Source organism: Cardiocondyla obscurior, linkage group LG08 (assembly GCF_019399895.1).
Source record: "Cardiocondyla obscurior isolate alpha-2009 linkage group LG08, Cobs3.1, whole genome shotgun sequence".
NCBI classification, from domain to species: Eukaryota; Metazoa; Arthropoda; class Insecta; order Hymenoptera; family Formicidae; genus Cardiocondyla; species Cardiocondyla obscurior.
In genome coordinates, this window is record NC_091871.1 from 685291 (window position 1) to 829469 (window position 144179).

The 144179-nt window shown below is 40.3% G+C and overlaps 8 protein-coding genes across 12 annotated transcripts in view; 3 read left to right on the forward strand and 5 right to left on the reverse strand.

The window, feature by feature from the left end:
- Positions 1-52504: 52504 nt before the first annotated feature.
- On the reverse strand, positions 52505-53108 carry LOC139104821 (uncharacterized). The gene is made up of 2 exons (XM_070660533.1): positions 53007-53108; positions 52505-52957 (listed from the first exon to the last, which is right to left on the reverse strand). Exons 1-2 carry the CDS (start codon positions 53106-53108, stop codon positions 52505-52507), a joined length of 555 nt encoding a protein of 184 aa, XP_070516634.1.
- A 9431-nt stretch (positions 53109-62539) lies between these two features.
- Positions 62540-66875, forward strand: LOC139104591 (lipase member H-A-like). 2 transcript variants are annotated; one of them, XM_070660161.1, is made up of 7 exons: positions 62540-62771; positions 62849-62903; positions 62979-63127; positions 63199-63441; positions 63669-63869; positions 64216-64384; positions 64494-66875. In XM_070660161.1, exons 1-7 carry the CDS (start codon positions 62699-62701, stop codon positions 64525-64527), a joined length of 924 nt encoding a protein of 307 aa, XP_070516262.1. In that variant the 5' UTR covers positions 62540-62698; the 3' UTR covers positions 64528-66875. The 2 variants fall into 2 exon arrangements, with proteins under 2 accessions (XP_070516262.1, XP_070516263.1); XM_070660162.1 differs by lacking the exon at positions 64494-66875 and having other exon boundaries at positions 64216-64388.
- A 5198-nt stretch (positions 66876-72073) lies between these two features.
- Positions 72074-78707, reverse strand: LOC139104822 (uncharacterized). Its single transcript, XM_070660534.1, has 10 exons — positions 77567-78707; positions 77429-77497; positions 77081-77200; positions 73575-73762; positions 73339-73494; positions 73022-73219; positions 72885-72941; positions 72676-72786; positions 72352-72566; positions 72074-72214 (listed from the first exon to the last, which is right to left on the reverse strand). The coding sequence occupies exons 4-10, from the start codon at positions 73759-73761 to the stop codon at positions 72074-72076; spliced, it is 1065 nt and encodes a 354-aa protein (XP_070516635.1). The 5' UTR covers position 73762; positions 77081-77200; positions 77429-77497; positions 77567-78707.
- Positions 73892-77067, reverse strand: LOC139104865 (uncharacterized). The gene has a single exon (XM_070660594.1). It carries the CDS (start codon positions 76161-76163, stop codon positions 74106-74108), a length of 2058 nt encoding a protein of 685 aa, XP_070516695.1. The 5' UTR covers positions 76164-77067; the 3' UTR covers positions 73892-74105.
- Positions 78708-81577: 2870 nt separating the features above from the next.
- On the reverse strand, positions 81578-84532 carry LOC139104824 (uncharacterized). Its single transcript, XM_070660535.1, has one exon. It carries the CDS (start codon positions 84530-84532, stop codon positions 81578-81580), a length of 2955 nt encoding a protein of 984 aa, XP_070516636.1.
- A 19091-nt stretch (positions 84533-103623) lies between these two features.
- Positions 103624-111677, forward strand: LOC139104825 (uncharacterized). The gene is made up of 2 exons (XM_070660537.1): positions 103624-104519; positions 110502-111677. Exons 1-2 carry the CDS (start codon positions 103644-103646, stop codon positions 111375-111377), a joined length of 1752 nt encoding a protein of 583 aa, XP_070516638.1. The 5' UTR covers positions 103624-103643; the 3' UTR covers positions 111378-111677.
- Positions 111678-138076: 26399 nt separating this feature from the next.
- LOC139104550 (uncharacterized) lies at positions 138077-139783 on the forward strand. The gene is made up of 5 exons (XM_070660076.1): positions 138077-138367; positions 138440-138684; positions 138842-139038; positions 139196-139392; positions 139548-139783. The coding sequence occupies exons 1-2, from the start codon at positions 138189-138191 to the stop codon at positions 138672-138674; spliced, it is 414 nt and encodes a 137-aa protein (XP_070516177.1). The 5' UTR covers positions 138077-138188; the 3' UTR covers positions 138675-138684; positions 138842-139038; positions 139196-139392; positions 139548-139783.
- A 1361-nt stretch (positions 139784-141144) lies between these two features.
- LOC139105245 (neurotrimin) overlaps positions 141145-144179 on the reverse strand; it is a 170247-nt gene continuing 167212 nt past the window's right edge. For all 4 annotated transcript variants that reach the window (XM_070661250.1, XM_070661252.1, XM_070661251.1 and 1 more), the window contains 2 exons: positions 144038-144106; positions 141145-143783 (listed from right to left, as the gene is read on the reverse strand). In XM_070661250.1, the coding sequence (XP_070517351.1) occupies positions 143623-143783; positions 144038-144106 (230 nt within the window). In that variant the 3' untranslated portion in view covers positions 141145-143622. The remainder of the gene's footprint in view (positions 143784-144037; positions 144107-144179) is intronic.

A 144179-nucleotide genomic window follows, 5' to 3' on the forward strand; every position in this document is an offset into this window, starting at 1 on the left:
CTTAATTTGCGGTCACTCCTATTGCACACCGTGCATGAAAGTGATACCTTTCGCAATGCACGGTCAAGTACCGAAATATCTCTGCACGGTGTGCAAACAGTGGAAGGTGCAGATAAATCTATGTAAGTATATTTTAAATAAATTTCATTTATTATTTTTAATACATTTTATTTTATACCCTGTTAATAATTTCTTTTTTCGTTTCAGACAATGACTAAAAACTCCGAAAAAGACAAGAAAAACTAAAAAGAGACGGAGAGAAAGAACGCCCAAAATTCAGACAATGACTAAAGACTCCGGAAAAAGACGAAGGAAACTAAAAAGAGACAGAGAGAGAGGACGCCCAAAAAAAATTTTTTAGTTTATAAGTTTAGGTTAAGTTTCATTTTATATTTATTTTTATATTCATTTTATATTCATTTTTATATTCATTTTTATATTCATTTTGACTAGTTCATTTTTATTAGTTTATTTTATATTAGATTTATTTTTATATTAGATTTATATTCTAAAATAATAGCATACATATTTATTAGTTTGTAAGTTTTTAATAATTAAAGATGTTCATACAGAAATAATTGTTACGTCAGGTTTGGAAATATTTCTAGTAGAAGGATTACCGCTTCTCGGTGATTAAGGAAATGGTTTGAGAGCAGGTAAAGGGTAGAGAGAGAGAGAGAGAGAGACGCAACTACCAATTCTTGCGTGACGCGTGCGACACAACGCCACGCGTATCAAGCGCTAGGAATAGATTTGAGTGACAAAAAGGTTCGAGTTAGTGCGATTTTTGTTCTTTTGAGGGAAAGAATTTTACTTCTTGTTCCCAGGGAAAGAACCGGAGGTGATTTCGCAACAAATGGATCTCAAAGGTTCATTAAAAAATTGCAGAACTTTGATTTTTAACAAGATTTAATTTAACATTTTTATTTTTCTAGCAGATGCAAAAATGATGATAATGGAATATAATTAAAATAATAATAATAATAAAAAGGAAATTACTAACTAATTAAAATTTTAATTGAATATACTAAATAAAAAAAAACATTTTTTTTCTTAACTAAAACTACGCAGGAAATAACTGAATAATTTATAGTAACGCTAGTCGAGTTCGATTTCGATAATTTCCGAGATCTTAGCCGACGATCTCGGGAATACTCGATCAATTAGCCTGATCGGAGCCAGGAAAGGGTGTTTCACCCCGGGATAAAAAATGAGGATGCTCTGATCAGGAGATGCCCTACTGGCCTCTCTCCTGATCTCCTCAGGATCAAAAAAATCAGGGCCTATAGTGAAGGCCCTTTCGGGGACAGGATCCGTCCACGGAGAGCAAGTCCTCCTGAGGAGCTCGAAGAGAGGATCTACGATCACTCTGGGTTTCTCTTGCTCGCCGAGGAACTCCACACTCGGGGCGGGGGAGGGGAAAGGCTCTGGGCCGTCAGACTCTTGCCAGAAGACGGTATCGTCATCAGCGAAGGAGTCGACCTCCTCAGGCTCCCCAGGATGAAGTATCGGGGACGGGATAGGAGAGGAGCATGCTCTAGGTGCAGCTCCTGGAGAGTGAATTGAAATGTCCGGAGAATAGGAAGGAGTCGTAGGGCGGAACTGCTCCGAGTCAGGCTCAGATTCAGTCGCGTGGTCATTTATGCGCGGCGGACTCGGAGAATGGGGCAGCTCCCCGAATGTGTTAGTGCTCTGGGGAACTTCTTCGGGAGCCGGTGAATTCGGGGGAGCTGGGGGTTGAGGCGACACGACCTCTCTCCTCTTCTTCGGGGAGGGTCAATCTTTATCTCCCCTGGCGCCGCCGCGAACAAGTATTGTATAAAGAAACTTTGTACAAGGTTCCTCAGGTTTCGTAGCTGCCGGTTACGGCAAGCCCGACTTTTCTTTATACTTCTGAGATTCGTTGATTCCACTAAAAGATATTGTTTTAAATAATTAAATTAATAAATGAATTAATGAGGGAAAATGCCAGGGCATCACGTCTCATTCTTTCTTCCGGATCTCTCCGTTGTCACTCTAAAAATTCTCAGAGTTCCCTTAACCGGTTGGAGCCTTTCTCGAATCAAGGTTTTGATAGTCACCATTTACTGGCGGCATATCGCAACCCCTGACAAAAGAAAGCTCGCTAGGCGGTTCGAGTTACTGGAGAACTGGGAGGACTCAAGAGAGATAGCGAAATTATAAGATATGAACGGCACCCTGACCATTCCCCCCGTTTTCATTTTGTTATATCCACTTATATGCAAAATAAAATGCAAAAATCTATTTAGTGGAACCGTTTTTGGTTTTAAAAGAAAGATGAGGAATAAATAAATGATAACACTTACTACTTGTTGGCTTCAAGTTCCCTCGGATGATTTCTTGAGATTTCTTTATTATCCACCCACACGAGAGAATCTCACAAACACTTCTTCGTAAAATAATTTCAAAAACGACTAAACCGGAAGGATTCCAAAACAGAACGAGAGCGAGCGTCGTTGAAACGCTCGGTTTTATAAGCTCGGAAAAGGGGAGGACCAGCGCCAGATTCTTAGTCTTATCCAAAATTTGAATTCTATTCGTTAGGCTTATTCCTCCACTTTTCCGTCTTCGCAATTATTGGTCGCCCTTCTCTCAGTTTTCTTAATTTTCTAAGTTTTCGCCCTTAGTTTCTAATTTTTGGTGAGGAGTTCCCGATATCTTTTGGTCCAGGAGAAAATGTTTATGAGCTCCCCTCTACATGGTTTTAGCCCTTCCAAGCTTCCAGATAACAGATTCGAAAATGCTTAGGTATCTCTTTTTTTATCGGCAGCGTGCAATTGTTGCCTGAATTTTATAGTTTCCGGCCGCGTATCCCATTTTTATTATTACAGGATTTTTGCCTCCTTTTTCTAATCCCTAGGATCCACGGCGAAATTTGATTTTACTGAATTGTTTTTCTTCCCGAATTTCCTTTGTGTACCGCCAGACATTTATTGTTAGTTTAAGATATTCCAAATCTTTCCGAGCTATTTTATTGAATATTTTGACAAATCCTTTCGTTTTGATTTTTATATTCCACATCTGTTGTACAATTGTTTCAGGTTCCTTCTTTTATTTTATACATCTGGCGATTCAGGATATTCCGTCAGTTAAAACTATTTTTCTGGAAACTTAGAACCCTCTCCTTTGATACCAATACATTCGGTATACTTTTCATTATCTACTTTATCAACCATGTGTCGGAAAAAGGAGATGTGGAGTTACAGGACGTAACACCCCCCGACTTAGACAAATGTTGGGGTATGTTACGCAACATTTGCATAGACAAAAATATCTCCTTTTTTCGACACTTCACAATTTTAAATTTTATTCTGTTGATTATTACGTAAATGAATCCTTTTGAATATATATATATATATATATATATATATATATATATATATATTTTTATGTATTTATATGTATATTTAACATACTTTTATTTAAAATAATTTTTAGGAAAAGATTTTTTTTTTTTTTTTTTTTTTTTTTATATTTTATTTTATAAGGTGACTACAAGGTAGGTTTTTATTTTATTTTATTCCTTGCACGTGTTCAGTTAGTTTGCATGTGACGTGAAGGTTGGGACTTTCTCTTGACGGATAGAGTTTTGAATGGTTCGATTTATGATTTCGAACATTCCTGGACCATTTTAGCTCGAGGGAGAACGTGCAGCATCTTTATTACTTACACGTTTGAATCTCATTCCTCGATAATTCCTTCAGGTACCTCGGTCAATTCCGTCAAACATGTGGAGGATAATTTTATCTATTCGTCCATAACCTTCTTGTAGTATTCCGCTGGCACGCGTCTGTTTCCCACCACTCTCCTTGAGTGGCGGTGTCACCCCCTTTCTTTCCCCCTGCAGTCCCTTATGTTATTTTCAAAAATAAGAATATTTTAAAGATTTAACTAGTCTATTTACTTTACGTCATTATATATATATATTATTAACGTTGTTGACAAAATACTAATTTCGTACATTTTTACAGGTATATGCATTGTTCCAGTTTACTGCAAGGAATCATTTTTCTTTTATGTATTGCATGGTTGACAATTTCATTAGCTGTTGCGTTGCCATTCAAGATGAGTAATCTCTTAAAATGCTATTTGTTATCAACGTTACTGATACAATATTAATTTGGTACATTTTAACAGGTATACGATAGCGTACTTCAATATCAACAATGGATTCAGTAATATCCAGCACAATATTATTTTTAATATGGAAACGATTGAGAATGGTGTGTAGAAGGGAAATATGTTATAAACAAGTTGACAGACGTTAACTAATAATTTTAATAAGATTATGGAAGTTATTGAGGAAAAATAAAAAACATTCTCGCAGAACATGGGTACGCCCAATTTTTATAGTGAGACAAAGATTTTTACAAGGTTCCAGTGATAATCTGGTCAACGAAATGACATTTGATGATCCTGAAATGTTCTACAATTATTGTAGAATGTATCCAGAGACCTTTGAAATACTTACAACTTAATCTTTAATGATTCCTGCCCATACGTTAAGCGCCCTCCGGTATTGAAAAGCACTTTGGCGCACGCCTCGTGGGTTCATATGAGCCCACAGTACAAAATTTTTTAAACAGTTTCGTCTGTCCACAAGATTCTATTAAGATATTCACGAATGTTCGCGATAGGATGCAGGTTCAAAATAATTTCGGTATTACAGAAAACAAGTGTACTGTATTTAGTATTATGCAAATACAGAATAATAAGAAACTGCTGCGAGTTAAATATTCTGCAATTTTAATGTTATAAAAGATCGTAATCACGGCGGATAATTAGATCGGGATTACTGCGAATCGGCGAGAAACTTTAATGCAACTGCTGCAAAGAGTGCCTGATGAAGACTAAGTTCGCGATGCTGCGGCGCGTAGGCTATGAGTTCTAGCTGAAGACTGACTTGATCGGCCGCGCGATCAGACCAGGATGTTTAGTTCCTTTGTCTTTTGACAAAGAAGAACCTTGTACTTAGACCTTTCCGAAGGGATAATCCCGTTGCTAAGCGAGATAACGCACGTATTTTAATATAAGTTTTGATAATTATATGAGCTGTCCCGGATGCGCTATGACAATGATCCGGCTGGTCAATGCAACGGTGTTATGACTAAGAGCTCTAATCTTTTTATTATAAAGCAATGTCTTAATCCTGAACATAGGAAATTGTGAATTCCGCCGGCATTGCGCAAGGAAACTTACAAGTGTTCAACTTGTGATTATTTTTTGTTGAAAAATAAATTTAAAAAATCCAAATATGTATACCTTTGCAAAAAATTACACGGTCTCTTTCGTTTCACGAAACGGGTGCAACCCATCTTCCTCGATAACGCGGTGCATGAAAGATCGTGGTACATCGAGGGTATGCGCTATACGGTTTATACTATTCGAGACGTTCTCTTTGAACGCCTCTAAAATCTCTTCCTTAGTACGTACGTTTCGATGTACATTATAATCGTAATGTAGTGGATTTCTTCGGTATATGCCGAGGTATTCCAATTCTCTCGCACGTCAAAGACGCCTAAAAATTTTTTTCGGTAACAATTATTAGTAATTGACTACTCGCAATTACTTCTATTTATCGAAATTAAATAACATATTGAATAACATTAAAAAACAAATTAAATTTGGAAATCTTTCTGCGTATACACGTACTGCTCTAGCTGCGCTTTCTCCAGCAATACCGTAACATATTAACATGTCGGTATATTCGATCGACGTATAATTCATTTTGCAATGCGTATGTAACAAAAAGCTATCACCGTGCGTCGACTAGCCGAAGCAAGAACATCTTTGTTGCCGAGCAAAAGAGACGAAGTTCTCGATTTGCAATTGTTTTTTCTGGAGTTCCATGTGCTTGCTTTCGGCTAGTCGGCTAGTCGACGCACGGTGATAGCTAGCTTATTGTTAGATACGTATTGCAAAATGGTGAATTATACGGCCACTGAATATACCGACATGTTAATATGTTACGGTATTGCTGGCTGTGCGCGATTAAGCAAAAAGGCACACCTTTTTTTGCTTGTGAAGACAGCTCAGCAACTGAGCTCGACGCGGTGCTTCGCTTTACGTCGACAAACACAACGAGAAAGAAAAGTCTTAATAATTGTCTCAATTCACACAAAAGATTCAACAGGAAATATAATTACAAAAACAAAAGAAAGAATAATAATATAGAAATTACAATTTAAATATCCGTAATCGCGAGAGCAAGGTTGGCGACGAGCGGAAATCTTCATGAGCCCGTCCTTCCCGTCGGAGATCTTCGTGAGCGGAAGGTTTTCCGCCCGATCGTCGGAGATCTTGTACGCGGGCGTCGGAGATCTTGCACGCGAGCCGAAGAATTACGCGATCGCGAACCTTGCCCTGCAACTTCTCGTGCAACAAATCGAAGAAAAAAGAAGACAACAACTTGAAAAGAGTGATCGCGAAGGATCCAATGATCGCGGCCGAGCGAGAATGTTGTACGACGGTGATAACATGAGCACAGCGGACTTACAAGTGAAGCATTTCGAGCGAAAACAGGTCGCGTTTCGGTAGAAACGAGCCCTTGATCGTCGAAACAGTGAGGATGAAAAACAAAACAGGTGGCGAGATAACCGGTGAAAACCGGATTAATCCGACGTTAACGTAGTTCACCTGTCGAGGTAAACAATAAGCGGGATGCGGCGACCGACTAAATAAGACATGGAACGAAAAACACGGACGTATCGTGAACGACGATGGAATTCTAGTCGACTTAATAAGAAACTTTCAGACGATTAAACACTGGCGAAAGCACAGCGAGAGCAGTGCGTGTATACGCAGAAAGATTTCCGAATCGACCGCGTCCGACAGTAAAAACTGTATCCAGGTAAATTATTTATTCAATATGTTATTTCATATCGATTAATAGAAGTAATTGCGAGTAGTGAATTGCTAATAATTATTATCGAAAAAAATTTTTAAATGCCTTCGACGTGCAAGTGAATCAGAATATCTCGGCGTAGACCGAAGAAATCCTCTTTATTATGATTATGGTGTACGTCGAAACGCACACGCTGAAGAGGAAATATTAGAGGCGTTAGAGGAGAACCCCGCTAATAGTATACGGCGTATAGCGCGTACCCTCGGTGTGTCACGATCCTTCGTGCACCGAGTTATCAAGGAAGATGGACTGCATCCGTTCCACTATCAGCGGGTGCAGCATCTTCTTGAGCGGGACGAAAGAGACCGTGCTATTTTTTGCGAAGGTATTGTTACACCGTGGTACGGTGCGGTTGTGGGTCCGTTCGCCGGAACGTGTGCCACCCGTTGAGAGGAGCCGGGTGTAGGTTAATAAAGACTTGTTTTGGAAAATGTGTTGCTCTGTTTATTTCGTTGTCGTTACACTCGATACGCGTCACGTTACTTCAGATAAGAATGCCCGCGACGGCTTCCGAGTCGTCGCTCATATACTCCGCCGAGTTGCAACCTCAGCGAGTTTCGGCCGCGATGGTTGACCGGAGAGGTTCGTCAACCGCACAGGCTTATTTTAATTGTTAAATATAAGTTTATTGCCTTATTTCGACATCGGGCGATAATCCCGAGGTCCTTGCCCAATTGCGAAAACGCAGACGATTTCCGGGGTGGTTTGCAATCAGAGCGCATTCTTCAGAGTGCAGCTCAGGTTACAACATTCCTCCCCCCTTGGGAAGAAAGGGGTCGGGGTTCGTATTTTTCCCGACTCCTTTCATTTATGGTTGCAGCTCGGCCGGAAGTTCGCGTTTTTTACATTTTCTTAAAACTAATACAACGGCGAATACAGTTATCGTAATTACACTTAATATTGCGCTTGCTCCTGTCGTATAATATATTAGTATTTTCGTATTTGTAACGTGGTAATTATTTTCTAGGTCTTTATTCATTTCGTCTAAATCTACGCTTAATTGTAATAATTCGCGCTGATTTCTTGTGAAAGGTTCACGCTGAATCTGCCTAAGTGCGTTAGTAATTACTGCGGTGTTATTCGTACGTATTGATGCGTGTGTGAAATTGTAGGTGGGAATATGCGTGCGTATTTCCCTTCCCCCCATCGAGGAATGCGTCTGTATGGTGACGTCTGGCGTGATTAATTTGCATACGCCGTTTATTTTAATTATGCCTGTGTGGCTTAGTTTCGCCCTTTTTACCGGCCTATCTTTATAGCGTATTTCTATTGATTGTGTGTCTACTGTAGAATAAATCCATGCTTGAGGTTCATTCAATGTTATCCACAGGCTTACGTTTGATAATATATATCGTGTTTCGCATGACGTTGGTTGCATATCTGGTTTTATTAGCGCGGTAATTTCGCATGGTGCGTTATTTGATACTTGATATGCTGGGTAGCTATTTTCACATACGAAGTTGTCCCGATTATTTTGCAGGTTTTAATTTCTTCCGCGCTTAATATTATGTACTTATTATTATCGTTATCTATTGCTATATATTCGTCGGTGGTTTTAATTATCTTAAATAAGTTCGAGTGGTAGTGTACAGGAAATACGGTAACCTTTTTTAGGCTGTATTTAACGTAGTTTACTATTGGGAATTTTAACACTGCTACCAGTGTATAATAGCTTTGATAATACATTTTGAATGAACAATATTTTTCAATGGTGTTCCAATTTATTTGATTTATTTTGAAGGGGAAATGGGCTCCTCCTGACAAATGCGAAGTGGCTTCTAATAATTCTGAGATTATGTCGTTGATCGGTAATAATCGAGCGTTCAATATAACTGTTATTGCGTGAGTAATAAAGTCAATCGTGTCTTTAAGTCGGTTAGTAAGTCATTTGTCAGTATTCTCAGGTTGTTCATATATTTAGTTACTTCTAGCTGTTGCGTTACTCTGTCTAATTGCTGACCCAGGAATGTCGTTGCATTCATTACAATGCGATCGTGGTGCTCGAGTATAGTTTCTAATTTCTGTATATGACTAATCGTACTGTTAATTATTTTAATTTGGTTTTTTGCTACGTGTTGTATCGTCTGTTGATTTGCATTTAGTAATTGTAATTGTTCCGTAATTCGCTTATCGTCTTCTGCATCCATTACACCGAACAGTGTTTTCGCGGCTGAGCCTATTATATCTAGTAGGCCTCTTTTTGACCCTTGGTTTTCGTAGAGAGACGTTAATCTATTTAATGCGGTTGTAACCTTATTATTCTGCTTACAAACTATAGAATATAAATTGTGACATTTTTGTTGTAACATTACGCCGTTTACTTTTTTGCGGATTTTAATACACATATTTTCTGCTTCTGTCATTTGTGTTTGTATTTTGTGGTATCTAGTAGTAAAATCTTCTGTGTTCGTTATTATCGCGATTGTCCAGGATGAATCCGAAAGTTGAAGTTGTCCGCAATCTTCATAGTATAACCCGGGTTCGTGTGTGAACGGTTTTATTTCGAATGGCGCGATCTCACTCTTCCCTTTTGCCATGGTGAGCAAAAATCTGTAATTTATATGTGAGTTGGTTTATGTGCTAGTGTATCGTGGACTGAATTTTATCGCAGGTAAGTTATTAAAATGTGTCAATTTAGCCAATTTTATGTCAGGTTTGATTCTTTTGAATAGTCGCCTGTGCTATCGTCTGACGTTCCCTCAGTCTGCCACCGGAGTTCGTTCGGATTGGAATTATTTTTCTTTTCTTTAGCGTGCCTAACGAGTACGTAGATTTTGGTTAACGGAAATTTTTTTTTTTTTTTTTTTTTTATTTTATTTTTTGCTTAAAGTTTACTTGTGTGTTCTAATGTTCTAGTGGATATGTTTTGTGTCGAATGCACCGCTCGTTTTGGGCCGAAAAATTGTGGCTTGTGCGCATCCAGGCGCGCTTTGAGATCCCGGAGGATGTTATGGCTGCGGACCGAGCCGAAGCTGAGGATGCAGACTAGTCGGGATTTAGTGTTCCGACGTGTCGAGATTGTTGCTGACGAATTTATCGGTGAGTTTTTTTTTTTTTCGTGTTTGGCTTTGCTTGCTTTGTTTTTTTTTTTTTGTTAATGTTCTATAAACGCTTTTAGGCGGTTTGCGTGGACTTTAAGTGTTCTTCGTCCTTTCTTAATACTATAATTAACGTCGCTGTGTTTTTCCGTAATTTTGTATGGATCTATCCATAGCGCGTCTGGTTTTTTTGATCGTCCGCGACGAATGGATTCGTCATATAAAAGAACGGAATCACCTACTTGAAACTCGCGTTCGCGGGATTTACGGTCGTACGTGATTTTGGCTTTAATTTTTTCACCCTTAGCATGTTCGCGCGCTAGGTGGTTAGTTGCCCACAATCTCTCTCGAAGTTCTTGCGCGTAATCTTCGTATAAGTAGGTAGTTTTTGGTGCGGTTGTTAGAGCCGTAGGTATTGTTGCTAGATGTCCGAATACTAACTCGAAGGGGGTGAATCCTGTGGCTGTATGTGGCGTAGTGTTGTACGTGAACATTGCGTACGGCAGCCACTCATCCCAGTCCGTTTGATCTTGTTCAATGTAGTGACGCAAATATTCGGCTAGTGTTCAGTGCGAACGTTCTAACGCTCCGTTAGTTTCTGGATGGTAGGCCGTTGTTTGAATCTTATGAATTTTTAGTAATTTGCACATATTCTTAAAGACTTCACTCATGAAATTTGTGTCTTAATCGGAGAGAAGTCGCTCCGGTATTCCGTATTCTAGAACGATTTTAGTTACGAATGCTTTCGCAACTGTTACTGCTTCCTGATTTGGTACGGGTATTGCCTTACTAAATTTTGTTAGTCCGTCTTGAAAAGTTAATATATATTTATTCCCGTTATGCAACAGAGGTAGGGGACCTACTATGTCTAGGGCACATTTTTCGAACGGTTTTTTCGGTGTGTCGGTGATTACCAATGGCATTTTTGTCTTTTTACTTAATTTATTTTGTTGGCAATATTCGCACTTCTTAATATAATTCTCCACGTCCTTGCTCAATCCTGGCCAGTCGTGGTGTAATTTGATGCGTTGCAACGTGCGACTGACACCTTGGTGGCCGCCCGTTGGTATGTCGTGATATTCGCGTAATAGGTTTGTCTTTTCTTCTTCTGTATACTCTTTTCTTTCTTGACATGTGTTCACCTGACGTTCGCATTCTTGAGTCGGTGGATTTCTGCTCAGAGCATCGGCGTTGGTACTACTTTTCCCATCTTTATGTATAATTTTATAATCATGTTCTTCAAGTTGTAATCTCCATCTAATCAATCTTGATCCGGGGTCGTTGACGTTGAATAACCACGTTAGAGGCTTATGATCTGTTACGATCGTGAATGATGTGCCGAAGACGTACGGTCTGAAATGTTTTACGGCTCATACGATTGCTAATAATTCTTTTTTCGTGGTGCTATAGTTTTTTTCTGCTTTATTTAATATACGGCTTGCGAACGCGATTGGGTGATCTTTTCCTATTTCGCCCTGTAAAATTATTGCTCCTATGGCGTAATCTGACGCGTCCGTCGTGATAATGAACGGTTGTGTGAAGTCCGGGTAACTTAATACTGGTGCTGTCGTAAACTTTTCTTTTAATAATTCGAACGCGTTCTGTTGCTCGATATTCCATTTGAATTTTTCGTCTTTTTTTGTAAGTGCGGATAACGGTCTTGCAATTTTCGAAAAATTTTCAATAAATTTGCGATAGTAACCTGCTAACCCTATGAATGACTGTACGTCTTTCACTTTTTTAGGAATTGGAAAATTTTTTACGGCGGAAATTTTTGATGGGTCAGGTCGGACGCCATCCTTAGTTATTAAATGTCCCAGGTATAGCACTTCCTTACGTAGGAACTCGCATTTGTCTGGTTGTAATTTAAGATTATTTTCATGTAATTTCTTAAATACTTCCTCCAATCTTTTATTATGTTCGTCCAACGTAACACGACGAATGTCGACTAAATATACGAGGCATTTGATACCTTGTAAACCCGATAGCACCGAGTTCATCATCCTCTGGAATGTGGCCGGTGCATTTTTCAGTCCGAATGGCATACGATTGAATTCGTAGTGGCCTTCAGGCGTCGAAAATGCAGTTTTCGCTCGGTGATCTTCATGCATTAGGATTTGATGGTAACCGGACGCTAGATCCAGTGTAGTGAAATACTTTGCATTGCCCAACTGGTCCAGGATTTCGTTCATATTTGGAATTGGGAAGGAATCGCCTATAGTAATATCGTTTAACTTCCTGAAATCAACGACGATTCGTAGTTTTTGTTGTCCGGAAGCATCAATTTTCTTGGGTACCACCAGTATCGGTGCGTTCCATTGGCTGGAGCTTGGTCGTATAATATTGTTTTGTAGCATCTTCTTCACTTGTTCCCTTACTTCCGACTTATGTTTTTCCGGTAGTCTATACGGGCGACAATTGATTGGTCGGGCGTTTGCTTCTGTTACGATCTCGTGTGATACGGAGGTCGTACAGGATAAATGATCTCCCTCAAGGTAGAAGATGTCGCAAAAATTTTGGCATATTTCGGTTACCTTATCTTTCTCTTCTTTATTTAGATGCTCTACTCGCAGCTGTTTGCGTACGCAATCCTGTCGCCTCAACACGTTCTCCGTTTGCGACGTGTCAAGTGCCGCGAGCGTGCTGACCAAGCATTCGGATGGCACGGCTTCTATCTGTACGAGTGGAGTACTAAATTCTATCGACTTTTCTGTAATATTTAAAACGCTAATTTTACAGGTATTTTCTTCCGGTTTTACTAGGCAGCTGCCGATAAAAACTCCGGGTTTTGGTTCTTCCGCGTAGACTATTCCTATTTGGTTGTGGCTTGTAACGGCTTGTACAAAAGTTTCGCTTCGCGGTGGTAAGCGTGTACGGCTGTAACTTGATCGGCATCTTGTGAATTATTAATTGTTTCTTCTCTACGTCGTATACTGTGGGATGTGCCTTCACGAAGTCCATGCCTAAAATCTCTTTGTAATTTATGGGGAATGCATCGGGCACGACGTGCATATTATGGTTGATGTAACGGTCCCGTAACCGGATCGTCAATTTCGCAATTCCTATGGTGCGAAGTTAGTGGCCGGTCACACTAGTTAATGCCGTAGACTCCATATATATTGGGGTGTCTCCTCTTAGTTTACCGACTTTAATGAGGGTGACGGCGGCCCCGGTGTCGAGTAGGAAAGTATATTTTTCGTCCTGTGACTTCTGCACGTTAAGAGTGACCAAATCGAGGTGTCGATTCGCGTCTCCTCCGATCAGATGGGAAATCTGATACGCGCTAGTCGGTCGAATTTCCGGGACGCGTGTTTCGTTTTTGTGTAATGCGTGGCTCGTCGTGTCTTGACGCGTGTAATTCTCCGCGGTAGTGTATGATACCGGAGCCGATCGTGACTGTCGAAAATCCGACCGGCTGTTGTGCCTGTTTGCGGGACGCGATTCGGTGTCTCGTTTTAATTTTCGACATTCTTCGCGAATATAATACGGCTTGTCGCAGTACGAACAATGTTTAGTCGTCGTATGACATCGCGGGGAATGCTCCGCGCGAGGCAGGCTGAAACGTTGGGCGAAACAGCTCGATCGACATTCGAAACCTTGGTGCCCTTGTTTCCCGCATTTTTTGCAAGACGGCACAGGTGGACGCCCTGATGAATACGCGAGCTTTCTTTCCATAAATCCGCGGGGGACCATGCCGCTTTGTCTCTCTTCGGCCGAGAGCCCATCTATCGCTTCCTGTAGGGAAGTATAGTTGCGGGAACGTACAATAATCGAGATGTGCGGAAATAGACCGTTTTGGAAATTCCGCAGGATTTGCTTCTGCAGTGATTCCCATATGCCTTGTTTTTGATCGGCTGAATAAGGGGCGTCTTCGCTGAGTGCGTCGTAAAGTTCGGACGCTAGGTGATCCGCGCGCGTACCGAAGGCTTGGGCGCTCTCGCCCGGCCGCTGACGCAGCTGGTTGAAATCCAGCTGGAGGTACAAGGTTGAGCGTCGATGCACGTAATTCGCTTCTATCTCCCTAATAAATTGCTCGAAATCGGTGATTTTTTTAGACTCGAATCTTGACAGTGCGCGTCCCGTTAATTTAGTATATGAGATGGCGGCTAACAGCTCGTCCTTTTCTTCAGGGTCGATCTTTTTTGCTGCGTATTCGCAGGCTTTCACAAATTTCTTGACGTTATTTTCGTTTCCGTCGAACGAAGGAATGAAATTTATGGCGTTTTCTAAAGTGAGGAAATGCCGCGGATGATTCAGCGAAAAACAGACATCTTCTCGTCGGTTCCTCGTTCTTTGGACAGATATGTCGCGGGACCTATTCGAACGGATGCCGTATTTTTCCGCGAGTACCTCGTTTTTAATCCGATCTAAACGCGTTACCATTAGTTGCATAGCGTCGAGTAGAGTCTCGATAGCCTCGTCTCTTGTTGCCGAGCCTCGAGCTCGTGTAATCGGCGAGGACTGTGCCCGGTTTGACGTTCCGGGTTTGCCCATGGTGCTGTCACGGAAGGTCGGCGGCTCGGTTGCCGTTGCGTTAGGTATGGGATTTGACGCGTTGGGCGTCCCATTAATAGTTACATTCGCATCGGTATTATCCCTACTGTTCGTCAGAGTGGGGGACGTTGTCTCTTCGCGATGGGTAGCGCGAGAGGGGTACTTGTTCAATGGGAGTTATAGTATATATATAATGTTGAGCTATATTAAATGAAATGTACACAAATATATATTGCTTCGGCATATAAGATAAAGTACGCATAATAATTCGCAAATTACCATCAGAGTGCGGCGTAGCAAATACTGCGCGCTGCCTCTCCGTAGCCGCCCAGCAGTTTCACCGTCGGGAACTTGTCAGTCGCCCACGGTGTTAGGCTGGTGTCGGTGAAACGGATCGTTTCCTACGACATGCTCTTGTGCTTTAACCAGTGTCTCCATTGAGAGCTCGGGTGTGTTGCTGCCTCTGGGTGACCCTTGCGGTCGCCGGACCCGGCAGGCTGAGCACCGCCCGGCTGGAAGAAAAGCCGAGAGTAAGGAGCGATCTAAGAGCTTAGTCTCGCCACTGGAGTAGTCCGGCCTACTTAGGTGTTCGAGATGGAGCTATGGCCAGGCCACCCAGGTCTGACTAGCGTCAGCTAGGTCTGAAGGGTACGCCACAGGCCATTGAGGGACAGGGTACCAGCCCATAAAAGTCCCAGTGTGTTCTAATTTATTAGAACCACGAATGGGAGAGGTGGCGTGCGTGTTTGCTGCAAAGCAACACGGCGCGAAGACATAGTCTTCTGTTAGAGAGAGTATTCGCCGCTGCCCACCCGCAAGGGTGTTGCAGCGGCGATGCTCGTTAAGGCGTTTTGAGGAGTAAAGAAACGAGCGACCGCCGCTGCCCACCCGCAAGGGTGTTGCAGCGGCGGCGCTCGTTAAGGCGTTTTGGATCCAACGCCGATATGCCGGAGCAATATGCCGCAGTTAAAATAAATTCGCGGCTGAAGCCAGGGGCTGTGACCTGGCGCGTGGCGGTTCAGAAACAACACGGCGGAAGCGGACTTGAGGGCGTGTCCCGGAAGTAGCGCACTGATTGTGGGCTGAGATTTACCGGACGTAAATCACGGACGGTCGCTGTGATTGATGTAATCTGGACGCGCACGGAAGTCGGCAAATCACTTTCTTTTGTCTGTTGCGGAAGCAACACGACGGAAGTGGACTTTGCCGCAAATCTGTGCAAATCTGGACGTCATCAATCACGACTCACATTAGCTTGGCTGCTTGAGCTTGCTCGAGCGTTCTGGCAACTTCGTCGCGGCTCGCTCGCAAGAGCTCGAGTAGCGGTGTGTTGCTTTGGGTGAGCTTTTGGTGGCTTGCTGCGGCTGGCTCGCGAGAGCTGTGCTGCGGCTCGCTGTCCTAGGCCCCAAATTGGCCGTCTTTTAACGTGCCGTCTCGCGGTTCCCTGCTTCGGCGGGTGGGCTGTCGGGTTGATATTTTGTAACAGAGACAACGAGGTCTGTTGAAGCGCAAATTAAACGCCTCTCACGACCGATGCCGTACCTCGACCTTCACGTGGTTCCCCTGAACACCATCACCGGATGGGCTAACGAGGTTAAGGCGAAAGCACGCGATGCCCCAGCTGTACTGGGGCTCCCGAACGCGGGTCTTCGGATCGCTACCGGTTCTATTCCGGAGGGAATCATACCGTAGCCCGAGCGTCGTCTGCGGTCATGTCTCGTGGACTTGATGCTTGGAGCGGGAGTCTTGGCTTAATCGCCTGGGCTGTGAGGAAGAAAACCTCTATAAACTATCACCCCGAATCTTAAGCAGCGGTGCGCGGCGATGGGATGCATGGCTGACGGGAAGTTCAGCAGAGAGCGGCCAACCTCAGGGCACCTGGCGAACCCTGTAGGAAAGTAGCCTTGGCCGGGTAAGGAGGCTCTACCCGTGCTCGACGATGTTTCCTACCACTCTCGTGGGATTAATTATGAGTACTGAAATAAATAATAAAAATAAAAATGATAATGCTGGACAGACGAAAGACAAGGAAAAAGACAAGGCTACAACAAGAACGGACAAGGTAACGGGCAGGACGTTGACAAGAACAAGAAGTAAGACCATGACGGACGAATTATTTGTCGTACTGGACGACCCCTTCGTAAGAAGAGGGTCCGTCAGTCATAGTCCGCCAAAGACGGCAAGCCTGACAAAGTATCCCCCGGAGATCAACTTAATCGGTTGTGGAGCGAGCTCCGGGGCAGAAACGGATGGGAATGACAGTGAGGAGGAGGATGAGCAAGGGAGTGTGGATGGAAGTAGAAAGGAATTGGCAAGCAAAAAGGGAACTAAGGAAAAAGAAAGGAAAGAGGAAAAGAAAGGTGAGGAAACACATGAAGCAGAAAGGAGTGGAAAGGATGGCACAGGCGAAGAACTGGTGGCTATCAAAGATATTGGGCGAAGGCTTCGGAAATATGTGTTTACGGAGGCAACTAGAATCAGTAAAAATGAGATCGAGGCGATACTTGGTTTCATGGCGGAATATGAGGAACAATTGGCTAAGGCGCACGGAGAAAATGAGAGATTGAGAGGGCGATTGGAAAGAAAGAGGAAAGGAAAAGCAGGCAGAGGTAAAAAGGACAGCAATGACATACGCGAGTGCTGTTGTTAAGCCTGAAAATAGAAAAATTGAAGCAGGAAAGAAAATAGCAGAGAGAGGAACGATGCAAAGAATTAAGGAATATGCAGTAATAGTCAAGTCGAAAGGAGAAGAAGAGAAGCTGACGAGCGAGGAAGTAAGAAGCAGGGTGATGGAGAAGGTGAAAGGAAAGGTTGACGTGAGAGTAAGTGCGGTACGGAAGGTGAGGAACGGTATCGCGATAGTCATGCCGAGCGAGGATGAAAGGAAGAAACTGTGTAGCAGTGAAAGGTTTGCTCGAGCCGGACTGGAGGCCAGGATGCCAAAAGTGATGGGTCCTAAGATTTTAGTGTACGATGTACCTAACGAGTTGACGGGTGAGTCGTTTTTGAACGACATGTACAGGATGAATTTGGAAAAAGAAATAAGGCAGGAGGAATTCAAGAAAGAGGTAAAGATAATTAGAAGAACAAGTAAGAAAGGTGAAGATCGAGGTAATGTAATATTGGAGGTGTCAGTAGAGATGGGAAAAATACTGGGTACTCAGGGAAAACTATATATAGGCTGGAGTGCTCATAGATACAAGAATTTCATAAATATTATTAGATGTTTTAGGTGCTATGGATATGGACACCTGGAAAGGGAATGCACGCAAAAGGATAGGCTATGCATAAGATGTGGAAACAAAGGACATCTGGCGAAAGAGTGTAAGAAGGAATACAGATGTAAGAATTGTGATGAGAAGGGAATGCCTGCGAAACACTCGACTCTGTCCGGAGAATGTCCGGAATATAAGAGAATAATTGCGAGGGAGAAAATGAGAATTCGATACGAATAAGAATATAAATGTGGTGCAATGCAACTGCCAGAGAGCGTATGCGGTGATGAGTGATCTGGGAAATATGCTGTGCGAAAGAAAAGTGAGTGTGGCTCTACTCCAGGAACCGTGTGTAAGAGGAGGCAGGATGGTGGGCCTGCCTCTAAGCATGGATGTGATGGCGAATGAAGGAGAAAATATGAAAGCGGCGATAGTGGTGAACGATCCGGGGATGGACGTGATGTGCGTGAGGGAATGCACGAATGAGTACGGAGTGTGTGCTTGGATTAAAGGAGCGATTGGGGAGATGTACGTTGTGTCCCTGTACTGTAGGTTCGGCGACGAATTGGAGCCTTACTTGCGGTACTTGGACAAAGTATGCGAGGTGACCAGAGGAAAGCATACCCTAGTGGGAATGGATGCGAACGCCGTGTCTCCGCTGTGGTACAGCAAGGGGACCGGTGCTAGCAGAATAAATGAAATGAGAGGGAGAGTACTGGAAGAGTGGATCCTCGCCAATGGGATGACTGTGCTGAACGTGCCTAGCGAAAGCTACACGTTCAGCGGTGCAAATGGCGAGAGTGACATAGACGTTACTCTCGCAAAAGGTAGTACAGGGTGCCAGTATGAATGGGAAGTAAAAGTAGACTGGGGTATCAGCGACCATAATGTGTTGCTGATACGTGTCACGAATGTTGATAGCGTGAGTGAAGGAAGCCCGGTTACCGGATGGGTGTGGAAGGATGCGGCCTGGGAGAGCTACGTGAGCAGCCTCAGGGAACATGACAGTGAGAATCTTGGAGGAATAAATGAAATGATTGAAAGTTTTACCTCACGGATCCAGCGAGCAAATGATGAGTGCTTGAAGAGAAAATGTAAAGTAAGAAAGAAAAAGGTTGCATGGTGGACGGAAGAACTGGAGCGAATGAAAAGAAAAGTGAGAAAGTGTAGGCGGGCTTATCAAAAAGCCCGCAAGAGAGAAAGGTATGGAATAGATGAAAGAGTGTATGAATATAGAAAAGTACTGAAAGAGTACAAGAGAATGCTCTGGGTTGTGAAAGAGGAGAATTGGAAACAATTTGTGAGTGAAAGAGGCAATAAGGATCCGTGGGGCCATGTATATAAAATATGCATGGGGAAGTATGAAAGGCAAAGGCTGAGTGGAATGAAAGTAGGTGAACGGATGACGAGCACATGGAAGGAGAGTGTGGAGGTATTGCTCAATAGGTTTTTCCCGGCCGCAGGCATGCAAGCGGCAATGGATGAGAACATAGAAAATGTGAATGATGATGTGTTTAGCTGGGAAGAGGTAACCGAGGCAGTGCGTATGGTTAAGAGAAAGAAGGCCCCTGGTTTGGACGGCATTGGCGGGGAAATGGTAAAGGCGGTGTGGAGCGCCTTACCTGCGAGAATGAAGGGAATATATGATGAGTGCTTGAGAACGGGTTGCTTCCCGAAGGCTTGGAAGAGTGCGAGAGTCGTGGTGCTTTTAAAGTCCCACGACAAGGTGAGAACGGACCCCGGATCGTATCGGCCGATCTGCCTTCTGCCGGTGCTGGGCAAAGTGCTCGAGCGCATGATGGTCTGGAGGCTCCAGCGCCAGATTGCCAACTCGATGTGCGGCGACCAGTACGGATTCACGGAGGGTAGGTCGACCGAGGATGCATGGAGTAAAGTTATTGAATGGGTAAGAGTGACGGAAAGAAAGTATGTGCTTGGAGTATTCATAGACTTCAAGGGAGCGTTTGATAACCTGGAGTGGAGCAGAGTGATCGAAAAGCTGCGCCTGAAGGGATGCAAGGAGATGTGCCTGTGGAAGAGCTACTTTAAAGAGAGAATGGTCTGCATGACTGGAGCCAGTGAATGTGTTTGGAAGCGAGTGGAGCGAGGCTGCCCACAGGGGTCCATCTGTGGTCCATTTATATGGAATTTGATGATGGACGACCTGTTGTGGCAGCTTAGCAGGGATGGATGTAAGGCAGTTGCATATGCGGATGATCTTATGCTAGTGATCGAAGGACAGAATCGAGCTGAGTTAGAGCGAAAGGGAACAGAGTGGATGAGGATGGTGAGCGAATGGGGCACGAATGTAGGAGTGGATGTGTCCGAAGATAAGACGGTGTGCATGATGATGAAAGGCATAATGTCCAGAACGAGGCCACCGAATGTGAGACTAAAGAATAAATGCGTAAAGTATGTCTCGGAGGTGAGATACCTGGGAGTGTGGATGGGAGAGCGAATGAACTTCCGCGTGCACTTAGAGAAAATGAAAGGGAAATGTATGAGTGCTGTTGGGAAAATGAGAAGAGTATTAAGGAGCGAATGGGGACTGAGAAAGGGAGCCATGCGGGTCCTGTACCGAGGACTGTTTGAAGCAAGTGCGATGTATGGAGCGAGCGTTTGGTACAAAGCAATGAAGTACCAGTATGCAAGAGAAATGATGAACAGATGCCAGCGTGTGGTGATGAGTGCATGCTTGAATGTGTGCAAAACGGTCTCCACGGAGGCCATGCAGGTCATGCTGGGTGGACTACCGTGGGACCTGGAATGTGTGATCAGAGGCGTTAGGTACAGGATCAAGCATGGTATAAGCATGGATGAGGATGATCCTGTGAATGATGATGAAGTGAGAGGTAGAAATATAAAAGACTGTATGGAGATAGCGAGAATGAGAATGTATGAAACCTGGCAAAACAGGTGGAATACAAGCGTGAAAGGGAGGATCACGTATGAATTTATAAAGGATGTACGGTATGCGGAAAAGACCGCATACTTTGAGCCATGCCTGAGTCTGGGCTTCCTACTCACAGGGCATGGCAGCATGAATGCTTTCCTAAGTGCACGGGGACTGGCAGAAAATGAGATGTGTGATTGCGGAGCTGCGAAAGAGAATTGGGAGCATGTGATGATAGAGTGCATGCTATATGACGACCTGAGAGAAAGAGATCTGCGAGAATGGGGAATAGAAGTGAATGATGATGGACGCGTGGACGTGAGCCACGTTCTGGACAAGAAAGAATGGTACGAACGAGTCAGCGAATATGCGAAAAGAGTGTTTGAGAGAAGACGGACAAGAATGTATGTGAGATAAACCTGGGGATGGGGGGTAGGCTCACCAGTGCCTGGAGACATGGGGCTCCGTACTGGTAGTGGCGTAAGTCACGAAAGATCCCACCGGTGATCCAAGCCGGTACCGCGGGACCGGGAGCCCACGGAACTAAGTTCCGTCCCGGTAGGGTCGGCCCACGGAAGGTGGTGCAATCGCGGGGGCAGTGGTTGAGAGCCGCATGCTGGCTAGGGGCCTTTATCTTAGCCCCGACGTGTGAGCGGCGGTTAACAGCTCGGGCGCCGGCCTCCATAGCCGGAAGAGCGTTGGATAGTCGCTCCTCTCCACCAGTGAGGGCCGAAGAAGCCTATGATTCGGAGGAAACACTGGTAGTGCGGACCTCAGGGCGAGCACGCGCTAACTCGGGCGTATCCCAGTTCTCTTCGCCCAAGGGGGCCGTGTGGGTCAGGCTCTCGGAGCAGGTACTACACGTAAAACAAATAGGACGTGTTCTGTTCGTCAGAGTATAAATCAAATGGTTTCTCTGATTCGCGAAAAGGTCGCTCTCGAATGAATTAAGAGGGGACAGGTGATTACGCAGGAGAAAATTATCGTCTCAGAGAGAACTCGCCGCCTCGTCCCTTAGCCTAGCAGATAGCGAGATCCCGTTAGAAAATTCGGATTGTTCCTCGTCGCTTGCGCCGCCGTTACCGTAAGCGCGCCTCATCCTACTACGGCAGATTTCTCGAATTGTTTCCGCGGATTGCGGGGGGCGTATAAATACCGGGCGCATTGGTTCAGACATTTCTGAATTGTGAAGCCACGCGAGCCGGGACAAGATTTGACGCGTATAAGTGTCTTCGTCGGACATAGACGGATAATTTAACATACAATTTATACTGCGAATAAATTACATATATTTTTGTCGTGTAACTTACACTAACGCAGGGATTCGCATATTTTTCGCAGAGTAGGCTGTTACTTGCTTTCCTGGTGTCCTTGCTTGGGTACTGCTTCGCCGCGATGATCGGGTTGCTTGGAGATGGCCACGGATGTTAGCGGCGGATGAATTCACCAGTTGCTTTTTGTTGCAGACGTTCCACACTTCCCGGTCGTCCAAGAGAGTGACTGAGGATGAGCCTGAGTTCCGGAGGGCGGATCCCACCGTTGCCACCAATTTGTTACACCGTGGTACGGTGCGGTTGTGGGTCCGTTCGCCGGAACGTGTGCCACCCGTTGAGAGGAGCCGGGTGTAGGTTAATAAAGACTTGTTTTGGAAAATGTGTTGCACTGTTTATTTCGTTGTCGTTACACTCGATACGCATCACGTTACTTCAGATAAGAATGCCCGCAACGGCTTCCGAGCCGTCGCTCATATACTCCGCCGAGTTGCAACCTCGGCGAGTTTCGGCTGCGGTGGTTGACCGGAGAGGTTTGTCAACCGCACGGGCTTATTTTAATTGTTAAATATAAGTTCATTGCCTTATTTCGACATCGGACGATAATCTCGAGGTCCTTGCCCGATTGCGAAAACGCAGGCGATTTCCGGGGTGGTTTGCAACCAGAGCGCATTTTTCAGAGTGCAGCTCAGGTTACAACAATATGCATATTTGGATTTTTTAAATTTATTTAATTTACTTTCAGCAAAAAATAATCAGGAATAAACACTTGTAGGCCTCCTTGCCCAATGCCGGCGGAATCCAAATTTCCCCGCTTGAATCTTCTGGACAGATGAGGCCCTTTTTACGCCGAATGGCATATTTAATTCAAAAAAATTTATATTATGGGCTCATGATAATCCGCGGGCCGTGCGTCAAGGTGCGTTTCAGTACAGGTGGGCGTTAAACGTATGAACAGGGGTCATTGCAGATCGAGTTGTAAGTATTTTTTTATACGTAATCTCGTTTAAGAAATATTGAAAAAAAATTGTAATATTTTTATTAATTTACAGATTGGGCCGTATTTCTTTCTCGCTCGATTAAACGGGGAAATTTATGCAAATTTTTTACAGAACGAGCTCCCCGTTCTGTTAGAAGATTTGCCGCTGCAAATGCGCGTCGATTTCATTTTGCAGCAAGACGGTGCCCCCCCTCCCCTCATTTTTCTCGTCGCGCGCGGAACGTTTTAGATAACGTTTTCGCGGAGAGATAGATGGGGCGAGGGGGTCCAATTACGTGGCCAGCACGTTCGCCCGACATAAATGTGTTAGACTATTTCGTCTGGGGCCACGTAAAAGCGCAGGTGGAGCACATGCGGGAACGTAACGTCAATGAAGTTCGCGACGCGATCATCGCGGCCTTCGGTGCAATTACCCCGCAAATGACACAAAGAGCAACGCAGCAAATTGTTCAAAGAGCTGAACTGTGCTTACAAACACAGGGGCGGCACTTTGAACAATTGCTGCTTTGAATTTTTTACAGTGAAATAGGCCTACTGGGAATACCACATTAAAAAAAACGCACTGAGCTATCTACCTCAAAAGGTAGTGCGGAAACGATAGCTGTGAACTCGCAAGTTGATCTTGTTCGCGTGTAATCATTTTCTTCGCTCGCGTGTGGTCACCTCGCCTTGCTCGTGCGTCGGCGTTTCATTTCGCTCGCGTATTGTCGCATCGCCTCGTTCGCGCGTTGTTTCCTCGTCTCGCTCGCGTATCGTCGCATCGTTTCGTTCGCGCGTTGTTTCTTCGTCTCGCTCGCGTATCATCGCATCGCCTCGTTTGCACGTTGCTTTCTCGTCTCGCTCGCGTATCGTCGCATCACCTCGTTCGCGCGTTGTTTCCTCGTCTCGCTCGCGACATACTGACTCCGCCTATTTTCTTTACGCGATACTCGCCGTCGTCTATCGCGCGTTCGCTCACTCCGCGTTTCCTTGTCGCACTCGCGCATAAATAAAATATTTATTTTCTCGAAAACTATTACGAATTTTTTAAAACGGTAAAAGACATTTCGCTTTGTCTTAGCGAGTTCTACCTACTGTTAAAAAAAAAGTGACGTTGGTCCGGGACACCCTGTATATAAGGTGTTTATTTATCTCCTTAGAGGTACATACACTAAGCAAATGCAATTTACCAAACAAAAATTATAATTCTGAATATTACAACGAGTACGCAAACAAGAGAACGCAACATTCACGGAGCACATGATCCAAGCTCGAGCTCACCCTAATTTTATCGACTCGGAAATCTTGCGCTTCCCGAATACGGCCGCACGACGCGACGGAAATCTTCGAGAACGTTAGGCTCTAACGTCCAGCCGGGCGGAGATCTTGAGCGCAAGGAACGATTATCGAATCGGCCGTTGGAAGCAATCGCGATCGCGAGCAGACCACGAGCCACGCGAATGGCACCACGCCGAGAGCACGTGTTTAACAGTTTTTTGTAACGCACCGGATTGATGATTTCGCAGGCTGCTGTGTGCAGCAAGGCGTAAATCCTTCTAATCCGCCGGTGTTTAATGCACTGAAAATCACTAATGAAGGTAAAGAAATTATCGTTGAACTGCGAAAGTGAGAACTAGTCTGAAGCGGTACGAAGCAGTCGGTATCGCAAAGCGTACTACTCGCGCTATGTAAAGCGGAGCTCGCGAATCGGGCGTAGAAAAAAACCTTCGGATACCGAAATCGACCGACATTCGCGAGTCGGTATGCGCCACACTCTATCATTCGCACACCGCGTGCCAACCAGCTGTGGCATTACCGGGTGGTCGGAAGCAAAGAATGAATCGCGAACAACCATCAATCCGCATTCATTATCATGGTTTGTATATTAATTTTTGGTTTTTTGTTTATTAAATATAAAATTTAATTTTTTTTTGTTAAATTTAATGTGTTTCAATTTTAATCATTTCTTACCGTGTCGAGCTCATCGCTGAGCATTTCCAGCGATTCATTTTCGTGACTTGATTTGTCATACACAATGTCCCCACGGTAAAGTTTTCATAGAACCGGGTACGATATATCGATTATCATCGTATGGACTTAGAGCAATTTTCTTTTCGCGTATGGTATATACCTCATGCAACTTCGATCTTATACACGTCTGCTGCTGAATCATTTCGATTTCCTCTCGCAAACATCGCATATAATCATTGAATGCTATCGTCTTTGCTACAATATTATTCTTTACACCTTTAATCTTTTTCGTATCACTTTTACCATCGACTCGTAAAGCATACATTTTTGATCTAACATAAGTCCTATGAATTCAATCATAATCGCACTATTGTTCTCGTCTTTCATCAAACCGAGCACTTTTTTTATTGACGAGTGGAATATTATACACATTGTCAAGAGCGTAATTGCTCGTATCAAATCTGTTAATATCACGTTTCATAGTCTCGTATACGTTATCACACCCGATATAATATATGAGACTATCTGTGTCAGTGTACATTACTTTACATTTATCTTGATACAACGGTTACATGTACTCGTGATGAAAATCATATAAACATGTCTTGGATATGTCAACAATGCACATACCCACATAAATCGGCTTATTGAATTTTATCTAGAGTTTACGCATTTCAATCGCCACAAGATTTTCAGCAAAAACGCTACGACTGCAAAAATTTGCCTTCCTAATCAATGCTTCAGCGCCGAATCTACCTTTCCATTGCGTTATAAGCTTTACATCGACGTGATTGCGTACATTTTTTATAGTTTTACCAAATACCGCCTTGTTTATTAATTTATATAAATTTTTTTTTAAATTATTTGTTGCTGCAGTTCTAAATGTTGTATTACTACTAGTGACACTATAATTAAATTATTGTTAGGAGATGTACACTTATATATGAAACAGCAAACTGTATTTTTTCTATTCGAAATTAATCATTGCGTTGAGCATGTTTATTTCTCTCTATCACAAACTGTAGACGCTGTTAGTGAAACATTTAAATATTTTGTATCTAGTTTACGACGTGATGCTATTACCACTAAAAGTGATATGATTAAATTGTTACATGACATTTATGATAAAAATGTGTTCATTGATTGCGAACTCATTACGTTTGTTATCGAACGTAGTTTGTGAGGCGTCAAATACTGTATTTTGTCATTAATTTCATTAAAATTGTATATGTTAGATACTTTTATTTTATTATAATTTATTTCATCTCGTTCTTATCTTCCGAGAAGCCACAGGCTTCTATAGTTGCTATCGGTACGTGATTAATAAAAAAATCTTACGTTGCGTTCTCGGGATGCTCGTTGTATGAAGGTACGTAACAGATTTTCTTCGCATGGTTGCATTACCAGCGCGATAGATATCTTTCGTTATATTACTAGAATTTCGTTTATATTGTATCTCTTTTTCAGCGTATTACTAATACTGCTTTTTTATTGCAAATATACTAATACTGAAACACTTCACTTAGGCATACCACGTCTTTGTCATCGACTTAAATTGTATGTAACAGATCTTCTTCAACCGTTTACATTACCTGCGTGATAGATCTTCTTCGAACGGTTACATTACCTGCGCATGAGATAAAAAATTTCTTACATTACGTTCTCGGATGTGCTATGACTCTATATCACCCTTACATATTTTTTCTAGCCCTTTGACTTTGAGCCCACAGCCGTCAGTAGCTTTTGACATTTTAAACAGTGACCATGGAGCCGATGGATATTAAAGTGGAAGTAGAATGTGAGCAGTGCCGGGCGCTGATTTGTAGGCAAAACTTACTAAAGTGCCTACGCCAGCGCGAAATGGGGTTCACCACCCCGCTTAATACATCGCGGGTGTGGTGCCCCAAACACCAATTATATATTGGCTCGGTGTCGTGGGACTTTATGCAACACAACCCGGTGTACGGGGAGAAGCGCGTCATAATGACAAAACTTCTCCTGTGCACCCGGTCTATCGGCACGACAATCGTTATCGCACCGAAGCCGTCGGATAGAGAGAGCTATCCGGCGGCTAAAAGGCGTAACTTTGTAACGGTGCACCCGGCGATGCACCGTTCCGGCCACAACATCGGCCGGCCGCCGGACACAACACCGTCCGGCGGGGACCCGGGGCGCGGTGCGCCCCAAACTTTATAATATTATACCGTCGGAATAGAATGGCACCGCGTAGCCGTTTCGCGGCTAAGTCCATTCGCGAGCTTAGCCGAGCGTTCCCGAGCGCCGCCGAACCGCGCCGTCGACGTCGAGGCCCGTCGTTTCCGAGCGCGCCGCATTCCGGGGCCTCGGCGCCACGCGTCGGGACACGTCACGAGCTCCGCTGAGCCCCGGCAACCCTGCGCCGTCACTTTTTATGTATAAAAAGTCGACGCCGGCACTCAGCGGGACCGTCCTGATCCGTTCGCTCTCGAGCGAACACCTGATCCTAGAGCACGAAACCACGGGGTGAAGCGATCTTCGTCTCGGCCAAGAACTCCTGGCGCTCACGATCCTCTCGTTCCGGACTTCAACGTACGCACGACTAGCTCGTGGGGTGGAGCGCACTCCGCCTCTTTCGAGGACTCTCGATCCTACGTCGGCGTTACCGCGAAAGCTCGCAACACAAAAGATCCCGTCGCACCGTCGTGATCCACCGGGTGGAGTGCTCTTCGCCTCGGCCGAGAACTCTTGGCTAATGACACCGGTCAAGGTGCATCCTGACCCCACGGGTTCATTTCGTTCACAATCCACCACCGCGTATCTCTATATCATACCGCGCGCATAGATCGAACCGCGCCCATCACGAGCATTGTACCGCGGTCCCCGCCCGCCGTTCCGCGCCCGCGTCCCGCGTACCATCGGTTCTACCGACAGGATCAATTCATCGATCTACGATCCGCGCCGAAAACCGCGCCCACCGTTACGCGACACCCATCGCGCCTCACGTGGGGCATCCGCGACCATCCGCGAATTAGCGTCTAGCGCACGCGTCATATCGATCACGATCTAAGGGACCGACGTACCCATCGAAGAATTATATTCGCGTCCGCTTCATCTATTGTATTTATCTACAGTGTATATGTCTATCGACGCCGCTTGACCAAGCGGACGTCACAGTTATTGAATAAACTCGTTTCTTTTATTACTTAAATCAGTCTCGGTGCATTCACGACCTTACATACTCGAATCCTGCATCCCGACGAGCGTCCCGGGCTCGCTGGCCCGACATTCGAGACCCACCGCGCAAGCAGGTCGTTTCAACTTCACTAAATGTGAGTGCGTGTGTATGATAAGATGCATCGCTTTCGCATCTTCTCATACAGACATTTTATTACTAATGTGCAGTGAAGTGAAAGAGGAGAAGGGAGGAGGAAGAGGAGGAGGAGGAAGAAAAGGAAGAGAAGGAGGGGAGAGAAGGAAGAGGAACGCATGAGCTGTTACATAAAAAAGGTAATACTAAAATTGAATGAATGTGTGCGTGCGTGTGCGTGAGAACGCGTGTCAGGAGATATAAGGTATCAACGCCTGGTCCGCGATCTGATACTTCTTATCTCCTCACGCGTGTTCGTCAGTACGTGTTGAGACCACGTTTTGTTAGTACATTTCGAGACCGCGTTTTTTGTCAGTACGCGTTGAGACCGCGTGAGAGTAGCATTCGCGATTTCGTTTCTCGTGTCGTCAATATTCATTTGCGGTGGAGTTTTTAGTGCGGTATAGCCGCTTCACGGCGAGTCCCACACTACCCAGAGAAATCGGGTTCTGGGTGTGCGTAAGTTGCATTTTCTCCACCCACGGAAAACAAAAAAATAACAAAAAAAATCGTGAGATAAATAACACTCGCAGTGACGTGCGATGTGTTATCTTCTTCTCACAGCATTCCAGACAGTTCATCGCCACATCTCTTACCTTCAAGATGATAACGTTCACGTAACTCGACATATACGTGGAGAACGCATGACGCATTGCATGTGACGCATTGTTACCCCTTTCCCTCCTCTCCTGGTGACACATATGTTACCCCTTTTGAAATCAGGTGCACTGAAATCAGGTGCACCGATAACAGGTGCACTGACAACACGGGTTCCCCTCTGACCCCGCGCCCCCCTCGGCGCTCCCGGAGTAGAACCCGTGTTTATTTGCTGTCTTCTTTATTTCGTCATATTCACATTGTCGCACTTCCCTTGGTGTGATCAATGTTTTAAGTTTCGAATATGCTTCACCGCCAATGCTGCTGAGAATTAGCTTCGCCCACTTTTCCCGTTTTATGTTCATTGTTTCGCAGTATAATTCAAAACGCTCAAAATATGATTTTACCTCTTCACCTTTAGCCACATAATTATAGGCACATCGAAGGTCTCAAACAATTTGAGTGGCTGATGTACTTTCTCAGCCATTTCGTCTTACTATATAGCACGTGGTCGTTCTAACCTCTAACGCCACGTCCTACCGACTGCGCCAAAGAATTGTTGTAGTGGGTAAACGTAAAACTATATTCAAGAACAATAATTAATACATAATGAAAACAAAAACCTTAATATATATGTATATACTATGCTTACTCCGGCTGCGGGATCAACTTAATTCTTACGAGCTGCTTACGTGGTACGCTATGCATGCGATCTGCGATCTTCTTATTACATGCTCTCGCTGTTCGTATTGCGCATGCGCTGTATCAGTGCCGTACCGATTATACTTAACTTCTTACAACAGGAAATATATAACTAAGTTACATGAATTACAGAAACAATTACCTTTCAAATTTAAAAATAAATTAAATTCTTAATGTATACTTTGGAAACAAAATATAATGAAGGTAAAGTACGCTGTTCATACTCTGAGTTCATCCGTTGCCAATGCACTTGAATTTCTAATAAGTGAAGGAGTGGAAAAATTTTTTAATTGCAAGGAAACAATAAAATTTATAAAAATTATTGATCGATTATTGGATTTACTCAACTCAAGGAATTCTTTTGGGAAAGGGTATAAACAACCTATAACAAAATACAATTTACTATATCTCAGAAACATAGTTGACGATTTTAGTAAATATCTGTTTCAATTAAAAAATAAAGAGAATCGTCTATTGCATTTAACTGCACGTAAAACTTTTATCTACGATTTTATTGTGTCAGCAAAATCAGTTTTGGATGTAGCTGAAGATATATTAACAGAAAATTTGGGTTATAAACACATCTTAACGTATAAATTTTCACAGGATTTTATTGAAATACTATTTTTAAAAATTCGAAGCTGTTATGGGTATAATAATAACCCTAATGCACTTCAATTGTAAGGATGCCCCCGGGAAAAAGCATCGTTCCCGGATAAGAACCGCCGGAGGCCGAGACGACCACCTTCTCGGCCAGGATGGGGAGCGCGGGGCGCTCCCGAAGAAACCGATTATCGGCGCGACAATTTTTACATGTAACGTATACGCGCAAAGTCCCGCGGAACGGACTTACACGAGCGGCCCCGAGCTCGACCGAGCAAACACGCTGCGTTCGGTACCGCGGAATACCGCGTCAAGCGCCACGTGCTGGGATACCCCCGGCCGTCGTCTTTTCCATATAAAAAGGCGAATTTGGTAAAACCGCGCACCGTTCTCGTTCCGTTCGCCTCACAGCGAACATCCGGACCGACTGACTCCTAGTGCAAGCAGAACAACAGGGTAGAGCGCACTCCGCCTCGGTCAGGCACTCCTGACGCTTGCTAGAATAGAAGTCTCCTAGCCAGTGATGAGAATTTTAGCTCCGAGCAACATCGATGTTACTGGAGTGGGGGACCACGCACACACGCCGACGTCCTGTCGGTAAGCGCGCCTCGCTCGGCCACACTCGGCCTCGCTCGGCTTGCAGAAGAGGACAGATATATATATATGTTCCGTCTTCTTTGCACCGAGGCAGCTACGAGTCGTAGCCTACGTCGGCCTACGAGCCTACGACTACGATGAGTGCACACATCGCGCGATGCGGCCCGCGTGAATCGCGGGCACTAAGATACATGTTTCTTTGCAGGTTGTACAGTAGAATACGATGTGATCTTCCGCACTACCCAGGAGGTGCAACTTACAGTGCGTTAGGTTTTTTAACGTACGTATGATATAGCTACCGGCGAAGGTCCACGTGGACCTTCGCCGATAGCTATATCATACCATATTTTTAATATCTTTACCATTTCTAAATTGTCCAACACGCAAAGTATCCGACAAATTTAATATTAAATTGTTAATAAATTAACTGTCCAACACACAAAGTGTCCAACAGATTGCATATGCTATATGTAGAAAGGATAATTTTTTACGGAAGTGAATGAAAAGGAAGAGACGCTATATTAGTTATTTAAATTTTTATTTTAATTAGAAATATTATTAAAAAATTGATATTTAACTAGGTGTCCGCCCCGGTCTTGTCTACCGCCTCGGCCTCGGCCACAGTTCATTTATTAACAATTTAATATTAATTTGTTAATAAATAAACTGTGGCCGAAGCCGGGGCGGACGCCTAGTTATATATCAATTTTTTTATAATATTTCTAATTAAAATAAAAATTTAAATAACTAATATTGTCGCCCTTCTTTTTCATTTACTCCCGTAAAAAATTATCCTTCCAACATATAGTATACGCAATCTGTTGAACACTTTGCGTGTTAGACAGTTTATTTATTAACAATTTAATATTAAGTTTGTCGAACACTTTGCGTGTTAAACAATTTAAAATTGGTAAAGATGTTAAGAAATGTGGTATGATATGGCTACCGGCGAAGGTCCACGTTAAAAAACCTAACGCACTGTAAGTTGCACCTCCTGGGTAGTGCGGAAGACCACATCGTATTCTAATATACAACCTGCAAAGAGAAACATGTATCTTAGTGCCCGCGATTCACGCGGGCCGCATCGCGCGATGTGTGCACTCATCGTAGTCGTAGGCTCGTTGGCCGACGTAGGCTACGACTCGTAGCTGCCTCGGTGCAAAGAAGACGGAACATATATATATCTGTCCTCTTTTGCAAGCCGAGCGAGGCGCGCTCACCGACAGGACGTCGGCGTGTGTGCGTGGTCCCCCACTCCAGCAACATCGATGTTGCTCGGAGCTAAAATTCCCATCACTGCTCCTAGCCGCAAGTAATACTCGATCCGTACGACCGGCTCGTGGAGTGAAGCGCACTTCGCCTCCTTCGAGTGATTTCGATCCCGTGGCTACGATCATATTACCGAGGCGACTTTCCTTTCGCACCGTTGCACAAAACCGGGGTGGAGAGATCTCCGTCTTGGCCGAGCACTCTCGGCTACTGCAACAACGGACAGGTGTTCCATCCTCAGCTGTTCCAAAACCGCGTTCACGTCGCGATCTACGATCCATCGCGCCCACCGCGTCCCGCGCCGCGTACATCGTCAAAGCCACACCCAGGCTCGCGACCACGGGAAATATTCGCACCACTAACCACGCGATCCGTTAGGACGTTATCTAAGCGGTTACCGAAAAGATTGTAACGGCCCGTCCGCCGAAGATCCGCGTATCGATAATCGCCGTATCGATCCGGCGCAGAAACGCTACGATTACCGCTACGATACCGTCACATTATCAATTTATGTATTTCATTGTTCTTTCCGGCGACGTCTCAATCACGCGTTCGTCTTATTGTTATCTATTTAATTGAATAAACAACCAATTAATTGTTCACTCAAGTCTCGATGCATTTACGGACCTAATAATTCTATCGCGAATCCTGTCATCCCGGCGAGCACATTCGGACACCCCCCGCTGGCCCGATATTCGCGGCCCCGAGAATTACGGTCGTTTCACAATTACAGTCTGCTTTACGACAAATTATAATGCGAATTGATATTGAACAGTTAGCAAATGCTAATTGTACTCAGTTACATCAGTACTCAGATACAGATGTGTGTGATTCATTGTTTAAAATCATTTGGAAAAAAAAGGAAAAAAATTCTACATTTTTGATCAATTTGGACCCACTTACTACTAAAGAAAACGAACATTCAGAAGCTGAAATGCATGTAAATCATCGTGGATCATTGGCATTATCTGCTACAATAACAAAATTAAATGATTATATTTTATACTATTTGAGTGGATATATTGTTAAGAAATTATTAAACAATATTAATTGTTATTTATGTGCACAAAATTTAAGAGCGCCTGAAAATTATCATAATTACAATAAGAAAACTGACACATTTACCAGATTTTTAGACTTTTCCAATTGCGGTGGATTGATCAAACCCGCTAATTCTGTTTTTAAACTTTGTATAAATCAGAAAAAGAATTGGATATTGCAACCGACGGCTTTACAAAACTATTTTTATAAAATTTAGATTTATGCGTGATAACTAAAATTAAAAATAAATTTACATTAGACAAAACAATTTTTCCGAATTTAAATTGTAAAAATGTTGCTTTAACAGACATGCCACATAAAATTCGTTTAATTGTTGCTATTGTATCTCGATACATTAATATCAGATTATATTCTTATTCTCAATTTTATTTACATGAAATATTGAAACCCATTAGAAAAAGGTGTCAATTTACAAAAACTATTTTATTCAGTGGAGAATAATTTCTTTAATATGTAATAAATATAACTTTTATGTAATAATATGCATGTATTGTTTTACTTTACAAAATAATAAATAATAGTACTTATAATCAAAACAAGATAACTTCTATTTTTTATTTCCAAATTTTAATATAGTACACAAGTAATCAAATTTTTAGGACTTTCGTTTCCGATAGCAGAGCGAATGATTGTATGTATGAGCGTGTGAGTGCAGAGAAAAAAATTTTTGGGAGTTAAAAAGAAGTTAGAAGTAAAGGGTGGTGTTGTGGGGATAAAGGGGAAGATTTTTAAGGACGGCAAGTGAAGGGAAAGGGTGGAGGTGAGAATAAAGGGAGAAATCTGAGAAAGTACAAGGCGGAGTTTTTTGGAGGTTAGATTGGCGGTGACAGGGAAAAACCGAGAGTAAGACAAAGGAAAGGAGAAAGGTAAGGGGGCGAAGGGGAAAGTAAAAGGTATTAAAGACAAAGAAAAGAAGGTCAGAACAGTTTTGGAAAATGAGTGAACAAAAGAAGGAAAATGTTGAGATGGGAAAAGAGGAAAAAAAGGAAGAAAAAACGAAGAAGAAAATGGAAAGGCCGGCAAAAGTGGAAATGTTGATGAGGGAAAGGTCCAATAGCTTACCAATAATGGAAGCATGGAAACAAGGGGAGAAAAGGAAGGAAAGGCAAGAGGAGAAAGGTGAAGTAGAAGAACTGGAAGGATTTAGAAAAAGCGTGAAAGTATATAGGGCGCCGGTGAAAACAACGGAAGAGGGTGGTGAAGGAGGAGTAAGGAAGGCTTTGAGGAGGTTATAAATGAGATGAGAAGTGGATTCGCAAGGATCCAAGCTCAGATGGAAGAGGTAAGAAAAATTAAGGTGCAGATCAGGAAGGAAATAGAAGATTTAAAGGTAATATGGAGAAGAGAAAAGATAGAATTAGAGAAAAGAATAGATGGAATGGAAAAGAGAATTGGGGAAAAAAAATATGAGGGAGGTAAAGTGGAAATGCTAGCAGAAATATGTGGAAAAGTTTTAGGTTTGGAAGAAAGAACGAGAATGTTAGAAATGGGAAAAAAAGGGAATAGAAAGAATGGAGAAAGAATAATTTAATAATAAGAGGAATAAAAATAAAAAGTGAAGACAAAAAGGCGTTGAAAGAACAAGTGGGAGAAATATTTGAAGCAATAAGTGTGAAAGCAAAGATAGAAGACGTAAATAAAATAGGAGGAGTGAACAAGGAGGTTTTGGAATGATATGGGTAAAAATGGAAAATTTTAAAGAAAAACTGGAAATATTAAGAGGTAAAGGAAAACTGAAGGATAGGACGGAATGGATAGGAGACGATTTGACGGAATATGAAAGAAAAGTGGAATGGATTATTAAGAGAGAAGCGGATAGACTAAAAAGAGAAGGAAAACAGGTGAAGATAGGCTACAAAAAGATATGGATAAATAAGGAAATGTGGTTATGGGACGATTTGAAGAAAGAATTGAGAAAATGGGATGGAGCAAAAGCTTTTGAAACAGAAGGAAATAAAAAGAACCGGGTGATTGTGGATAGAATAAATGCAAGTTTTTAAAAAGGGGCGGAGAAAGAGAAGAAAAGGAGTTGGAAAAAAAGAGGATAAAAGGTGAGAAAGAAGGAAAAGAAAAGGATAAGAAAAAAAATAGAAATGTGAAAGATAAAGGGGGTAAAGAAAAAGAGAGGGAAAAGAAGGAGAAAGGAAGGAAAAAGGCAGAGACGGAAAACAGGAAAATGAGAATAGTTTTTTGGAATGTGGCAGGAGTAGAAAACAAAGACGAAGATTTCTGGAAGGGCATGGAGAAGTGGGACGTGATTTATATGTGTGAAACATGGTTGGAGAAAAAAAGATGGAAGGAAATAAGAAACAGATTGCCAAAGGGTTACAAATGGATAAATAAGGGGGCAAAAAAAAAAATAAGAAAGGGAGGGCAATGGGGGGAATGTTGATGGGATGGAAGGAGGATCTGGAAGGAGAAAAAGAAATAGATTTTGAAGATAAAAAAGGAATGATAAAAATAAAGATAAGATGTGGAGAAGTATGGTGAAAAATAGCAGGGGTATATGTGAATTAGGAGTTAGAAGACATAACAGAGAATATGAGAAACTGGATGGATGAAAAAGAGGAAGGAGTGAGATATTTGATTGGGGGGGATTTTAATGTGAGAACGGGAGAGGAGGGGGGATTATGGGACGACGAAAATGAGAAAGAAGATAAGAAAGAAAGGAAAAGGAAAACAAAAGATAAAAAAAAATTACAGGGGAAGGAAGAAAATTCTGTAAAGTTCTGGAAAAAGCGGGATGGGGAATAGTCAATGGACGTACAAAGGGCGATGAAGAGGGTGAGTGGAGATATGTGGGGAGAGAGGGAAAACAATAGATTATGTGGTTAGTAATGTGGAAACAAAAAGAGAAATAATAGAAATGAAGGTGGGGGAGGAAGTGGATGCAGACCACTTGCCGTTAATAGTGACGATAAAAGGGAAAGGAGGAAAGAGGAAAAGTTGTAAGTATGGAAAGAAAAAGAGTACGAGACTAGACTGGAGTGAGGAGGAGAGGAAAATATTCAGGGAAAAGTATGAAGAAAGAAGGGAAAGAGAAGATAAAATGGAGGAAAATTGGAAAAATTTTAGTAAGAAATTGGAAAAAACAAAGAAATTAGTGAGAAAAGAAATGAAAAGAGGTGGGGGAAAAACTCAAAGAAAGATGGTGGGATGAAAAATGTAGAAGAAAGAAATGTGAAGTTAAGGAAGAATTGCAAAAATGGAGGAAAGGGGAAGGGAGCGGGGAAAACTATAAAAAGGTGAAAGGAGAATATAAGAGGCTATGTGAGGAGAAAAAATTGCAAGAAACAGTGAAATGGGAAAAAGAGATAGAAAAAATTAAAACAGAGGAAAAAGTGTGGAAAATTGTAAACAAGGGAAGAAAGAAAAGAAAGAAAATAGAAGAAAAAATAAAGATTAAAGAATGGGATGAATACTTTAGAGAGATTCTAGGTGGAGTGGAATGGAGAGTTGGAGGGGAATTGGGTAAAGAGAGGGAAAAGGATGTGGAAGAAGACATAGATAGAGAAGAATTTGAGAAAGTAATAAGAAAATTGAAAAAAAAAAGCGGCAGGGAGTGATAAAATTGAAAATAAGATCTGGAAATGGGGAGGAGGAGAAGCAAAAGAGAAGTTATGGGAAATATGTAAGAAGGTATGGAGGGGGGAAGGGATGCCGGGGGAATGGAGAGAAAAAATGGTGGTTCCGGTGTTAAAAAAAGGGATAGGGGAAAAGGTAGAAGAGTATAGAGGGATAACATTGACGCAGACAGCGTACAAGGTGTACGCATCTGTGCTAGCAGAAAGACTAAGAAAGGATATAGAAGAGAAAGGAATATTACCACGGAGTCAGGCCGGTTTTAGAAGAGTCATGGGGACAGTGGACCAGATATATGTGTTAAACTATTTGATAAACAAGAAGATAGAAGAAAAGGAAGGGAAAACGGTGATAGCATTCATTGATATGAGAGCGGCCTTTGACTCAGTGGATAGAAAAAAATTGGTGGAAGCAATGAAGAAAAAAGGAGTAAAGGAAGTATTGATAAGAAGGTGTGAAGAAGTTTTGGAGGAAACAGTGAATAAAGTCAAGGTAAAGGAAAAAGAAGGAAAAAGGTTTTGGACGACAAAGGGAATAAGACAGGATTGTCCGCTTAGCCCTAGCTTGTTTACACTCTTACTGGCAGATATAGATAAAGAATTAGAAAAGGGAGGATGGGGAGGGATAAGGATAAAGGATAAGAGATTCAACTCGCTGGCGTATGCGGATGACATTGCTCTGTTGGCAGAAAATGAGGCAGGAATGAAAGGAATGATTAAAAATATGAAAGAATATGTAAAGAAGAAAGGGTTAGAAATGAATGTAAAGAAGACAAAAATAATGAAATGTAGAAAGGGTGGAGGAAGATGGAAAAAAGTAAAATGGGTTTGGAAAGGGGAAGAAATAGAAAAAGTAAAAAGTTTTAAATATTTGGGATATATGATTATGAGAAATGGAGAACAAAAGGAGCATGTAAAAGACAGAGTAAAAAGGGCGGCAAGAATTATGGGGCAGGTTTGGAGCATAGGAAAAAGAAGGTTTGGAAAAGATTAGAGTAAAAGAATATGGTTATTTGATAAATTGTGTTGTAACCCGACCCTGGCAACAGCAAGGCCGCGCACGCGAAGGCGCTGGCCGGGTTAACAACCAGCGTCGATCGGATCTTCCGATCGCGGAATCCGCTGACCGATCGACGCCTTGCACTTTTCGCATAGGCAATGACTGAACGCGGTCACTGTCCTATGCGCCCGAAATCCGCGGACTGTTGCTTTTCCGCCTTAGCAACAGTCGCGTATAAAACCCGCGGCCACCGAACGCCCGCGGGTCATTCTAATAATTACTTCGACGGGGTAACGCTGCCCGAAGCCTAAGAACACAACCAAAGGAAAATAAAGGACATCTACGTAAAACAGAAGGTTATCTTTTATTTCGGCCCTCGCTAATATACATAAGAACCGGGAGGACGGACCCCTTGCACCGTCCTGGTGCAACATTCTGGTGGCAACGGTGGGATCCGCCCCCCGGCGAGGCACCGCTCCGGCGACGTCCCCCTATTCTCGACGGGCCATATAGAAGATTTCTGAAACAAAAGAACAAAAGTGAGACATCGGACTCACCCTATACATAAAAAGAAGACTAGGACAGCACAAGCAGCGGTTCTGCCGATATCGCACGCGCTCGACACCGGAGAGGCCGAACAGCTGGGAGACAAGCCAAGGTAGCAGCAGCCCGGCCGCAGCCACTCGAAGGAACGGACAGCCGTGGACAAGGACCGGAAGGAAAAGGCGACGAGAAAACCCTGAAGCAGAGACAGCGCCATGCAGCACCTTGCGTTAGTGTAAGTCCGAAATATAACTTTATTGTTAACCTTAACCCGACTAGTCGATGTCGGACGAAGAATTCGATTTGCGAGCTCAAATAGCCAACGAATCTTGGCTACATAGCGAATCAGGCCACAGGGCACGGCGACCACCCCCTGCAAACCCCCTAGGCATTGCAGCCGCCGCCCTACGCGAAATCCGCGATAACGTGCGTCGGGCATTAAATACAGAGAGCGATAGTGAAAGCTCAGCCGAACTTGATCCGCGCGAAAAAACCGAACCGTGCGACGAAACCGACTTAAATTTAGCACGACCTACCGACGAAACGCGAAAAAGCGAACGGAAGAGGCTATTAGAAGAAGCAGGTAGCGATATAAGCAACGTATCGCAACGCGGGGAATTCTCTCTTACCTCATACGACAGTAGTATATTTGAACCCGCGGAAATAGTAGACGAGTTAGAAATGCGACGACGCGGCCGAAACCCTACCCGCGATAATCAAGGGACCTCCTCAAGGCTCAACGAAAATCAACTAGCTGAAACAGATTCCGGCGAGCGAATTTTCATGGTATCAGACAATGGCGAACGCGACGGAACGAGCGAATCGAGGGAGGAGGCCGCCGGCGGCACCCCTGTGACAACCGCCGACACCGTGATAAAGCGGCCCAGACCCGAACCCCCTTCTCCGATCACACGGAGGCGCTCGCCAGCACCCCATAGTGATACTTTAAGCACAATCTTAGACGCCATACAAGAAATAAATAGGCGTTTAGATCGGGTGGAAAGCGAGCTGAACGCGTCGCGAGAACTGCTCCACTCCACACGAACGTCGGAACCGGCAGCTTTACGGAGGGAACCACTAATACACGACCGCGATGACGTACGATTCTCGTTGGACAACCCCCGGCAATACCTGTCGATGAAGCATGCCCTCGAAACGATCCCTTCCTTCGACGGAAACGAGACGCATGCCAAAAAATTCATTAAAGCCTGTGAATACGTCGCGCGAAAAATAGACCCAGCGGACGAAAATGAACTATTAGCCGCAATCTTGTACACCAAACTGACGGGACGCGCGCTGTCGCGTTTCGAAACTAGGAAAGTCGTCGGATTTTCACAATTCTTAAGCGAAATAGAGGAAGCTTACGTGCAACGACGGGGCACCTCATATCTACAAATCGACTTTAATAACTTGCGGCAACGACATGGTGAAAGCGCGCAAACTTTTGGATTCCGAGCAGACTCCCTCGCGACTGAGCTATACGACGCCTTAAGCGAAAACCCGAAATACTCAGATGACGAGAAACGCGGGATATGGAATTCTATACAGGAACAAGTACTACAGAATTATCAGGCCGGACTCCTCCCATATACTCAAATGATCGTACGGTCGCGAAATTATACTACGTTACAACAGGCCATCGCAGGGGCGGCTATGGAGGAAAGACAACGCGGTATCCCGACGCGATCCTTCCTGGACCGCGACCCGCCGCCGCGACGCCCCCCGCCAGCCTGTCAAAAATGCGGGAAGCAAGGACACGCGGGATTCGCATGTCGCACGAGCCGATACGCGCAACGCTTCACGTTACCGCGAGCCGATCATCCGTCGCGCGAGCACACCACGACGAAACACTGCTCATATTGCAACATACCGGGGCACACGCGCGAGGAATGCCGACGCCTGAAACGCGAGACGGGATCTCGTGAAAACACGAGGCGCGACTCCCGACCGAACCCTCCGCCGAGGAGGGCCCCCGTAGTAAACACCGCGCATTGTCGAGAGAGAGAACCGAATACAGAGACGGTAGGAAGCGGCCCGGGAAACACTGTTCCGCCGCGCCCTCAGGAAACCCGACTCGCAAGAGATTATCAAATAGCGCACCTGGCAGAAGACACGAAAAACCGACAGCTCGATCTCGTCACCCTACCAATCCTCCAAGCGAAAAACGGAAAGGCTACTTTCCTCGTCGACTCGGGTGCCGCGGTTACGCTTATTAAGGTGGGAAAACTAAAGGGGACCACCCCCATTTTCTCCGCTTCGACCGCTCTAACAGGAGTAACGGGGCATAAGGCGAAAACACTCGGTAAATGCAACGCCACAATCCGCCTCAGAACTAACTTCGTGCACCACGATATGCACGTCGTGCCGGACGATTTCCCCATCGATTACGAGGGAATTCTCGGGATGGACTTTTTAAAGACACAGCGGACCGTATATGACGTAGAGAACGGCCGCCTAAGCATAAATCGTGTTACGTTCCCGCTCCATCCGTATGCTCGCATCATGTTACCGCCGCGAAGCGAGACCATCGTGCGCGCGATTACAGACGAAAACCGGGTGGGCATAATCTACGCACACGAGCCTGCACCCGGGATCTTGATCGGGAATTGCCTAGTCGATCCGGTAGGCAACGCGTGTCCTATCAGCGTAATTAACACAACCGAAAAACCGATAGTTTTTCCTACACCACGACTGGTCGTTCACCGAGCGGAATTTGCTGACTCGGCACCGGTACTCGCGTTACGCGACGCGCCAAGTGACGGCAAGGTACAGACACGAATAAAAGCGTTAAACGAACAGCTGCGGACATCACATTTAAACAAGAAAGAGGACGACAAGCTGCGGGAAATCTGTGCAAACTTTTGCGACACATTCTATCTCGCTGGCGATACTCTCTCTCACACTTCCGCGGTCGCGCACGAAATAAATAACGACGCGAAAATAAAGCCCATAAACTGCCGACCCTACCGGTTGCCGGAGCGCCATAAAATAGAAGTAAATCGGCAGATAGATAAAATGATGAACGAAGGAATTATTCGCGAAAGCACGAGCCAGTGGAATGCGCCCATACTCGTGGTACCGAAGCGAGCCGACGCGTCAGGAAACCCGAAACTCTGGATAGTCGTCGATTTCCGGAAACTAAACGACGCCACAGTGGGAGATTCGTTCCCTATACCAAACATTACGGATATCCTAGACCAACTGGAAAACGCGAAATATTTTACAATCTTAGACCTCGCGTCAGGTTACCATCAAATTCCCATGCACGAGGAGCACAAAAAGAAAACCGCGTTCTCAACGGCGCTGGGGCATTACGAATTCAATCGAATGCCGTTTGGGTTGAAAAACGCGCCAGCTACTTTCCAACGACTTATGAACTCGGTACTATCGGGTCTTCAGGGAATAAAATGTCTTGTGTACCTCGATGATATCGTAATTTACGGGGCCTCGTTAGACGAACACAACAAGCGACTCGTGGAAGTATTAAAAAGACTGCGTCAACATAATCTGAAATTTCAACCTGAGAAGTGCGAGTTCCTCAGGAAGGAAGTTTTATATTTAGGACATATAATAACAGAGGGAGGAATACGACCCGACCCATCTAAACTAACTGCAATATAACAATTCCCGACGCCAAAACGAGTACGCGACGTACAGTCATTTATAGGGCTAGCGGGATATTATCGCAAATTCATCGAAAATTCTTCAAAAATCGTAAAACCTCTAACCGCGCTTACGCGAAAAGACAGCGTTTTCAAGTGGGAAATGGAGCATCAGCAAGCTTTCGAAATACTAAAAGAAAAATTGACCACCGCCCCTGTGTTAAGCTATCCGAATTTTGAAAAAATTTTTCTGATAACCACCGACGCCTCGGACTACGCGATCGGGGCCATATTATCGCAAGGAGAAATAGGAGAAGACCGCCCTATCGCATACGCTAGCAGAATACTAAATAAAGCGGAGAAAAACTACAGTACCACGGAAAAGGAGCTGCTAGCAATAGTCTGGGCGGTAAAACATTTTCGCCCGTATATTTATGGCACGCGTTTTACAATAATCACGGATCATAAACCACTCGTGTGGCTATTTAACGTTAACAATCCGGGATCGCGACTAATCAGGTGGAGACTAAAATTAAAAGAATACACATATGATATCGTGCATAAGTCAGGCAAGCAGAATACAAACGCGGACGCGCTCAGCAGAAACCCGCCAGAGGAGTTTATCGGAGTCAGCACAAACGAGACCAACGAAGAACAGAAATACAGCGAAGAAGAGAAAATAAAAATACTCAAAGAATACCACGACTCCCCCTTAGGAGGACACCAGGGAGTAAATCGCACAATAAATAGGATCAAATTACGTCATAACTGGCCCGGAATGAATAAGGATATCGAAAAGTACATCCAGAAATGCGAAAACTGCCAAAGAAACAAATTAAACCAAAAAACGAAAATGCCGCTAATTATAACGGACACGCCAGGGAAACCCTTCGAGAAATGCGCCCTGGACATCGTGGGACCGCTACCGATAACGACCGCCGGAAATAAATACGTGCTGACATTTCAAGATCTCCTAACTAAGTTCAGCAAGGCTATCGCGTTACCGAACCAAGAAGCGGCTACCGTGGCCAAGGCGTTCGCGACAAAGATAATTCTCGAGCACGGGATACCCGAGAATATTCTCACGGACCAAGGGACCAACTTCCTAAGTGAAATTTTTAAACAAACCTGTAAACTTTTGAAAATAAATAAGATTCAAACCACCGCATACCACCCTGAAACGAACGGCGCGCTAGAGAGATCGCATAGGACCCTAGCGGAATACCTGCGACATTATCTGAATGAAGAACAAACCGACTGGGATGAGTGGTTACCCTATGCGATGTTCACTTATAATACCACGCCCCACACATCCACGGGATTCACCCCATTCGAACTCGTGTACGGGCACCAGGCAATGCTACCGACAGCACTGACCACGGTGCCCAAACCAACTTACTCCTACGAAAATTACGCGCAGGAATTACGCGAACGATTGCGCGCGGCTAACCGGATAGCCAGAGAAAATGCAAGACTAAAAAAGGAAAAAACAAAAAATGCGTTTGATCAGAAAATAAATCCGCGCGCATTCAAGGTAGGCGACAATGTGTTACTGCACGACGAAACGGTACGAAGGGGGCGATCGAAAAAATTAGACGCTAAATGGATAGAACCGTATGTAATAATAGAACGAAACGGCGACGTTAATTATACAATACGAAAGGGCCGAAAAACAACGCGAGTACACGCGAACCGACTAAAAGCCTTTATAGATCATTAATAAGACGGAGAGAGATCACGCGCAGCGAGGCGAACAGGAGTAAATAAGCAATAGGGATAAGGAATAAACAGCAGGGGGACCAGTGGCAGAGGCAATCGACACCAGCCTCAGGAACCAAAGAGGCTGGGTTCAAGCCAAAGGACGGACAGAGCGTAAAGAAATACGTGAATACTACTCACGGTTGCTGAGAGTCCAGACGACCCGGCCAGTCGACGACGCCCGGATCCGGAGATCCACGTCGTACCTCCGCTCCCAGACGGAGATCAACCGAAAATCATCCCTTGGCGGCGGGGGCGGTGACGGCGTCCTAGGGGTGCAGCACGGCTCGCACATCCTAGGTTCGAAGTAGCCGCTGCACCTCACGCAAAGCTGATACCGCGCCCGGTCCAGGAGATGATCCTGGCACAGGACGATGTAACCGGGCGCGTGGCACCGAAAGCACCGTTCCCCCGATGCCAAGGAAGCCTCTCTTGGGAAATCCACTGGAAACGAAGAAATCACAAATGAACACCCTGTAGTTATAAGTACACTTAAGTAATCATAGAGAAAATAAATGTAAGGCGATAAAACACAAAAAAAAAAAAAAAAAATTTTTTTAAGAAAACGAAAGCACAGTATCCTTACTTTCTTTCTAATTTGGGAAAAAGAAAAAACACTTGGCGAAACTGACTCGTACCCGTCGACAACAGAGAGCAGACTGACGAGACGAGCATAAAAAATTCATGGGATAGATTAAGGCGACACCGTAATATTACACGAATGAAATAGAATATATGCACTCACCTCAGCGATAGAGTCCTTTTCGCCTGCATAACAAGTGGCAGAAATCCAGACACAAAAAAAAAAAAAAAAAAAAGCCAACGCGGCATCGCGCTGTAATAAAACTGAAAGATAATTTACCTTTCAGAATTATTCTCGCTGCAACACACGGTTCAAACGGCGGTACGGGGGGTGAGCAGTCACCGCCGTACAAAATCACCAAATTCGAGAACGAACCTGGGCTATACTTCGAGGGCCAGGGACAACTTTAGATAACCGAATCCGTGTGGAAATTCGTAATAATCACCGACACAGAAGCCATCGAAGCACGATACAAAAATTTACAAAGTTATGTCACTAAAGCAGAAGAATTATGCGAAAATTTCTACAAGGCAAAGGAAGATCAGATAGGCGCAAAGTGTAAAGAGATACTATATACAACAGCAGCAGAAAACGATAAGCTAACGGTCGCGCTGAACCGGCTACAAATTATATACGGAGTGCCAGTACAAAAAAGGGGATTAATAAACATTATAGGGAAGGTAGGAAAATCGGTGTTCGGATTAATGGACGCGGATGACGAAGAACAAATAACAGAACAACTTAAAATTATACACTCGCGGCAGGAAGCGCTACAACATGTCGCAAAGACGCAGATAAAAATTTTAAACACGACCATAGGGCACATAAAATTGATGGAAGATAAAGTGGAACACCACATACAGATTTTAGCAAACGCAACAAGCAATATCAGCTGGAGGCTGGATCAGCTGACGCGAAGATTATACGCGATAGACTATTTGTCAGTATTAGAGGCATTAATAAAAAATATGATAAGCGACGTGTACGACGTCACCGATTTTATAACGCACGCAAAAGCGGACATTATAAACTTACGCATACTACCCTTAGAAAAACTAATAATAGAATTAAGAGAAGCCTCGGAGCATTTAAAAGGGGGAAATCACTTCCCATTTAGGGTAAACGAACAAAGCTGGAATGACATACAAAAATACGCGGAAATTAGCGCATATTATAAAAAAAACGCGATAGTAACTATTATAAAATTCCCCATCGTAAAATATGAGTCATATGAGGTAATGAGAGTCTCGCCAGTACCCGTCCTAGAGAAAGAAAATAGATTCAAGGTGGTAAACGTAAACAACGAAGTAATCGCGTTTGACCGAGATAACGCGAATTATATCTTACTAACCGCGGACGAGCTAAAGAAATGCAGGCGTGGGAACAAAAACTACATATGCACGCAGAATCACCCGGTTTATCGCGTTAAGGCGAATGCCCCGTGTGAGATACAGGCGCTCACGAGACCCGAGCAGCAACCGACGCAATGCGATATACGACACCTTACGTCGCGTGCCACGTTTAGGATGACACTAAACGAGCCGCAGGCTTGGTTATTTTCGACCATAAACACACAGGAGATACACATGCAATGCAAAAACTACCCGAGCAAAATACTACTGATCGAGCGGACGGGAAAATTGAATGTGTATGGAGAATGCAAAATCACCACGACCGACATGACGATACGCACAAGGACAGCTTTTAACGAGACAGACATAATTACCCACTTACCTCTATACAATCTAAGCCTTACACCCGCGAATGCCTTACCGGAAGGTACGAACGTAAAAGAGATACAACGCGAGACATTTATAAGAAACCCGGTAGAGTTAGATAAGTTAAGCGGCGAATTCAGTGAGCTGGACAACACCGTGAGTCAGCCCGGAGGTATCACCATACACGAGATAATCGTGTACACTGCGAGCGCCAGTACCACTGTAAGCGTGATAGCTATAATTGCGGTAATTGTAATATTAGGTATAAGAAAATATCACAAGAATAAAAAACCCCCTCCGCCTCCTCGCATGCTGAAACCAACCACGGCGCCCGCGCCCGCGTCCGTGTAAGAAATAAGTTTAAAGCGATAAGCGAAGCAAGAAAATTAGATTAAGCAAATGATTAATGTAATGGCTTCTGTAAACAGCGATAAGAAGAAAATGGCCCTAATAAAGCTCTGGCCCTTTTCTTCTCTCCAGGGGGGGATGGTAACCCGACCCCGCAAATAGCAAGGCCGCGCACGCGAAGGCGCTGGCCGGGAAAGACAACCAGCGTCGATCGGATCTGATCGCGGAATCCGCTGACCGATCGACGCCTTAGACTTTTCGCATAGGTACGACCGAACGCGGTCACTGTCCTATGCGCTCCGAAATCCGCAGACTGTTGCTTTTCCGCCTTAGCAACAAAGTCGCGTATAAAAACCCGCGCCACCGAACGCCCGCGGGTCATTCTAATAATTACTTCGACGGGGTAACGCTGCCCGAAGCCTAAGAACACAACCAAAGGAAAATAAAGGACATCTACGTAAAACAAAAGGTTATCTTTTATTTCGGCCCTCGCTAATATACATAAGAACCGGGAGGACGGACCCCTTGCACCGTCCTGGTGCAACAATTGGTATGGTCGGTCATCAACTATGGGGTGGAAATATGGGGATGGAAAGAAAGAGAGGAGATAGAAATACTACAAGAAAAATATCTGAGATGGGTGCTGGGTGTAAAAAGATATGTATCGGGATACATGGTGAGAGAAAAGTTACAGAGGGATAAATTGAAGGGAAGAGCAGGGATGAGGGCATGGAAGTATGAAAAACGGCTAGAAGAAGGGAAAGGCGGAGAACTAGCTAAATGGTGCTGGGAAGAAATGAAGGAAAGAGCGAGGGAGGGAAAAAGTAAAGGAAAATGGGAAAAAAAGAGGGAGGAATTCTTTAAAAAATTTGGATGGTCCGGAAAAGAAGTGGAAGATTTAAGAGAAAAAGGGAAAATAAGGGAAGAGTATTTGATAAAAAAATACAAAGAATGGCAAGGAGAGGAAAGATGAGAAAAAATAAGATGGTCAAGATTCAATAAGCATTATAAAAAAGTGAAAGAGGAAGGGATACCAAGATACTTGAAATTGGGATGGAAGGAAGAAAAATGGCAAAGAATGGCAAAATTCAGATTAGGGGAGGAAATGAGAGGAAATAAATATTGGGAGGGAGAGGAGAAAAGAAAATGTAGAATATGTCTTGAGAAGGAAGAAACATGGTAACATATATGGGAGGAATGTATAGATTGGGGAAACGAAAATAGTTGGGAAGAGATGGTGTAGGAAATTCTGGGAGGGGAAAGAAAGGGGGTTAATTGGTTAGAAACTTTGAAAAGAACAAAGGAAAAAATAAGAGTGAATGAAAGTATGAAAGAGGTTAAAAAAATAGTGAAATAAAATAAAGAGCGTCGGAAGCGGGGTCCAAGATAAGAATTTAAGGTAAAATAAGGCAGAATAGGTTAAGGTATGAATGAAAGTGTGATCTCTCTCTCTCGGCGCGTAAGCAATAGGGTAGAGGCGTAAAAAGGCGTAGGATATAAGTTTTATTTTCAGGAATTTGATGCAAGAAGACAGAAGATTATAAAAGTAGAAATAAGTTAGAGATAAGACATGTTGTAACGCGAAGATATATAAGAAGTTAATGGTGGCGAGAAGGAAAAATGTAAAAGTAAAGGAGGAATTTGTTAAAGAGAATGGAAAAGGATATAGAAAGGACAGAAAAAGTGGAGAAAAGTGTTTTGTTATATCATGTATCAAGTTTGTAGATATTGTTTATGAAAAGAATGTAACGTAAATCTATGGGATGCGAAAGTCCCGGTGTACCTCTAATGGAGACAAATAAACACCTTATATATACAAGTAATCAAATTTTTAATGTTTAACTTATGTTACGTCCTCGGACTCCACATCTCCTTTTTTCCGACACGCGTTCAATAAATTAGATAAAAAGAGTAAACCGAGACTATTTGGTGACGAGAGAGAACTTCCAGGCTTCTCTTTTCTTCAGAAGAAATAATGTACATCCGAAACTTTATCGCCGGATGCTTAAATGAAACTTAGTAGAACAATCACGGCATAGATACTGACGGAAAACATAAACAGAAAAACTCTTTAAAGAATATTAGAAGGAACCTAAAACAATTTAATATCAAATATCTGGCGATAAGTGAAGCACTCGAGACCGCGACTGTGAAGCGCAAACAAACGAAGAGAGGGTGTGAAAGCTCCGCAGTCATAAGAATATGACACGCGACCGGATCCCATAAACAAACGCGACCTGGTGATAACGAAAAGGGGGTCCTTAGGAATTTTCCCCCGACTATATAAGGTGTTTATTTTCTCCTCAGAGGTACACCGGGACTTTCGCTTCCCTAATTTTCTGTTTACAGTTTCATAAAATATATTTTCAAACTTCATTCTTATCTTTAAACTATTTCTACTTTTGCAATCTTCTTTCTTCTTACAGTCGTTTCCCTGAAAGTAAAAACTTATATCCTACGCTTTTCCTTTTCTATTACCTACGCGTCGAGAGAGACAGAGATCACACCTCCATTCATTCTTTGGCTACATTATTTTGCCTTAATTCTACCTTAAATCTCTATCTTTGGACCCCCGCTTCCGACGCTTTTTTCTTTCATACTTTTTTAATCACTCCTGTTTTTTTCCCTTGTTCTTCCAAATTTTCCAACCAATCAATCCTTCCTTCCTCCCAGAATTCCTCCCACCATATTACCTCCTCCCAACTATTCTCGTTTCCCCAATCTATACATTCCTCCCATATATGTTCCTAATGCTTCTTCCTTCTTCTCCAAACATATTCTACTTTTCTTTTCTCCCTCTCCCTCCCAATATTTATTTCCTCTCATTTTCTCCCCCTAATCTAAATTTTGCCATTTGCCATTTTTCTTCTTTCCACCCCAATTTCAAATATCCTGGTATCCCTTCCTCTTCTACTCTTTATAATACTTATTAAATCTTGACTCTTATTTTTTTCCATCTTTTCCTCTCTTTTGCCATTCTTTATCCCTTTTTCACCAAATATCCCCCCCTTATTTTCCTCTTTCTTTAGATCTTCCACCTCTTTTCTCCCGACCACCCACAAAAAATTCCTCTCTTCTTTTTCCCATTTTCCCTTGCTTCTTCCCTCCCTTGCCTTCCCTTCATTTCCTTCCCAGCACCATTTTGCTAGAACCCTCCTTTCCTTTTTCAACTGTTTTTCATATTTCCATGCTCTCATCCCTGCTCTTACCTTTCTAATTTATCCCCTTCTCTGTAGTTCATCTCTCACCATATATCCTGGTACATATCTTCTTACTCCCAGCACCCATCTCTGGTGGTATTTTTCCTGTAATATCTCCACCCCTTCTTCTTCATTCTCATATTTCCCCACGCTGCAATTAATAACCGACCATACCAGTTTATCAAATAGCCATATTCTTTACTCCAGTCTTTTCCTGAATTTTCTTTTACCTATACTCCACTGCTCCATTATTCTTGCCGCTCTTCTTACTCTGTCCTTTACATGCTCTTTCTGCTCTCCATTTCTTATAATTGTGTATCCCAAATACTTGAAACTTTACTTCCTATTTCTTCCCCTTTCCATACCCATTTAGTTTTTTTCCATTTTCCTCCCCCTTCTACACCTCATTATCTTTGTTTTCTTTACATTCACTTCCAATCCCTTTTCCTTTACATATTCTTCCATGCTTTTAATCATTCCTTTCATGCCTGCCTCATTTTCGCCAGCGCAATGTCATCCGCATACGCCAGCGAGTAAACTCTCCTTATTCTTATACCCCCATCCTCCTTTTTCACTCCTTTCATCTATGTCTGCCAACAAGATCGTGAACAGGCTAGGACTAAGCGGACGACCCTGTCTTACTCCTTTTGTCGTCCAGAAACTTTTCCCTTCTTTATCCTTCACCTTTACTTTATTCACCGTTTCCTCTAATATTTCTTCACATCTTCTTATCAATCCCTCCCTTACCCCTCTTTTCTTCATTGTTTCCACCAATTTTCTCCTGTCTACAGAGTCAAACGCCGCTCTTATATCTATAAACACAATTACCATTTTTCCTTCCTTTTCTTCTATCTTCTTATTTAGCAAATAATTTAACACATATATTTGATCCACTGTCCCCATGTCTCTTCTAAAACCGGCTTGACTCTGCGGTAATATTTCCTTTCTTAGTCTTTCTGCTAACACAGATGTATACACTTTGTACGCAGTCTGTGTCAGCGTTATCCCTCTATACTCTTCTACTTTTTCACCTTTTCCTCTTTTTAACACCGGAACTATCACACCTTCTCTCCATTCCTCCGGCATCCTCCCCCTCCATACCCTTTTGCACATTCCCATAATTTCTCTTTTACTTCCCCCTCCCCATTTCCATATTTCATTTTCTAAACCATCACTTCCTGCAGCTTTTCCTTTTTTCAACTTTCTTATTACATTTTCAAATTCTTCTCTATTTATATCTTCCTCATTGTCTTCTATTCTCTCTCCTCCTATTTCTTCTCTTACTCTCCATTCCACTCCTCCTAACATTTCCTTAAAATATCCATCCTCTTCAATCTTTATTTTTCCTCCACTTCCTTCCTTTTTTTTCTTCCCTTGTTTACTACTTTCCATACTTCTCCCTCTGTTCTAATCTTTCTCTTTTTCTTTCTCCCATTTCACCTTTTCTTGCAATTTTTCTCCTCACATAGCTTTTTATATTCTCTTTTCTTCTTTTGTAATTCTCCTCATTCCCTTCCCCTTCCTCCAATTTAACATTTCTTCTTTTACTTCACCTTTTTCTTTTTTACAATCCTCATTCCACCATCTTTCTTTTGGTTTTCCCCCTCCTCTTTTTTCATTTCCTTTTTAACTTTCTTTGTTTTCTCCAGTTCCTTACTAAAACTTCTCCAATTTTCCTCCGTATTGTTTTCTTTCTCTCTTTTTTCTTTATATTTTTCCCTGAACATTTTCCTCTCCTTCTCACTCCAAGCCAGTCTCGTGCTCTTTTTTATACCATATTTACATCTTCTCCTCTTTTCTCCCTCCCTTTTTATCGTCACTATTAAAGATAAGTGGTCCGAGTCCACTTCCTCCCCCACCTTCTTTTCTACTATTTTTCCTTTTGATTCCACATTACTGATCACATAATCTATCACTGTTTTTCCTCTTCCCCCTATATATGTCCATTCACCCTCTTCATCTCCTCTTGTACAACCATTAACTATTCCCCATCCTGCTTCTTCCAAAGCTTTACAAAATTTTTTTCCTTTTCCTGTAATTTTTTTATCCTTTGTTTTCCTTTTTCTCTCTTCCTTGTCTTCTTCTTCTTTTTCCTCATCCCATAGCCCGCCCTCTTCTCCCGTCTTCACATTAAAGTCTCCCCCTATCAGATATCTCGTTCCTTCCTCTTTTTCATCCATCCAATTTCTCATGTTCTCTGTTATGTCTTCTAAATCCTCATTTACATATACCCCTGCTATTTTCCACCATACTTTTCCACTTTTTATCTTTATTCCTATCATTCCTTTCCTATCTTTAAATTCTAATTCTTTTTCTCCTTCCAGATCCTTCTTCCATCCCATCAACATTCCCCCCATTGCCCTCCCTTTCTTATTTTTTTTTCTGCCCTCTTATTTATCCATTTGTAACCCTTTGGCAATCTGTTTCTTATTTCCTTCCATATTTTTTTCTCCAACCATGTTTCACACATATAAATCACGTCCCACTTCTCCATGCCCTTCCAGAAATCTTCGTCTTTGTTTTCTACTCCTGCCACATTCCAAAAAACTATTCTCATTTTCTGTTTTTCCGTCTCTGCCTTTTCCTTCCTTTCTCCTTCTTTTTCCCTCTCTTTTTCTTTACCTTTATCTTTTTTCTATTTTTCTTATCCTTTTCTTTTCCTTCTTTCTCACCTTTTATCCTCTTTTTTTCCAACTCCTTTTCTTCTCTTTCTCCGCCCCTTTTTAAAAACTTGCATTTATTCTATCCACAATCACCCGGTTCTTTTTATTTCCTTCTGTTTCAAACTCTTTCGCACCATCCCATTTTCTCAATTCTTCCTTCAAGTCGTCCCATATCCACATTTCTTTATTTACCCATATCTTCTTGTACCCTATTTTTACCTGTTTTCCTTCTCTTTTCAATCTATCCGCTTCTCTCTTTATGAGCCATTCCACTTTCCTTTCGTATTCTGTCAGATCGTCTCCTATCCATTCCGTCCTGTCCTTTAATTTTCCCTTGCATCTTAATATTTCCAATTTTTCTTTAAAATTTTCCATCTTTACCCACACCATACCATAACCTCCTTTATTTACTCCTTCTATCTTATTTACATCCTCTATCTTTGCTTTCACTCCTGTTGCTTCTATTATTTCTCCCACTTGTTCTTTCAGCGCCTTTTTTTCCTCACTTTTTATCTTTATACCTCTTATTATTAAATTGTTTTTCCTTCATTCTTTCTTTTCTCTTTCTTTTGCCATTTCCAACATTCTCGTTCTTTCTTCTAAACTCAAAACCTTTCTCTGTATTTCTTCTGATATTTCCAGTTTACCTCCCTCATATTTTTTTCCCCTTATTTTTTTTTCCATCCCGTCTATTCTTTTCTCTAAATCTATCTTTTCTTTTTTCCATATTTTCTTCAATTCTTCTATTTCTTTTCTTATTTGTACCTTTATTTCCCTTACTTCCTCCATCTGCGCTTGAATCCTTGCAAATCCACTTCTCATTTCCTTTATCACCTCTTCAAAACCTTCCTTGCTTATTCCCCGTTCACCTCCCTCTCCTGTTGCTTTCACCGGTGATCTGTACACTTTTACACTTTTCCTAAATCCTTCCAAACCCTCGCCTTTATATTTCGCCTTTTTCTTTCTGCTTTTCCTTCCTTTTCTCCCCTTGCTTCCACGCTTCCAAAATTGGCAAGCTGTTGGCCCTTTCTATTCTTAGCATCTCTACCTTTGCAGGTCTTCCCATTTTCTTTTTTATTTTCTCTTCTTCTTTTTCCTCTTTTCTTTCTTCACTTCCACTCTCCACAATTTCTTTTTCCTGTTCACTCATTTTCCAATTTTCCTTATCTCTTTTCCCTTTGTCTTTGATACCTCTAACTCTCTCCTTTGCCCCCTTGCCTTCCTCTTTTCCTTTGTCTTACCCTCGGTTTTTTCCCGTCACCGCCAACCTAACCTCAAAATGAACTCCTCTTTTTACCTTCCCCGATTTTTCCCTTTATTTTTACCTTTGCTCTTTACCCTCACTTGCCCTCCTTAAAAACCCTTCCCTCTTTCTCTCAAACCAACCCTTTACCTCTGAAAAACTATTTTACTCCCCCAAAACCTTTTTCTACATGTACTCGCTCAGACACACAACCGTTCGCTCTGCTATCGGAAACGAAAGTCTTTTCCCCCGACTATTAATGACAATATTCTGGAAGGTTGGAAGGGGAAGCCATGCGGGCGGAGTTTCGTACAACCGAGTTTTTCTCTCGAGCCAATAGATATCGGGAACTCCTCACCACTAATTAAAAATCTAAGGACGAAAACTAGAGCTTAAGAAAATCAGAGAAGGGATAAGATCGGAGTAACCAATAATTAAGAAAAGGAAAAGTGGAGGGACATGGCCGCCAAATCAGAGCACTGACTCTTTCAAAAAATGAAAATCCGGCGCTAGCCCACCCCTTTTCCAAGGTTATAAAACCGCGTGTTCCTGCGGGACTCGCTCTCATTCAGTCTCTGAATTACATATATATATATATATATATATCCGAGCTATCGCCTTCACGTTTGTGACTAGAGACTTCATTGTGTCTACGAGAGAAATTAATAAAGAAGTTGTCAAGGATTCGTCCGAGAGCAACTGAAGACGACAAGAAGTAAGTTTCATCATTTATTCAACCTTATTACTTCCGCCCCTTTGAAATGGTTCCACTAAGATTCTAAAATTCATATCTTTGAAAATGAATGACGTGGGTATTGCCAGGGTGCCGTTCGCGTTTTCCGAAATAGGCATCTCTCTAGAATCCCTTAGGTTCTCCGCTAACTCGACTCAGTTAATGGATCTCCTCCTGTCAGAGGTTGCGATATGCCGCCAGTAAGTGGTGACTATCAAAACCTTAGCTCGAGTAAGGGTCCATCCTGTCAGAGGTACCGAAAAAATCTTTGAGGTGATGTATAGAGGGATCCAGAAGGAGCGATGCGGCGTGTTGCCCTGACATTTTTCCCACTAAAATCATTTCGTTAAATTAAATTCAAATTGACACCTTTTAGTGGAATTAACAAACCTACGGTCAATTAAGAAAAGCCGCACCCGAAGGAATCGGAAGATCCGCGAATTACGAGAATTGGTCAGGAGTTTCTTCGTTCAATTCTTATTCGCGGCAGCGCCAAGGGAGGTCACACCGGAACCTCCGAAAGTCAGATCAGAGCGGTCGTGGTCTCCTCTGCCCTCCGTACCTCCCAACTCACCGAGTAACAACAAAGACATTGAGTCGGAGAGGAATACTCCGGCGCAAACACCATCGCCGTCGCGTCCGAGGTCGACTTCCCCGCCTCAACCTGAGCCGGAGCTGTTCCGCCCTACTACTCCGTCCTATACTCCGGACGTTTCTTTGAACTCCTCCGGATCTTCTCCTGGAGTTGCTCCTAGGGCATGCTCTTCTCCCATCCGGTCACCGACTCCTTATCCTGGGGAGCCCGAAGAGGTCGACTCTTTTGCCGAGGATGAAACTATCTCTTGGCATGAGCCTGACAGACCGGAACGTTCCCCTTCCCCCGCCCCGAGCGTAGAGTTCCTGGAGGAGCAAAAGGAACCGAGAGAAGTCGTAGACCCTCTCCTCGAACTCCTCCGGAGCACCTGCACTCCGTAGACGGATCCCGTCCCGGAAAGGGCCTATACAATAGGCCCCGATTCCTTTGATCCCGAGAAGATCAGGAGGGAAGCCAGGAGGGCGACTCCTGATCATAATATTCTCATTTATTATCCCGGGGTGGAACATCCCTTCCTGTCTCCGATCAGGTTGATCGACAGGGTATTCCCGAGGTCGACGGCCCGGATAACAGAAATAATAGAAATAGACTTAGAATAATGTTCTCCATTCTAAATTATTATTATTAGTTTTTAAATTCTATTCTTAATTCATTTCTTTTTCCTCTTTCTTTTTCGTAAATTTTAAAATGTTTAAATTATATCTTTTATTAAGTCCTCTTCCTCTTTCTTTTTATATCATTATCTCTCTAAATTCATTTAATCTATTTTTTTTATTCTAAATTTGTATTTTAATTAAGATTAAAATTGCCCATTACATTACTGGAATTTCTGAAAGTTATTTCATTTTAACCTAAGTATCCTTTGTTGCGAAAAACCACCTCAAGTTCTATCCCAGGGAATAAGAATTAAATTTCTTTCCCTAAAAAGAACAAATACTACGCGCTAGTTTCTCCACGCAACCGACTCGAACCCATTCCTAGTGCGTTTACGCGTGGCCCTCCAAATACGCGCCACGCAAGGATCGGCTATTACGTCACTCTCCAAGCCCCTTTCCTCCTCCTTACCTACTCACGTGCCTTTTCCTAAGCATCCGAGTAGCGGTAAATGAACCCACTCAAAATTTCCAACCTTTGACGTAACACTTAAATAGCTGATATATTAATTGTTTGTTTTTATTATTATTAATATTATTATTAATATTACATATTTTACATTACATATATTACATTTATACATACAATATTCATAACAGTTATTGCTTTTTTGTAACTATTTCTTAATGTTCACCTTAAAATTGTAATAAATAATTTTTATTTATAAATAAAGACAATTTGAAAAATGTGATTTATATATGCCATTTATGTACTATTTTATTTATTATGTACTGTTTAATAATTTTACTTTTTAGTGGATGTCGTACCAATAGTGTACTATATGTATACAGGGTGTCTCACCCCATGTGTCAAATCCGTTAGGAATAGATAGAACTCGGGTAGACAAATTAGAAAGTCCCACACCATTTTGCAAAATTCTCAATGGTTATTGAGAAAAAAATTAATTTGTCTAGCGCAAAAGCGATAAGGAAGCCACGCGTGAGTGAGCGCGACAGGCGACGGCGCCATTCCTAGCCATTCGCCTGTCACGCTCACTCGCCCGCAGCTTCCTTGTTGCTCTTGCGCTAGACAAATTAATTTTTCTCAATAACCATTGATTTTAAAAATGGTGTGGTTTTCTACCCGAGTTCTATCTATTCCTAACAGTTCGACACATGGTGTATTTAGGGTGTTTGTTACAATTTATTAACTCGGTATGAGTAGATAGATCTCTTAAATACAAGTATGAAAGTCCCATACCATTTTTTAATATGGGCGTTTATTTACGAGATATCAACAATTATATTCGACCGAGAGCGAGACGATGCGACAACGCGTGAACAAGCGGTGCGGCGATACGCGAGGCGTGGTTAAAGACATCACGCGAGCGAGACGATGCGTGAGTGACACGATGCGACCGAAACGATACGTTTACGCGATCGTTTCGGTCGCATCGTGTCACCCACGCGTCGTCGCATCGTCTCGGTCGCACGTCGTCGCATCGTCTCGCTCGCGTGATGTCTTTAAACACGCCTCGCGTATCGCCGCATCGCTCGCTCGCGCGTTGTCGCATCATCTTGCTCTTGGTCGAATATAATTGTTGATATCTCGTAAATAAACGCTCAAATTAAAAAATGGTATGGAACTTTCATACTTGTATTTAAGAGATCTATCTACTCATACCGGGTTAATAAATTGTAACGAAACACCCTGTATACTAGAACCTTATTGTGCGCATGTCCGAGCACAATTGTACATAAAAATCGTAGTTATGTACTTTGCTTGAGTCAGCAGTCTAGTATATTATAGATGGTTGTGGTCATAACATTATTACATGCGACTCTTGGTATTTTTGAAATATAAAGAAAGAACGAGCTCATGGACAACCAAGGATAGGGTTTGGAGCAGGTATAGGTTTTAGAACAGGGTATAGAAGACGTAACTTCGGAATATTCAGGCACGCGTAAGAAACGTGGCCTGTTTAGGCTCGCTGATGGGAAAGTTTTTATTAAAATAGGAATGAGTTCCCTAGAAAAAACGCGCAAAATTGTGGTTTATTTTTGGTGAAGAAAATTAATCCTATTCACCGAGAATGAACTGAGCGTGACTTTTTACAAATGTACGGCGAGGTCAATGTTTAATAAAAGATTTTTTAATTTAATCAAACATAACAAAATTTATTCTATAGGTTAAGTATATATTAGCAAGATTATACAAAAATTTAAACATATTTGAAGAAAAAGGAAAATTTATTTTAAGAAAAAAATTATATATACATTTTTACTAGTGGAAAAAATTAAGGAATTATCTAAAAATTTCAAATTTTTAGGTGATTTTTATCAAGCTGTAATTTGAAGAAAAATGGTCGTACAGTAAATTTAAAAAAAGCAAATTGTAGCTTCAAGTCACTAATTTTTGGATGTGAGCTTAAAAACCGACGGACCATTATGTCCCAAACATGCTCAACAGGGTTGAGGTCTGGTCTCATCGCTGGATGTCGCAATAATGTGATTTCGTGCCGTTCAAAGAAGCGCCTGGTGATATTGGCCGTATGTGGACGTGCGTTATCCTGCATTAATACAAACGACTTGTTATCATCTGCGAGAACAATGAACATTAAAATTTAGTCAATATAGCGCCTAGCTGTTAAATTTTTGCGAACAATCACCAAAGGTGTTCTCCAATGTCGTGAAACGCCTCCCCCCCCCCACATCATGACCGATTTACCGCCATAAGCAACCACCGGACGGACAAAGTTCTGGCGAAAATGTTCGCCTTGACGACGGTCGTTACCATGAAGGTTGAACCGGGATTCATCGGTAAATAAAACGTTTCCCCATTACCAAGGTCCAATCTTGATGCACGTTAGCATACGCTAAACGAGCTCGGCGAAGCTTCTTTGTCAACATGGGTACACGATTAGGGTGCCGTGCATGTAACCCAGCTTCACGAAGACGGTTGATGACCGTTCGAGAGCAAACGTTTCGTACTTGATGTCGTCGCTGTCGTTATCACTGTTATTGTTGATGTTACTGTTGTCTCCGATTCGGGAAGTTTCGAACCACAATGTTTGCATTGACGAATGGTTGGCAGCGAACTTCTCGAACGATTGCTCGATCATTGCGGGGATCAGTGACACGATGGCGACCTTGTCCGGGACGACGATTACACTGATTCGTTTCTTGATATCTGGCATAAGCACGTGAGACGATAGATCGACTTACACCTATCCGAATGGCAATCTGTCTTTGACTGCAACCTTCATCGATGAGAGTCACTAGGCGAGTAACTTCCATCTCCGATAAATACCATCTTACCGTAATTAGACTTCACAAAAAGTAAAGGAAAACAATCTTTAAAAAGCGTGTGAATAAAGTTCCAAATTCAGATGAAGATATCAACTATTTTTTTATTTTAATTAAAATGAGATCAGTGGAATCACGGAATGCAGCGACAAAATTGCGTTAGGAATGATTAGGCGTTTTCTTAAATTTTTCGAAGTCATTAATAAACAAATTTTTTCAAAAAAAATTTTTCTTTTAATTTGTTGTTACCTGAGCAGCATTCTAAAAAATGCGCTCTGGTTGCAAACCATTTCGGACATCGCCCTGCACTTTCGCAATCGGGCAAGGACCTTAGGACTATCGCCCGATGTCGAAATAGGGCGATGAACCTGTATATAATAATTAGAATAAGCTCGTGCGGTTGACGAAACTCTCCGGTCAACCACCGCGGCCGAAACTCGCTGAGGTTGCAACTCGGCGGAGTATATGAGCGACGGCTCGGAAGCCGTCGCGGGCATTCTTATCAGAAGTATCGTAACACGTATCAGGTGTATCAACAAGAAAATAAGAGGTGCAACACATTTGTAAAAGAAGATTTTATTCATCCACACCCGGCTCCTCTCTGGTGTGGCAACGTTCCGGCGAACGGACCCACAACCGCACCGTACCATGGTGTAATAAATTTGTAATTTTTAATTTTTTTTTAATTTTTTTTCAAAAATTTAAACGTTGTTTGCGATAAAAAAGTGAAAAAAGCTAAAACGCAAATTTTTTTTATATTATTAAAGATTATGAGCATTTCAAAGCAAAAAACTTAATTCTTTAATTTTTTCAAAAATTTAATCAACGGCTGGCTGGATTAAATTAAATTTTTTTAGGGTTTTTGTGGTATATTGAACTGTAAAAGGCACACTTAACATTAGTGGTTTTCTCAATATTTTTCATTGAGCACTTAATATTCCAAAAATCTACAAAAAATTTGTTTTTTGTTGCTTTTTTAAAAGCATATCAAGAATGGAAAAAAATTAAAAAAAAAAAACATTGGCTTATTCTTGTAGAGGATTTATTCAAGTTTTTGAAACCCAAGTTCAATTTCCTGTACGATCATTGGTTATTGAGATATTGATGATTAAAGACACAACTTTTCCATTCAAAGCAATATCTCTGCAAGAAATGATCGTATTAAAGTCTTTAAAAAAGAAAATTAAAGCTGAATAAACAAGCTATCCAGTCCATATAAAAATCAAGTCAAAACAATTTTTTCAAGTTTGTAGGCCAAAAATAAACCTAAAAAATTTAGAAAATTTTTTTGTTGGTGATTTTTTTAAGATTACTTAAAAAAAATTAAAAAAAAAAATTTTAAACTTAGATACAAAAACTAGATACTTAGAGCTACAATTTTCATTTTTTTTAATTTATTGTACAACCATTTTTATTCGAATTACAGTTTGTTAAAAATCACCTAAAAATTCAAAATTTTTAGGTGATCCCTTTATTCTTTCCACTAGTGTAGTTCACGAAATTGATCATGCGGTCGAAGTTCGGAAAGTAAATGCAGTTTGCGATCATGGTAATCGTAATTCTTCTAGTTCTCCTTCGCAATTCAACTTCGCGCAATTTTCGGGGATTCACTAATTGATATTTTCCGATTAATATTAAGACTCGATTAAGTTACTCCAATGTGATAAACAAAATGAGTTAATTATTGAAGTGACTTACTATTTTTACGATCTTCACTCTCGTTTCTTGTCTTTGACTGACCCAGATGACTTCCTTCCTGTCACTTGGTTATAGAAACTTGCACTCTCGGAGATAAAAAAATACATCGCATAAATCGTGTAGTGCCGAGGCAAAACAGAGCACTGGGTCACGTAAAGTTTCGCCTTATATAGTTTTACAAAAGAGGGTGGGTGATACTAAGTTTTCTGCGTTTTCGGTAACTTAGATTTTCATTAGTTACTTCGTTTTCTCCATTCTTCGAAAATTTCTTAAATCTATGCCTATCTATTGGTGTAATAAAGACGTCCCATCATCTATTGGCGTTCGTTATTAATGTTTATTTGTGACTCCGTCCTCAAAGGCTTGATTTTCAAAATGTTTTAAAACAAATAAAAATTTTATCTGCGGTCCTTTCAGTTTGACTCCGATGTGCAAGGTTTCTTATTTTATTGTTTTATTATTTGTGATTCTTAACCCTAGCAATCGCTCTACATCCGCTTCTTAATTTTCATAAGATACCGAATGCACACCTTACGATTGCGAGTTAAAGGATTTTACTAGTTCTTTTATTTTACGATGTTCGATCGTGGATTTATTTCGATTGCTACAGGCTGCTGGTCGTTTTCATTTTATTTTTATTTTTCGACATCTGTATTTTCGATGCCTTTACTTTTTTTGGAAGGTTTTGAATTTCATGATTTTATTATTCAATTGTTAATATTTTTCCGCCAACAGGTTTATTCCTTTTTTGGGTACTTGTTTAAATTGCACGACGAAAAAGAAACTATAGAGTTGAAGACGTAACAATTAGTTTTACTTATTTTTTTTGTTTACTTTCTTATAAAAATAACGTAATAAACTTTTGGCAACTTCTGTGAACGTTAATTACGTTTTTAGATCCGCATTGAAAGTAAGAAGAGAAACATTCATATTCATAATCATTGAAGACAAATATTTATCTTTTATGTTAAACGACAAATTATATTCAAGAAATAAAAAAAATCGTAGTGTATTAAAACTACATTTGCCGATATTACTGCAGGTCTCTTGTTTGCATAGTAAAACTATTATATTTCAAAATTACAAAAAGTTTATTTATAAAAATAACATTATTTTGCATATTATAAAAATTAAGCGTGTAAGAAATTTTGTCAATGAATAAGTAACAAATTTTTTCAGTAAATGATATCACGCTTACGTAGTTGAGCGTCTAACAAATTTTATCAGTAAATGGCATCACGCTTATGCTATTAAAGGTATACAAAATTTATAATTTATACACACACATCTACATGCACACATATTTACACGTACATGTACCGTAAAAAAAAAAATGAAAAATTGTTTTTAATTTTTTAACAATGTTTTTAATTTTTTTCCTGACAAAGAAGACCACCATCTTCTCTCAATTTTAGCAACAATATGTGTACTGTAATTAAATATAAATTAAATAATAACTTTTCTGTCACTATTAAATACCCCTTGTGAATATTTTATTTTATAAAAGTTAATTTTTTATTCAAGACTTTGTTAACTAAACTATACATGATACATACACTATACATAATATAAAACTATACATATTAACCAAAAGTAGATTTTTATATAATATATTTATTGTATTTCTAACAAATTTGTATTAGTTAATATTTATTTTACAATATTTGCAGTTTTTATCTTGACAAATTTCATATTAAGAATTAATATTATTGTGCAAAAATTAATAAAAACAACGCACATTGCTGCGCTTTTATTTCGCATGTCGAATGTATACATATATTATGCGTAGTTTTAGGCTGTGCATACACTTATACGATCAGTTGTATACGATCCATTGCACACGATTAAGTAATCGTTTTTTCTTTGTCGTTCATTGCATGCAAAATAAAGAAGAAACAATTTCTTGGTTGTATGCAATAAATTGTATATGAGTAATTGTATAAATGTATGAGCAGCTCTAGTCTTACAAAATAAGAGTAAATTTTAAAGAATTATTTGTTCCATCAAATTTGGTGTTTTGGTAAAAAAACAATTGGAGTCGCTAGGTTCCGAAAGATCATCGTTGTTAGTGGGTCAGTAACGATAACAGAGATAACACGACCCGTATTATCAAAGATCAAATTTACTTGCCAATTTCGATGCACACAATAGTCGTTGAATTGTAGAATAGTTTTATTTAAATTAAAATAAGTTGTTACCTATTTTAATAAAAATAAAATTATTATACTTATTATTATTTTTAATTTTTAATAATTATTTAATTATTAAAAATTAACTTCTTATGTTTAAGAAATAGTAATTATATTTTTTATAAGTTGTACATTTTTTTAATTTATGAATAAATATATTTTTCTTAATTTAACAAACATATAGAAATGTAAAAACCGGAATAATGTATTCTGAAGCTGCATTATTATGTACTCAACATATGAAAACATTAAAGTTTGACACATGTGGAGGTGGTACAAATATATATACGTTGGAAGAGAGTGCAGAACAGTAATCTGATACAATCCAGTTGGAACTTAGTTCTCGCGTTTAATACGACTCGTGATAATTTGTTTGTTTTAAAATGGTATCATGTGTTGCATATATTCTGTTATTTTTTACGATAAGCACAGTAGACGGCCAATCGTCATGTTCTTGTAAGTATGAATTTTTCACATATTTTTACAAAAATAAGGAGCACTGTTTCTAATACAGTGCGTATATTATTTTTCAGGTAATCTACCGAATTCAGATTTCGCATCTGGTATCAATTTGCTTTATTACAAATGGTTTGTATTTATAGAAAGATATAGAAAGATAATAATAATTAGCAATATTAATTAATGTAAATTTACTTTTTATAGTAATAACGAAATTCCTGCAACAATCTCCTATCCAATCACAGAACCGCAGAGTTTGCTTAATGTTTTAGATCCAAATAAACGAATAATATTTTATATTTTTGGATACATACAATATCCGACGCATGAAAATGTTAAGTTAATAATAAATGGTAGAGTATTTGAATATTAAATTATTAGCAAATAAAACAATGAGAATTAGCATTCATTCTCGATTTATTAGCACTTTGTTACGGACAAACGGACAACGTCGTGTTACTCGATTGGAGTATATATTCTAATGGTTCTTACTCAACTGTTTTCAAAAATGGTGAAAAAGTAGGACGTTTATTTGCACAAAGTATACAATTGCTTGTGAATAGTAGTGCAGATTTATCAAAAATTTACATCATTGGACACTCGTTGGGTGCTCATATTGCTGGTATTGTTGGTAAATGCAACTCTTTTAAAATACCTCGTATTACAGGTATGTTATTAAATTATACATTTTCACAAAATGTATATTTTATTTTTATTTCTAATAATCATTGTTATTTTAAATAATTAACTCTTAAGTGACTATTAAATTATATGTCTCTTTATTTATTATTATTAATCACGTTAACAAAAAATTGGCAAAAAATATGTTTAAAATTTACACACTAAAAGCAATTAATTATTTTTAAATAATTCTCAACGTAATATTGTTTGTAGGATTGGACCCTGCAAATCCTTTTTTCTATCCTTCTGGATGTTATCTCAGGTCTAACGATGCAGCATGGGTCGATGTTATCCATACGGACATGGGTGGATATGGCACCCTATTCTCTACAGGAACCGCGGATTATTACGTGAACGGTGGATACCGTCCTCAACCTAATTGCTCATTAATTAGCATACCGTTGAGCCCTCAAGGTAATAATTAATGCAACTAAATATACGTAATATTATATGTGTCAATTCTGTAACATAATTTTTTTACGCAATTTTAGCAAATTATTTACTCTTAAATTTTATTAATGTTAATATTTACTATTTAACATTTATGTAAAAAATTATTAATAAAATTAAAAAAATTTTAATTAAATTAAAAATGTGTAAAAAAATTAATTAATTATGATTATCTACTATTTAAATATTTAAGAATTTATGTTGAGAAATGTTTAAAAATAATTATGTCAAATCGTTATGCAGTTTAATACAAAATTAAAACAAATTAATGTATTAATGCCTTCTAATTATTTCTTTATATTGTTACTAGATCTTTGTAGTCATCAAGCCTCAGTCAAAGTTTATGCTGATTCAAAATACAAAACTGCTACGTACGATGCAGAAGAGTGTGCTTCCTATACTCAATATAGATTAAATACAATACTGAATAATTGTGTGAAGATTGTTAAGATCGGTATTGGCTATACTGCGAAAGACATGTAAGATAGTACATAACATTTTATTTAATTATCAGTACAAAAAAACGAATTAACACTTATTTTTATATAGTTATAACAAAATATTAATATTCATCATTTTTATTGACAGAAATGGTTCATATTTCTTTAATATCAATCTCTAACGTAGTACGGCGATTGGACTACATTTGATATATCAATGAAGATTTATTATACAGGGTGTCCCAAACAAACGTAAACAAACTTTTAGGGTAGATAGAACGTCTAAAAAGAAAACGAAAAGTCCTATACCGTTTTCTGAAATTCTTACTCGTTTTCAATAAAAAAATTAATTTATATACACGCAAGAGCGACAAGAAAGCGTGGGCTGAGTGAGCGCGCGATAGACAGCGGCGAGTATATCTTAAAAGCGATGGGCGGAGTCAGCGCGCTACGAGCGAGACGAGGCGACAACGCGCGTTGTCGCTTCATTTCGCTCGTGTGTCGTCGCATCGCCTTGCTCGCGCGTTGTCTCCTTGTCTCGCTCGTTACGCGCTAGTTTTGCCCATTCTCTTTAAGCAATACTCGCCGCTGTCTATCACGTGCTCACTCAGTCCACGCTTCCTTGTCGCTTTTGCGCGTATATAAATTAATTTTTTTATTGAAAACGAGTAAGAATTTTAGAAAACGATATAGGACTTTTTGTTTTCTTTTTAGATGTTCTATCTACTCTAAAAGTTTGTTTACGTATATTTGGGACACCCTGTATATGAGGTAACAATAAAAAATATTATTAAAATGAATAAATACATAGTTATATAAATACATAAAAAACTTCTTTGTTATTAAATTAATCAAGAATGAATTTGCATGAATAAAATTATTTACTGATACAAAAAAATACAATAATAAAAAATTCTAAATTAGATTACAAAAAAAATTAGTTTGTTCGATTAACTCAGCTTCATAAAAAATATTAACTGAAATCAAAGTTAATGTATCAATAAGTAATATAATTTTTATTATAAGTTAACCGCAAGTATCAAGATTATTAGCTTTGGCAAAAATTCTTCATATTTATGGTAATAAAACTATTGACTTTGTTACAAAATTCACGAAACATCTGTGCTAACATACTTGTTATGCTTCTTCTTTGGAACAAGAACAAAATTTCATAGTAAGCATGACTTATGCTCTTTTTGGGCTGATTGCGTAAACAGATGACATCTTGTGCACATCCAGGTAATTTAAACTCTTCTTTTTTAATTATTGCTTTTTGATGGACGTTATTTGAAACGTAAGATTTCCGTGGATTAAACGATAAGACGGTAGGCGACGAATATTCGTTGCCAAACATAACTGAAATTTTAGGTCAGTTAAGAAAAACGAAATAATTCTTAATATTTAATTTAACCTCGGGTTTTCACCAGATTAAAATGCATCCGGAAGATAGTCATAAAACTGCATTTTCAAAACCGCATGTTTATTATGAATTTGACTGAATGTCTATTGATTTAAAGTACACGCGAGCAATTTTTCAAAGATTAACGGATTTAGTTCTAACTGGGATGCAAGGAAACGAAATTTTCATACATTTAGATGATACTGTTTTATATTTGTGCTCATTAATAAAACACGCGATTAAATTTGAGAAATTAACTACACGTCTGCGACAAGCAAATTTAAAATTCCAACTGGATAAATGTGAAGCGGCGGCGACGTCGGCGGCGGCGGCAAGCGGCGGGCGGCGGATCGCAAGGTATCGCGCCCATCGTTCCCTCTCGCTCGCACTCGTTCGCGCCGCCTATCGTTCCCTCTCGCTCGCACCCGTTGAACGCAAAGTATCGCGTGCCCATCGTTCCCTCTCGCTCGCACCCGTTGAACGCAAAGTATGGCGCGCCCATTGTTCCCTTTCGCTCGCACTCGTTCGCGCCGCCTGTCGTTCCCTCTCGCTCACACCCGTTGAACGCAAAGTATCGCGCGCCCATCGTCCCCTCTCGCTCGCACCCGTTAAGCGTACAAGTATCATCCTCCAACTAAAGATTTTTTAAATAATATTCATGTTGATCCATTGCGATCGGATCACGCTGTGATTTAGAAAGCAGCCAACTTCACTCATCTTATCGCTCCTCTTGTTATCTTTAAATTTCTTAAATGTAACCCTCTCGCTCGTTCACCCTCAAATAAGTTTTTGTTCGCTCGCTCTTTACGCGTTCGTCACCATCGACTACGACTCGCGATCCTCTTGCGGAGTATTTCGCTTTGAAATATAATATTAAACAAAAGGTTGAACTATGAGGATATATAACTGTGTAGGTCCAAGGCTCAAGTGTTTCTTCCTCGTCTTATTCTTATGATAAGAAAGTTTTTGAAAGATGTTGCGACGTTGCAACTGTTGCAAGGGAGTTTTGTACCGACAGTACCGAGAATCTAGTACGATTCGTACGTTCACACCGTTTAGTTCATAGTGACGGTGAAAAAAATATTTTAAAAATGGGGAAAGAAAGAATTTCGGAAGGACTAGACGAAGATATTAGTGAGGACGACTTCAGGCCTTTACGCTTATTTAACATTGTGAATGATGACAACGGCGACGATGACAATAACGCTAATGAAGTTTGGGGGGCTCGTGCGAATCATATGGATGAGGTGGAAGAGGAAAATGAAAATAGAGAAAATCCTGAGGGGAAAAATGAAGAAGAAGAATCAGCGCTTGAAGAAGATTTTATGACGGAGATGCAACAAATGTTCGACCAGATGTTTAGTGAAATCGGTGATGATGTAATAACTGAAGTCACCACCGAAATCATCAATCAGACAATGCACTGCCGCATCTTTTTTTATTACAGTAACGATTATCTATTTTACTGTATACCATGCTTTATGGAGGAACAGTTATTAGCGCATGAAGATTTTAAAATGGTGAGATGTCACCGCACTGAGACGTATGTCTTATGTCTGAACAAACCATCTTCTGTGATAAGTGCCAAAAATCATTGGGTATTATCATAAATACAGAGATGTGTCAGACATGTAATGTGTAAACGTCACCAATGCCTTTGTCGTCACCGTCATCGTCGTCGTTTGTCATCATAGCTCATGTTGTTTTTATCAATTGCTCTTGTCGTTTTTTATTAAAGCTCATGTTGTTTTTTTTATCAATTGCTTATGTTGTTTTTATCAATTGCTCATGCGGTAGTGATTTCTTGCTCATGTTGTTTTTATCAAACTGCTCATGCGGAAGTGATTCCTTGACAAGATCATCAAGGAGCTGCACGATTTATGGAATCCGTAAATGGTAAGCATAAAGAGAAATTAAAAAAAATATTTTTTATTTATATATAGTATTATTAAAATTTTTTTATATTACAGAAGGATTATTTTGGCGCAAAGCAAACGACGCCTTCATCGAATTGCAAAAGAATAATTACCATTTGCGCGAAGCCAACGTCACCGGCGCTTTCATCAAATTGTAAAAAATAATATGTTTTGCGCGAAGCCAACGTCACCGGCGCCTTCATTATATCGTCACCATAATCATCACAATAATCATCATCATCGTCATCATCGTCATCATCGTCATCATCGTCATCATATGTACCATCATCATTGCTCGCGTCGTATTAATTATTTATTCATGTATAATCGTTTATGTATAATCGTTCATGTATATTATCGTATGTATTCTCGCGTAGTGTATAAGATTGATAAAAATTCTCACAATATACAAATTCATCCATTTAGAGACTAAAAATATTTTAAAAATCTGAGCTCCAGGAGCAGCACGAGCTCTCATTATTTTTTTCCGTACAGTTTTAATGTTAATGTTAGTGGACAAAATAAATCTTACAGAAACACTAAAGATTAGTATGAGAATTAAAAATATAAAATCCGGGTGCTTTTGTGTCTTTAATTCTGATAATAGTCTTTAGTGTTTCTGTAAGATTTATTTTATCCACCAATATTTACAATGTATGGGAAGAAATTAATGAGAGCTCGTGCTGTTTCTTGAGTTTTCAGATTTTGTATCGCTAGGATTAAGCTCATACCATTCTAATCTGTATAAAATAATGTCTAAAATAATTTTAAAAATATATAATCAAAAATGTAAAAATGTAAAAAATCATAATATAATATCATTTTAAAAATAATAGTTTGTGCATCGCTAGGTTTAAGCTCTTACCATTCTAATCTATAAAATAATGTATAATTTTAAAATATATCATCGATAAAAAAATGTTAAAAATGGAAAAAAAAATTTCGTTTTTTTTTTCGAACACCTTGTATTGCTTGCATTTCTTACTATTCGGTTTCGCGTTCAAGTATCTATTATGCTCTCTCACACTCTATCTCACACTCTTTCTCGCTCTATCTCACACCCATTAGTTTCTTATGGTCAAGTGTTGTTTGCGTTCACGCTCGCACCCTTTTACGCTTTCACTCACATTTCCCTGTTAGCAATCGCTTCAAGATGTGCAGCATGCATGGTTTCGCTAGATGCGACTCTTTTTCATACCTATGGTAAAAAAAAAAAAAAAAAAAAAAAAAATTTCAAGATTCGTTTCAAGATGCATTATGTTCTACATGCCTGTGCGTTAAAAAATCTTTTTTCGTTTTTTCTCGTATTCATTCTTACCATTCGGTATCGCGTTCAAGTGTCGTTTACACTCACATTCTTTTCGCGCTCTCACTCACACCCGTTAAAATCGTTTCAAGATGTTAGCGCCAGATACACATGCCTATGTGATGAAAATCTTTTGCGTCTTTTTTTCGTCACTGTATCCTTTATATTGCGTCTTAGTTTTATCATTGGTTCGTTGTCCTTTTTCATTGTTCAACGATGATGCGAGCGCATGGATGATGTGATCATGCCTCAGTGTCGAACGAGTCTTTCAAGTAAGAAGAAGTTTTTGAAGAAGAAGTTTTTTGAGGACAAAAAGCAGTAATTTAAAAAAGAAAAAAATGTCTTATTTTGGACAACAATGTAAGTACTTTAATATTATTTATAAATGTATTGTATATAATTTTTTTAATTCTATATATTATTTTTTAATTTTTTTTATTTTTAGCAAAGCAGCAGATGTGTGCTAATTATCGAAAAGGCAGTTGCAATAATGCAACCTGCGCGTTTGTACACAGATATAAATACTGTTTTAACTATCAAAACACTAGGTGTACAAAAGCGAATTGCAAATTTCTACATATTACGAGCTTAGCACAGGCTCGTTATGAAACTACTGGTGTAGTGACGGACCAGTTGAGGTACGAGGTTGGGCGTACTCTACAAAATACTAACATTTGTGGTGATTATAAAACTGGCCAATGTTCACGCGAAAATTGTGAGCGCCGGCATATCGGGCACCGGGACGTGTTAGATTGTGTGGTGTGCTGCGACACTATTGTGAGAGACACATTTGGTGCAGCAAATTGTGGGCACATATTTTGCAACACCTGTGCATTGAAATGTGAGGGGCCTTCACAAAACGGTAACATCTTAACAGTGGTGTGTCCGGTATGTCGGTCCGTCGGCAGCTATGAACAATTATATTAAGATTAAGATTAAGGCTAATGTTGTTTTTTGACAGTTATGTTTAATGCTTTTGTTGTTTTTTCACGTTTTTGTTGTTTTTTCACGTTTTTGATGTTTTTCACTCTTTTGCTTTTTGTGTTTTTTTCAGGCTTTTGATTTTTTGTTTTTACACTTATAATGTTTTATATCAATTTTTCAGTGTTGTATATTTTTATTGTAGTATATTGCGTTTTTAATATAAGATAATTATAATATGTCATAGTATATAAGGTAATATAACATTGCGTTTTAGTATATAAGTTTTAGTATATAAGTTTTATATTTTTTTGCGATAATTAGATTTGATAAGTTTTATGATATTTTTTATAATATTTTTATGATATTTTTAAATACAATAAATACATTTTTAATTAATAAAAATTTAAATTTATTTTTTTTTCGTAAAATAAAATTATTTTTTCTTTTATATACATATATACATATATGTATGACATGTTTTTCTCAAAGTTTTGCAAAATATTGTAATATTATGTATATTAATTTTATATTATAGGCTATTGCGTTACTGGAAAATATTAATGTTAAAAATCATGGGGTAATAACAGACGGTACAGCAACAAACAGAAAATTTTGGGACATTATGGGTGTATGCGGCAAAATAAATCAAATAGTTAATTATTTTAATCATCCAATTAGTAATGAGCATGTGGTGTATGTGTTCTCAGATACACCACATATTTTGAAAACTATCAGAAACCGATTATACACAACATCATTACAGGTAATAATATGGAATACAAAATTGTAATAAACATTGTGTTAGCTTATAAATTAATTAAATGAAATATTTATCTACACCGTTCAAAAGTGTAAAAATTTAATTTAATTTCTTTATTTTTAATGTCAGCTTAATTCTAATAAAAAATTAATTAAATGGGAATATTTTCGCATATTACAAAATAAAGTGTAGGCATTATTTTATATTTTAAGTTAAGACAAAGCGAGATCGGCGACTCGCGTTATAAATAGATTGTTGCTTCGACCGCGCGCGTGTTGTTATAAGAAGCAGCTACCCAGATAGCACAGAGTTGACTTTTCGTCGACTGACAGTCGGCAGAAAAAGTATAAAGTCGACTTCGAATTTAAACAGAATGCCGACTTATAGTCGACAAAAAGCCGACATATGTCACAATTATAGTCGACTGGCAGTTAACCGACATAGTCGACTAGTTTTCGACTAATAGTCAGCTGACATCGTTGACTTTACGTCAACCATAAGTCGAGATTATGTCGATTATACGTTTACTTATTGTCTATTGAATGTCGTGTATGTTAATGATTTTGTATTTATTCCAGTGATATTTTTTAAAAACAGTGATAATCATAACTGTATTATCTTTTTATTGTACTTTTTTTATTTCAATTAAAAAAATTTTTATAAAAAAGTACAATAAAAAGAAAATACAGTTATGATTATCATTGTTTTTAAAAAATATTACTGGAATAAATACAAAATTATAATAACAAACAAATTTTATATATATATTATAAAGCATCTGAGTAAAACAAATAAAGAACTATGTTTTTTTAATTTTTATTTACTTTATTTTTATGTATTTTATATATTTATAATAAAAACATAAAACATAATTACAACATAAAACATAAAACATTTAAACATTAAACATTTAAACATTTTTAAACATTTTATTTTTTTAATAATGCTCTCAGTCTGTCGCCAGATCGTCGCAACCATTCCTGCATACACGATTCTATCTCGGTGATCGTTGCTTTACTGTTCTTCAAAAGTGATGTTACAATTAAATGTATATATGAATCATAGAATATGAAATTAAAAGTGATATGTAGATAATACTTTTCTAGATAAAAATTTTCAATTAAATGTACTACATACAAATGCAATATGTAATTTGTTTGTGGCTAAACCAATAAAATAATAACTATATAATATATAGGAATATCTGTTTTGCAATACTTTGTCACTCGGGAGAGGAGCGACAGTCTCAGCACCCTCCGGACGTTTTTCGAAAACGTCGGAGCGGACTCTATCGCTCTGGAAAGAAGTACTATTGCAAATATTAAGCAACACACGTACAAGACACATTCAAGATTTTTAGCTAATTAATAATTTAACCACAAACAACAAATAAATGAAAAGTAAATACCAATGATTGCATCACTTATTCGATTTTTTTAAAGATAGCGTTTTTTTGTCCTGTCCATGTATATAATTGCGCAACCTCGTAACCAAAAATAGTCGACATAATGTTTCGCACGTTTTTCGGTACACCTTCCCCACCAATTCGTGAAATTTTGTTAATCTGTAACAAAACAATTTTTGTGTTAGTAGTTAGAACAATTTAATTATACGAATTGCATAAGTTTTGAATGTTTTATTAAAATCAATTTATATTATTCATGTATGTATATATTTAAGAAATAATGGAAAAAAATTTACAAATTGCCGCCAAACGTTTTCATCATTTAACAAATTGTTGAATGATTCCACTTGTTCCACTGTATTCAGTGGAAATGTCGGCAACATTGACACCTCTTGCATTTGTAAATTGTTTGGCACATCTTTCTCATTTTCAAGATTGAGAATAATCCTATTTAGTTTGCGTTCAACTGACGCAAATTTAGCGCTAAAATATGTTAAACATTTTTCTGAAAAACAAAGAACCAATTATGTAATAACATCGTAATAATATCAATTATATATAATAATATTAATTATCAATAACAATTATTTAATAATAACGTATAAATAAACAAAACTTACTACAACAGGACGTGTGCTCTTCCTCATTGTTTTCGTCACTAATATTATTAATAGATTTTTCATGTATTAACTTGATCTTGAGAGGAACGTCCGATAATATTTGTGGTTGACCTATAAAATTCACAATTATTAACCAGAAATATATTTATGTCAAGTTCAGTTACAAATTACATAATAAAACAAAAAATATAAATAAATTTCAAGCATACTTTTCGATGATTCTGCTTTCTCTTCTTTTTGTTGAGCGCTGCTCAATTTTAGTATATCTTGAAAAAAAGTACAATATGTATTACATTTTTTTTCAATACAATTGTAAAACAATTCTTAAATATTAATAACAATATACCTTCAGGGGCTTCTGTACTTTCTTTGTTATATACATTTTGATGCGTTAATGACGTGCTTGGTAACTCATCGACCGCGATCCAATCGTCGAAGACTGTTTCCAAAAGTTTTGGTACTTTATTATCTGACTCCGTATGTACATTTTCCTCTTCGTCAATAACGTAATTTGAAGGAAATTTCAATATACGTTTTTCAGTACCTAGGGAATTTCACAATTGTATAAATTAATATTGAAAATGTAATTTTGTAAAATAGTAATCTATTTAAAAAATAAAATAATTATATAACATTTAAATGTATAATGTAACCTATACATACCTTCGTTGTTTGACGGATTACCGTAAAATTTGCGTTTTTTTAGCAGCCTCTTTGGTTTTTCGGCATTTCCTGCTAGAGCATGTGCAACAATATTATCATCTGATGTAGACATGTCACTTATTACTTTTTCTGTTGCACGTGCATCTTTGTAGCTCTCTGTAACATATTGTTAGATAAGAGTTTTATTTTTGTTTTATATTTTTACATGTAATGTAATATAAAATGTACAAACAAACCGTAAGGACCGTAGATTTTATCGTAACATATTTCGTTCCAGTCTTTACGTGGAGAAGACTGTTTTATACAAGCTTGTGTCAAATGTTTCGTCTTGTGCGGCATGTAAAAGATACTTTTTTCAAAATTTATCCATGTAGTGGGCACTGTTAAACAGTATGCATTATACAACACTATATGAAATGACATTCTGAAAATATGAGAAATATATAGATAAATATTAATTTTTTTACATTATTTTTTTTACACGTATTACACGATTAATACACGTATGTACAGTTATTTCTATATTTATGTTTTGTTTTATGTTTTTGTTTTGTTTTGTTTTGTTTTGTTTTATGTTTTTTTATGTTTTCTTTTATATTTAAGAAATTAAATGCAAAATATTTACTTAAATTCTTTTTAACTTAAAAGTACTACATTAACTTTTGTTTAATACCTGCAATAATCAGATATATATGTTGCTCAAAGTTTACAATTGATTAGACACATAAATTTTGTTATTACAGCCGGAAATTATAATGGATATTGTTTTATGATGAGTGTAATAATGGAAAGCAACACCAAGATGTTTGTTCTTCAAATGGAAGTTGGACGGCTTTATTCGCAATTTCTGTTATCGGCCACATTAATAAGTGTGATAAGTTTTCAACCACATAAATGTTCATATTTCGTGAATCGCAAGGGTAGTATGGCAAAGAGTGCTGTGTCAAAAATTTCTTCCCAATAACAACAGGTATATTTTCCTCGTTGAAACATATATGTACAATGACAACAATTGTTTTATTTTTTAGATAACAACAGTTATTAGGTTTTTTGGTAGTCAAATAAAATTCACGAAATTGAATCGTACGATGAGCATTAGTACACTTCATTGGAAGTACTCCGAAATATTTGTTTTTCAATATAAAAAAATTTGATTTATTTATACTGCCATATTCAATATTTTTGTGACAATTTTCTGAAATTCGTCTGTATAACTGTTGCAGTGGTTTATCGGGTTTCATTAACATTTTTTTAATCGATTGCATGTAGTTTTCGAAAGGAAAAGCTGAAAAACTGTCAAGTGCTCCAAACTGAAGAACATCTTCATTGATGTGAATTAAATTATGTACATTGTAAATAATAGTTTCGATGCCATATAAGTGTCTAAATAACTGTATAAATTGTAGTATTAAATCTTTGCTATATCGATTATTGCGAAAGCAATCTGTTGGATGACATAATATTCGTACTGCACAATGTAATGCGTTGAAATGTTGCAAGTAATCTGGAGGTAGAATATTTATCAATAGCACTGGTCCTAAATACAGTAAGAATTCCTGAAATTCTGTTGCTTTCCAACGAGTTAATTCATCCAAAGCACGTGGTTTTCGAGTAAACTCTTTCGGTACCCATTTCGACACTTTAATTAACATTTCTGATAACTGTGCTACTTTTCGTGCATTTAATTTTGATGTATAATATCCATTTACCCACAACTGTAACATTTTTTTCACGACTCCTAAACATATTAAATGCATGTAGTCCAAAGGAAATCGTGTAACCATTGGTAACTGTATAATTGATTCAAAGGGAGATACGCCAGTATGATGATCTTCTTGTGTTCTATTCTTGAAGTTTTGATCTGTTCGAAGCAGTGCGGTAGATTCTAAAAACAACATGTGATGATTGGAATAAGTGCCTTCTTGCATGCACTTTCCACATCCAAAAAATCCGTTGTGCGATTTTGTACAAGTTACGAATGCTCTTGCAGGGCTGTCGCAAATTACACTTCTAATTTGAACACTGTGTCTTTTCTCATTGAAAAAAAGACCTGTATTTTGCAGTTTATTATACTCCTCGCAAAAAGGAGTTAAAAAATTTTGAACATTAGGTGGTTTTACATATCCGTGATAAGCACTAATAATAAATGGTGTAAATATTTTTTCACCATAAATTTTTCCCAATATTGGCCAGATTTGACTTTTACTGCTTTTTGATATCGGTAGTCCATCTATATTTATGTCTATCATAATAATTTCTTGCTGAAATTTGAAATTAGTACAATCCAATTGTTCAAGTATGGCCTTTTCTAAACCATAATGAAAAAAACTTCCATTTTCACCCACTACTTGAATGATGCTATGTCGAGGTGTATTCAGAAGCGTTCTTGAATCTTTTTGTAGATCAGGGTAACAACAAGTACGTAATTTGCTTAATAAATCTGATAGAGCAGCGTGAGTAATATTATGTCTCACTTTCCATAAATTTAGCCAATGACATAGTTCTGAGGAGCGACATACTTTATCTTTGCTTTGTTCGATATTTTTAGATTCTGTCGCACGATTTTCAGATTCTGTCGCACAATTAGCAACATTAGAAGCGTCGGTCAAACATATGCAATTATTACATTCAGTGAGTTTATGAAATACAAAATTCTGTTCTGTAGAAACATTTGTATTAACATTCGGCAATTGACAAATCGGTGCTTCTGCATTCGTTACAGGAATTTTGGTACGATACGTAATCATATCTTGATCATATTTTTCAATAGTTTTAATACGTCTATATTTTTGACGCAAAGATAAGTGTTTAAAGTCTTTCGGCATCTATAATATTACTAATATTTATTAACATTTACATATTTGATTGTGATAATTTGAATACGTGAGAAACATTTAAATTACTTTTAACTTTTTAAATTTTTAACTTAAATTGTAAATATTAATTATAAGTAACTTGTAATTATATTAAATTAATTATTAACCGCTACGTCAAATAATGTATAAAACACTTGTACAATAATGTATATACACTTGTATAATAATGTATAAAACACATAAAACAAAAATATACACTTAAACAGCTTTGTTATAATAATACAAATTTTTGTAAATAAAACTGTTCCAATAAATTTTTAAATAAACTTTTTAAAAACAGACACGGTGCCAAACAATTTCAGCTATCAATCGTTTATGAGAGATGCCCCAAAGCCAAACTCACTTGTATGATCAAAATGTATTATTAAAAAAAAGAAAAATTATTCAGATAAATAAACAAAAGGCGCAAATTACTTAGAAATAATGAAGAAATAATAGAAATAATAATAATAATAGAAATAATGTAAATATTTTATTTGTATAGTAATGTATAAAACACATAAAATAAAAATATACACTTAAACAGCTTCGTTATAATAATACAAATTTTTGTAAATAAAACTGTTCCAATAAACTTTTTAAATAAATTTTTTTAAATCAGATACGGTGCCAAACAATTTCAGTTATCAATCGTTTATGAGAGATGCCCCAAAGCCAAACTCACTTGTATGATTAAAATGTTTTATTAAAAAAAATGAAAAATTATTCAGATAATAAACAAACATAAATAATAACATATATAAATAAACAAAGATAATAAATAAACAAAAGGCGCAAATTACTTAGAAATAATAAAGAAATAATAGAAATAATAATAATAATAATAATAATAATAATAGAAATAATGTAGATATTTTAGTGTTTACCTTACTAGTTGATGAATAGTTTTTTCAATGTTTCATTGGAATTATCGTATTCTGTACTCTTTTATATTTTGCGTCAAATATTTTTGTGGTGTCTTCAATCCAAATATAACAAAATATTGCCTGTAAATGAAACATTTTATAGAAAAAACTAACAAAATTTCAAACATAGCTAATTATCATACATATATTTTTATACAACCTCAAAAATGACTTATTAAATTATTGATATTAAAATGTATAATATATAATATTTCTAAATATTACAATAAAATATAATATTTTTTATGATTAGCACTAACATTATTGTTAATCAGACGTAAAAATATAATATTAAAAAAGAATAATTACCTTTGCTTTCCGAAGATTACTTTTAAGCTTTTTTCTAGTTGTTGCACGTAACGTGGTAACGATGGGCGACTATTAACATTAACATTATTATTAATCAGACATAAAAATATAAATATAATATTAAAAAAAAATAATTACCTTTGATTTCCGGAGATTACTTCTAAGCTCTTCTAGTTGTTGCACGTAACGTGGTAACGATAGGCGACTATTAATCACTTGTCCTATTTTTAACAACATACGTAAAATTATCGTCTACTTATAGTCGACAATTAAAGTCGACAAAATAAACTCTTAAAAATGTCAATTAAATGTCGACTTAAAAAAGATTACTTTTGGTCGACCAAGAATAGTCGACTTTTAGTCGCCGGAAAGTCTTCTGTGCTATCTGGGTAAATAATAAAGGCTCACGGCCGTTCGCGGGGTCGACGACACGACCAAAATACGTTAAAAGTTCGAACAAAATAATTAGACGACGCTATTGGCGACATAGGAAAAGTAGGAGCGTCGGGAGAAAAGATAAAAAGACCGGCCCCGTGCGAATCGGGGCTCTCTCTCTGAATAAATCGATCGTTCACCAGATCTCTCAGTGTTTTGATTATTTCGCCGGATCCTGGAAAAATTATATCACGAAACCCTACAAAAGATTAAACAATACCAGCTCGAATGCGAATATGCCCTAAAATTACATATATTTATTTAACGCTTACTCATGCAGCTAAAATGAGAGTTCATCTAGCTGCTCAAGTAAAACAAATTATTTACTATAACACAATATAGTAATTACCATCGTAATCTTTTAACCATATATTTCATACATTCATTACTTATACAGGTTTTCATTAAATCAATGGCTAATAGTTTAAGGTTTTATAAAAACTTTTTACCTGAGTTACAAGTATATGATGATACTGCCAACTGCTGTGAATGGATAAATAACTTATTTGATGCGTTAAATCGTAATAAATTTTCTGAAGGTGTGACTGTCGAAAATACAGATTATAAGGTATACATTTATGTACATATAATAGCTAGTATATTTTTAATGCTAAACAAATTTAATTTTTAACTAAATTTTAAAAGAATCTTTAGTAAAGTTGAATAATTGGGAACAACATAAAATTGATGGTACTATCTCTAAGAAGCAATTTTTAACAAGACAAACTGCTGAAGGTCTCAGAGTGACAATAAAATCAGCATTGGATTTAGTAAAATATCTAACCACACATCAAAATTTTCCATCTGTATTAACAGGTCGCCTAAATCAAGATTCACTTGAGGTTTGATGTTTTGTTCAATTTTATTAAATATTTAGAATATTTATTTTCAAAATATTGCAAACAGGTAGACGTATATGATAAAGTTCTTGAAAATATTGACGTTAAAAGTTTAACATTTCTATGTAAAGAACATGTAGACATTATTTTTTGTAAAATGATTGATTTTTATATTTCTACTCGTCCGGAGCGGAGGTCCGCGTGTACCCCGCAAGGGAAATAAACACCATATACAGGATGTCCCAGACATAACGAAGGATACTGGGAGAACAGATAGAATTGATTGAGACAAGTAGAAAAGTCCCGTACCATTTTGCAAAATTCTCAACCGTTATTGAGAAAAAAATTAAAATGTATAAATTGTATAGGCGTAAGAGCGACAAGGATGCTGCGCGTGAGTGAGCGCGACAGACGACGGCGCCATTTCTAGCCATTCGCCTGTCGCGTTCACTCACGTGCAGCATCCTTGTCGCTCTTACGCCTATACAATTTATATATTTTAATTTTTTTCTCAATAACGGTTGAGAATTTTGCAAAATGGTACGGGACTTTTCTACTTATCTCAATCAATTCTATCTATTCTTCCAATATTTTTCGTTATGTCTGGGACACCCTGAATATACAGGGTGTCCCAGATCAGTGGACTGACCCGAAAATTTTAGGTAGAACTCGCCGAGATAAGACGAAAAGTCCTTTACGGTTTTTAAAAATTCTCAGTAGTTTTCGAGAAAAAAATTAATTAATTTACGCGTGAGAGCAACAAGGAAGCGCAGGTTTGAGCGAGGTAAGAGCGGCCAAGTCAGCGGGGTCATCCAAAAGAGCGGCGAGCGGGCGCGAATTTAAACAGGCTTCTATTTGAGCGAGGAGAGTCGACATTTCCTCGAAGGTTAACCGATTTTCTCCGATCAATCTTCTCAGATTGATCTTAGCCGTCTTGACCGCTGCCTCCCACAAGCCCCCGAAATTCGGCACTGCGGGGGGATTAAATCGCCACCAGATTTTCTCGCAGGCTAATAGATGGGCCATACACTGCGCCTCACAATGACTCGCGGCAAATAATTGGCGGAGTTGCGCGTCGGCGCCCACAAAGTTCGTCCCGCAATCGCTGTAGATGGTATGGCAAACGCCCCGACGAGCCATAAGACGACGTAGAACGGCTACGACCGCGTCAGCCGAGTAATCGGAGGCAACGTCCAAGTGAACGGCCCGCGAACTCAGACAGACGAAAATAACGAGGAAACCCTTACTCGCGTGCCGCCCTCGACCCTTCGAGGACCGGAGCCAGATGGGCCCGGCGTAATCCAAACCCGTGTGGAAAAAGGGCCGCGACGGGGTGACTCGAGGGGAGGGGAGATTCCCCATCAGCGGTTGAGGGGACGACGCGCGCCACCGGACGCAAGTAACGCAGCGAAAGATCACCCGCTTAACCAAAGATCGCCCGCGCGGAACCCAGTAATCCAGACGGAGGGCGCCCAAGGTCAGCTGGACGCCCCCGTGCAAAACGCGGCGATGGCAGGCCTCCACCACAAGCCGGGTCAAATGGGAGTCGAATGGCAAGATCACCGGATGCTTGCGATCGAACGGAAGAGCGGAGTTTTCCAAGCGGCCACCTACTCGCAGTAGCCCTCGGTCGTCCCGGGACGGACTAAGTTTGTCGAGCCCTCCGCGAGACGCGATCGGTCGGCCGGACTCCAGCGAGGCAAGCTCCTCGGAGAAGCGCGAGCGCTGCACCGCTCGTATCCAGCAAAATCGGGCCTCCTCTAGCTTTTCGGCGTTGAGAAACCTCGGCTTGGCGGGTTTCAAGGTTGGAGACGTCCTTCGAAAGTGCCAACAAAGGCACCACGCAGTGACTCGGCAGAGTCTTCTCAGCTCCGAGAAGCAGGTCAACCTCTCGTCCAGTGGTCTCAGATTGCAGACGGGCAACATACGCACACTAAGCACAATGCCGTGTCCGTGTGCGCCCGCAGCGCCTGCAACGCCTCGGCCAGCGTCGGCTGCTGGAAGAGCGCAGACGTATGTCATATCTGACTCTGTCTCTCTAGAACTACAGCCGACGTCACGTAGTTCTAGAGAGACAGAGTCAGATATGACATACGTCTGCGCTCTTCCAGCAGCCGATGCTGGCCGAGGCGTTTGCCACGTGCTGTGCCCGTCTGCAATCTGAGACCACTGCTCTCGTCCTCGGGGGCTCCGGCGTCAGTGGCGCGGGAAGCGTGAGCCTGAGTTCGGCGCTCGGGCAGGTCAGATGTCTCCGCGGCGTCTCTCGGTGCAGGCCACTTTTCCGGAGTCCGGCACAACCAGGAGGGGCCGGTCCACCAGAGCTCGTGATCCTGCAGCTCGGCGGGGAGGAGACCTCTTGAGGCGCAGTCCGCTGGGTTATCGCGGCCCGAAACGTGTCTCCAAACGGCGTCAGGAACGACGTTTGAATTTCGCTGACCCTGTTAGCGATGTACGTCTTCCATTGGCTAGGATGACCCTGAATCCAGCCCAGAGTCACTGTAGAGTCCGATCAGAGGACCGGAGGCTCTCTTAAATCTAAAACTTCACGAAGATGAGCGATAAATTTAGCGAGCAGCGCCGCAGCGCACAACTCAAGTCGGGGCAGCGTCACGGGCTTCAGAGGCGCGACCTTCGTTTTGGCCGCGAGCAGTCGAACCTCGACCCTGCCGGAGGGGGCCGCGGTCCTCAAGTACACGACGGCCGCGAACGCTCGCTCCGACGCATCAGCGAAGCCGTGGACGATCGACGTCGCCTCGGCCTCCCCGCAGCCCGTCCATCGCGGCACGCGAATAGCCTCCAGGCTCGCCATCTTCGAGTAAAACGACCTTCAGCGCACAGCGTGCGCCTCCGGGAGAGACGCGTCCCAGTCGACGCCCTATAACCAGGACGACTGGATCCAGATCTTCGCCAAGGAAGTAGTGGGAGACAACCAGCCCAAGGGATCAAACATACGAGCGGCGAGAGACAACACGGAGCGTCGCGAAATGATCTCGAAAGGCAGCCGCGGAGCGACGAAGGAGAATTCATCGCGACACGGGTACCACCGAAGGCCCAAGATGAGGTGCCCCTCGGAAGGCTGCCACCAAAGCGGCTCTCGTCGCAGTAGGTCCTCGTCGTCGAGACCGTCCAGAATCGCCGGATCGCTGGCCGACCACTTACGCAGGGGGAATCCGCCCGCCCTGCAGAGTTGGGTAAGCTGCAACCGGATGTCTCGGGCGGCCTCGATGATCGGCCTCCCGGTAAGGACGTCATCCATGTAGGTGTCCTTGACCAAGGCCTCCGCCGCCAACGGCCAAGCAGTTCCGTCATCGTCAGCCAACCGCCGGAGGGTGCGAATCGCCAGGAAGGGGGCACAGGAGAGCCCGTACGTCACGGTATTGAGCCGGAATTCGCGAATCTCCGACTCCGGATCGTTCCTCCAAAGGATCCGCTGAAGGTCGCGGTCGCGAGGATCAACTTCGATCTGGCGGTACATTTTTTCAACGTCCACCGCCACGGCAAATCGATGACGTCGCCACCGCAGCAGTACATCCGCCAGAGCAGGCAGCAGATTCGCACCGGTCATCAAAAATTGATTTAAGGATTCGGCAGAAGATCCGCGAGCCGAGCCATTAAAAACCACCCGCAGTTTCGTGGAAGTGCTTGATTCCCGAAGAACGCCGTGGTGCGGGAGGTAGCACGGCCGGCCTGTCAGATTGGCGTCGTCGCACGCGACGGTCATGTGCCCCAGGCTCTCATACTGTTGCATGAAGTCGCGGTAAGCTTCCTGGAATTTCGCGTCGCGACGGAACTTCCTCTCGGTCTGCTTGAGCATCCGCAACGCCAGCCGCCTGGTACCGGAGAAGTCAGGCAGAGAGGTCTTCAAGGGCAGACGCACGCGATACCGGCCATCGGGCGCGCGAGAGTGCGTCTCGCAGAAGTGACGCTCGCACGCTTCATCCTCCGCCGACGGAGCTAACCGATCAGCTCCCAGCTCCTCCTGCGCCCAGAAGCCCCTCATCAGACTCATAAGTTCGTCGTCCACCCGACATTGAAAGGAGCGCGAGGGGTGGTTTTGTAACGAATCGCCGACTCGACCCGACAGTATCCAGCCGAGACTCGTATTTTGAGCAACTGGATGCGACGGAGCACCCTTCTTCAAGCCCGGCAGAATTATTGCCGCAAACACCTCCGCGCCAAACAAGAGGTCCACGGCGTCCGCGGCAGCGTACTCGGGATCGGCCAGTTCCAGCCCGAGAAGGTGAGGCCACGGGCCGACTGGTGAAGCCAGCCTTCCGGCGTAAGCAGTCAGCCGAAGAAGCACGAAGGCCTTCATGCGCAGGGCGGGACCGCTCGTGCGTCGGGAGACGTCAATCTGCACGCAGGAATGCGACATCGCCGCCTTGTTACCACCGATGCCGAAGACCGAGACGGCGGCGGGAGCTCGCTCCACTCTCAGCCGCTGCGCAAGCCGCTCCAAGACCATGAAACATTCGGAGCCCTGGTCAATCAGAGCACGAACAAGATGCCGCTCACCGAAGCGGTCGGCGACCAGAATCCGAGCGGTCGCTAACAATACGGCGGATACTCGCGTGCGCGAACCGCCCGCCGCTTGACTCGTTATGTAAACCTCTTCCATGCGACACGCGTCGTGAACGCTCGAATGATGACGCGAGCCGCACGCCGCGCAATTCTTCTTTGATTCGCACGCCGAGGCTTGATGCTGTCCGAGACAGTTCACGCACAGTTTCCGATCGCGAACAACAGCCAGTTTTTCGGCGGGGCTCTTCCTCCGGTACTCCTCGTAAAATAGTAGAAAATGATCTCGGGTACAGAGCGCGCAGCGGCCCGACTTCTTCTCCGGTTTAGCCTCCGCCTTTCGAGCCGCGTGATTTCGCGCCTGTTTGGTAGCGGCACCGACCGGTTGCGAGATCGCGTTTTCGCATTTGTTCGCTGCGACTGCCTCCAATGTGTAAAGACAGCGTTCCAAAAACGTCTCCAGAACCGCATACTCCGGAGGTGCAGTGGAATCGTTTATCGATCGTTCCCATTCGCGGCGCGTCTGCGGGTCGAGCAAGTTAACAGCGAGGTGAACGAACAGATCCTTGCTGCTCGAGATCGGCCGGCCGATACTCTCAAGTGAATTAACGGTCGATCGCAGCGTGTGAAATAGCTGGCGGAGATCTTCAGCCGATTCGCGTTTTAATTTTGGCACCGCTAGAAAATTATCGAGATAAGCGCGGACGAGATGGCGTGGCTTATCATAATAGTCTGTGACTAGCTTCCACGATTTTTCGAAATTCGCGTTCGTTACCGGGATGTGACGAATTAGCAATTCGGCCTCACCCTTCAGGGACGTCTTCAGGAAGTGGAGGCGCTCCACCGGCGACAACGTCTTGTCTTGGATGACGACGGAAGAGAACAGGTCTCGGAAAGCCGGCCAGTCCTCATACTTCCCGGAGAAGGTCGGCACCTGGATCTGCGTACGTGCAGCTCGGCATAAAGCTTTCGCCCCCTCAGTCTCCTTTGTCTCCATCTCCCTTTCCTTTGCCTTGTGGGACCGCAAAAGATCTAAGAAGATGGTTCGCTGCTGGAGAAACGCTTCCTCGGCCTTCGCTAGTGTTCCTAGCTTTAAATAGTCGAGATCCTCGTCGGCCTTGGTAGAATTGAGAATCTTCTGATGATTGGCCTCGAATTTGGCCCAGTTACTCTCAAGGCCACCAAGGCGCGCCTCCAATATCCCGAGCGTCGTCTTAGCCGCGCCCGATTTCTTCAGATTATCGTGGGCCCAACTAATTCGTCCAAGCAGTTTGCCCTGGGCGCGAACAAGACCGTCTGGCTCCAAACTCATTCTTTCTCTTCGTCTAACACGCGGCACTGCACACGGTCACCGATTCAAGTTCTCGGAATTCGGCTCGAAAGACCAAATGTTTAGTATCCGAAATAAAGCGACTTTCGCGTGAATCCGCGCTGCTTTTCCGCGAAGGGAAGCGGGTATCTCTTTTTTTGTCCAAGCGCAAGAAATCGCTAAATCCGAGAGTCAAGAGCCTTTAAATAATAATAGTCTAATTTTGGACGCACACAATCTATTTACAAACCGAGTATCTATTTACATTGATTTTTTTGTAATTTAACTCGATACGCGACGGTTTCGCATCGATCACTCTCCGCTGCAGGCGACAGCCGAAAATAAGTACAAAGTTTAACCGAGATCTACGCAAGCTACGATCTATCTCGATCCTTCGCGTGTGCTCAAGATACTGAGCCGTTGTCGATCGAACTGGGAAATTCTTCCCAGTCGAGGGGCCTCCCGTTCGCCGGCTTTCCCAGGGTCAGTCGGCAGATCGCTCCGTTTTGGCAACAACATTTCTCGCCAAACCGGAGCGATCCGGCAATGAACCGACCAAGGGCAGCCGATACGAACGAAAACACCTCGCTCCGAGTCGAAACTCGGCAACAAGCGAGAAATACAGAGTTTTTCGCATACGCTTAACGCCAAATAATACGCGCTTTTAATTTCGTTTCGAACAAGATATTGCAAAAATAATTTTATTATTTAATACTTGTCTACCCAGTTTATAAAATAGTATATGTTATTTATAATTGTAAAAATTATTTCTGAGATGCGTGGATAATTTTGTAATAAAAACTCTTTATTTCGCAAACACTGATATATATATATTTAACTTTGGTTTTACACACTCGTTATAAAATAACGTGAAATAACATAAAAGAATACAGAACTGAATTTAAGGAGGTTTCAAAATGTAACACGTCTGTACCCGACGACGACTCTTTTTCAAGTGAGGCAGTCCCGATATTAGTTTTATCTTTGGGACAGAAAGGGGCTTCCCGGACCTTTGTCTTAAGAGGTTTATTCCCTTGCTTATCTAATTGACATAAAGTCACGTAGCGTATCCGGTCTACTTAGAATTATTTATTTGTAAATTGATTCAATTTTTATTTAAAGTTAAATTTATAATTATTGTTTAAAGCGCATATATTTTAACACTCCTCCTTAAATTTATACTTTAAAAAAGAAAACGATTATATAATTTTTAACAAATTTCTAAATTTCTTAAACTTGGTACTACCAAGAGATTTAGTGAATATATCTGCCAGGTTATCATCCGTATTTATTTTAATAATATCAATTATTCCCTGACTATAATTTTCATGTATGTAGTGTGAATGTACTTCTATATATTTTGAATTTTTAGTTAAATTTCCATATTTTGCTAATGCAATTGCTCCTGTGTTGTCTTCATAAATTTTTACTGGTTTATCTATAATTTCTCCTAAATCTCTTAGTAGATTTATTATAATTTTAATTTCGCTTACAATTTCTGATAACGCAACATATTCGGCGGCTGTGGATGATTTCGTTACACTTCCCTGTTTTCGGGATTTCCAATATATAGTATTGCCATAAAACTTAATCACATACCCAGTTGTGGATTTTCTATCCACTATGTCTCCAGCCCAATCAGCATCAACAAAACATTCAAGAGGTTCATATGTTATACCCTTTTCAAACGTTAGTTTCAGATTTTTTGTTTGGTATAAATATTTTAAAATTCTCAGGGCATATTTAAAGTGTGTTTCTGTATATGAATTTTGAAAGCGACTAAGATAATTAACGCTATAGCTTACATCAGCTCTTGTACCGGTACTTATATACAGTAATGCTCCAATTATATTTCTATATTTAATACTTGTATTTACTGATTGTGCTGGTTCTAACTTTAAGTTTTGTTCCATTGGAGTTTGGAATGTTTTTGAGTTTTCTATATTATATCTTTTTGCAAGTGATTCTATATAATCAGATTGATCTAGTGTCATTTTATTATTATTTAAATCATATATAATATTTATTCCTAAGTACATTTTTATTTTTCCAAGATCTTTTACCATAAATTTTTTAGATAATTCTTCTTTAATTTGATTTATTTTAGTTAAGTTTTTTCCGCAAATTAGTAAATCATCCACAAACGCTATTAAGTATATCTTATCACTATTACAATTTAATATATAAAGACAATAATCATTGTTGCTTTTTTCAAATCCTAGTTTACTTAAGTAATTATTCAAGCACTCATACCATAATCTTGGGCTTTCTTTTAACCCATACAAAGCCTTATTTAGTTTGCATACATTTTCTGTTCCGTCTTCATAACCTTGTGGCTGCTTAATATATACTTCGGATTTGATATTACCATTTAAGAACGCTGTTTCAACATCCATCTGAAATATAGATAATTTATTTTGACAACAATAGCTTAATAGAAGTTTTAATGTTTGTATCTTTGCAACGGGTGAATATATGTCTTCTAAGTTTTCTTCCTGTTCAAATCCTCGAACTACTAGTCTAGCCTTTTTTAAATTATTTGGTTTCTTTGTATATATCCATTTTACACTTAAAATTTTTTTATTTGATGGTGACGAAACTAAATTCCATGTTTTATTTTTCTTTAAACACTCTATTTCTTTATCCATGGCTTGCTTCCAGCCATCTGCTTCCTTTGAGTTTATAGCATCATTATAATTGAGAGGACTGTCCGCACTTACATAATTTACATATACAAAATCTGTCGCAATATTGTCACCATATCTATCTGGTCTTTTCCTATTTCTTGATGATTTCCTTACTTCATTCTGTCTTTTAAAGCTTTGATTTAAATCCATTTCTTCATCGGAACTAATTATAATTGTGTCATTACCTAAATTATTATCTTCTTCTTCGCAAGCAACGTTATTTTCATCATTACTAAATCCAATTAAATTTTCTTCATCTTCTATTATATCTACGTGTCTAGCAATTGTTATTTTATTATTTATTAAAACTGTATCCTACATTTTCGTATCCTAATAATAGACCAAGGTCTGCTTTACGGTCCCATTTTGAGTTACGCTTTTCTTCCGGTACCCTTACAAAGACTTTACTTCCATATAAACGCAAATTTTTAATGTCTGGTTTTATTCCCGTTAAAATTTCATAAGGTGTTTTTTTAATTTCTGTATTTGACAAAGTTCTATTTTTCAAATATGACGCAGTTCTAACTATTTCAGGCCAAAATTTTTTACTTAAATTTGATTCAGTTAACAAACATCTTGCCATATCCATTATGGTTCTATTATAACGCTCAGCTGTGCCATTTAATTGGTGAACATATGGTGGACACGGCTCTATTATGAATCCTTTATTTCTTGCAAAATTAAATATGTCTTTATTAATATATTCTTTTCCATTGTCACATCTTAATTTTTTTATTTTTTTGCCAGTTAAATTTTCAATATTATTTACATAATCAACAAAACAATCATATACTTGCGATTTAGATTTAATTGTATAAATTCTTGCTGCTTTACTAAAGTCATCGATAAAAGTTAGAAAATATCTTTCTCCATTTATACCTATTGTCTGGTGGGGACCATTTAAATCAGAATGTATGATTTCTAATAAATTTTTGGCTTTTGTTCGTTGATTTTCAAAGGGAAGGTTATGCATTTTATTTTTAATACAGGTAGCGCATTTAAATTGATCAGATTCTAATTTTTCCGGTATTCCATTTACGTATTTATTTTTACACATTTCCTCTAAATATTTAAAATTGACATGTCCTAGTATTCTATGTAGTCTTTCTTTTTGTGTGATAGCATTATTTACTCTTGATGTAATGTTTGATTCATTATTTTTAAAAAAACTTTTCAATTTCTACAATCCATTGTCTTTATATGCTACGGCAATTAATTTATTTTTTTTATTGTAAATTTTTGTTGTATATCCAGCTGCTATTACTGTAAAATTATTTGTTATTTTTGCTACACTTAGTAAATTTTTGTCCATTTCTTTTACATAATATACATTTGTAATTAATATTGGTACTTTTGATTCATGATTTATAAAGATTGTTTTAATATTTCCTATTTTTGTTGCCTTAATACATCTTCCGTCGCCTATTTTAACGTCTACCGGTTTTTGGAAAGTTACAAATTCATCAAAAAATGTATCATTATTTATAATATGATCGGTACAGCCGCTATCTATCACCCAATTAATTTCTTTTTTGTTGCAAATATTTACTTCCGTATTCATAATTTCTATATTTTTCTTACTTTCGTTTATTTCGGTTTCGAAGACGCTTGATTCGCTGGTATTTGTTTCGCAATTACTGTCTCTATTAAAGTTTCTATTTTGATTATATCTTCTGATGGCTTGCATGATTCTTCTTCCTCTGGGGTTGTTTATCTGACGTGTATTAAAATATCCTCCTCTTCCTCTCGGAAAATATCCTTGAGTGTTGAAATTGTTTCCTCTGTAGTTGAAGCTGCCCCCTTCTTGTGGATACACTTGTTCTGTTGAATTCTGGGTTTTATAACTTCCTTTTGATCCATTTGCACGACAGTTTGCTTTTAAATGTCCGGGTTTACCACACTTATAACACGTTCTTTTTCTGTATTCTTTTTTCGCCTTTAAAAGCACTTGATTTTGTCACATTCCTTCCTTGTTCAGTTTTATCGCGTATTTCTCACATCTTGATCTTGTTTTTAACAAATTCACATGTCTGGTCTTGCTCTCTTACAGCATCAATTAAGTCTCCGACATAACTTAACGACTCGGGTAACGTGCGTAGCATATAATTCAATTTTTCCTTTTCTGTCACTGTGGCACCTGATGATTTTAGTTCATTTATTAATTTTTCAAAGTCTGTAAAATATGCACTTGAATCATCATAATCCATTAACTTTATTTTTTCCAGTCTATTTCGCACACAAATTTGTATCGCAGTAGATTCTCTGGAATACATTTCATCAAATTTTTTTAGTATATTGTAAGCCGTTTCTTCATTGCTCACAAATTCGAGTTGTTCATTTGATATGGCGCAATAAATGTAATTCATGGCTTTAAGATTACTTTCAGCCCATGTTGTTGAATTGTCAGACGATAGCATTGGTCTGATTGCCACCTCATCACATTTTTTCAATTTTAAATAAAGTAGTATCTGCTTCTTCCATAAATTGTAATCTTGTCCATTGAACTGTTGAATTTTAATTTCTTCAGCCATTTCTTCGTCTTCTTGTATTCCGATATCAGTGTTTGATTTTTGTTGAATGTCGTTTTTAATTTTAATTATTTTTGTAATAGTTCCTTTTGTTATTTTTTTAATATCGTTCCAATCAACTTCAAAGCCAAGTTGCATTCACTTTTATTGTGGTAAACACCTTTTGATTTTCCAACCACGCTCTGCTACCATGTAAAAATTATTTCTGAGATGCGTGGATAATTTTGTAATAAAAACTCTTTATTTCGCAAACACTGATATATATATATTTAACTTTGGTTTTACACACTCGTTATAAAATAACGTGAAATAACATAAAAGAATACAGAACTGAATTTAAGGAGGTTTCAAAATGTAACACGTCTGTACCCGACGACGACTCTTTTTCAAGTGAGGCAGTCCCGATATTAGTTTTATCTTTGGGACAGAAAGGGGCTTCCCGGACCTTTGTCTTAAGAGGTTTATTCCCTTGCTTATCTAATTGACATAAAGTCACGTAGCGTATCCGGTCTACTTAGAATTATTTATTTGTAAATTGATTCAATTTTTATTTAAAGTTAAATTTATAATTATTGTTTAAAGCGCATATATTTTAACAATAATATATAAAGTTGCTTTCCATTTGCATCAGTACTTGAATAATTCTCACTTACAACATAATTCTGTCTTTTTTCAATGTCTTTTAATTAAATAACAAACACAGAATTATGTTATAAGTGAGTATTCTTGTAAATTTAAAGCAGCATGAGTAGCATATAATGCATATAATATAGTATTTTAGGCAGCATATACTATTGTAACCTTGGTAACTGCAGCCTAGCGTTGCGTAGCGGATAGGCTTCACTTTTTAGACACGATAGTTTCTGAGTGTCATAGGGCTGGTTACTATCATGCTTGCGCGATACCGAGACTACCGAGTTACCGACGACGCCGCGAAAGAGTAGGACAGATAGTGTATAGCTCTGGTTTTTTTCTTTATCCGACGGCAGCCGAAGCGCTGGCTTCACACGAACGAGCCTCTGCATATGTACGCGTAGCAAGCCGCGATTCAGAATTGGGCTCTCTGTACCTCAATAAAGTTAGCACCCCCATTTTGGAGTTTTTAATTTTCGTTATAGCCAATCGATTGTTAGTCGTTTGTTATTAAATGTTAGATAAAGAAAAACGTTTATTAGATAATATTTTTTACAGAAATTAAAAAATAAATTTGAGTATAAAGTTAGCACCCCAAGTAAAATTTTTACTTCTACTTACGCTTAATCGACCCACTTTGGGAGCCACGAGACCTTGCCGCTGGTAAGTGGGCTTAGCCGGGAAGACGGAGGGGATCGCGCCCGTCACCAACTAGTTTGGTGACGGACGGGATCCCGTCGCCTGCCTCACGGCAAGTAAAAGAACTAACAGGGCGTACTCTGCTGTATCGGCTTAGTCCGCCCCAAGTGTGACTGAAGAGGATCTCTATAAACGGGCTCTCCTCGGTGCATGGAACTCTCCGCAAGGAGAGTATGAATGAACGTGAAGACGTGGGGCGGGTTGTGCTACCGGTGACCAAGGAGTAGCTCACCCAAGCCAAGGTGTTCGGACCGTGCCGAGGGCTGCGTGGCGCAGAGAGAGCTGCGTCTTAAACGGTCACTCCTGAACACCGGGCGAAATCCAGGAGTAAAAAACTAAGCCCCGGGCAACGCGGCTCTGCCCGGGTGATACCGCGCTTCCGCGTCACTCGTGTGAACAATATGGAACCAGACGAATTGAAAAATTTAAATATAGACAACACCCTCCAGGGCGGGGCCTCGGAAGAGAGCCTTTGACCGGAGGATAACCTTGGGGATGGGGCAGGATCCTCGGGGGACCGTCCCAAAACCAAAAATAAGAGAAGCGGGGCTGCGAGGCGCCGCTTAAAGAAGCAGCTGCAGAGGGAGAAGGAGGGGGGCAGCAAGTGACTCCCCTGGATCAACCGCAGCTGCTCAGGAAGGGGGGGACCAGGCCTGGGACGTGCAAACGGACCAGATCGGACCACACGACTGCCAGTCCCAATGACTGCCGAGGCAAGAGACCTAAGGTCACTGATCAGGGATCATATGCCCAGGCAGCCAGGGGGATTGTCAGGTTAGCCTTCGTATTAGAGAGCTATCCTGACAAGAAGTTGGGGGCTGAGGAGGTTGCCTGGATCAGGAAAGTGATCCGGGAGAGCATTCTTTAGCTCCCGAAGGACTTGAGGGCTCCGACCTTTTCCGGGTTGTGGAAGAGAAACGGGGCCCTTGTGTTTGCCTGCACCGACGAGGAGACCGGGGCCTGGCTGAAAAGCCAGGCCCTGGGCTTCAAGTTGGAGACGGGACCTCTGCGTGTGCTGCCGGCAGAGGAGCTTCTAAAGCGCCACCGCTTGGTGGTGCACGTAGAGGAACCGGGGCTGTCTGCCCAGGAAGCCTTGAGGCTCCTGGACAGACAGAACAAGGATCTCGAGGCCGGATTGTGGCTCGTCACCCGGGGGAGCGAGAGGGGAGACGAAACAAACTCCCATTTCGCTTGCCTGGTGGGTGGGACATTCTTCGAGGCACTGAGCCTGCAAGTTTAGGCCCTTCTGCGGGACGGGTCGGGCGGCTGTAAAGCTGCTTGACAAGGACCGCAAGGAGAGTTCTGACGAGAGGGGAAAAACGGTTATAGAGGCTGGACCGGCTTAGAAATGGCCGGGCTCGGCTTCCCAATAACCCAAATCAACTTGCATCATAGCAAAGGCGCCTCGGCGATCTTAGCCAGAAGCATGGCTATGGTGCAAACAGGTATAGCATTAATACAAGAGCCTTGGCTCATAAATAATGCTGTAAAAAGCTTGGGAGGATGTGGCAAATTATATTATGCCCGCTCAAGCACCAAGCCTAGAACTTGTATTTTGGTAAAAGGACTTAATGCAGTTTTAGTTCCACAGGTCAGCGACGGAGACCAGACGGTGATACGGATCGGACCTTGCAGCATCGACGGGAGGACTAGGGAATTGTACATTGGGTCAGTCTACATGTCCTACAACTCCTTGGAACCACCGCCGCAGGAAAGCGTGAGTAAACTGGTCAAATTGGCCAGGACCGAAAAATGTGAAAATACTCTTGGGTTGTGACACAAACTCCCATCACTTAAGTTGGGGGAGCACGGATATCAACCCAAGGGGAGAAAACTTACATGAATTCGTTAGGTCAGAGCTGATCATCCTCAACCGAGTCAATGACTTCACCTTCATGGACTCGAGGAGACAAGAAGTTATTGATATTACGCTTTGCACGGGTGATCTAGCGAGCTTGGTGAGAGATTGGGGGTCTTAAATGAACCTTCGAGATCCGACCATCGAAGCATACTCTAACCCTGCAAGCGGAAACGAAGATAACATGGGGAAAAAACCTAAGGCAAACCAGGTGGGAGGACTACAAGGCGGAATTAACTGCCCAAGTAACCAGAATCCCATCCAGATTCCACACTAAAAATAATTTAGACGAAGCAGCACAGAGCCTTGGGGAGGTAATAATCAAGGCTTATGAGAACAACTGCCCGGAGAGACAAAGGAGTGGTAAGACCAGGATCCCATGGTGGAACCAAGAGCTGGGAAAGCTCAGGTCGACCACAAGATGTCTCTTCAATAAGGCAAAAAGCACTGGACAAGCTGCCCACTGGGAGAGCTTTAGGCAAGCCCAAAGAGAATACAGCAAAGCCATTATCAAAGCCAAACGCAAAAGCTGGAAGGAATATTGCGATAGTATCGAAGGAACAGTGGAGGCCTCGAGACTAAGCAAAATCTTCAGCACAAATAAAAAATCGCATTTGAACTGTATAAAGCTACCAAATGGCGAATTCACGGATAATGTGCTGTATGAAAATGAAGTTTTACAAAATTAAATGAGAATTACAGAACGCCGCGGAGATGTTACGCGGTCGTGGCCGGTTTGAGATTATACGAAAAGGCGGGTGGAAATCCTTCGAATTAGAGCCACGCGGCAGCACGCGGTGAACACGTGTTCGCCCGGTGAGATCCGTACTGAATTTATGATGAGTTTCACTGAGTTCACGGTTGAATTGAGAGTTTTGTTAGAGTTCGCACTGAGTTGAAACTGCAAGCACAATTATATAAATTCTGAAGCTAAGACGCTGCGAAGTCTTTTGAGTAACTGAGCACGAGGTTCAACACGCCTCGTGCTGCAGGATGATGTCTGCCAGTCGGTTCGTCGAATTTTGCACACGGCGAAAATGCACTGGCTGAGTTGCACTGTAGACAATAGCTTGAGTCTTCCTGATGAGTCGATCTATGAGTAATCTTCTATAGTTTCAAGAACTTCGTTGCACACGAGACGATGCTAGGCACAGCTGAGTGAACACTGAAATACTCGAGCTGGCAACGCCTTCGAGAATCGGAGGCAAAATATCGAACGACAGATCGATATCGATCCGTCGCCGGCGATCGGCCACGAGGTGCTGCCCCCGCGGCGGTGACAAAACTAATTACCATATTCAAATCTTTTAACACGTGCAAAGCACATTAACACATTTAATGGAAGTCCACTTTCCGGGCTTTCAGACGAGTCAAAATAAGACGGGCTGCACAGGAGAGAAGCCTAGGGACTTCCACAAGCCCAGGGAATGGTCACTGGCAGCCAGGATCGTACACCCTAAAGGAATAGATTGGGCAGTAAACTCATTCGGCTTTTATAAAGCAGCGGGACCAAACGGCATATTCCCGGCCCTACTACAAAGGGGTCTGGGGGTGCTGATGGGACCACTGACAAAAATACTCAGGGCTAGTATAGCCCTGAGATACGTTCCAAAGGCTTGGGGAGGAACTAGAGTAGTTTACATACCCAAGCTGGGGAGAAACGGGCATATAATAGCCAAAGATTACAGACCCATCAGCTTGACTTCCTTTGTTTTAAAGACACTAGAAAGGCTGGTTGATGGATACCTGAAAAGAAGGCCATTGATCCAACATCCGCTGGCCCCCTGTCAATACGCCTACAGGGAGGGCAGGTCAACAAAAACGGCACTGCACCGACTAGTGGGGCGGATAGAGGGACAGCTGGAGGACAAAGGCTACGCATTGGGAGTCTTCTTGGACATTGAGGGAGCTTTTGACAGCACCTCATATAAAGTGATACAAGAAGCACTGACCAAACATGGAATATCAGAGGCACTGATTGACTGGACCCAGAGTATGCTTGCAAACAGGAGACTGAACGTCGAGCTTGGGGGAGTATCAGTCCAAGGAACACCCACAAAAGGATGCCCACAGGGAGGAGTTCTTTCTCCACTGCTGTGGAGCATCGTGGTAAATGAACTGCTGAGCAAACTAGAAGCAGCGGGAGTACTCACCTATGGCTATGCAGATGACATAGCCATAATAGCAACAGGAAAATTTCTACCGATCCTTGGGGAGCTCATAGAAAGAGCACTCAAGATCACGCAAAACTGGTGTCAGACTAAGGGACTGACGGTTAATCCCGAGAAGACCTCAGCCATAATATTCATTGGAAAATACAAACGGGAATCCATCAGGCCTTTAAAACTGTGGGGGAAGGAATTCAACTTCGTAACCTCGGTGAAATACTTGGGAGTTTTACTAGATACGAAACTGAACTGGAAACTCCATCTGGAGGACAAAAGGAAAAAGTTCTACACGACCTTTTGGGCCTGTAAAAGGGCACTAGAAAAAGCCTGGGGCCTTAAACCGAGGGTGGCATTATGGCTGTACCAAGCCGTGCTATTACCCAAGCTTACATACGCAACAGTGGTATAGTGGCCCAGAGCGGAAAAAGTGGGGACGAGTGTAAGGGCTAGGTCGCTAGGCGACTAGATTTCAGTTGGCCGCCTGCGAGTTTCACTTATGGAGGTGGCAAGCCTGATTAGTTCACGTAAGTGAACACATGAGAGCAGCACGAGTCCTTCTTAAAATTGTAACGTCTGCTAGCCGAGCGCAACGCTCGTCTCGAAAAGTCGGCAAGTGACAGCGGTCGAGGTAGGATCGGAGAACAGGCCCAATAAAGAAGCTAAGAATACTTTATATAGTGAATTTATTGCTACCCTTCGCCGCCGGCTACAGAGATAATCTCAGAAGTGGGATTCGAACCCACGCCCTCAAAGAGGAGCAGAAGACGCAAGGAGCAAAAGACGCAAAAAATCGGAGCAAGTCCGCGTAACACGTGCTACCTATACGGGTAAACGGAAGTATAGGCAGCAGAGGAGCAGGCCACGCAGTAGGCAGCCTCCTGCGAGTATCAGCAACCTGATCCGGAGTTGCAGAGAGTCCTGGACAGGGACGAAGCGGCTAAACGATGACCGACTTCGATGAGGAAACGTAGCGATCACGCCTGCAAGGCATAACTGTAGATGCCCTGAAAAAAGAAGCGAAGAAGCGTGAGCTGATTGTTACCGGAAATAAGGAGGCATATGTGGAAGCTATGCTAAAGTACCTGAGAGACCAAGACGCCGGTGAGGGACCCAGCGGAGCGGAGCAGTCCTGCGACGAAGAGGAGGAGGCGACAGCTCGGTCAACGAAGTCCGCACCCCCCGCGGGGCAAAGACATCGGATGCAGGTCCAGCGCCCGGTAGCGGATTTTATCGCGGTCTTCTCGGAGCAGATCCGGCAACAGAACCAGCTTTTGCTGGACCAAGTGAGGCAGCTGCTGCAGCAACCTGGCGCGGTATCGGTGCCGATTTACAGCGAACCGGCCGAGCACGCAGCAGAGCAGCTGGAGGAGCACGTAGCAGAGCAGCTAGAGGAGCAGCCGGCAGAAATTCCTGATCCCGGTTCGAGGGCCGAGAGTGGACGTGTCGAACGTCCTCGGTACGAGAAAGCGGAGAGGCCGAGTATTCCAGCCAGAAACCCGGATATTCGATTTTCCATTGCAAGGCGCCGGGACACCGGAGGCCGGAGTGCCCAGCATTGCAGCTCAGGGACAGCGGCACCGAGCAGAGGAATGCAGCCCGCGTCGCAGCCGTAGAAGAGGATCTACCTGAAGCACCAGAGAAAGAAGTTATTGCGACGGTTGCGGAAAGCGGCGTTAGTTTAAGCGTAAGCGAACGGCCAGTTAAAATAATTAAGTTGTATAAAAATAATTGTAATTTACGGGCATTGGTAGACACAGGCAGCCCGGTATCTTTCATTCGGGAGAACGTTTGGGGCGAGTTTTGTAATGGCTCAAAACCCGATGCGTCGGAAAGCCAGTTTCAAGCGCTTAACGCTACGCCCATTAAAACCTACGGAAAAATAAAGACTCTCATTATATTGGAACAATGGCCCAATTTAGAATTTCAATTTAAACCTTATATATTAAAAAATAACAAGTTTAAGTTAGACATGCTAATAGGACGTGACTTCCTAGAAGCAAACAAAGTAAAGTTAGTTTACATACCGAATTCTTGGGCTAGCCAAGGAGAAACACTGTTGTTGCCGAAATTTGATGTATGCGAGGTAGCAACAGCGTCGGAAAGTTCCGTCGAAAATATACACACCGACTTCGGTTCTGAAATAGACGAAAAAATGAAAACATTGGTGCGAGAAATAGAGGCAGCTGAAATTCCGTACGTGGATGATAACTATAACGTTAGAATAAACCTAAAAGACTATTCAACGTATGCGTACTCGCCACGGAAATTTGCACATATACAGAGACTGGAAATACGTAAAATCATAGACGATTTGTTAGAACGCGATATAATACAACCAAGTAACTCACCGTATTGTGCCCGGGTCGTGCCGGTGCAGAAGCGGAACGGGGCCGTACGTCTTTGCGTAGATCTCCGGCCTCTGAATAGCCGAGTAGCTAAGCAAAAGTTCCCGTTTCCGAGAATAGAAGACTGTCTGTCCTCCCTAGGAAACAAAAAGATTTACACGGTGTTAGATATGAAAGACTGCTTTCATCAGATTAAAGTAAACCCGGCAGATACAAAGTATTTTGCGTTCGCGACGCCCGACGGGCAGTTTGAGTTCAAACGCTTACCTTTTGGTTTTTGCGAGAGTCCGGCAGAATTTCAAAAGCGCCTAGTTCACGTGCTGCAACCGTTAATCCGTCAGGATAAAGCCAGCGTTTATATCGATGACATTATGATCGCCTCGAAATCTGTGGAGGAGAATTTGGAGTCACTTAAAGAGGCCTTGACCTTATTAAAAAAGTATCGTTTTGAATTAAATTTCAAGAAATGTCAGTTTCTAAAGAAAGAGGTACAGTACCTTGGCTACGTACTAAATGAGGAAGGCATGACTCTAAGTCCTCGGCATACGGAAGCCATCGACAGATTTCCTAGGCCTAGTTCTGTGCACGAGGTCCAGAGGTTCTTAGGTCTGGCCAGTTACTTCAGGAAGTTTATCCAGAACTTCGCTATAAAGGCCAAACCTCTTTATAATTTACTAAAAAAGAATTCAGAATTCAAATTTGACCAATCTTGTAGTCAAGCCTTTGAAACACTCAAAAGAGAACTAAAATCGTACCCTGTGTTGAGGATCTATGATCCAGAGTTGGAAACCCAGTTACACACTGATGCCAGTGGCCAAGGGCTTGCTGCAGTCCTCGTGCAGCGACAGCCGGGCCAAGGGTGAGCTCCCATTGCCTATTTTAGTCAGGCAACGAATCAATCTGAAAACAAGTATCACAGTTTTGAACTTGAAATGCTAGCCGTGGTACGCGCAATGGAAAGGTTTCACATATATTTATATGGGCTCGATTTTACCGTAGTTACAGATTGCAACGCACTAGTGCACGCAGTAACTAAAGCAAATTTAAACCCTCGTATAGCCAGATGGACTCTCGCGCTACAGAACTATAGATTTAAACTGACTCACCGTCCAGGTCGACAGATGACGCATGTCGATGCCCTCAGCAGGCAGATGGCTTTAATAGATACCTTGCCTCTGGAAGCAGAATTAATTTTTAGGCAGCTTCAGGATCCGAACATTCAGGAGCTTGCACAGAACCTAAAAAAAGCAGAAAGCGATAAATTTAAGTTAATCGAAGGATTAGTGTATAAGACAGGCGAGGATAGGGCGAGATTTTACGTACCAGAAGCGATGGTGAACCCCGTATGTCGAATTTACCATGATGAGATGGCCCACTGCGGTTTTGACAAGACGCTAGAAGGCATAAAAAACACGTATTGGTTTCCTAACATGAGGAAGCAAGTTAAGCGATATTTAGATAATTGCATTGTTTGTTTAACTGCCAATGCTTCAGGGCACGCAAAAGAAGGAGAATTAAATTTAGTCGAAGGGCCATACTCAACATTCGAAATTGTACATGTAGATCATTTCGGTCCCTTGCCGGAGTCAGAAGGATTTCGGCATATCCTCGTAGTAGTCGAGGCGTTCACCCGATATACGTGGCTGATGACCACTCGTTCCACCACGGCCAAGGAAACTATTGCACAATTAAAATTATTATTCGACATATTCGGTACGCCTAAAGCATTGGTTACAGATCGCGGAACAGCTTTTACTGCGAACGAGTTCGTAAACTTTACCGATAAACGCAAAATATCGGTGCAGAGAGTAGCCGTAGCGTCGCCGTGGGCAAACGGCATTGTTGAGCGCGTGAACCGATTTGTAAAGACGTCGTTGACGAAGGCGGGCAGCGAGACGTCGTGGCACGAAATCGTATCCTTGGTGCAGTACGTAATAAACAACACCAAGCACGCGTCGTTAAACGATACCCCGAGTAAACTTCTATTAGGGTATGATCAACGCAATCATGCCGACCGGGATATCAAGGAACTCGTTGACAGGCTAGCCGGCATTGATCGTCAAATCACGGATGAGCGGGAAAAGGCGCGCGATTTGGCTGTCGAGGCCACTGAAAGAATCAGAGCGTACAACAAAGTTTACTACGACTCGTCGCACAAAAAACCCACATTGTACCGTGAGCAACAATTAGTGCTTGTAAGGAACACTCAGAATCGTCCGGGTTAATCTCGGAAGCTAAAGTCTCATTATAAGGGTCCGTATGTAATTTCAAAGGTATTGAATAACGGGAGATACGTAGTGACAGAAGTGCCCGGTATGGAGTTCCACGGCAAAGTATATAATACAATTCTGTCCGCCGATAAGCTCAAACCGTTTGAAAAAGTATAAAGGGCCTTAGAGCCATGGCATTTCTATATTGACGGGTAAAAGTCACTGTAAATAAGTTTCGATAAAGCCTAGATATAGATGTGTACTAGTCGGCCTGCAAGGTATCGGCAGGAAAACCGTGCGATTTAATGATACTTTAGTTTGCGAATCAAACGCACATTATGTTAATTACTTTGATTGTTTAGCGGGATTCTTATTTTTGTATACGCGGTACCGCACGCGTTGGCCATTGTAGGCCATTTACCAATTATTTCTTCTCCAAATTAATTGTTAACCTGCGTTATATATATATATATATATATATATATATATATATATATATATATATATATATCTACTTTCTTGTATGTTGACTTCATTGTAATGGGCGAGCATTTGTTAGTTAATCAAGCGAGACGGTGTTAAGCGACGCAAAACGACAAGCGAGTCGAAGGTGTATGTGTGGGTGCACCGCGAACCGAATTATTGGCAAAGTGTTAAACTAGCAATAAGGGCGAGCCAACGGGCGTTAACTATAATAAGCAGAAAAGATGTACCTGTATTACAGCCACATTATAGCACGCGCCATATGGCTGTCCGACTTCCCGGCAGCCATATCACTTGCGAGTCGCCGTGTAGTCAGGCTGGCCGAGCTGTAAGGGCTAGGTCGCTAGGCGACTAGATTTCAGTTGGCCGCCTGCGAGTTTCACTTATGGAGGTGGCAAGCCTGATTAGTTCACGTAAGTGAACACATGAGAGCAGCACGAGTCCTTCTTAAAATTGTAACGTCTGCTAGCCGAGCGCAACGCTCGTCTCGAGGAGTCGGCAAGTGACAGCGGTCGAGGTAGGATCGGAGAACAGGCCCAATAAAGAAGCTAAGAATACTTTATATAGTGAATTTATTGCTACCCTTCGCCGCCGGCTACACGAGGAACCTACTAAAGAGCCTACAGGGAAGTTACCTGAGGGCTGCAGTAAGAACTCAAAAAACGACACCCACGGCAGCGCTACAAGTGGCGCTGTGTATTTCCCCTCTGGACCAGCTAATCATTCACAACGCCAGACAAACGGCATATAGACTGCACTGTCAGGGGGAGTGGAGGGATGCTGAAATTGGCCATACGGCGCTCGGCTTCCTGAACAGCCCTCTTTTCACATATAAACAGGACAGAATCCCCAGAAAATACTAGAAAGGAAGAACCGCAGAGATAATCATACCTTCCAGAGAACAGTGGGGGAAAGCAGACTTCCTGGACGGACTGGGACCTTACGTATGGTTTACAGACGGCTCCGGAAAAGAAAACCGCCATGGGGCAGGAATTTATGGACCCACGAGGAAACATAGATCCAGCCTGCCCCTAGGAGAATACGCCACGGTCTTTCAAGCCGAGGTAAAAGCAATCGCCGAGTGCGCGCGAATACAGATTGCTGATCAAACCAACAGCAAAAAAATATACATCTGCTCGGACAGCAGAGCAGCAATTAAAGCCCTAATAAAGCAAAGCACGGATTCGATGACGGTCTGGAGCTGCATGAGGGCATTAAGCAAGCTGGGGGAGACTAATAAAGTCACCCTAGTATGGATTCCTGGACATCAGGGCATACATGGCAACGAGGTGGCTGACGAGCTCGCCAAGCAGGGAACTTTAATAAAACCTGCAGGGCGGGACGTGTACGTCCCTTTTGTCATGGGAAAAAGGATAATCAGAGAGCTGCTTGAAAAAAGGCACCGAGAGTCGTGGAAAAACGAACCGGGATGCCGGCAGGCAAAGCCCCTGATGGAACAACCCAAACCAGAGAGGACAAAAGAACTTCTGGCAATGAGCAGACAAAAACTGAAAATAGGGATCGGCCTATTAATAGGACACGGAACCCTCAAGGCGCATTTGCATAACCTAGGCATAGCGGAGCATTATAAATGCAGGCTGTGCGAGAAAGAAAACGAGGACAGTATACACATTCTGTGTCACTGTCCAGTACTGGCGGTAAAACGATATCTATCCTGGGGAAAAATGTTTACAGACCCGGGGCAGCTTAGAGAAGCGAGGGTGAACAGTCTAATAAGCCTGGCAGATCATACTGGGCTGAGGACGAAGATACACCCTCGATAAAACAGTGGGGAGTCACAGAGGATCCAAAAGGATCTAGGTGACTAAAAGGGACTCATACAGTCACACCCACTAAACTTACTACTACTACTACTACGCTTAATCAATGCGCAATCGTTTGTTATTCCCGAATATGCAAAAAAAATCGTTTGCTAGATCATAGTTTTTCTAAAAAAAAAAAGCAAAAATATAATAAGGTGTTTCTTTGGGGGGAGACCAAAAAAAACACCTTAAAAAGAGAAGAAGACACCAGCCAAACAGAAAAAAGAGCATTTTAAATAATTTAATCATGAAGTTGTTACCGTACTAACGCAAATTTAAAACTGAGCAGGTGAAAAAAAGATCCATATTTAAAAACAGTGATTGGATTCTATCATCTAGAAATCTAGAGTCCCATAACATCGTCTTAACAGCCGTGTGCTAGTTGTTAGGAGAAAGACCAGACGGCGCTAACCTGATAGATTTTGCAGTGGTAATTCCTGATCCTAAAATCCCGAACAGCATTTTGGATTATAATGAGGAGCTTGATGCCTTGGCAACCAACCCCGCCACCCAACAATGTAAATTGTATTTAGGAATGGCAGGGTTAATGACTCTAGCAAAAGAGTTAAGAATTGAAGGAAGTAATGCCAACACGGATTACTTAATCAATAGATGGAAGGCATTTTGTGCATCCATCAACCTCACAGACATGATTGAGAGCAGACTTAAGACCAGCGCACACACTTTTGCATAACGCATAAAGCATAAAGATATCATCCAATCAGAGTCCTTTATTTTCATCCCCACCATTCATTATGCGAATATTGCATAGTGCGTAAAGCATAATGCATAAAGGGACGAAAAATACGTAAGAACGAACTTTTATGTATGATGCAAAAAATCCATGTCAAGATGTCGTTTTATTTCCAGTCATTTTGGCGGTTTATTAGGTTTCTAACCTCTATTTTGTTTGATGAAAAAATTAAATAGTAAAAAATGAATCATAAATATTATTCTAATACTGAATATATTGAAAATTTATATGTGGAAAATGAAGACAGTTTTGGTTTGCAAAATATTGAGGATGAAATAGACCAGCAAAATAAAATTGAAGGAGATGCTCTGCTTATCTCTTTAGTGCGTAATTATTCGTATTTATATAACAAAAAACTCACTGATTTTAAAGATTATTTACTTATATTTTTTTGTCGTAATTTACATACTAAACATAATTGTAAAAAAGCTAACAATAAAAATTCTTTGTTGTCGTTTATTTCAAATCGAAAATCTGCCATTGTGTACAGTTCACAATTTGTAGATTAAAGCTAATGCACAAGTATGTGCGTTGCACTGCGTTGCGTTGTGCACTATGCTTTATGCGTTATGCGTTATGCAAAAGTGTGTGCGGTGCGCCTTATAGATCCAATGATGGTACGAGGTTTCAATGGCCATATTGTAAGTTGGTAAAACTGGATCAAAACTCAATCTACAATTTGAAAAGACATTCTGAACTCCGCTCTTTGACCGTTACCCGCTGAAACAAATAAGCTTCATATCGCTGCAGTTGCAAGTGGCGCATGGCTTTTCGACGGGATAGGACCTACTCAATCGTGCCGGTTATGCGTTATTAGAGTTTGATAATTATTGCGTTTTCTTTTCTTTTTTCTGAAGTGCTACTGTGGGCGATTGTTTTTCTAATTATTATTTCACATTTATTTATAATTATTTTTTATTTGGTGCATGCCAAAGAATTTACAAGATCCGGAGGGGGGAGGGGGGTTCTCGGACGGGTCTGTTCTTGCCCAGGTTTCCCCTGCCCCTTCCCTCTCTTTACCCATCTCTGATCCTTCCTCTTCGCAATCTGATATTACGTTAAAGAGTTTCTCTGCTTTTTGCGACAAATACAAGGACATTATGGAAATTCAAGAATTTGAAAACCCCTCTAAGGCTACTTCTGCGAATTCCGTTGAGGTTGCAAATTCCTCTCTTATGAATGGTACGAAGGTCACAAAAACAGCCAGCTCAGACAGCAGTAAAAAAAGATCTTTTGAGCATTCTTACAACTCTTCAAATTCAAGTAAGTGCACGGACATTTCTGCTAAAAGAATTGCTCAGTCTAATTCTGATAATGTTCCCGTATTTCGTAATTCCTCTGCTACAAAAAAGATTCCTCTTAAGTATTCTAATAAAGATTTTCCCCCTTACTCACTAATGGTTGTATCTGCTACCAATGAAAACACGGTGGCTAACTCAAATAATTCTCTTATTAAAAATAAAAACTTACACCCTCTTTTAGTTTCTAGATCTATTACAAAGATCACGTCAGTGGACTTTGTTGAATGTAAGAAAGTGGGATTTGGTAAGGTTATGATTGAATGCAGAGACTTTAATTCTGCTAACAAAATCATAGATAATCCTGATCTTCTAAATCATGGTCTGAAAGCATTCATCCCTTCTTTCAAACTTGTTCGTTCTGGCATTATACGTGACATTCCACAAGAACTAACACCTCAAGATATAATTGAAATGATCGAATCCAAATGTAAAATTATTTTTGGGCGCGTGGATAATTTTGTAATAATAACTCTTTATTTTACAAACACTGGTATATATATTTAATTTTGGTTTTACACACTCTTTATAAAATAACATAAAAGAATATAGAACTGTATTTAAGGAGGTTTCAAAATGTGACACGTCTGTACCCGACGACGACTCTTTTTCAAGTGAGGTAGTCCCGATATTAGTTTTATCTTTGGAACAGTAAAGGGGCTTCCCGGACCTTTGTCTTAAGAGGTTTATTCCCTTGCTTATCTAATTGACACAAAGTCACGTAGCGTATCCGGTCTACTAAGAATTATTTATTTGTGAATTGATTTAATCTTATTTAAAGTTAAATTTATAATTATTGTTTAAAGCGCATATATTTTAACACTCCTCCTTAAATTTATACTTTAAAAAAGAAAATGATTATATAATTTTTAACAAATTTCTAAACTTAGTACTACCAAGAGATTTAGTGAATATATCTGCCAGGTTATCATCCGTATTTATTTTAATAATATCAATTATTCCCTGACTATAATTTTCATGTATGTAGTGTGAATGTACTTCTATATATTTTGAATTTTTAGTTAAATTTCCATATTTTGCTAATGCAATTGCTCCTGTGTTGTCTTCATAAATTTTTACTGGTTTATCTATAATTTCTCCTAAATCTCTTAGTAGATTTATTATAATTTTAATTTCGCTTACAATTTCTGATAACGCAACATATTCGGCGGCTGTGGATGATTTCGTTACACTTCCCTGTTTTCGGGATTTCCAATATATAGTATTGCCATAAAACTTAATCACATACCCAGTTGTGGATTTTCTATCCACTATGTCTCCAGCCCAATCAGCATCAACAAAACATTCAAGAGGTTCATATGTTATACCCTTTTCAAACGTTAGTTTCAGATTTTTTGTTTGGTATAAATATTTTAAAATTCTCAGGGCATATTTAAAGTGTGTTTCTGTATATGAATTTTGAAAGCGACTAAGATAATTAACGCTATAGCTTACATCAGCTCTTGTACCGGTACTTATATACAGTAATGCTCCAATTATATTTCTATATTTAATACTTGTATTTACTGATTGTGCTGGTTCTAACTTTAAGTTTTGTTCCATTGGAGTTTGGAATGTTTTTGAGTTTTCTATATTATATCTTTTTGCAAGTGATTCTATATAATCAGATTGATCTAGTGTCATTTTATTATTATTTAAATCATATATAATATTTATTCCTAAGTACATTTTTATTTTTCCAAGATCTTTTACCATAAATTTTTTAGATAATTCTTCTTTAATTTGATTTATTTTAGTTAAGTTTTTTCCGCAAATTAGTAAATCATCCACAAACGCTATTAAGTATATCTTATCACTATTACAATTTAATATATAAAGACAATAATCATTGTTGCTTTTTTCAAATCCTAGTTTACTTAAGTAATTATTCAAGCACTCATACCATAATCTTGGGCTTTCTTTTAACCCATACAAAGCCTTATTTAGTTTGCATACATTTTCTGTTCCGTCTTCATAACCTTGTGGCTGCTTAATATATACTTCGGATTTGATATTACCATTTAAGAACGCTGTTTCAACATCCATCTGAAATATAGATAATTTATTTTGACAACAATAGCTTAATAGAAGTTTTAATGTTTGTATCTTTGCAACGGGTGAATATATGTCTTCTAAGTTTTCTTCCTGTTCAAATCCTCGAACTACTAGTCTAGCCTTTTTTAAATTATTTGGTTTCTTTGTATATATCCATTTTACACTTAAAATTTTTTTATTTGATGGTGACGAAACTAAATTCCATGTTTTATTTTTCTTTAAACACTCTATTTCTTTATCCATGGCTTGCTTCCAGCCATCTGCTTCCTTTGAGTTTATAGCATCATTATAATTGAGAGGACTGTCCGCACTTACATAATTTACATATACAAAATCTGTCGCAATATTGTCACCATATCTATCTGGTCTTTTCCTATTTCTTGATGATTTCCTTACTTCATTCTGTCTTTTAAAGCTTTGATTTAAATCCATTTCTTCATCGGAACTAATTATAATTGTGTCATTACCTAAATTATTATCTTCTTCTTCGCAAGCAACGTTATTTTCATCATTACTAAATCCAATTAAATTTTCTTCATCTTCTATTATATCTACGTGTCTAGCAATTGTTATTTTATTATTTATTAAAACTGTATCCTACATTTTCGTATCCTAATAATAGACCAAGGTCTGCTTTACGGTCCCATTTTGAGTTACGCTTTTCTTCCGGTACCCTTACAAAGACTTTACTTCCATATAAACGCAAATTTTTAATGTCTGGTTTTATTCCCGTTAAAATATCATAAGGTGTTTTTTTAATTTCTGTATTTGACAAAGTTCTATTTTTCAAATATGACGCAGTTCTAACTATTTCAGGCCAAAATTTTTTACTTAAATTTGATTCAGTTAACAAACATCTTGCCATATCCATTATGGTTCTATTATAACGCTCAGCTGTGCCATTTAATTGGTAAACATATGGTGGACACGGCTCTATTATGAATCCTTTATTTCTTGCAAAATTAAATATGTCTTTATTAATATATTCTTTTCCATTATCACATCTTAATTTTTTTATTTTTTTGCCAGTTAAGTTTTCAATATTATTTACATAATCAACAAAACAATCATATACTTGCGATTTAGATTTAATTTTATATATTCTTGCTGCTTTACTAAAGTCATCGATAAAAGTTAGAAAATATCTTTCTCCATTTATACCTATTGTCTGGTGAGGACCATTTAAATCAGAATGTATGATTTCTAATAAATTTTTGGCTTTTGTTCGTTGATTTTCAAAGGGAAGGTTATGCATTTTATTTTTAATACAGGTAGCGCATTTAAATTGATCAGATTCTAATTTTTCCGGTATTCCATTTACGTATTTATTTTTACACATTTCCTCTAAATATTTAAAATTGACATGTCCTAGTATTCTATGTAGTCTTTCTTTTTGTGTGATAGCATTATTTACTCTTGATGTAATGTTTGATTCATTATTTTTAAAAAAACTTTTCAATTTCTACAATCCATTGTCTTTATATGCTACGGCAATTAATTTATTTTTTTTATTGTAAATTTTTGTTGTTTATCCAGCTGCTATTACTGTAAAATTATTTGTTATTTTTGCTACACTTAGTAAATTTTTGTCCATTTCTTTTACATAATATACATTTGTAATTAATATTGGTACTTTTGATTCATGATTTATAAAGATTGTTTTAATATTTCCTATTTTTGTTGCCTTAATACATCTTCCGTCGCCTATTTTAACGTCTACCGGTTTTTGCAAAGTTACAAATTCATCAAAAAATGTATCATTATTTATAATATGATCGGTACAGCCGCTATCTATCACCCAATTAATTTCTTTTTTGTTGCAAAAATTTACTTCCGTATTCATAATTTCTATATTTTGCTTACCTTCATTTATTTCGGTTTCGAAGACGCTTGATTCGCTGGTATTTGTTTCGCAATTACTGTCTCTATTTGTAACGGTAGAGCTTTGCCGGGCCGCGGGGTTGCCGGATTGAGGCTCGCCGGGGCCTGAGTTTGTCGAGACGACGATAGACCAGCGGTCGGTCGGGGTCTGGGCCGAGGTTGCTCGGGCCAGCCCGAGAGGCAGCGGTCGGGAGCGCCCGACCGCGGCAGTGCCGGCGACTGGTTGTCGCGCGGCGGATCCGCTGCCGGACGGGAGCGCCCGTCCGGGGAATCGCGTGAAGGCGCGAAACGCCTTGGAGGTGGCGGCCGTCGGGAGCGCCCGACGGCGGCGATGCCGATGACGATTTGTCGTGCGGCGGGCTCTAGACTTGGACGGGAGCGCCCGTCCAAGAGAACCAAAGGTTACCCGGGATAATCCGGGGAGCGGCAGTCGGGAGCGCCCGACCGCGGCGGTGTCGTCGGCGGCGTGCCGTGCGACGGATCCTACGGCCTGGACGGGGGCGCCCGTCCAGGGGATCTCGGTGTGGCACTGGGGCCCTGGAAGCGGCGGCAGTCGGGAGCGCCCGACCGCGGCGGTGTCGTCGGCGGTATGCCGTACGGTAGATCCTACCACCTGGACGGGAGCGCCCGTCCAGGGGATCTCGGTGGTCCGGCTTAGCCGGGGGCGCCGGCGGTATCCGGTCGCCTCGGTGGTGGAGCCTCGGGAGCGCCCGAGGTCTCCAGGAACCTGGAGTTTAACTCTGCCTTGGGAGCGCCCAAAGCAGCGGAAGACTCTCACCGGGAGCGCCCGGGGACGACTCGGGAGCGCCCGAGTCGGAGAGTACTAGAGAGGGCTTCGGGAGCGCCCGAAGCCTATCGGATCTGGAGGACTGGTGTTCGTGACGAGGAGTCGGAACGGACAAGGTACTTGGTCTGCCGCGAGCTCAGCTTATATAGTCGCCGAGATGAGAGTGGGGGAGTTCCCACTCTTACCTCGGCGGCGCGCGCCATCGTCGGGCCGGTGGTCGCCCGTCGAACCTCGCTTGGCGCGTTCGGTCTTGTTCGGGTCGATGTTAGCCCTCAGGGGCGGCATCTGCCGTCTAGTGGCGGGGCCTAAGCCCTCGCCACATATTAAAGTTTCTATTTTGATTATATCTTCTGATGGCTTGCATGATTCTTCTTCCTCTGGGGTTGTTTATCTGACGTGTATTAAAATATCCTCCTCTTCCTCTCGGAAAATATCCTTGAGTGTTGAAATTGTTTCCTCTGTAGTTGAAGCTGCCCCCTTCTTGTGGATACACTTGTTCTGTTGAATTCTGAGTTTTATAGCTTCCTTTTGATCCATTTGCACGACAGTTTGCTTTTAAATGTCCGGGTTTACCACACTTATAACACGTTCTTTTTTCTATATTCTTTTTTTCTCCTTTAAAAGCACTTGATTTTGTCACATTTCTTCCTTGTTCAGTTTTATCCCGTATTTCCCACATCTTGATTTTGTTTTTGACAAATTCACATGTCTGGTCTTGCTCTCTTACAGCATCAATTAAGTCTCCGACATAACTTAACGACTCGGGTAACGTACGTAGCATGTAATTCAATTTTTCCTTTTCTGTCACTGTGGCACCTGATGATTTTAGTTCATTTATTAATTTTTCAAAGTCTGTAAAATATGCACTTGAATCATCATAATCCATTAACTTTATTTTTTCTAGTCTATTTCGCACACAAATTTGTATCGCAGTAGATTCTCTGGAATACATTTCATCAAATTTTTTTAGTATATTGTAAGCCGTTTCTTCATTGCTCACAAATTCGAGCTGTTCATTTGATATGGCGCAATAAATATAATTCATGGCTTTAAGATTACTTTCAGCCCATGTTGTAGAATTGTCAGACGATAGCATTGGTCTGATTGCCACCTCATCACATTTTTTCAATTTTAAATAAAGTAGTATCCGCTTCTTCCATAAATTGTAATCTTGTCCATTGAACTGTTGAATTTTAATTTCTTCAGCCATTTCTTCGTCTTCTTGTATTCCAAACTCAGTGTTTGATTTTTGTTGAATGTTGTTTTTAATTTTAACTATTTTTGTAATAGTTCCTTTGGTTATTTTTTTAATATCGTTCCAGTCAACTTCGAAGCCAAGTTGCATTCACTTTTACTGTGGTAAACACCTTTTGATTTTCCAACCACGCTCTGCTACCATGTAAAATTATTTTTGGGCGCGTGGATAATTTTGTAATAATAACTCTTTATTTCACAAACACTGGTATATATATTTAATTTTGGTTTTACACACTCTTTATAAAATAACATAAAAGAATATAGAACTGTATTTAAGGAGGTTTCAAAATGTGACACGTCTGTACCCGACGACGACTCTTTTTCAAGTGAGGTAGTCCCGATATTAGTTTTATCTTTGGAACAGTAAAGGGGCTTCCCGGACCTTTGTCTTAAGAGGTTTATTCCCTTGCTTATCTAATTGACACAAAGTCACGTAGCGTATCCGGTCTACTAAGAATTATTTATTTGTGAATTGATTTAATCTTATTTAAAGTTAAATTTATAATTATTGTTTAAAGCGCATATATTTTAACACCAAATACGAAGGTATCGAAGTACACAGACTAAATAGAAGGACCAATACGAGTGAAGGTACCCTGTTTGTTCCTTCCAGAAGTATTTGCGTTAAATTCCTGGGGCAAACCCTTCCACAGCACATAGCTATTTGTAAGATTAGACATGAAGTTCATCCTTATGTTCCCAAAACTAAGATTTGTTACTCGTGTTTCAGAGTGGGTCATGTCAGCAAGGCATGCAAAAGTAAACCAAGATGCCTTCACTGTGGTAATCTCAGTCATCCAGAAGGAGAGCATTGTACCTCCATTAATAATCCTCCTAACTGTATCAACTGCGGTAATAGTCATCTTGCGACGTCCAGAGATTGCTCAGTTATCATCAGGAATAAACAAATTCAATCATTGGCAGCAGTTGAGAATATTCCTATTTTTCTAGCCAGGGAAAAGGTAAATAAAATTAATAATAATCAAGGCATTTCTTCAGACCCTCGATCTGATGTTGCCAATTTTCCTTTTCTAAACAGTAACCCCTCATCTCAGTGTATTCCTTCTTTTTCTTCTTTCAACAGATTTTCTTCTCTCAACGCTTTGCCTTTCTCTTTAGACCCGGTTTCTTTAACTCAATCTCGACCTTCTTACGCTAATGCGATAATCAGCTCTAAAAATCCTAAAACTTCGAAATTTAGTAATTATTATAATAAAACCAAGCATTCCTCTTCATCGTCTACTAATTCTTTTAATACTAATCCTCGTGTTAATTCTGTTCGCACAGGTCTTAGCTCTCTTTCTTTTCAAAATAAAAACTTTGTTACACCGTGGTACGGTGCGGGTGTGGGTCCGTTCGCCGGAACGTGTGCCACCAGTTGAGAGGAGCCGGGTGTAGGCGAATAAAGACTTGTCTTTAAAAACGTGCTGTACTTGTTTATTTCTGCGTTGATACACTTGTCACGCGTCACGTTTCTTCTGATAGGAGTGCCCGCGACGGCTTCCGAGCCGTCGCTCATATACTCAGCCGAGTTGCAACCTCAGCGAGTTTCGGCCGCGGTGGTTGACCGGAGAGGTTCGTCAACCGCGCGGCTTTAATTTAATTGTTAAATGTTCATTTCCTTGTTTCGACATCGGGCGATAATCCCGAGGTCCTTGCCCGATGTCGAAATACGCAAGGTATTTCCGGGGTGGTTTGCAACCAGAGCGCATTCTTCGAAGTGCAGCTCAGGTTACAACATTCCTCTCCCCTTAGGGAGAAAGGGGTCGGGGTTCGTATTCTTCCCGACTCCTTTCTTTATGGTTGCAGCTCGGCCGGGAGTTCGCGTTTTTTGCTTTTTCTTAAAATTAATACAACGGCGAATACAGTTATGGTAATTACACTTATTATTGCGCTTGCTCCTGTCGTATAATATATTAATATTTTCGTGTTCGTAACATGGTAATTATTTTCTAAGTCCTTATTCATTTCGTCTAAATCTACGCTTAATTGTAATAATTCGCGTTGATTTCTTATGACAGGTTCACGCTGAATCTGCCTAAGTATGTTAGTAATCACTGCGGTGTTATTCGCACGTGTTGATGCGTGTGTGAAATTGTAGGTGGGAATATGCGTGCGTATTTCCCTTCCCCCCATCGAGGAATGCGTCTGTATGGTGACGTCTGGCGTGATTAATTTGCATACGCCGTTTATTTTAATTACGCCAGTGTGGCTTATTTTTTCCCTTTTTACCGGCCTATCTTTACAGCGTATTTCTATTGATTGCGTGTTTACTGTGGAATAAATCCATGCTTGAGGCTCGTTTAATGTTATCCACAGGCTTACGTTTGATAATATATATCGTGTTTCGCATGACGTTGGTCGCATTTCTGGTTTAATTAGCGCGGTGATTTCGCATGGTGCGTTATCTGATACTTGATACGTTGGGTAGCTATTTTCACATACGAAGTTATCGCGGTTATTTTTGCAGGTTTTAATTTCTTCTGCGCTTAATATTATATACTTATTATTATCATTATCTATTGCTATATATTCGTCGGTGGTTTTAATTATCTTAAATAAGTTCGAGTGGTCGTGTACAGGAAATGTGGTAACCTTTTTTAGGCTGTATTTAACGTAGTTTACTATTGGGAATTTTAACACTGCTATGAGTGTATAATAGTTTTGATAATATATTTTGAATGAACAATATTTTTCAATGGTATTCCAATTTATTTGATTTATTTTGAAAGGGAAATGGGCTCCCCCTGACAGATGCGAAGTAGCTTCTAATAATTCTGAAATTATTTTGTTGATCGGTAATAATCGGGCGTTTAATATGCCTGTTTTTGTGTGGGTAATAAAGTCAATCGTGTCTTGTAAGTCAGTCAGTAAGTCATTTGTCAGTATTCTCAAGTTGTTCATGTATTCAGTTACCTCTAGCTGTTGTGTTACTTTGTCTAATTGCTGACTCAGGAATGTCGTTGCATTCATTACAATGCGATCGTGGTGCTCGAGTATAGTTTCTAATTTCTGTATATGACTAATCGTACTGTTAATTATTTTAATTTGGTTTTTTGCTACGTGTTGTATCGTCTGTTGATTTGCATTTAATAATTGTAATTGTTCCGTAATTCGCTTATCGTCTTCTGCGTCCATTACACCAAACAGTGTTTTCGCGGCTGAGTCTATTATATCTAGTAGGCCTCTTTTTGATCCTTGGTTTTCGTAAAGAGACGTTAATCTATTTAATGCGGTTGTAACCTTATTATTCTGCTTACAAACTATAGAATATAAATTCTGACATTTTTGTTGTAACGTTGCGCCGTTTACTTTTTCGCGGATTCCTCTGCACATTTTTTCTGCTTCTGTCATTTGTGTTTGTATTTTGTGATATCTAGTGGTAAAATCTTCTGTGTTTGTTATTATCGCGATTGTCCAGGATGAATCCGAAAGTTGTAGTTGTCCGCAATCTTCGTAGTATAACCCGGGTTCGTGTGTGAACGGTTTTATTTCGAATGGCGCGATCTCACTCTTCCCTTTTGCCATGGTGAGCAAGAATCTGTAATTTTATATGTGAGTTGGTTTATGTGCTAGTGTATCGTGGACTGAATTTGATCGCAGGTAAGTTATTAAAATGTGTCAATTTAGCTAATTTTTTATTCTTTGAATAGTCGCCTGTGCTATCGTCTGACGTTCCCTCAGTCTGCCACCGGAATTCGTATATAACGGACATCTAATTTCTTCTTTTGTGGTTAACAAGTTCGTAGGTTTGTGGTTAAAAGAAAAAAAGTTTTGTTGTTTACTCTAATTTTTTAATTATGTGTTTTGATATTTTAGTGGATATGTACTATGTCGAGTGTTCTGCTCGTTATGAGCCGAGAAACTGCGCTCTATGCGCTTCCAGGAGCGCCTTGAGACTCCGTAGGATGCTCTGGCTGCGGACCGAACCCAAGCTAAAAATGCAGACTAGTCGGGATTTGAAGTTCCGTCGTGTGGAGGTTATCCCTGACGAGTTCATCGGTAAGTTTTTTTTTTTTTTTTTTTTTTGTGCTTGCCTGCTTTGTTAATGTTCTATAAACGCTTTTAGGCGGTTTGCATGGACTTTAAGTGTTCTTCGTCCTTTTTTAATACTATAATTAACGTCGCTGTGTTTTTCCGTAATTTTGTATGGACCTATCCATAGCGCGTCTAGTTTTTTTGATCGTCCGCGACGAACGGCTTCGTCATATAAAAGAACTGAGTCCCCTACTTGAAACTCGCGTCCGCGGGATTTACGGTCGTACGTGATTTTGGCTTTAATTTTTTCACCCTTAGCATGTTCGCGCGCTAGATGATTAGTAGCTCGCAGTCTTTCTCGAAGTTCTTGTGCGTAATCTTCGTACGAGTAGGTAGTTTTTGGTGCGGTTGTTAGAGCTGTCGGTATTGTCGCTAGATGTCTGAATACTAACTCAAAGGGGGTGAATCCTGTGGCTGTATGCGGCGTAGTGTTGTACGTGAACATTGCGTACGGCAGCCACTCGTCCCAGTCCGTTTGATCCTGTTCAATGTAGTGACGCAAATATTCGGCTAGTGTTCGGTGCGAACGCTCTAGTGCTCCGTTCGTTTCTGGGTGATAGGCCGTTGTTTGAATTTTATGGATTTTTAGTAATTTGCACATATTCTTAAAAACTTCACTCATGAAGTTTGTGCCTTGATCGGAGAGAAGTCGCTCCGGTATTCCGTATTCTAGCACGATTTTGGTTACGAATGCTTTCGCAACTATTACTGCTTCCTGATTCGGTACGGGTATTGCTTTACTGAATTTTGTTAGTCCGTCTTGAAAAGTTAATATATACTTATTCCCGTTGTGCGACAGAGGTAGGGGGTCTACTATGTCTAGGGCACATTTCTCGAACGGTTTTTTCGGTGTGTCGGTGATTACCAATGGCATTTTTGTCTTTTTACTTAATTTATTTCGTTGGCAAAGTTCGCATTTTTTAATGTAATTCTCCACGTCTTTGCTCAATCCTGGCCAGTCGTGGTGTAATTTGATGCGTTGCAACGTGCGACTGACACCTTGGTGGCCGCCCGTTGGTATGTCGTGATATTCGCGTAATAGGTTTGTCTTTTCTTCTTCTGTATATTCTTTTCGTTCTTGACACGTATTCACCTGACGTTCGCATTCTTGAGTCGGTGGGTTTCTGCTCAGAGCATCGGCATTGGTGTTACTTTTCCCATCTTTATGTATGATTTTATAATCATGTTCTTCGAGTTGTAGTCTCCATCTAATCAGTCTTGATCCGGGGTCGTTGACGTTGAATAACCATGTTAGAGGCTTATGATCTGTTACGATCGTGAATAATGTGCCGAAAATGTACGGTCTGAAATGTTTTACGGCCCAGACGATTGCTAATAATTCTTTTTCCGTGGTGCTATAATTTTTCTCTGCCTTATTTAATAAACGGCTTGCGAACGCGATCGGGTGATCTTTTCCTATTTCGCCCTGTAAAATTATCGCTCCTATGGCGTAATCTGATGCGTCCGTCGTGATAATGAACGGTTGTGTGAAGTTCGGGTAACTTAATACTGGTGCTGTCGTAAGCTTTTCTTTTAATAATTCAAACGCGTTCTGTTGCTCGATATTCCATTTGAATTTTTCGTCTTTTTTCGTGAGCGCGGATAATGGTCTTGCAATTTTTGAGAAATTCTCAATAAATTTGCGGTAATAACCTGCCAATCCTATAAATGACTGTACGTCTTTCACTTTTTTGGGGATTGAAAAATTTTTTACGGCGGAAATTTTTGACGGGTCTGGTCGGACGCCATCCTTAGTTATTAAATGTCCCAGGTATAGCACTTCTTTGCGTAGGAACTCGCATTTGTCGGGTTGTAACTTAAGATTATTTTCACGCAATTTCTTGAATACTTCTTCCAATCTTTTATTATGCTCGTCCAACGTAGGCCCGAACACGACAATGTCGTCTAAATATACGAGACATTTGATACCTTGTAAACCCGATAGCACCGAGTTCATCATCCTCTGGAATGTCGCCGGTGCATTTTTCAATCCGAATGGCATACGGTTGAATTCGTAGTGGCCTTCAGGCGTCGAAAAAGCAGTTTTCGCTCGGTGATCTTTATGCATGGGGATCTGATGATAACCGGACGCTAGATCCAGTGTAGTAAAATACTTTGCGTTGCCCAATTGGTCCAGAATTTCGTTCATATTAGGAATCGGGAAGGAATCGTCTATAGTAATGTCGTTCAGTTTCCTGAAGTCAACGACGATCCGTAGTTTTTGTTTTCCGGAAGCATCAATTTTCTTGGGTACTACCAGTATCGGTGCGTTCCATTGGCTGGAGCTTGGTCGTATGACGTGGTTTTGTAGCATCTTTTTCACTTGTTCCCTTACTTCGGACTTATGTTTTTCCGGTAGTCTATACGGGCGACAGTTGATTGGTCGGGCGTTTACTTCTGTTACGATCTCGTGCGCTACGGATGTCGTACAGGATAAATGGTCTCCCTCGAGGTAGAAAATGTCACAAAAGTTTTGGCATATTTCGGTTATTTTAATTTTTTCTTCCTTATTTAGGTGTGCTACTCGCAGCTGTTTGCGTACGCTTTCCTGTCGCCCAAGCACGTTCTCCATTCGCGACGCGTCGGGTATCGCGAGCGTGCTGACTAAGCATTCGGACGGCACGGCTTCTATCTGCACGAGTGGAGTGTCTAATTCTATCGGCTTTTTCGTAATATTTAAGACGCTAATTTTACAGATATTGTCTTCCCGTTTTACCAGGCAGCTGCCGATAAAAACTCCGGGTTTTGGTTCTTCCGCGTAGACTATGCCTATCTGATTGTGGCTCGTAACGGCTTGTACAAAAGTTTCGCTTCGCGGTGGTAACGTGATTCGCGAGAACGGCTGTAACTTGATCGGCACCTTGTGGATTATTAATTGCTTTTTCTCTACGTCGAATATCGTGGGATGTGTCTTCAAGAAGTCCATGCCTAAGATTCCTTCGTAATTTATGGGGAATGCATCGGGCACGACGTGCACGTTATGGTTTATGTAGCGGTCCCGTAACCGGATTGTCAATTTCGCGATTCCTATGGTGCGGAGTTGGTGACCGGTCACACCCGTTAATGCCGTCGACTCTATATATATTGGGGTATCTCCTCTGAGTTTACCGACTTTGATGAGGGTGACGACGGCCCCGGTGTCGAGTAGGAAGGTATATTTTCCGTCCTGTGACTCTTGCACGTTAAGAGTGACTAAATCGAGGTGTCGATTCGCGTCTCCCCCGGTCAGATGGGAAATCTGATACGCGCTAGCCGGTCGAATTTCCGGGACGCGTGTTTCGTTCTCGTGTAAAGCATGGCTCGTCGTGTCTTGACGCGTGTAATTCTCCGCGGCAGTGAATGATACCGGAGCCGATCGTGACTGTCGAGAATCCGACCGGCTGTGGTGTCGGTTTGCGGGGCGCGATTCGGTGTTCCGTTTTAATTTTCTACATTCTTCGCGAATATGGCCCGGCTTGTTGCAGTACGAACAGCGTTTAGTGGGCGTATAATTCCGCGGGGAATGATCCGCGCGGGGCAGGCTGAAACGTTGCGCGAAACGGCTCGATCGACATTCGAAGCCGTGGTGCCCTTGTTTCCCGCATTTTTTGCAAGGCGGCACAGGTGGGCGCCCCGAAGTATACGGGATCTTCCTTTCCAAAAATCCGCGGGGAACCATACCGCTTTGTCTCTCTTCGGCCGAGGCCCCATCTATGGCTTCCTGTAGGGTGGTATAGTTGCGGGAACGCACAATAATAGAGATATACGGCAATAGGCCGTTTTGGTAAGTCTGCAGGACTTGTTTCTGCAGAGATTCCCATATGCCCTGTTTTTTATCGGCTGAATAATGGCCGTCTTCGCTGAGCGCGTCGTAAAGTTCGGACGCGAGTTGATCCGCGCGCGTGCTAATGCTTGGGCGCTCTCGCCCGGTCGCTGCTGCAGCTGGTTGAAATCCAACTGGAGATACGAGGTAGAGCGTCGGTGCACGTAATTTGCTTCTATTTCCCTAATGAATTGCTCGAAATCGGTGATTTTCTTAGACTCAAATCTTGATAAAGCGCGTCCCGTTAATTTAGTATATAATATGGCGGCTAACAGTTCGTCTTCTTCTTCGGGGTCGATCTTTTCAGCTACGAATTCGCAGGCTTTTACAAATTTCTTGACATTGTTTTCGTTACCGTCGAACGAAGGAATGTAGTTTATGGCGTGTTGTAACGTGAGGAAATGTCGCGGGTGATTTAGTGAAAAACGGACATCTTCCCGTCGGTTTCTCGTTCTTTGGACCGATATGTCGCTGGGTCTACGGATACCGTATCTTTCCGCGAGTCCCTCGTTTTCGATTCGATCTAGACGCGTTACCATTAGTTGCATAGCGTCTAGTAGAGTCTCGATAGCCTCATCCCTTGTTGCCGAGCCCCGAGTTCGTGTAATCGGCGAGGACTGTGCCCGGTTCGACGGTCCGGGTTCGCCCATGGAGCTGTCACGGAAGGTCGGTGGCTCGGTTACCGTTGCGTTTGGTACGGGATTAGACGCGTCGGGCGTTCTATTAATAGTTACATTCGCATCGGTATTATCTCTACTGTTCGTCAGAGTATAAATTAAATGGTCTCTCTGACTCGCGAAGAGGTCGCTCTCGAATGAATTAAGAGGGGACAGGTGACTGCGCAGGAGGAAATTATCGTCTCGAAAGGAACTCGCCGCCTCGTCCCTTGATCTAGTGGGTAGCGAGACTCCGTTAGAAAATTCAGTTTGTTCCTCGTCGCTTGCACTGCCGTTACCGTAAGCGCGCCGCATCCTATCACGACAGATTTCCCGGGTTGTTTCCGCGGATTGCGGGGGGCGTGTGAATACCGGACGCATTGGTTCAGACATTTCAGGATTATGAAGCCACGCGAGCCGGGACAAGATTTGACGCGTATAAGTGTCTTCGTCGGACATAGACGGATAATATCGCAAACAATTTACGCTGAATATAAATTACATATAGTTTGTCGTGTGACTTACACTATCGCAGAGATTCGCATGTTTTTTCGCAGGGTAGGCTGTAGCTTGCTTTCCTGGTGTCCTCGATTGGGTATTGTTCTGCCGCGTTGATCGGGTTGCTTGAGGATGGCCTCGGATGTTAGCGGCGGACGTATTTACCAGTTGCCTTTTGTTGCAGACGTTCCACACTTCCCGGTCGTCCCAGAGAGTGGCTGAGGGCGAGCCTGAGTTCCGGAGGGCGGATCCCACCGTTGCCACCAATTTTGTTACACCGTAGTACGGTGCGGGTGTGGGTCCGTTCGCCGGAACGTGTGCCACCAGTTGAGAGGAGCCGGGTGTAGGCGAATAAAGACTTGTCTTTAAAAACGTGCTGTACTTGTTTATTTCTGCGTTAATACACTTGTCACGCGTCACGTTTCTCCTGATAGGAGTGCCCGCGACGGCTTCCGAGCCGTCGCTCATATACTCAGCCGAGTTGCAACCTCAGCGAGTTTCGGCCGCGGTGGTTGACCGGAGAGGTTCGTCAACCGCGCGGCCTTAATTTAATTGTTAAATGTTCATTTCCTTGTTTCGACATCGGGCGATAATCCCGAGGTCCTTGCCCGATGTCGAAATATGCAAGGTATTTCCGGGGTGGTTTGCAACCAGAGCGCATTCTTCGAAGCTCAGGTTACAACAACTTAATGAGTTCTTCTCTTCGTAACAATTGTTCTACTCCAAAAGTTAAAACCTTTACTGCGCCTAGTGATAATTTTTTTCGTTCTCCATTCTCCAAATCTTCTATTCCGGATTCTTCTCAGAACTCTGATTCTTATTCACCTTCCACCGTTTATAATCTCATCAATGCTACTCTACACAAACTATCTTTCAATTCTCAAATGGACGTAGTTCAACAACAAATTATTAAAAACTCTTTCGATTCTGTTCTTAAATATCTGCAAGATGTGAATAAAGGCCTCACTCTTAATGAGGCTCAATCTGTTGTCTCCTTCAATTAAATCTTTATCTCCCTCACATCAATTCAATAAAAACAAGAATGCCTCACAACTCTACTAATATCTCCAACTCGCTAAATCATTTGAGGATTTGCCAATGGAATTGTCGTGGTTTTTTCGGTAAACTGCCCGACATTCAACAATTATCCGCCAACTTTGACATAATTTGTTTACAAGAAACTCTTATCTCCTCTGTCAAAAACGTATTTCTCTCTAGCTTTAAATATATTTTCTCTTCCAACCTTTCTCAAGGTTCTAGGGGTCTTTGCATCTTTATCAGGTCTAATATTAATTTCTCTTCAATTGATCTTTCACCTTACCTCCATTCATCTCTTGAATTGTTAGGTATTAATATTATAGACAACTTCAACAACAGCATCTCTATAATTAATCTCTATAGACATCCAAATACTGTTACTCCGCAATATATTTTCGATAAAATTTTTTCTATTCAAAATACTATTCATAATATTATTTTTATAGGTGACTTCAACTCGCACCACCCACATTGGGCTGGATCTCGCAAATGTCAAACGGACGACGATATCGCTGCTGCCATCGAGCAAGCTGATCTTCATATATTAAATGCAACGGAACACACGCATCTTAATTACGCATTTCAATCTTCGTCGCTTATCGACCTAACATTAGCTTCCAAAAGTCTTTCTGCATTTTGCGATTGCTATGTTGACGAGGACAACTACGGTAGCGATCATCTACCTATCTTTATTAATATCTATAATTCCCACTCTCAGGCTCCTCGTTTCTGTTATAAATATCATCTCTCTGATTCGGAATTAGTATCTTTACGTAAATCTCTCAGTGATCTCTCTGATTTATCTTCTAATATCTCTTCTAACGATCCGTTGAAAGATTTTGATGATTTTATAACTGTTCGGAAAGGAAAATAATTACCGTCGCGGTCACCGCTTAGTGAGTCGATGTCGCGTGGATCACGCCGCGCCCGCGTGCCGAACAGCTGGCTTCAACGCCAGCCACGGAAACAATATTTTTAACACACTGTGGTGAGCATCGTGTTACCTCACCTTTACTCTGTTTTTACCGCGGTCACGCCGGTAAACTCTCCTGAAGCGATCTAGATTACTTCATAATAACGTGTTATCGGCGCCGGCACTTTCCAGAAAATTCTGGGCCTTTTCTCGGTATAAAAGGAGCGGCTCCTTTCGACGCGACACAGTCGTTTCCAAAACAGAGTGCGGATTCCCCGTTTTTTTGCGATCTGTCATTTGCTCGACGCGTCGAGTACCGGGAGACAAGTGTCTCGATTTAATCGCGTGCTGCACGTTTAGAGTTTTTGCGACGCCGTCGCGCACAACAAACATTACTTTTGTACAGAGACTAAATATAGCTGATTTAAACCGAAATTGTATTGATCCCGTCTTTTCACACAATAACTCTTTTAGAGGAACAAATTGCGCAGGCTAGTAGTAAACCCATCTTAAAAATGGGTTCCCGTATTTCTAAACAAAATCACATTTCTGCTCCCTGGTGGAATTGTAAATGTGACGAAGCTGTTTTACAGAGGAAATTAGCTCTGAAATCTTATAAAACTTTCTCTTCAATTGAAAATCTGATTAATTTTAAAAAATGTAACGCTAGATGTAGAAGGATATTAAAAAAACAATAATCCCTTAGTTGGAGGAATGTCTGTGCGAGCTTTAATAATAAAATTCCTATTTCTAGGATGTGGCAAATCGTCAAATCTTTTAAGAAAAGACAATTATGTTCCGAATCTCTCTCTAACGCTTCACTTAATTTCAAGGCGGATTGTGATAAGATTATTGAAAACTTTTGTCCTCCATATTGCGCCGTTTCTATTCCAGATATTACATCCTTTATGGAAGATGATGCATTGTTAAATAATTCTCAATCTTGGATGGATGATCCGCTGTCTATTGAGGAACTCACTTCAGCTATAGCCTCCTCTAAAAAGAATTCTGCCCCCGGATTTGACCGCATTAGCGGACACATCATTTCTGCTTTTCCCTCCAACATATTAAAACACCTTCTTAATCTTTTCAATAACTTTTTAAATGTCGGCCGTTTACCTGCAATATGGAAAGTTGCCCTGGTCATTTTTATTCCCAAACCCGGTGGTAAAGGTGCTAGACCTATTTCTCTTCTTTCTTGTCTATTAAAGGTCCTGGAAAAATGTATTTATAACAGGCTTAGGTGGTTCGTGGAATCTCACCCTATCATTCCGGATTTTCAATTTGGTTTTAGAAATTTCAAATCATGTTGTGATAATATTATTATTTTAACTAATGAAATTTGTTCCGCATTCATCAAGGGCCATGTTACGGTATGTGCATTCCTAGATATTAAAGGTGCTTTCGACAATGTAATTCCTGACATATTATTAGATGATTTAGAAGAAATTGGTATCCCCGCTAAAATCAGAAAATTTATAGCTAATATTCTAACTGACAGAGTGATCTATTTTGTTGTTAATGGTAAAATTTCCTCTCCACATGCAACCCACAAAGGCACCTCTCAGGGCTCTATTTTGAGTCCTTTGCTATTTAATATATATTTGAGAAATATCGGTCGTTGTTTGGAAAGCGGTACCAAGATATTGCAGTATGCAGATGATATTGTCATTTATTCCACTCACTTTTCAGAACAAGCAGCTGCCAAATCTATTAACAATTCCCTCTCTAGAATCTCGTCATTTCTTGGAAACAAGGGTCTTACTTTGTCTCCTTCAAAGTCTCAACATATTGTTTTTTCTCGCAGAAGCATCTCCGCTCATTCTTTGCCTATTCCTCTTCATATTGACAATTCTATTATTCCGTATCAAAATCAGGCTAAATTTCTAGGTATAATTCTTGATGCTAAATTAACTGGCAAACTTCATATTCAATATCTTATTAACAAATGTAACAAAATAAACAATATTCTGTCTCTTCTGGCGGGCACTTACTGGGGTGCTCATCCTCAATTTCTTTTAAATATATATAGAGCCGTATTAAGAAGTTCCATAGATTTCGGTTGTCAGTCGTTTAATTTCGACAAAAATTCTAATTTATTTCTTACATTACAGAGGACACAATTCAAAGCCATTCGCATCTCGTTGGGCTACAGACTCTCAACCCCCATCAATGTCATGCTCGATGAAGCAAAAGAGCCATTGTTACAGCATAGATTCGATTATATTACTTCAAGATATCTGTTTAAACAATTTTCATTGAGCGATAATCCTGTTATTAACAGTATTTTTAATATTAAAATGGATTTCTCTTCAACTAGTAATAAAATCAGAACCCTTAAGGACATTCCGATTTTAAAAAAATTTATTTGACAGGAATCTTGGATCCCCCGCATGTTCCAGTCAGTTTTTCCTGCTTGCTTTAGTTTTGATTTTAAATCTTTGTTTGTACGTCCTAACGTTCTACATTTCAAAATCTCTAATCTCCCGAATACTGTTTCAGTAAATCAAGTTTTCTCTACTGCTGTATCTGATATTGTTAATAATGCTGTTACTTTTTACACTGACGGTTCTAGGGGATTTTCTTCTGCTTTTGCTTGCAATGTAGGTGTTGGCATTTTTTTACCTGAGCTGAATTTACAAATTAAACATAAACTCCCTTCAGAAACTTCTATTTTTTCCGCCGAAGCTTGGGCTATATATCAAGCCCTCATTGTTATTATTCAGTTCAACATTTCTAAGTCAGTCATATTTTCGGATTCAAAAAGCGTTCTGGATGCATTAAACTCTAAACATATCATCCATAATAACTATCTTATCCCGCTTATTAGAGATAAAATCGCTTCCATTATTTACTCCTCTGCTGATATCAGGCTTATGTGGATTCCTGCTCATATCGGTATTTCTGGTAATGAACAAGCCGATCGTTTGGCCAAAGAGGCTTCAGTTTCTGGGCTTAAACCTACTTTTCATCTGCCATTCCAAGACCTTTACACAGAATCAAGACGTTCTATTAAGTTAAAATTTGATCTCTATTTAAAAAACACGGCTAGACATAAAGGCACGAAATATTTTGAATTATATCATCACGATTCTAACAAACCATGGTTTTATAAAAAATTTCTTTCTAGACCTTTAATTGTTCTCATAAATCGCATAAGAGCAAATCACTATAATTAAATTTTAGTTTGTTCAGAAAAAATATGGTGGAATCTGGTTCTTGCGAATGTGGTTTCCCCATACAAGACATTGATCACGTCATTTTTGTTTGTCAATTGTATTCTTCTAAGGCTGTTTATCTTCGTACCTACATCGCTAAATCATTTCCCTCAGATTATATTAATCAGACAATTCAAGATATTATCTGTGACCCCCCGGCTAAGTTCTGCCGTCTTCTACTTGCATTCCTAAAATCGATTGGTTTTATCATTTGACTGACTAAATTCCCTTTTTTCTCGTTTCTGTCCATACATGTTGCTCTTTAACCCAATCAAAAATTTAGACCTTTTACTCCATATCTTTCCGTTTCTCCATTTTCCTCTACTCCATTTTTCTCTAGTGACAAAAGGTTAGCATTGGCCGTATTATCCCTAGCACTTGGGATAGGTGCCATTAATAAGAAGAAGAAGAAGAAGAAGCTGCAGTTGCATAGGTGCGAATGGTCTTACAAGACTTTGGCATGCGCTCAATCATAACAACGTGCAGTTGTATATTGTCACAAAATCGCGCTATGTTCATCCCGGCTGTAGCACGCCAGGCATGCGAACTGTATACCACCTACACTGAGCTAAGGCAGAAACATGGTGACAAGAGCCCGTATATTCGGGTATACCCGCTTGAAAGGACTGAGAGACTCAATCATCGCAATTATCCGGATCTATATTATGTTTCTGTACAGACTGCACTTCGCCGAGGAAATCTAGGAAAAGAGGGGCAATACGTTATCACAGACGTTGCAACAGAGACAAGCAAGGCTATACTTGATCGTTACTCAAGAAAAATTCTTAGGGCCAATTTCACCAAGATCAGTTAACTGTAATCTCAGTTTAACTTTTTTTCGGTCTCTTTCTTATGTTTTTCTTAGAGAAAGACAACGAGAGAGTTAAACTAAGATTGAAGTTAATCGACGTTGGTGTAAATGGCGATTAGACTCTAATCATTAGAGTCGATTATAAGATAACTCCTGGGGTGCGTTCTGATTAAGGTCCGGAGAGGGCGTTTAGAGTGTGACATCACATACCAAGGTTGTGTCACAAAATAGAACGATTTTGGTCGTACAAGTGGTACGTTTTTTCGCTACGGTGCGTTGGAAGTGTAAGCATCTGTTATAAACAGACCGATCGGCGTGTACCACGCGTACCGACGGCGTGGTCACGGCGTGATGCCGTCGTGAAGAAACGCTCTAGGACGGTCGAAGTGACGAGCTAGGTATCGTCAATAACAACTAGAATGTTCGGGAGCACCTGCTACGCGGTAGCGCGGAAAAGGGGTGTTTCCCGGATATTTAAGTAGAATTCTAAGAAGGCGCGAGGCCTTTCGCTTTTTGCCGTCTGAGTCGAAAGAATTATAGTCGAGTCGAAATTCTTGTAAAAGCCGAAGTATTTCTTGTAAATCTCGTGATCGTCTTCTTGGTAATAAAAGTGTATTATCTGTCAGTCGGAGGTATATATTTTCTAACATCCCGTTCAAATAAAAAGAAATTTAATCTCAATTGAAACTTACAACATCAGAAGTGGGATTACGTTTAACTGACGCCCTCAAAGAGGCAAAGCCGCAAAAACGACGCGATTCGGAAAGAAAACGGCAGCGAAACGACCAAATTGGTTAGAGAAAGTGCGGTCGAGTGCCAGATTGCGCGAAAAAATGGACAGAACGCGTCTGGAAGAGATGACGTTGAAGGAACTACGGGCAGAGGCAGCTAGACACGGCCTTCCAGACAGAGGAGAACAATCGACGAGAGCGTCGATTGTGCAGGAAATCCTGACGCATCTAGAAAGAACACGTGAGGACACCGGAGAATCTGAGGGGCCTCCGGAGGAGCCCGTTGCGGGCCCGTCAACACGCCCATCGGCGCAAGTGGGCGAACGGTACGTGACGGAGCAAAGGCTCCAGGAGTTGCTGCAGGCCAACGCCTTTGTGCAGCAACAACTTATAATCCAGCAACAAGAACAGATGTTTGCGCGCTTGACGGAGATTTTGGCGATCAGGCAGGCTACGGCGCCGGCCCCGACGTCGAGTGCGGCTCCGGATGAGAGAGAGGAGCCGGTGAATCTGAGAACACAAGGAGGAAGCTCACCGGCCAGGTCGTCCGGCGGGTCGCAGCAAAGTGGGCTTCCCATCAAGTGGATAGCCACTCAGATATCAGAATTTAGCGGAACCGAAAACGAAAATGTGCAGCAATGGGTGGACCGCGTCGACACCGCGGCTCGCATCCACGGAGCCTCGGATGCGGCCACGGTGGTAGCGGCATCCAGCCGACTCACGGGTGCCGCGCGGAAATGGTACGATTTGAAAACGGGACCCGTCATGGAATTCTGGGTAGCCCTCAAGAAGGAGCTGCTGGCCATGTTCCGGAGGCACGTTCCTTTTTATGATAGAATAAAAAAGGTCGAAGCCAGGAAGTGGTTGGCAGGCAAGGAGACCTTCGACAACTACGTGGTCAAGAAGCAGGTCCTGATGCAACCTCTCGAAATGCCAGCGGAGGATCAAATCCAGATGCTCATCGGGGGGATACAAACGAGCTCGCTCCGGGTCACGGCGATGTCACTGAGAGCCAAAACAGTGGAAAAATTCGTGGAAGAGATGCGGTACCTCGCCGCCGCACACACGGACTCAGAGCGGCATCCGGTGGCCAGACCAGCCCCAGCCCAGCGGAATGAACGGCCCTGCCGCAACTGCGGCGGACAGGGACATTTCCACAAGGAGTGCAAGGCGGATGTGACCTGCTTTTTCTGCAAGGCCAAGGGGCACCGGCAATACGACTGCCCGGTACTGAAAAACCGGGGGAACCGCACGGAGAGAGCTGCCCCAAGGACCGCTGCTAACATCGACGAGGACGGAGCCGCGGGAGGCCCGAGCGGAGAGACGGTAGCAACAGTGAGGGAGACGGATCGTCGAGTCGAGGTGGACGAGCCGTATCTGGACTTAAGGGGCTTGCAGGGAGAGGACTGTAAGTTCCGAGCATTAATAGATACCGGAAGTCCGGTCTCGTTTATTAAAAATACCGTTTATAAAAATTATATCGAGCCGAAACGTTTATTGTTAAAACCCGTGATCGGAAAATTTAAAAATTTGAGTAACGAACGATTAAAAATTGAAGGAATCGTGCGGGTTCGAATTAATTTTCTTCAATTGCCGACCGAAAATTTTGAAATAGATCTGCATGTATTGAGCCATGACCTGTGCGAGAGCGATGTAATATTAGGCAGACAGTTCATTAGCAGCGCGAAATTAACTTTAATTTATAAGCCGTCGAGTCTTGCGGAAAACGAGCGCGTACAATTGTTTACAAACCTCCCGTTATGTATCGATGCCGACACGAACGAAGAAGATGTAATAATAAAGGTTATAGAAGAGTCTAATTTGAACGCACCGAGTCGTATTAAGCTGAAAAAGGTACTCGAACGTGTGAACCATGCGAAAGTCACGCCGATTACCGATGATTACGCGGTGCGCGTCAAGTTACGAGACGAGTCGACCTACGCGTATGCGCCGCGCCGATTCGCGTTTGCCGAACGCTGTGAAATAAGAGAGATTGTAGATGAACTCCTGGAAAGGGGCATAATAAAGAAAAGCACCTCCCCTTACTGCGCGAGGGTGGTGCCGGTCAAGCGGAAGAGCGGCGCAATGCGTCTATGCGTGGACCTGCGTCCGCTGAATGCTCGAGTGGAAAAGCAGAATTTCCCGTTTCCAATTATCGAAGAGTGCCTGTCGCGGTTAGCCGGAAAACGTGTATTTACCCTGCTCGATCTCAAGGACGGCTTTCACCAGATACGGGTACACGAGGAGCACACAAAGTATTTCGCGTTCGCGACTCCAGATGGACAGTACGAGTACTGCTTTTTACCGTTCGGTTATTGCGAAGCACCGGCCGAGTTCCAGAAACGGCTAGCTCAGATTCTGGAACCGTGGATCCGTCGCGACCTAATCGTATTATACATGGACGATATTTTAATTCCGTCGAGATCTGAGTCAGAGAATTTACGAATTATAGAAGAAGTATTGCTCGAATTAAAAAAATATGATTTCCGGTTAAATTATGAAAAATGTAGTTTCCTGCAAACAACTATCGAATTTCTAGGCTATGTGATATCGGCAGACGAAATTACGTTAAGCCCGCGGCACCTGCGAGCGGTGCGAGATTTCCCGCGGCCGACGAATACACATGAGGTTCAGCGGTTCTTAGGCCTCGCGAATTATTTCCGCCGTTTTCTGCCGGAATTAACGTTAAAAGCGAAACCTCTAACAAATTTATTGCGCAAAGACACGAAGTATGTTTTCGACCAGGAATGCGTAAAAGCGTTTGAAACTTTGAAGGCCGGACTCGTTTCACCGCCGGTGCTCCGGTTATATGACCCCGCGGCCGAAACGCAGTTACACACGGACGCGTGTATTACGGGCCTGGGAGCCGCGCTCCTGCAGAGACACGCGGGCAGCGCGTGGGCTCCGGTCGCGTATTTCTCGCAGGCGACAAATAAAGCCGAAGCTAATTACCACAGCTTCGAATTAGAAATGCTGGCGGTGGTACGAGCGGTCGAACGTTTTCATATATATCTGTACGGGCGTCCTTTTAAAATTGTTACCGACTGCAACGCATTGGTCTATGCGATGACCAAGGCGAATCTAAATCCACGAATCGCGCGATGGACCTTGGCGTTACAAAATTACACTTTCGAGATAATACATCGACCGGGAACGCGCATGGCTCACGTTGACGCTCTGAGTCGCAGCGTGGGCTACGTTTACCAGATGCCCCTGGAAAGAGAGTTGGAAATGCGGCAGCTAGCGGACGCGCGAATCTCCGAGATTAGTAAGGAACTCGAGTTCCAAGATAGCGATCGTTTCTTATTGATCGACGGCCTTGTATATAAAAAGAATGGGGAGCGCAACCCCCAGTTCGTCGTGCCCGAGTCAATGGTGTCGAGTCTACTCCGCGCGCACCATGACGATGCGGCCCATTGCGGGATAGACAAAGTGTACGAGGGGATCAGGGCGAATTTTTGGTTCCCTCATCTGCGGAAAAAAGTAGCCGACTACGTGGCTAATTATTTTACCTGCCTTATGGCAAACCAATTACCTCACAGCCGGGAAAGAGAAACGCATCTCTACCCGGACGCAAAAACGCCCCTCGAGGTCCTGCATATGGACCATTTCGGCCCGCTGGCCGACTCGGAGAACGGTTACCGCCATGTACTCGTGTTTATCGACGCGTATACTCGATTTACGTGGCTCTTTCCGACGAGATCGACGGGCGCGAAGGAGGTGACGGCCAAGTTCAAGGAAATTTGCGAGATGTTCGGCAACCCGAGAAATGTGGTATCGGACCGAGGGACCGCGTTTACCTCGCGCGAGTTTGAGAATTTCGCGGAAGCAAGAGGCATCCGGTGCCGACGGGTGGTGGTGGCGGCTCCTTGGGCCAACGGAATGGCCGAACGGGTGAACCGATTTCTGAAAAATTCTCTTTGTAAAACGTCGGAAAAACCGTCTGATTGGGAGGCGAATCTGGGCACCGTACAGTACGTTCTTAATAATACGCGGCACTCATCCCTTAAATCGACACCGGCAAAGCTAATGTTCGGTTTTGACCAGAGGAGCCACTCCGATGCGGCTTTTGCGAGTTTTACTCGGACCCTAGCGGGGATTGACGAGGACGTGGAGCGGGAGCGGGAATTGTCGAGGAACATCGCCGAACGCACGACGGATCGCATTCGCGAATACAATAAAGCCTACGCGGATGCAAGATTTCGAAAACCTACGCGATATACCGAAGGCGACTTGGTTTTGGTGCGGGATTCGCGGGTAAAACCGGGCGAAAACGCAAAATTAAAACCAGCGTACAAAGGCCCGTATCAAATAACCAAAAATCTGGGTAACAATCGTTATGTCGTTAAAGATATACCGGGGTTCAACCAGGGACCGCGCCCGCTAGATACGGTACTGTCGGCCGATAAGATTAAACCATGGGTGCGATTTAAAAATTCACAGAAAGAGGAGCAAGCAGAAGCGACAGCCAAACCAGAAGGAGACAGCACCGAAGTGCTAACCGACGCCGAGAGTGACAATGACCTAATGTAATTATGTAAAAAAAAAAAAGGGGAAAAAATATATATATATGTAATAAATGTACATAAAGCGAAGTCGCTGCAGCCCATCCTTGTACGGCACCAATTTTGCGCCCAAAATTGGTAGTGCAGGATGGCCGAGCTGTAAGCATCTGTTATAAACAGACCGATCGGCGTGTACCACGCGTACCGACGGCGTGGTCACGGCGTGATGCCGTCGTGAAGAAACGCTCTAGGACGGTCGAAGTGACGAGCTAGGTATCGTCAATAACAACTAGAATGTTCGGGAGCACCTGCTACGCGGTAGCGCGGAAAAGGGGTGTTTCCCGGATATTTAAGTAGAATTCTAAGAAGGCGCGAGGCCTTTCGCTTTTTGCCGTCTGAGTCGAAAGAATTATAGTCGAGTCGAAATTCTTGTAAAAGCCGAAGTATTTCTTGTAAATCTCGTGATCGTCTTCTTGGTAATAAAAGTGTATTATCTGTCAGTCGGAGGTATATATTTTCTAACATCCCGTTCAAATAAAAAGAAATTTAATCTCAATTGAAACTTACAGAAGCAATTAACCTACAAATTTGTTACAAAAAAGGGAGTAGCTTTTGTTCAGGAACACGTGGTAGAGCTTGGGTTTTGAGATCAGGATCGGCGACTCTAAACTAAGAATTGAGACGGGAGTTTCTAAATTTTATTACGATTAAGAGTAAATCTCATTTCGAGTATTACGGAGGAGGAAGATAAGATTAATGAATCGCCGCCGGTGGCGGGATTCGACTGTGAAAATAAGTTATGCCTTAAAGAGGTTAACTATGATAGAAAGTTACCGAAGAAAATAACTAGTCTAAACAAAGATGGTGTAATTTCAAAGAAAAAAAATAAAAACGAAGATATTGGAAAAATATTCTCGAATTCTAAGAAGAATTGTTTATTAATGGATGATATGTATTGTGAGTTCAACAAGATGAAACCTAAATATCTCAAAAAAAGTCAATCGCCAACAGGAGAGGAAAAAGAAAAGAAAAGTAAATTAGCTCACGACTTCGCTAATTCAGAAGACATGGACATTCAATCTACAGTAAGTGATTCTACAATGGTGCTACAGAATGAAGAAAAACTCGAGGACGACCTAAAGGAACTACTGAGGAACAAGGAAGAACAAAGGAATCCATCGACTACTTTTAACAAAGAAATAATAATGTTCAGGGATGACAAACCTTATTTGGTTACTGATGGCTCTGAGTCCGGTAGGGAAATTAAATCTAAGAAATCCTGTTTTGATAACGCTCACCAAGGTGAGTACGTTGTTTCTGTTAGTTTAAATGATAATCTCTGTACTACTAGAGGACAGTCGAACTTTCTTAAAATTGTTGATGCAATATCTAACTATTATAGACCTTATAAGATCACTAAAACGGGATTTAAAACTGTGGATTTATATTTCGATTATATGGCAAGTGCGAATAAAATTCTGAAAGATGTAAGACTCAAAACTAAGATTAACTGTGAGATCGCGTATAGAAATGCAGTATCTAGAGGAGTCATTTCGGACTGGGATGAAAGTATTATGAGGTTAGGAGAGTCAATAGATAATAAGTCTAAAATAATTAATATAGAGAATGGTAAGACGCAAGTTTATACCAGGTGAAAAAAAGTTTCAATTATATAAAACCAATAACTACATAGTTACGTTTAAGAGTAGGACTATTCCAGAGTATGTAAGCATGTATGAAGGACTCGTTAGACTTAAAGTAAGGAATTTTATCCCTTCCGTTAAACAATGTTACAATTGCTATAAATATGGACATTCTAAAGCTGTGTGTAAAAATAAAACAAAAAGATGTGTCGTCTGTGGAGAGGATTTTCATGGTTTCTGTGAAAAACCGGCCAACTGTATTAATTGCCATAGCAACCATAAATCTAATGACAAAAAATGCGAATCATATATATACAATAAGAGACTTATTGAAATTAGCGTGACTAATAATATATCTATATATGAAGCAAAAAGTGTAATTAAAAATTATAATAAAGAACCCCAATATAATAATCCATGGTCAAAATCAGAGGATTGGCCACAATTAAACTCTATAAAACATGATAAGCAATTCTCATCACGTAAATACAACACGCGAGATGGACGCTTTAATTACAAAAATAAAGACCAAGATAATTGTAATTCTAAAAGATATATAGAAGAGACTCGCTCCTTTATAGATAAGATTTCTTTAAAGAAAGAGGATATTGTAGAGTTCAGAAATCTGATTAGTATAATGCTACAAAAACTAAAAGAAGTAAATGAAAGCGATAAAAAGGTATCAACTAATTCTGAAAACAATCAACAAAAAAAAAAATCACGGCACGTTAATTAAAAAATCTCAGGCCGAAATCTCTGATAATTATTTGCCGATCAAAATAGATGATATAAATGAACTTAATTAATTGGAACGCTAGGGGTATTAAAAATAAAAGATCTGAATTACTTAACGTATTAGATAATATTGACCTTATATGTATCACGGAGACTAAACTTAAAGAATCTGATCGATGGACTTACCCGGGATATTTTTGTATAAGAAAAGATAGAATAAACTCACAGGGAAATGCTTCAGGAGGAGTGCTTATGTGTATCCGTAAAAGTATCAAATTCGAGGCTTTAAATGATTTAAAATTACCTCCTCAGGTAGAAGGTGTGGGTATCAAAGTACAAACAGAAAATGGTAATATCAATATTATTACATTATATAGAAGTCCTGTAACAGGTCATTTTATAAATCAAAAACAATGGGATCAATTCTTTAAACAGTTTAATAAAAAAGAAACCATAGTTTTAGGAGATTTTAATTCCCATAATTTTACATGGAATTGTCATTCTACTGATATAAATGGTGCTATTTTACTTGAGGCTTGTAATAATAATGAATTCTTTATTGTTAATCACGATACCCTTACAAGGTTCGGAGATTTCGGCCAAGAGGCATCCAATATTGATTTAGCATTTGCCACATCTGACGTTTTAAATTTTATAACATACGAGCAGTTAGGAGAAACATGGGGCTCAGATCATCACCCGGTCAGTTTTAAAATAAATTTTAAGGCTAGCTTATATAAAAAAATTACTAATAAAATTACTACTAAAAAAACGAACTGGAACAGATACCAAAATTTCATGAGTAATAAATTAGATCTTTTTAAAAGTCAGGCTTACGACAGAAATGATCCCTTACTAAGCTATCAGTTACTTGTTAATCTTATGAAAGAAGCGATATGTTCAGCCACCCCGGGTAAAATATGGAACAAAGATTTAAACATAATTACTAAAGTATCTAATTCACAAAACAATGATTATCTAAGAACTAATAACCCCAAATCATGGTGGGATGAAGAATGCCAGACAGCAATTAACAACAGAAAAAAAGCTCTCAATAGTTTTAAAAGAACTAGAAATATTACAGACTTTATAGAATTTAAAAGATGCCGCGCTATTGCTGTTAAAATAATTAATATTAAAAAGAAAGCTGACTTTAAAAATTTTATACAAAGTTTAAATAAATTTTCTGATATAAAATATGTCTGGAAAAAAATCAGAATCCTCAAGCAATCACATAAAAGCATTCCCTGGAATAAATGGCAAACTATCTCTCGTAAAAAAGTGATACTAGAAACTGTAAATGAACTTAGCCCCCCGTGGGTACAAGAAGAACGTATTAAAGTTAAAAACAAAGAAGATAAAGATAATTTAAATTTAAATTTTTCAGTACATGAGCTTAAAAGAGCCATTAATTGCATAAGAAAAAATTCGTCTCCAGGTTTGGATGGCATCGAATATAAAATGCTTAAATTGTTACCTGATGGTTACTATAAGTTAATCATTGAGATATTTAATGAGTTTTTGAATACGGAAATGTCACCTATTGATTGGAGAGCCTATCAGGTCATTTTTATAGACAAAAGAGGAAAAAATAAAGTAAGACCTATCTCACTTTCTTCATGCTTTGGCAAAATATATGAAAGACTCATAAACGAAAGGCTTAACTGGTGGGCTGAAAAAAATAATATACTAGACAAATTTCAAAACGGATTTAGAAGAGGTAAAGGGTGTCTTGAAAACATTGTGAGATTCACGTATAGTATTCGTTCTGCCATGTTGGAAAACTCAGAAACTCTTGCAGCATTTTTAGACATATCCAATGCATACGATAACGTGCAATATAGTATTTTAGTAAACAAACTAATTAATCTTAATTGTCCTTCTAAATTAATTAACGCGATTAGTAATTGGCTACATCATAGAAATGTTAAGTTTATTGTTAATAATGATTTGATTATTAATAGAATGATTTATAAAGGTTTACCGCAGGGAGCTGTACTCAGTCCTATATTATATAACATATACACTTGTAATGTTTCTTTTGAATTGCCCAAGGAAATTCAATGTGCGCAGTTCGCCGATGATATTGCAATTTGGTATAGTAGCTTCTCTAAATTTCACAGAAAAGAAAAAATTGAAAATGCTATTGATATTTTATATCGTGAACTCTTGAAATTGGGACTGACACTCCAACCTGAAAAAACCAATTTAGTCGATTTTGGCAAAGAAATAATTAAGACTTTATCTAAAGATACTATTAGATGCATTAATAAACAAGTACCGGTCAGAAAAGATGCTAAGTTTTTAGGTATTATATTCGATCACAAGTTAAATTTTGATCAACAGTGTATTAACATTAAAGAAAAAGTCAAAAGCGCAAACAGTATTCTTAAATACTTTAATAAAGTTTCATGGGGAATGGAAGTGAACACGGCTGTAATGATGTATAAAAGTCTGGTCAGGTCAGTAATCGACTACGGCTCATTTATTTTTACTCTGAATAATAGTAGTAAAAATTCAATGTTATTGGAGCAAGCTCAATACCAAGGTTTAAGAACGGCTCTTGGCTACCGTAATTCTACACCTACAAACGTAATTATAGCGGAATCAAAAGTAACTACTATTATAGACAGAGTTAAAAAACTTGCTAAAAACTTTTTTATGAAAATTATGGCTCAAGGTGAAATAAATTTTAAAAACGAATTTGTTAAAGGAGTAGAATTAGAAAATAGAAAAAATATTTTGACTCCCTGGAGAAAATGTTCCATACTAACAGAAATTTATAATAAATACAATAAGTATGTTAGATTAATTTTTAAACATAATAAATGTCCGATTTTTAAAACAAATTACTGGCTTTCTACTGAACTGTTGAATGTTGATTACGATATAGGAAAAAACATAACTCTTTACCAAAAATAAATACTGAGAGTATAATTGAGGATTTTAAAAGCTTATATAATTTAGAAGAGAATGTTATTTGTATATACACAGATGGGTCCAAAATTCATAATAATATATCAACAGGAGTTGCATTTTATGTTGAATCAATAGAGACAGGTTTTTTCCTTGGAATAAGCAATTTATGTAATATATTTACGGCAGAAGCATGTGCTATATCAGAAGCATTAAAATGGTGTATTTGTAATAAAATTAAGGAAGATATTTTAGTGTTAACGGATTCTCTCAGTGTATTGAAAGCCCTGGATAATAATCTTATTAATGCGCATACTAACGAATATATTATCAACATTAAATTAAAATATAATGATCTCTCGAGTCAATCATATAGATGTAATAAAAAACTTGTATTAGGATGGATCCCGGCTCATAAGGGAATGTTTGGTAACGAGTCTGCTGATAAATTAGCCAAAGAGGCAACCAAGGAAGAGCCTAATAAGGATATATGTATGGTTCCTTTTAAGGACATTAGAGAAATTTCAAGGGAGGAAGCTATAAATGATACAAATACAACAATTATAAATCAATCTAATTATAAAGGAAAATTTTATTTAAAAAATTTTTTTGATAGTGAAACTAGATCTCCTTGGTTTGCTTCTTTGAATCTCCCACGTGGTATGACAGTATTTGTAAACCGGCTCAGAGCTTATCACTATAACCTAAATGCATCTCTGGAAAGAGTAGGTTATGTCACCTCCACAAGATGCGCTTGTGGCGCCGAAATAGAAGACATTAACCACATTGTATTTTCGTGTTCACTATACGACGAGCAAAGGCGTATTTTATACGAAGAATTAGATAGGATTGGAGTCAGCCAACCTGAATGAATATGGAGTTGGCTAAGAAAGGAAGAAATCACAACTCTCAAGGCAGTATATCGATTCATGGTCTCAATAAGGAAAGTAATCTGAACCAATTAAAAAACAATTATACAAGAAGAGGAGATTGTGCCAGTAGCCATAAAGGGTTAGAAGCACACTAAAATAGAAGAAAAAAAAATACAAAAAAGGTACGTATCAACATTTCATATATAAATTAGTTGCTTCAATTTTCTGGCAAATTTAAAAGTAAATTTGATAAGAAGTAAGAACAACAATAAACCCATGTTTTATAGCTGAGCGAATAGCTGCTTTCTAATTGTGTTCTTTATCTGTGTTTTATAACTGTTTTTTTTCCAACGGCACTGACAATTAAAAACAATAATGGAGTATATTCTTATTAACGAACCAAGTGGAAATATGATAAAGGACAAATCAGGAAACATTTTAGTTCAGAAAAAACCTGGTAAGTATTTTGACGTTTATGACATAAATTATAGGTTATACAAAAATATCTTTGCTGATTTGATATTTATAATTTTTTAAAATAAATAAAAATTAAACATTTTAATAAAATTTAATTGTTGCAGAAAATATATTAATGTTTATCGCTCCATCTGACGCAGCTACAATATTTTCATCTAAATTTCAAAATACAATTGCTGAAATAAGTGAGACCTCAAAATCTGATGTTACAGAAAGCGAACAAGAAAATAATACATGCAGAACTTCTTGGAATAGAAATAAAATTATAGAACTTATTAATTTATATAAGTGCCATGAACATTTATTTAAAAGTACAACAATAAGAAAAGATAAAGTATGGGATATGACAGCTCAAAAATTACCAACGCACATAACAGAACAAATAAAAAACAAGTTTAAATATTTAAAACAAAAATACCTAGAAAAAAAAGACAACATGAGTTACAAAAGTAGTGGAGCAAGTGGAATAAAATTTGATTACTTTAATAAAATGGATGACATATTTGGTCAGGATCCTGATGTGCACCCAGTTTCAACTGCATCTTCTCTACAAGGGATTCAACTTGCTGCCAAAACATCATCAATAGAAAAAGAAGAAAGCTCGTGCAATACTGATGAAGAAATGGTAACAAAAAAATCTGAAAAATTAAAAATAAAAAAAAGTAAATCGGTAAAACAACGTATATACGAACAAAATTATAAAGATAGAGAGGCTAAAAAAGAAAAACGTCGCAATGAACTAATAGCTCAACAAGATGCAGCGTTACAAATTTTAAAAGACATTGCAGTTACATTTGCAAATTTATCAAATATTCAAAAATAATTATTCTGATAAGCTAATTTATTATTTTTTTTAATTTTCTTTATGTCTAAAGCATATATGCTCATTAAGAATTAAAAAAAATTATTTTTATTTTTATGTTGCAAGATAATTACTAAATTGTAATAAAGACTGAGCTATGTATGTGATACTTTTTATGTTTACAAATTATTATTTTATATGTTATATTAGATTTTTAAGCAAAGATTTAAAATAATATATTATTTAAAACAATGAAAAATATATAGTAATAAACTATAAAATGTACTAAGCAACTAGAAATAAAATCAATTAATAAATCATAAGAACTTATTTTTGTTAAAACGGAAATTGAATATTACAGGTTGGCGTAAAGGCAATTAGTTTAACTACAATCATTTATTTAAGTAAGATAATATTCTTCGATCAAAACAGTGATAATGATAGCGACAGTGACCAAGAAGAGTTATTTTTACAAAAGGCAAAAGTTGGCGTTAATAAGCCTCATCGTATTATTGGTTTTGTTGAAAAAGTTGTTGAAATGTCTACTGCTTCTGAGTTTCAAAGTCACTTCAGAATAACAGTGGCAAGTTTTAAATGGCTGTTACATAAAATAGCTCCTCTTTTAGAAAGTGCTCGAGCCGCTGGACGCCAAACTACAGACCCAAAAATACAATTACTTGCTTTTCTGTGGTTGTTAGCAACACCAGACCGTTATCAGTAGGCAAACAAGTTGTAAAAAGTTTAAAATATTTATTTAATATTTAACTTAACAATTTTATTATTTTGCAGATCAATTGGTAATCGTTTTGATCTAGGAAAGTCTACCCTATCTGCCATTTTTATGCGGGTTGTTATAGCAATAAATCAAATTTCTCAAGAAGTAATATACTGGCCAAATAGTGAACAACGTCAAAACATAGTACGATCTTTTCAAGCTTTTGCTGGAATAAACGGCATAATTGGTGCTATTGATGGAACGTATATTCCTGTGCAACGACGAGAACTATTTTTATTAAGGGTTTGAAAAGTGACAGGTACGTGTTATAGGTTAAGAGTAGAGTGACTCTTAAATAAATTATTTTCAGGCATTCAAGTTCAATTTTTAACTTTAATTCTGTTTTATTCAATGTATTAGAGTGTTTTAATTACAATTTAATATTTCTCCTAATTGTAAATAAATTTATATTTTAGTTTTCTGGTGACTGGAGTGCTGCGAGGGTCACAAAAGTTTCACTGTGCTTTTACAGCTTGAGAGAAGATTTCTGCTGATTTTTGGAGGGTCCCGTTGGATTTTTTATATAATTTGAAACTTCTTCTTGCTCCACAAACAGTCCCAAGCCTGTACATCATCGGGAATTATTTGTTATAAGACTTATAAAAAGTGACAGGTATGTGTTGTAAGTTAAAAATTGAAATATTGTTAAATAAATTTTTTTCAGGTTTTTAAGTTGAATTTTTGATTTAAATTTGGTTTTGTTAAGTGTCGTAGAGTGTTATAAATACAATTTAATTTTTTTTTTAACTGTAAATAAATTTATTTTTCAGTTTTTTGGTGATTTGAGTGCTGCGAGGGTCACAGAAGTTTCAATGTGTTTCTACAGCTTGAGAGAAGATTTCTGCTGATTTCTGGAGGGTCCCGTTGGATTTTTTATATAATTTGAAGCTTTTTCTTGCTACACAAACAGTGCCAAGCCTGTACATCGTCGGGAATTATTTTTTATAAAATATATAAAAAGTGACAGGTATATGTTGTAGGTTAAAAATTCAAATATTGTTAAATAAATTATTTTCAGGTTTTTATGATATATTTCTGATTTAAATTTGGTTTATTTATGTGTAGTAGAGTGCTCATATTACATTTCAATAAGTTTTTTTAACTCTAAAATATATATTTCAGTTATCTTGTGATTGGAGTATCTGGAAGGTCGCAGAATTTTTACTGTGATCTGTACTTGGTGAGGGGGATTTCTGCTGCTTTCTCAAGAGTCTTGTTGGCATTCCATTACAGTTTCTTCATTCTACTTTCGTTCCACAAAGTTTGAAGCTTGTAAGTCTATGGAAAATATTAATAATTAACTTATAAAAAGTGACATGTATGTTTTATAAATTAAAATAAAAATCTTATAAAGTTTATGATTTTGAATGTTCTAAGTTAATTTTTTTATTCTAATTCGATTTTATTAAAGCTAGTAGAGTGCCCACGTTTTATTTAAATAATTATTTTAATTTTAAAATACATCGATACAGGTTAGAGAGATCGATGTATTTCGGCGACGGTAGCGCCGGGAGCATTTGGTAGACGGAGAATTTTGGAACTACCAAAATCGATATTGATATACAGGGTGTCTCACCCCATGTGTCGAATCCGTTAGGAATAGACAGAACTCGGGTAGACAAATAAGAAAGTCCCACACCATTTTGCAAAATTCTCAATGGTTATTGAGAAAAAAATTAATTTGTCTAGCGCAAGAGCAACAAGGAAGCTGCGGGCGAGTGAGCGTGACAGGCGAATGGCTAGGAATGGCGCCGTCGCCTGTCGCGCTCACTCACGCGTGGCTTCCTTATCGCTCTTGCGCTAGACAAATTAATTTTTTTCTCAATAACCATTGAGAATTTTGCAAAGGTGTGGGACTTATTTGTCTACCCGAGTTCTATCTATTCCTAACGGATTCGACACATGGGGTGAGACACCCTGTATATATGTCACCATCGATTTTGGTAGTTTTGAAAAATTCCGCCTACCAAACGCTCCCGGCGCTACCGTCGCGAATACATCGATCTTTCTAACCTTTTTCGATGTTTTTCTGGCGACGGTAGCGCCGGAAGCATTTGGTAGACGGATATTTGCGGAACTACCAAAATCGAAAGTGATATATATATGTCACCATCGATTTTGGTAGTTCCGAAAATATCCGTCTACCAAATGTTCCCGGCGCTACCGTCGTTTTAAATACATCGAGAAAAGTTAGAGAGATGTATTTGCGGCGACTGTAGCGTTGGGAGCTATCCCGTAGAGCCGGGATAGTTTTCTTTTGACAATAAGAACTCTTTTCTTTTTTTTATTCATCTATTGTTATTCTATATTGCAGGCTCCTTAATCTATTTGAAAACTCTTTCGTGGCCGATATTCAATAATAAGCTCTCTATTTGCATACATATACATACATCAGTAAACGAAAACACAAAGCGCCGTGTGCAAGCTTCGCATCGTGATATTGTACTATGATTCAGACCGTACGGGATGTCCCAGTTTATAGAATGTGTTATCCAAAGCTCTGACAGCTTAAGTGAAGCTCTGCAAATATTTGCATCGATTACGACGCAAATATTGATACGTTACGCAATGTTAATAGTTAATGATACGGAAATTGCAGTATATTTATCGATTACATATTCATAGAATAAATATAATCTTAATAAATGGCGGTTACATCTTATTAAAAAATTCATACTTTACCGAACGCATAAAATAAATTGTCGAATATTTGTCGAGATATTGTCGAGAAGTTGTATATATTTTATTCCACGAGGAAAAATATTTCCTTGCCAGACCTCGTGGCAAGTGGTAATACAAATTATGAGAGTAATCTGGTATGTACAGTGTCTTTAGAGCTTAATAAAGTGAGATTTCTATTCACACGCAATACATCGACCACTCGGAAATTATTTAAGGACGCTAAAAGCCTCCTCAGTCTTGTACTTATTACGTATACTATATACAGATTATTGATTATATACCATCTGACCATTTCATATTAAAAAAAATACTAAGATTATTAAAATGTAAGCGTTCCTTATATATTTTTATTTATAATAGTTTAATTTAATTCGTTCAAATCCTTGCTTAAAATTTTTTTAACGAAATATTAATAAATAATTATTTTTTATATTTTTTTTATATTATAAGAAATTACTTAGGCAAAGTAGGAGAATAGAATAAATCTGTAATTCAATATTCTAATGAGAGAAAGTAAAAGAATTGCCGATGTGGCATCTTTACGTGACGTATACTCACTGTCTGCGCGACGTACAGGATGTTTCAGAACATTCTTAATAACACTCGTAACGAGATAGAACGGATTGAAGTGAACAGAAAGCTTCTACATTGACATTTTTCGTAATAATAATCAAAGTATTGAATTTAAAAATTAGACGAAAATCGATTAAATTTTTGAAGTGATAGAAAGAAAACATACGAGTCGCTTAAACTACAACATAACTTATTGTTCGCGTATCAAACGTTGCCTGCAGATGAAATAATGTCGGACTTTTTAAATCTAACTCGTTTTACTTTATTACAAGTATTGTTAAGAACGTTATGGGGCATCCTGTATACCAGTACATTATACTATACAGAGTTATTATAGAATAGGTTTCTGTTAACGCGAATATCCGTCTTGGTAAAAATTCTGTTGAACAGTTGAAGATGTTTGAGGTTTTTAGTGCGAATATTCAAGCAATGATTATTAATATAATGCAGCCTCAGGTATTCTATGAGATTAATATTAATTACTCTATACACGCAGCGTCTTAAGTCAGGAGACACGGAACGTCGTGTACCATGATGCCAATCGATATCACTACGTCGATGCAGCCGTAAAAAATTAATAACTTATTTGACTAGTTGCACGGGTGTTTAAAGCAAAACGTTGCATTGCGTAATGTATTAATGATTAACATTGTTATTCAAACAGTCGATCAAAAAGTTACGTGTTGCTTTACAAATAAAAATTAAACTTTTACATAAAAATAGCAACTATCCTCTATTATTAAATTAAAAAAAAAAAAAAAAGATTAATATATAATATAAGAACTAAATAAATAAATAATTTTAATTCTTCGTAAAATTAATGCAATTATAAATAAAAATTAAAAATTAACATACAAACCTTTATATTGTCGTTTTTTAAGATACATAAATTGTACTTTTTGAAGTACAATTATATATTTGATATACTTTTGAATGTATATAAAAAGATCAACGGAACGAAGCTCGCAGCTATCCGAGCAGTTCATTCTTCACTTAAATTGGAGAGCTCCTCTCTAGCATGGAGTTCTCTCTAATAAGCGTCTAGACAGTAACTGCCTTTCCCAGCAATTGGTGTAGCCGCATCGTCGCGTCGTTGCATCGTTTGGCCGTCGCTTCGTAATAATCGTCTGACGTTGGGATACACCGTTGTCCACATAGTCAATTAAAAATGATGCGAAACAATACAAACTGTCCACCGTTTCGTTTCCCCGTTTCTTTGGAAACGTCCATCTCATCTCAACATTTTTTGCTTACCGGTCGTTGTCAGAATCAATTTATGAAAGATGTTGACATTTATTATTTCGTAAAGAATTTATTAGCTGTACGCAATGCTATCTCAATTACATATAATATCGCCTAATTATAATATAAAGAAATTGAGTTATTAATCATATGTAATTACAAGCTTTTTCTTTATTTTTTTTTTTTTTTTTAATTTAAAGTTAAGCTAGATAAAGACTGAAAATTAAAAACAAAATACTATCTTAGTTTGCATTTGGAAAAAAATAAATAAATACTGTACGCAATCCTGATAATACCCGAAATTTATGAGTATTTCAGTTATCGTCGTTAATGCAACCCTAAAATAACTCAGGCGTTCTTCAACAATTGTAATGTGTGATTTCGGCCACATGGGATAGATTTGCGCGCGAATTCGAGTTCCGAAACTGTCCGCGTAGTGACTGTCCCTTAAGTCGTAATCCTCCCTTAGCGAACACCGCCAGCGAGTGACGCTGGCCGAGGGCCGCCGCTAACGCTATTTATAATATTTATTATCCTATTGTTTTAAGTTTAAAGTGGTCAACGCAGTCCTCGACGATATTCATCCTCGACGGAAGTCCCTGAGCGATGGATTTACAAGTGGATGTACAAAGTCACGATGATGGTGGTTCAATGATCGAATTACGTGTGCGATGGCGTGTAGGACTGTCGTGGGTAAATCTCAGGCCGGGTGCAGCGTTCGTATTTGCGGATGATGGTGAAGACACAGACACAACGCGGCGAGAATCACCAGCAGCAACGAGCCACTGTTGCTGGTAGCGCTGGATTCGTCGTAGTCCGCTACGTCGCCGCCGTTCTCTTTGCGACCCCGTAGCTTCAAGTCTAGAAAAAACCAGAGAGTTTTTCATTCATTCGCAAATACATTGGGCACAGTAGTAACACGTTGAGAAGAGTTAAAAATCTACGTTCGAAAAGAATAAAACACTTTTACTTAAAGGATAAATGAAAAAAGGCAAGCCTCCTTTATATTCGACGACATCAATATTATATAATTCGCAGAGCGATATTGAAAGGAAAGGAAGAGAAGTGAGATTAACTGTGTTGGAATTGAACTTTGATTTAAATTTAATGTGTACCTCGTTCCTTTAGCATATCTTGATTTCCCTCCAGGATGTTATTGTTTCCTGAATTATGCCTTGCTTTACCTGCAAACAGAGCGAGAGATATTGAACAATATCGTTCTTCGACGGGAAGTTTATATTTTGTTATCGTCAATAT

Coding starts and splice junctions, on each gene's coding strand:
- LOC139104821 (XM_070660533.1), bottom strand. CDS start 53,108: ATGAGTGAACAGGAAAAAGAAATTGTGGAGAGTGGAAGTGAAGAAAGA. Junction 52,958..53,006: donor AAATGGGAAGACCTGCAAAG/GTAGAGATGCTA, acceptor CAATTTTGGAAG/CGTGGAAGCAAGGGGAGAAA.
- LOC139104591 (XM_070660161.1), top strand. CDS start 62,699: ATGGTATCATGTGTTGCATATATTCTGTTATTTTTTACGATAAGCACA. Junction 63,442..63,668: donor TAAAATACCTCGTATTACAG/GTATGTTATTAA, acceptor TATTGTTTGTAG/GATTGGACCCTGCAAATCCT. Junction 64,385..64,493: donor GGCTATACTGCGAAAGACAT/GTAAGATAGTAC, acceptor TTTTATTGACAG/AAATGGTTCATATTTCTTTA.
- LOC139104822 (XM_070660534.1), bottom strand. CDS start 73,761: ATGTCATTTCATATAGTGTTGTATAATGCATACTGTTTAACAGTGCCC. Junction 73,220..73,338: donor TAATCCGTCAAACAACGAAG/GTATGTATAGGT, acceptor GAAATTCCCTAG/GTACTGAAAAACGTATATTG. Junction 72,942..73,021: donor AAGTACAGAAGCCCCTGAAG/GTATATTGTTAT, acceptor CTTTTTTTCAAG/ATATACTAAAATTGAGCAGC.
- LOC139104865 (XM_070660594.1), bottom strand. CDS start 76,163: ATGCCGAAAGACTTTAAACACTTATCTTTGCGTCAAAAATATAGACGT.
- LOC139104824 (XM_070660535.1), bottom strand. CDS start 84,532: ATGAGTTTGGAGCCAGACGGTCTTGTTCGCGCCCAGGGCAAACTGCTT.
- LOC139104825 (XM_070660537.1), top strand. CDS start 103,644: ATGCCAAAGAATTTACAAGATCCGGAGGGGGGAGGGGGGTTCTCGGAC. Junction 104,520..110,501: donor CAAACACTGGTATATATATT/TAATTTTGGTTT, acceptor TAAATTTATAAT/TATTGTTTAAAGCGCATATA.
- LOC139104550 (XM_070660076.1), top strand. CDS start 138,189: ATGTCTACTGCTTCTGAGTTTCAAAGTCACTTCAGAATAACAGTGGCA. Junction 138,368..138,439: donor GCAACACCAGACCGTTATCA/GTAGGCAAACAA, acceptor ATTATTTTGCAG/ATCAATTGGTAATCGTTTTG.